The sequence below is a fragment of the Micropterus salmoides genome, unplaced genomic scaffold, assembly GCF_014851395.1.
Source record: "Micropterus salmoides isolate LMB-PRFRI ecotype aquatic unplaced genomic scaffold, ASM1485139v1 Ms_hic_scaffold_3, whole genome shotgun sequence".
NCBI lineage: Eukaryota > Metazoa > Chordata > Actinopteri > Centrarchiformes > Centrarchidae > Micropterus > Micropterus salmoides.
In genome coordinates this window covers 34,536,672-34,680,850 of record NW_024042261.1, presented here as the reverse complement: position 1 = coordinate 34,680,850, position 144,179 = coordinate 34,536,672, and the positions used below count along the sequence as shown (strand labels likewise).

The window sequence follows — 144,179 nt, the reverse complement described above, 5'->3', positions numbered from 1 at the left end:
ATTAAATCGCATATTAAATCGCAATCACAATATTGGTAAAAAAAAAACGCAATTAGCATTATTTTCCAAAATCGTTCAGCCCTACTTAAGATACTGTTCGTCATCATGTCAATATCGTGTCAGTTTTATGTAATTTGTATTTGTGGAAGCACAAATATTTCATTTAGACAAAGCACTGTCTGAGAAATCGGCATTTTGTCAGAAATGGTTAAGTTCCAATTGGTTTCGACTCAGAACAGCCTGTACTTTACTGTGAAGGGTCTGATATCCGATGTCCTGCTGCTGGCCAACAGTTTGTTCATCAACAAGATGACTTCTGTTTTAGTATTACAACATTTGTGATGGATTTGTCAAAACAAGCTTTTGTGCTTTCTTGTGCAAACACAATATTGACTGTACCATTACAATAAACCCTGGAACATGGCTACTTTATGTGAGTCTGAGAAGAATTACTTGAAAACAGCAAAATTCTGCTAACAAGCTACCATTAGCAGCTATTCTAGCTACCTTTAGCAAATAAAACCAATACCAATTATATATTATACCCTGGTAGCCATATAGAGGAAAAGAGACATTTCAGTGGTCCTGTTGGTACTGGCTGTTTCTTAAAGTGCATATTCAACTTGGTGTAAATATTATTTATGTGATTATGTCATCTTTCGAATTATTGTAATGGTGGTGTCAGTTTTTGATTCACAACATTTCTGCTGTTTTCTGCATTGAGCATTTGACATTAGATTGTTTTGCACAGTTGATGAGGTTGAGCTGGCACAGGATGCACTGGGAAATTGAATGTGATATAATGAAATTAAATTGTTCACATTCTCATTACATCAGAACTGTAGGATTTAGGTTGAAAATTGGTAAAGTCAAACTTTGCTTAGAAAAAGTAAAAAAATAACAACGTGTTAAGCATAACTTTAGTCAGATCTCTAGCCAAGTCTGATAATGTTGGTAGAACTGGGTTGCGTGAGTAAGTGGAGTTAAGACCTGTGATTTTCTGTGTTGCTGCTCTTCTGGATCTCTCAGCGGTCCTGTGCACTCATTCTGGTGTTTGAAACAAGTCTGGGGTGACAAAAAGCAAACAAATAAACAACATGAAAATACACAACATCAGAGCTGTGTGGTTCAGATTATGCAAACTGTAGTGGAACATAGAACAATTACAGTTACAACAACTGTAAAATAATGCCTCTGTTGTCATACAACATCATTTAGGCAAATGCATTACTTGACGATGGAGTAAACTAAGCTGCCTAATTGTAAAATTGCCTCACAAGGCAAACTGCTACCAGACCTCAGACTAGGGGTAGTCAGATATGTGTAGACCTGCCTGTTGCTGTGTTGGGTCCTGGTTTCCATGAAAATCACGTCTCTCTCTCTTTCTTGACGGTGACGTCCCCACTTCCAGCTGCAGCTCCACTGGCAGATCCACCCCCGGCCCCAGATGCACCTGCAGCTCCAGACCCGGGCCCAGCTCCAGATGCAGCAGCCGACGCAGCTCCTGCTCCAGCTGTGCCCAGTATGGTGGAGACCTCTCCCTGCATGAAGGCCCAAGGGGGGCTATTGAGAGAGTTATCCAACGGACAGCGATCTCCACTGGGACAGTACACCTCCCCATCACCTCTCCGGCTCTGGATGTACACTCTGGTGCAGGGGAAGCAGAACCTGAATTTGGTGGAGGTAGAGAAGACAGGTTATTACAACTTTCAGTGAGAAGTAAATAAACTAGTACTTATTTCAGTCTGTAAAATGTAAAAAATTACCAGAGTCTGACGTACGGGCTTAAATTACTTACTTGCTCAGACTAAAAGCCGAACAAACAAAGCATTTTATTTATGAAAACATAAAGAAAGAAACTCTTTGTGAAGGTGTAACGAGGCAATGCTCAAACAACATTCAAACTAATCCACAAATTGTTGCAGGCTATTCGCTATACAATGCCACCACAGACAAAAACACAGCACGAATACAAACCTATGTCCTTGCACTGATGGACACTGAACAAAGTGTGTGTCTTCCAGCCTCTCATGACACAAGGTGCAGGACAGAGTGTTTCCAGTTGAATGGGCGTTGGCGGCAGATGCTGATCCCAGCTCAGAGGCGCCACTGTGGGGTAATGCTGCAGCTGTGGTGGCCGCCTCTGCTGAGCTGCTGGACCCCAGGGGCTCCCCACCAGACCTCGCGGCTAGAGGGCGTGGCTGCCTAGCCGGGGATGAGGCAGGCTTGGGGCTCGTCTGGCTCACACCTCCAGCCATAGAGGAGGATGAAGAAGGGAGGCCTGTACTCTTGCTGCTGCTGCTGCTGCCAGCCCCAGCAGTGTGGACCTGCGTCTGGATCTTCGGCTGGTTCTGGGACGAACTGAGCTCTCGCTCCAGCTCTGGAGTGATAAACGGGGCAATCCCCATCCCTATACCCAGCTGTCTGCGGTTCATCTCAGCCAGCACCGGGGCAGGGAAAATCATGGGGTTGGTCATGGGGGCTGTCCTGGCGGTCAGACCCGCTGGCATGCCCGCAAGTAGCCCATGGGGAATCCCTGCAATACTTTGAGTTACTAGACTAGGCGGGATGGCAGCACCTATCATGGGTCTCCGGCTGCTGCTGGGGCTCTGACGGTTCACTTCTTGAGGCGGCTGGCCCTCACGGTGTAACCCGTTCGGCGGCACCCGAATAGTTGACCCGGTACTTTCTCCTCTTGCACCTCTGTCAAAGCGGTCGTTATGCGGCCTGCTTCCATCTGCCACCGCATCACCTCTGCCTGATGTGCCGTGTTTATTTGGAGAGGGACCAGGTGACCTGACGCTGCCGTCCTGCATCCCGTGAGTTCGTTTCAGCTGTCGGGCGCTCGCAATCAGGAATTCAATCTGATTAGCTCCCTCGTAGTTCACACAGCCGCGACAGACCACTTCGCTGAAGTCCCACACCACAGTCCACGGCATCTTTGGCAGGTCGCACAGGTAGCACCACTGGCGCCTGGAGGAGGAGGAGGGGGAAGACATGGCTGGCTAGCAAGCTAGCGAACCTGAGCGGAGTCAACGAGCCAGCTAGCTTGCTAACGCGCTAGCACGCGTTAGCTGTGTTAACCTATTTATCTTTGACAGGTGCACGCCCTCTCTTTGCTAACGACTTTCTACTTTAACGGGCTTCAGACCGCTTCAGAAGAATGTTACATATTCTACAAATATAAAATCAGATACAACTTTTAGGTTATTAGGCTCTTTTTTTTCATATGTTTGTTTTGTTTACCCACGTCGGCCTGCTGTTGAAGTTTGCTGCTGTCAACTGCTTCCCAGACGGACGCTGGGACGTTACGTAACCTCCGTAGATGCATTATGGGTGATTGATTTTTCTTACCTTGTTTTATCAATGCAAACCAACTCACCGTGGCTGATTTTGGAACTACAACCAAACTGGCACGGAAGTGAAGTAATTAAAGGTCACAGTTCATTTGGTGTCAACACATGTGCGTCCTCCGTAGCCATGCTTTTTGAGATATAAAACGTTTAATTTTAGTTATTTGTGGTTATCTTTACATATAAAAATGCCAAGAGACATATCGCCCTCATCAAGCGAAGACGAAGCTGACAATAACACTACAAAATCACCCGTAAAGCAAAAAGACTCCGGTAAGTTCGCACGCGTTGGATGCACAAAGGTGGTGGTAGTTTGCTGATGGTAATAGTTCAGTTAGACCAGCTTCATAAAGGCAGTTTCACTTACAGTGCAAGCAAGTAATAATACGCAATACAGTATGTTGTGACTGCCGTAGCAGAAAGAAATATTGTCATGTGTTAGACTAGATAACCTAACGTTATATTATAAGTAAATTGCAGTCTTGTTCTGACTCAATATGGTCTGCATTTGACAAAGTTTTGGCTTCTTGTCTTTGTTTCATCCAATATTTAAGCCAAGAAGCAATAACAATAAAAGCGCACCAGTTTAAGATGTGGTTCATACAATAACTATTTGGCACCATAGAAAATCTTTTACAGAGGATACACACACAAGCAAGGTGATATTGATATTCGATTTTTATGTTCTTACACAGGGCTGTTGTCTGTATTTCAAATGCTCTTTGTTATTTTATTGATGAAATGATGAAAGTGTCCTCCACAGATAAGAAGACCACCAGGTACCAGTGTCCTGCTGACTTTGTGTCTTTCTGCCATAAGCCTTGCAGCAGCACTCTTACAGAGAGTCTGAAGAACAACAAGGATGAGTTATGGCTCATTAAAGCGCCAGCCAACTTTAATCCAGAATGGTGGGTACAGTCTGTTTCCTGATCTCTGCATGCATAGTCAAATGTACGAGAACTTAATCAGAAATGTATTTTCTGAAAGGCACAAAAAAAAACTTAACTGCTTCCAAATATTATCTGAGTAATAAACTTGTTTTAATGCCATAGCAAAGGTTTGCATTACTAACCCAGTCCTAAAACGTGCAGGTTAACTGGTGACTCTAAATTGCCCGTAGATGTGAATGGTTGTTTGTTTATGTGTCAGTGCAGGGTGTACCCCGCCTCTCTTACCCAATGCCAGGTTGTATTTGCGCCAGCCCTACACCACCCTGCAAAGGCTAAACGGTTCTAGAAAATGGATGGAATAATATTAGTAATATTTGCCATCATAAGCTATTGGTCATACCAGACCAGAAGTAAATATGGCAAAAGTCCTGAGTGTATTGAATTAGTAATGGTGCATGTTATTGCACCATTATTTTTTTCTAAAGTTACATAGTCTCACTTGAAAAAATCTCTGCAGCATATTATGTGGTATTATAAAATACTTAAGACAGACTCGCATGAATTAACTGATAGGGTAGTGTGTGTGTCTGTTGGAGCCAGCAGGTGGAGCTGGAGACGGGCTTTGTGCTGAAATTCAATAGCAGTCTGAGAAAATGAAATGATTGTCACCCCAGACTTGTATATCTTAAGTTGTGTAAACTTGTGACAATGATGCCTAAACCAACCTCTCCTCCTTTCATTCAGTTTCAGTGGCATCAAGGTACCACTGTCAGGTCTCCAGACCCTGAAGGTTCCTGCTGCTGCAGGTGCAGCCAAGACAGTGAATGGCCAGCAGATCTACAGCATATTGGCATCCACCCACGGTACCTCAGAGCTCTGCTTGCTCACCAGTGACAAGCAGTCATCCGATGATGTGGTTTTTGGCCCCACTTTTTCAGGCCTGCTAAATGTGTGTGAGAGCTATGGAGACAGCAGCGCCAACCAGGCACCCCAGGTCATCCCTGCTGCTCCAGCACCCTCCATACCGCCGGGGCTGAAACAGCGATTCCACCCCTTCGGCAGTAAGACCCCCACGCTGACCTGCGTGGCAGAGAGTGAGGTGGATGGAGCCGCCTTTGGGCCATCATCTACAACTCTCCGCCCCCTGGTAGTCAAACGATTCATAGAAGAAACATGGCAGAAGGACGAAGAGGAGGAAGGCAGGAAAAAGAAGAAGAAAAAGAAGAAGGAAAAGCGAATAAAGACAGAGCAAGACGAGGAGGTGGAGAAGCTGGTGAGAGTGAAAGTGGAACCTGTAGGTGAAAATCAAGATGAAGTTATGATGGAGCTCCCCTTTGAGGGGGAAGACATTTTGGAGGAGAAGAGGAAGAAGAAGAAGAAAAAGAAGGACAGGGAGCGAGAGGAGGTGGAGGAGGGCGTGGAGCCCAGTGCGAGGGTGAAGGAGGAAGCAGTAATAGTGAAATGTGAACCAATAGACACTTTGTATGGGGATGTAGGGGAGGGCTCGGGGAAAAAGAAGAAAAAGAAGAAGAAAAGCAAAACTGATGACGACTAGTATGTTGTGATTTTGATGGGTTTTGTTCCTTTGTTTATTTTTGACCTTATGAACCCGACTTGGAGCCAATTTACTAATCAATCTTAATAATAGATTGCATAATACAAGGCTGTCTTTGGCAGGACATTGCATTCAGAAAAAAAGAACACATCCTGGATCAATTGACTAGTGACACGAATTATGAAGTGGATTCATTGCAGCATCTTTAAGGCCAATGTTCCTATAATTTTGAGCTCAGAAAGTGACAGTTTTACACACAAAGAATGTATGTAGCCACAGGCATCTATGAGTACATGGGTAGTAAGAGTGTACATAGGGGGAATTTCTGCCAGTGTCTGTCAAATTGCGGGAGACTTTATGGGATTAAGCTCACACTGTGTTGCTATGCTTGTGTACATATTTACACAACTGCACTGGTGACGTCTCTGGTTTGGCATCAGGATCAGAAATCCAGAGGTGATATAAAGACAGAATAATGGTTCATTGTCACATAATGTTATTATTTTTTGAGAATTTGAGTCACGTATTGGAGAATTTATTTGTCTGCAGGAAAACACATGTTACAAAATCAATTCCAAAAGTGATTAAAGGAAATTAAATGAAAATGCTTGTTCATGTTTTTATCTGGCTGCTGCAAGTGTTCCAGTACAGCACAACATTTTCCTCTCGTGCCTTGTTAGAGCAGTGAATCATCCAGAAGGAATGAAACCCGTACTTGTGTTGTAACTCGGCATTTGAATTGTGCAACAGTGCACAATTAGCAGTACAGATCTGTTATTTTCAAATTATCGGGAAAAGAAATATGTTTTTAGTGGAAGTTGTAATTTGGGAAGGAACGCAAATTGAACGGCGAAGTAGTGTAGTTGGCAATGCACTCCTATGAAATGTATTGACAGTAGCTTCAGTTTGCACTTTGTTTGCACATTAAAATCAGTGAAGTTATTGATCAAATAGATCCAGTGCAGAGTTTCATGATGATCTTTATGATCTTCTCAGTGGCTTCAACTGCCATGACTCAAACTATGCAGGAAACTTTATGGCTATAATCCGTTGGCATGTTAAAAGTCATATTTAAACCATACTGCCTGTCGGTGATAAATTTTGGCATCATAATATAGTGGTTGATCCCAAGTCTATAAATCTCTAGAAATCCAATGCCAGTAGAAATTCCTTTCAATTAAATGCAACAGAGAAATAAGCAGTCGTGACAGGGAGATGGCGCCACACTCCAGCCAGTTTCCTATGTGGAGGATCAGCCTGCAGCCTCTGAACAACCTCTGATCTTATTTACATACTACCATTTATTTCCACTAATGTAACACAGATCTTCTGTTGCTGTCCAGGTACACACAAAGAAAAGATTTATAATTTTCTGATGGTAGCGAATCCTCAAATCTCACTGACACTGAGGTGAAAAATCTCAGTCCAGGCTCTGCATCCTCCCCTCCTCCCTCCACTGCTTCCCTCTCCTTGCTCTGCACCAGAGTATGGTCCTGTTTCTTAATGAGCTCAGGCACCTCTGGCGCTATCACGCTCTCACCATCTGTAGTAACCCTCTGCACATGCTGCAAGGCTATATTGATCCAGCCTCATGTGTGCATTCACATTTTTTGTTGTTTACAAGCTTTACTCCTAATGGGTCAGCTGGACCCAAAGTGAACAAAACCATGTTAGAGTTAAAAAATTAAACCTTAACATACCAAAGAGAATTGTTAAAACAGTCTTCTACTCACTGAAAAGGATTTGGCTTACCATCATGTCATCAAATTTTTGGGTTAGCAGGCAGCCATTACAGCAGAGAGCCACAGATGTCAGATGTCGGATCAAGCGTTTCTCTGTGAGTCACGTCTAATGCCAGACTTCTGTGTATCCTCACAGGTATGTTGAATGTGTGTGTCTGCTTCAGTGCTAGAGTCTGCAGGCTTGAGTGCATATGTCTGTGTAACTGAAAGAGAGGGAAAGAGAGAGAGAATGTGTGTAACTGGCTGAGCGTTAAGTCAGTGAAATGAAAAATTTTGACTCTGTTGACTAAATCCCCTTAACAAACTTACTTTAAATACAAAATTTTTAACGTGACAATTATTTTCCTTCCTTGAAAATTTTATCAGTGCCAGTTATTTCATGTCAAACCAGTAAGAACAATTCGCAATTCCTCTCTGTGATTTCCCATTGGCTTCCCACTTTTGAATGATCCAGTTCTGTGTTATGCCTCATAGTCTGCATAAAAAACACCACCATGTTCATCTGAACCAGTTCCAGACCTGGCCTGACCCAATACATAGTCTACACACACACACACACACACAGATAAAACTGCTAAATTTATTACTTAAGCTCAACCAAAACAACCAATATAACCTAAGCTAAGCTGAACAGATGTGTAATAGTAAACAGCTTAAATTCAACAAATAGACAATAATCATCAGTAATCTTTTTCCACATAAAATTGTTACCAACAAGCTTACATGTAATTTTTTTTCCTACCCGTTACACAAATAAATTGGTGATACAATATAATATTTTCCTCCAGACCGCTCTTTTTTATTTTTGTCTCTGTACATGTAATGAATTGGAGTCATAAAGCTGTTGGGTAACTTGGCTCAAGTTGAAGCATTTTCAACAGGCATGAGACTGGCACACACTGACTGATTTGCGGCCCTTAATAGTGTAAACAGACTAATGTTTCCAAACTGCTGTGTCTTCATCTAAGTCAAAATGGGGCGTCTTTGACTATATTTGTGCTACTCTGAGTGATTTCACTTGAGTTTTTGCATCATTCTACCTTTAAAAGTTGCCTTACGTTCAGTCTGAACAGACCTTTATTCACTTGGCTTCACTACTCAGCCAATCATAGTTGCTGGTCGGTCTTACAGCACCCAGTTTCGTTAGGAAATACATTAAATTAAATTAGACTGATACTTTGAAAATAATTAAATTTTAAATGTAGCTGCCTTTGTCAACCTATTGACATCTAGCCAGATCAACAACCCTGACAAAACACACAGTTCTGGCACTGAGTCTGAGCTTATTTCACAATAGAAGTGAATAAATTTGCCAGTCATAGCAGAAATTCAACAAAAATGTCAAGTGAAGGGCTAATATGGTATTGCTTTGTCACTTCGTTTTAGTCTCGAGAATGAGAGCCTTTTTTATACACCTGTTTAAATAATCACTGAAGTACTGGTATTCATTAATAACTTAATCAACTCCCTGCAGACTACAATATATAATGGCCAATATGCAGTATGTAGGGCAGTAAAGGCCTCCCTTGCTCCTGTAGAATACTGAATGAGCTGGTTGGCCAGGTCTGTAGCGGAATGACATTTATATATCTTGTTATGCAGTTTCTGCCATTTTCTGGGTCTTTCATTGTGGTTGCATCATTAGTCTGACTGTGTGTGTGTGTGTGTGTGTGTGTGTGTGTGTGTGTGTAGCAATGTGGTCAAGAAGACGCATCAGTTTCTCATCTAATTTTTGTCACATTTGGAGTTGACTATCAAATTTCATCTGAAATTCCCAGGAGGATGCAGTCACAGAATTTAAATCTTCCTCAATATAGACATTCCTTCTCTCCCTCTTTGCTGCACACAGAAGCTCTGACTGGGTCCTCATTTACACCTTCTTCACTACATTTTCCAAGGAACAAAAAAATAACTGGATCCTTTTTAGAGAAGCAAGATAATGACCAGTAGGTTCAAATTCACTCACATACTGGTGTGTTTGTGTGTGTGTGTGTGTGTGTGTGTGGGGGGGGTCTCTTGTTTCCTTAACAATATCTGCTGAAGTGCCATTAAGCGTTAAAGGTTCAGTAGGTAACTTTTATAAAAGTAACTTTTTGGCTTATTTGCTGAAACTGTCACTATATCCTGACAGTGGTGCGTGAGCTATGTAAAACAAAATATATTAAAAAATTGTCTGGTTCATTTGGCTTCTTCTACTGCTCCTAAAGCCATTTGCAAGAATCCACCAACCGAATCAAAAAAACCAATCAGAGCCAGGAGCAGTCTCTTATGCAGTGTCAGTATGCATGCTCTCACTCAGTCAAGCTCAATATCTTCAGCTTGTGGCTTCATAAGTTTTGCAAAAACAATGACTGAGAATGGAAAAAACACCTAAAATAACATACCCAAAATGAATCAGGTATAAGTCGTCCACCATTACACCTAAATGCATATTTCTTCATATTTGAGAGGCCAGAAGCTAAGGAATATGAATCCCTTTTAAGAAACTTATTTATGTTACCATTTCAGAGTAAATGGCGATGCAATAAAGGAAAAGATGAGATTTGCATCCCCGCTGTTACGTTCAGCCGGCTGGGCTGAATTATTTGTGGAATAATCCACAAGAAACTAAAAAGGAGACTAAGAAGAAGATATACATTATTAATGTAATATATATCCAAGCAGTTGGGGGGCTTCAGGGGCTTGCTCGAGGCCTCCTTCAGCAGTGCCCAGGAGGTGAAATGGCACACCGCACCGCTGGTCCGAGCTCGATTTGAACCGGCGACTAGAGACTAAACTATTAGTGCACAGAGACTCCTGTAGAAACAAGCTCACAACAACCACATAATGAACTGGCAACCCCTGAAAGACAGACAACCACTTAAATACACAAGTGAGGGGAGAAATTAATTACACACAGGTGACTCTACTCAGATAATCAGAGACAAGCACAGGAAGTAAAACATGACAAGAGAAACTAGGGCAGACTAACTTCAAACTAAAACAGGAAATAAAGCTAACTGAAATACACAAGGAGCAATGTAACAAAATGAAACCTAACACAAACATCATGAGTGACTTGCTGACAAAACCTACAGAAGCAAGGAACATAGAGACAGTAAAACAAGACTAAAATTCAAAGGCAGTATCACCATTATAACCAGCAGAAAATAGAGTCAGCAACTGAATGTCTTGTCCTACTCCTTGACTACAACTGTAGCCTATCTGTAAATTAGACGAAAAGAAACAAAAATACACCAGTTAGGCTTCAATTTATAAAGATTTTGTTTTGACCATATTTACTGTTTACATGTTAACTGCACTGGGAGTTATGGTGCGTTCCATTTGACATGGGAAGTCGGAATTTCCGAGTTCAAAGTCGGACATTTCAAAGGAGTCGGATTTCCGACTTGGGAAGTTGGGAGAACCGCACTACCCCGACTTTGTGATCCAAGATGGCTTCTCTGAGTATAAACAGTTAGTGAAAGCTGTAGTTTATACTGTTTATTAGCACTTCCGTGTACTTGTGTCTCATATAAATTTTCGTACACAAAGTGCTGCTCAACTGCTGTCTGTGGACATGTTGCTACAGTGTTTAGTATGAGTAAATACCTCTGCGTTAATGCAGAGTAACAATAGCTAACCTGGCTAGTTGTAAACAATGGCTGGCCGAGCAAGGTTTTCCGACTTGTTAACTGGAATGCCATCAACTCATATGTGATGTCATTCCCAGCTCCGACCTCTGACTTCCGAGGTAAATGGAACACACCGTTATACTTGAAAACGCAAAATTTCCGTACAACCATGTTACAAATAATATAAATATACCCCAGAACATTGAAATATTAGTAAAGACTTTGAATACCGATCAATATTCCTGCGACCGAAGAACTCCATGCTTTACAGGCCAATAACTTGATAATAAAAGGTCCTACAGAAGCCGTAGGACCAATGTTTTATGCGCATTTCTAAGTATCGCATTAGAAAAGGTAAATTTAAACGTCAAAATTCAATGCGCTAAAAGGGAGTTGGAAAGACTTGCCGAATAAGTTCTGACGTAGCGAACTTGTAACTCAAGATCAGCACGACGGCACGTGATCAGAAAGCACCCAGTGTTTTGCCAGCGGACCATAGACAAGGTAACATTAACAGCAACTTTAGCATTTAACTGAAATCATGATAGCCAAAGTAAGCCGCAGTCCTCAGCTGAAAATGTATACTCATCCGTTTATTGTTCTCCTGGTTGGGCCGTGAGTTTGGGTTGTAACGTCACAGTCATGAGTTAACTGGGTGTCGGGGAGCTGCACCTTAGTATAACTTGTATAGCACTCCGGTGATGTTTGTGTTTGTAAAGCAGTTGTCTGGTTGTTGGTCTGTTGATGTTGGTCTGATGTTTACTGTATGACACACTATGAATTTCCAAAAGGACGAATAAATATCTATCATCCATCACTGTACACAGCTAATCCCATTACCGTGGGGGAAGGGGGGAGGGGGCGCCACGGCCAAGCAAAAGTGCTTCTTAGACGATACATCGATGAATCGTTGAAATAATCTATAGAAGCTTCGAGTCCTAAAATCATCGTTAGCTGCAGCCCTAGCTGTGACTGCAGGCATGCACCATGTTCAGACAGATAATGTGTTTTGCTACAAGCTCAGTTAGTTGGTTGGTGTTTGGCTTAGGTAAAAATTGGTTAGCATGAGCTTTTAGCTGAGTGTCCTAGCTTTACGTAGGTGTTGTAACATGAATAGGTTGAACACATTTTTGTGTTGTGTTGTCCATAGACAGTGTTTTGTGTGAAATTTGCTCATTGCCCCCGTTACCGTGGGCGTCGGGGTTAGCCTCTCATCCTGCTGTTAGACATGCCCCAGCTGCCTCTGAAGCCTTAAGTGCTACTATGGGCTGCGGAACTTTGGAGGGGGGTCGTGAAAAGGTGAGCCAAAGCAAGAGGGACTGGGGTCTTGGCGAGGCTCTCACCATGAATAGCGAGTTTGACGCGAGATGAGGTTTCGCAAGGAATGGCTCATGACTGTGTGGCTCTGGAGGGAGGGGCTTAGCGGAGCGATACAATACATTTTGCACTGTATGTTCAATTGTTGGCGACTTCAGCTTTTACAATTAAAATTGTTAATTGAAAACAGGAGTCTCCTCATTTGAATTTTCTCTTATAAATGAGGGTTTAAAGGGTGATCATGACCCCAATTTCCGTCCCTCTGTGCCTGCCTAACCAGTCTGAAAAATGCAATGAGTGCAGCTATAGAGGGGGAGTCAGCCTGATTATGTAAGATGATTCACTATGGCTCTTTCCCAAACCCGTTCTTCCCCTCCAGCACTTCACTACAGTGTCATTTCACATGAAGTCACACCTGCAGCTGTTGGAGGACGCTTGGTTTTTAAGTGAAGCATGGAAACAGGTAAACTTCCAACTGTAAAGAGAAAGCAGACGTTGCAGATGCCAACAGATACATTTCTCACCCAGCTGTTGTGTCATATTATGAATTGTTTCCTTGCAAAGGCATAAAATCCTCAAACCAACGTGTAATTTATGCTATAATATAAGTGGTGCATTCTGATTTCTAAATGAATCCATGTATATTGGATAAACGTCATTTTTCCCCCCTTTTCATCTGGTCTTGCGTGCCTCGCTCAATCAGACTGAACTTTGATCTCTGCAGGAGTGAGGCTTGCCACGTTCTAGCCCAGTCCGGAGGGTGGAAATAACCTTCAGTTCTGGAGTTATTGATTATTGCCTTTCTTGGTGGTATACCTACATAGTTAAAAACAAACAAACAAGCAAAATTTCAGGCAGTAAACCAATGAAGTGGAATTCTAATGTAAGCAGGTTGGCAGGATAAATACATGAGCGCAAATAAAAAATATTTATGTGGCTAATAAAATTAGATATTTCGTATGAAGTTTAATTAATTGGAGTGTTTCTTCAATCTTCATTTACAGTCGCAGGAAAAAGTATGTGAACCCTTTAAAATTACCGGGATTTCTGCATAAATTGGTCATAAAATGTCATATGATCTTCATCTAAGTCACAACAACAGACAAACACAGTCTGCTTGATCTAATACCACACAAACAAGAATATGTTTTTATTTACCACACTGTGTAAACATTCACAGTGCAGGGTGGAAAAAGTATCTTAAAACCTAGCCTAATGACTTCTCCAAAAGCTAATCGGAGTCAGAAATCAGCCAACCTGGAGCCCAATCAATGAAATGAGATTGGAGGTGTTGTAAGAGTTGCCCTGACCTATAAAAAACAAACACCAATTTAAACCACTGCTGTCCAAAAAAACATTGATGTCTAAAGTTTGCAAAAGAGCACCTGGATATTACACAGCACTACTGGCAAATAATTCTGTGGACAGATGAAACCAAAGTTGAGTTGTTTGGAAGGAACACACAACCCTATGTGTGAAGGAAAAAAAGCACAGCACACTAACAACAAAACCTCATCCCAACTGTGAAGTATGGTGGAAGGGAAATCATGGTTTGGGTCTGCTTTGCTGCCTGGAAGGGTTGCTATCATCGAAAATTTGCAGGAGAATGTAAGGCCATCTGTCTGCCAATTAAAGGTCACCAGAAGATGGGTGATGCAACAGGACAACGACCCAAAGCACAGAAATAAATCAACAACAGAATGGCTTCAGCAGAAGAAAATACACTTTCTAGAGTGGCCCAGTCAGAGTCCTCAACCTGATTGAAATGCTGTGGCATGACGTCAAGTGAGTGATTCACACCAGAATATATCTGAACTGAAACAGTTTTGTAAAGAGGAATGGTTTGGAATTCCTCCTGACTGTTGTTCAGGTCTGATCTGAAAATACAGGACACATTATTTGAGGTTATTGCTGCCAAAGGACGATCCACCACTTATTAAATCCAAAGGTTCATGTACTTTTCCTACCCTGCACTGTGAATGTTTACACGGTGTGTTCAGAAAAACAACATATAATTGTTTGTGTGGTATTAGTTTAAGCAGACTGTGTTTGTCTATTGATGTGAATTTGATCACTATTATGCAACTGTATATGTAAAATAGGGATATTGGAACAAATAAGATAAAAATAATTCTGGAAATTGTGTAAAACAACTATATGTAGTGCTTAGATGTGAGCTATTAGCAATGGAAAGTGTTTAGTTTGCTTTTACTGTGTTACTATTTACAAACCCCTATAGTATTTCACTGCTCATGCCTAAGCACCAGTGTTAGCTGACGATTAAATAAAATATGAAATGATATATGGGTAATGAAATGACAGGGTGGGCCCTCAGCTAGCTAACGTTAGGGTTATATAGTTACTTAGCTCATTTTAAGTAAAAGAAATGCTAATTACGAAACTCTGGAGGTAGGAAAGTTAAGTGTATTAAAGAAGCTAGATAGCTAACTACTGACATTAACCTGCAGCATGTCTATTAGCGCATGATGCACTGGACTGGAGCAGCTGCCGCTGAGTGTGATGTGGGCAGACATACGTTTAACTAATGTCAAGATTAGGAAATGGTACGGCCCATTTTAGGGGTGTCTGAAATCGTATTTCAAGATTCTTGAATATAAGGCATGAGTATGAGAAATATATTGTAATATTTACAATTACAGGTAAGAAAGGAACCCCCGAAAACTGTTGTTTTTGCCTCTTTAGGAGGGGGGGTCCAAACCTTAATTAGGGGGCTCTGACCCCCCCAATCCCCCCCGTAATTTGAAAGTGGATTGGACAAGTACATAGATTTTGCTCCTTTGGGACATGTGTGGTGTTACAATAAGCAACACTTACATATCAGCACATTGAAATGTTTCCAGCCCTTTAATACAATATATGCCTTCATCAGTCATTAAATGAATTGTAATGGATGCATCCTTTGTGGAGAAGCAGTAGAGGACACAAAACATTAATGTAGTACTACAGGTGCAGTGAAGTTGCCTGATCCAAGTGTCCGATCCATTACTCTGATCATTGTATCTTTGTAGGCTGCTACTTGTTTTAGGCTTTTAGGATGTGACAGTGTTTTATATTTTTTCACACAGCCTGTCCTTAATGCAGCCGTTAAAATAAATAGGTTTAATTTTTCTTGTTTGAGGCTGAATATTATTAGCACAAGGCTATAGTTTGGTTGGCCTACTGAAGTTAATTTTAATATGAATGTGTTTATTTTTGGTTATTAGCTATCATATATTGTGGACACTGTTCATGTAGCGCCTCACCTTTTGCTAAGGGGGTGCAGGTAATGTGGGTGAGTTTTCACTATTCTTAACATCATCAACCACTATTTGAGCACCTTTTATGGCATGAATAGATGTTTAGTTTCGTTGCTTTTGAAATACATTTAGAACATTCGTAACACTTTTGAGTCCGTTACATAAATTAAAAGTGTTGGAACGACCACTTATTCAGAAACGACACACAGCCAAGCTGAAAGAATCTAAGCAACGGATTCATATTATAGGCTTGCGTGCACGTTCGTTTAGGCATTCACACTAGGCAATTTTCTGTCTTCCTGCATGTCTATTTGTCTAATATATTATAGTATATTATAGTTAGCTCTTCGTTTGTAAAATATGCCGCTCTGCTTCCAGTAGACTTGTCCATATTTGTGATTGGTCATCTGCTGCTAACGACGCCTCTTTTATGTGAAAGCAATCATGTCTTGATTGGGAAATCCTGGGTTGACTAACTCAGCTGATAACCAGCTTTGTTGTTACACCTTATCCGCTTATCCCAATTGCGATTGTTAGGGTTAGTGAAACCAGATAACAAAAAGATATCCTGGGTATGTTGAACTTGCTTTGGTCTTACAGGCCCCAGGTCTCGGTATTTTCTGTTTTTATTTATAAAATCGAAATTGGTCCTATTTTTTATTAAAAACATCAATATGTATGTTCTGGGTGAAACTGTCACTGTTAGTTAAAGTTTTTAAAATAAAAATACTATGATGAACTGCACATAATCAGCAACTTTTTTGTGTTTTATGCATATACATGATGAATATTCAGAACTGTCGACCAAAGCAACACCTTCCCTGGAGTCATCAGTGTCTGATTTAAGTAGGAAACACAACAACTTTTGGATGCGTGGGAATATAAAGTTTGAGCGAATATTGGAGAAAAAAAAAAAAAATCTGTCAACATTTCAAGGGAAAAACTGACAAAAACTGAGAATGTTAAGCCTCATAAATAAGAATTAAGACATCAGGGACAATCTTTAACTAAACTTCATCGCCTCAACCTGTACTCGTCAGTTACACAGTATAAGGAGGCTCAGCTAAGGTCACAGGGGTCAAATGTGAGCTGAGGCAGTGAGGTGTCTTCAATTCCTGTTAGTCACTTTAATCTCTATCTACAGACAGTAATCTTACCCCTGCCTTTATCTACACTATAATGCATTAGACTATCCAGTGGTAATAGAATGATGCAATATACCTCTCTGTGTAAGACTGTGTGTGTGTGTGTGTGAGTTTCTTGCTGTCTGGTCTCAGAGCAGGTTCTTTGTATATGTGTGTGTGTGTGTGTGTAGCTGGGCGTTAGGCTGCGGTGCTGTCTGCCGAGGAGGAGGAGGATGAATAATAAATGCAGTCTTAAGTTTGGATCCAACGTGTTCAGACTACTGAGCAGAGCAGAGGTCTTTCCATGGCCCAGCCGTGCCGATGCCAATGATAAGATGGGATGGGGGTGCGCTAATGTGGGGGAAGTGGGGGACGCTTTGTAGGGGGGGGTGTTGTAGTGGTAATGAATTAGAGAACCAATTCTCGCCTGCCTTTCCCTCCCTCTGCAGTCATCTCTCTCTCTCCCCTCTCTTGCTTTCTTTTTCAACCAGCGCGCCTCACTCCAGCCAGCCTGCGGCAATGTGAGCGTTGCCATGGAAACGTGGACCTGCCAAGGACCACGGCGATGGAGAGAGAGAGAGAGAGAGAGAGAGAGAGCGAAACAGAGAGAGGAGGGGTGCAGCTCATTAATGTCTTAGAGCCCCCCTTCCCCCCCTCACCCAAACGTGAACACACACACACACAAACGCATGCAGGAACACACACAGACGCATGCACACACACACACACTCTTAAGGCATGCTTTTGAAAGAACAAACATCACAAAGAGCTCCAGCCTAAAATCCGCTGCAGAGAAACTGAAACTCTGCTGTAGCTCCTCAGTTTACTGCTCTGCTCATTTTTACTTTACGTCTCTTTAATAACAAACACCTCAGATGCTTCTGTTTTGCCGGTGCTAATTGGAAAACTGAATAAACAAACTAATAAATTCCCACAAATGCAGGCTTTTACTGTCCTTCTATTGAGCCAGAGACCACAATAATTATCTATCGATCCATCTATATATCTCAACTCATTCTGTCTTCTTCATTCCTTTACATGACTCTTTTTGTTTCTCTTCCTTAATTGCTAATTAAATCATTACGTTGTAAGAGAACACAAAAAAAACATACTGATACCATGAGACTATACACTGCTCTTTATTGAATGTGTGTGTGTGTGTGCAGCTATGTGTGCTAGTGAGCCTTGCAGTGTTGACATGGGTCAATAACTGAATATATGAAGCTCTTCGGCAGAAACTGACATGAAAATGGTAATTCTTTTCTTTTTCTCTCACAATGGAGGGAGTAGAACTGCTGTTGTGTGTGTGTCTTTGTGTGTGAGTGTGTGTGTGTGTGTGTATGTGACATTGCAGTGTAGATCTGAAAGGCTGCGGCAGCTGTCGACAGACAACGACAATCCTTACCGCACCAGCAACTTGATTGCATACTAATGTTTTGGTATGACGCATCTCGCTCTTCTCTTCCTCCCCCCTAATCAAGCCCCCTGTTTTCCAATTCCTCCCTCTTCCCATAGCCCCCCCCCCCCCCCTCCCCCCTTCTCATCTATTTTCATATGTCTCTCACTTTCTTTCTTCCTACCCTCCCTCCCACCCTTGCTCTTCACATTGTGTGGCAGTGATATGGCACTGAGCTGCTGCTGGTACAAGCCACCCACCACCTCTGCAACGACAAGCAGAAATTCAACCACAGGAGACATAAATAAAGAAAAAGAAGCAGTTATACAGATGTTGAATGTGAATTTAACAGGCAGATTGGAACTTTTGCAGTATTAAAAACAAGGGCTGCAACTAATGATTGTTTTCATTATTGATTATTTTCCTTATTATTAAATGAATTGTCGAGTCTATAAAAAATACCTTCTTAGCATTTTTTCTGCAAATAGTTGTATTATTTTTCTCTATTCTTTGTATTATTCTTATATAACTTTCATTGTTTATTCCATATTTATATATTTCTAGATTTATTTATGTCAACTGTATGTTCGTCTATGTGTAGCACCTTATCACCAAAGCAAATTCCTCGTATGTGTAAAACGTTTCTTGGTAATAAAGCTTCTTCTGATTCTGATTATGATTCAGTTGACTGTTTTGGTTTACTCTCATGGCGTACCCTGCAGCAGGCAGGTGTTTTCAATGACAAATGCTTTTAAAGAACAGCTGTAGAATATCTGACAGACAAAGTTAGTCATCAGCAGGTGAATGTATTGGAGCATTGAGTTGCTAAAGGTCTGGGTGTTTCTGCCCAGAGCTGGTCGAGACCAAAATAGAGCTGAAAGGAGAGAGAGTATTGGGCTTACTTTCATTAGGTGGCCAGAAACACATCTCCAGATACATTATATTTTTCTGTTTATGTTTATGATTTAAATAATAAATTGTTTGCAAAAACATAAGTCAAAACAACCTAATATGTCAGTGTTTACAGCTTGTTTCTAACTGCCCACAATTGGTCACAAAATCACCAACGTTAACCTTTGGTCAGAGACGAGATGTAGCAGTGTCCAGACACTCCACGATAGAACTGGGTAGGACAGTGTGTCAGGAATTTTAATACATGGGTCATTTTAAATGTTTGAACCAACAGCCAATGCCTTTTTTTTTATAATCCCAAATATATTTACAAAGATATAAAACAGAGAAAATCATCACATTAAAGAAGCTGGAACAGGTGAATGTTTTGCAGCTTTTCTTGAGAGTTGACTTGATGATTAATGAATTGTTCATTTCCTGTTGTTCTATTGGCCAATTAATCCACTAAATGTTTCAGCTCTGTATAGTGCATAGGGGATCTTTGCCTGTACAGCTGAGTCCAGGTGAAAGCTCTCTCACTCACACCTGCTAAATCCTCTGTAGTTATGATAGAAAGACGGGAGAAGACTGGGGAGATATGGATTGTTAAGCCTGGTGGGAAGTAAGACGTTTTTTACTCAATATAAGGAAGTTGGAGATAATATTTTGGTGCTCAGTGAATGTTGAATGTTTGCTTTTCTGAGGCGGAGATTAGTTGTTATGGATTTTAGGATTTGCTGCTGCATTGCTCTTTCTGTCTGTCTTTTGTTGCAGTAAAATCTTTAAAAGAACAGGTTGGAAAATGGAAAACATGATCTTTTCAGCAAATTATTTGGCCACACAAACATGCCTTCCTTTTACAGTCAGGGAGCCTAAAGTTGTCTTTTTTCAGTAATGGGAATAGCTTTCTTTCCCTGAATCATTTCAGACCACTGACAGACAGCAAGTCAAATGTTAGAACAGTGGACGCCGTGCGAGACAGTGTGATAGGCTGTGCAGAGAATCTGTTGCTAGGCTCACTGTGAACAGACCAGTCAAGTCTGACATATGTTTTCAAAGCAGCCCTCTTAGCAGCTTGCAGCTGTTGCCATGGAAACCCCAATGCCATTTCCCCTCATTGTTTGGACCGCTCGATATCCCGAAAGCTTTTTCAGAGTCCTAGTTTATTAAAGCCTGAAAGGCCGACAATGAGAGCTGGTTTTGTGCAATTTGCTGGTCTGTGCATATATTCAGCATGTATGTTTGCAGGAATGCATGTGCAATTCTCTATGTGTTTGTGTAAGTGCAGGATGTTTGTCTACATATGTATCTTGAGTTTGAGGCTTCCTGTGCGCACATACTCAAAGATGCTAGCCTGTGTACGTGTGTGTGTGTGAGTGTGTGTGTGAGTGTGTGAGCTGGCAGTGACAAAGGAAGATATCCTTCATTTGACCTTCACAGCAGATGCAGACATGGACTGAGTCTGTGTGACGCTGAAGTGTAAGTGGGTTTAGGGTTAGTTAGCCTTCTCGTTTTAATTAGGTTAGATGAATATATAATTTTTCATATCTTCTTCAGAATCAACACCTGATTCCATAAAAGCCAATTTTCCCTTGTGGTTTTTGAAACATTTAATTTCGTACATAAAATTTGGTTATGTCTGAACTGCTGATGTCTTACTGTTACAAGGTGTTCTGCATTTAAATGTAAGTGTGCTTATGAAATTAAATATGAAACATGTAATCCCTTGGTCATTATTTTTTTTATTTATTTAACAGGGATAATATGTACGGTACCAGATATAGCTAAAAGCAAATTCACATCTACAGTCCCTGGGCAGGTGCCAATAGTGCGCAAGATATTAAAATGAAATAAAAATACTAAATCCAAACTTTATATTTCATAAACATATAGATAAAAGCCAACCAAATCAAATCAAACCAGCCATAACAAACTAAAAACAGATTCAAATATACCAAACCTCCCAAACCTTCTGAGCTTAACTCATTCCATTAAAAGTTATGATATAGTACCCCCATTCATTTGTCAGCAGCATTTTTGCAAAAAAAGGTTGCTATTGGCAAGAATGGACTGATAAAATATATAAAACTGTGTATGTGATAACTGGATACAATGCCATGGTGAGATGCAATGGTGGATATTTCATGTCACTATTGGTGGAGACAATAAAAACAACCCCCCCGTGGGGTGGGGTTGTGGGTGAAACAATGTTATTATCAAAGTCTGCTGCTCCACCTTGTTCTCCTCCTGTTTTGTCACAAACTTTCAGAGCGACAAAGACACAGAGGGTAACAACTCACTCTCACTTCTCTTTGTGTGCACGTGGTGCGAGAGGAGAGGGAGGGCCGCTCACTAAGATTACTCTGAGCAGCATGAGAATAAATTAAGTTAATTTTTTTTGGATCAAAATTTTTTCTGGGGATAATTCAGTAGTCGCTGGATATTGGTAGGGATTGTTCCTACTAAATTCAATGCCCTTGGTGAGATTTAAGGCCTTTTGTTATATGCTCCATTTCACAGGCACTTCATTCCAAATAATTTCCTAATAATTCCTGGAAAGAACTATGTAATTTGGTACTAATACTGGTACTAATTGGTACTAATAGGGAAAATATCTCTAAAAGAAAAGTTACATTTTAACTCAAGTAAATATTGACTCATTATTAATTGAATATTCGAATCATTACTCTCCTTATACGTTGAACAGAATGCTGCCCATTGACAAAATGAAAAGTTTCTGCATGTTCAGTTGATCTGTTCAGACTAAAAGAATGTCAAGTTTACATTATAAATAAATGGAAAATAATGAATCAAGAGTGAAACACTGTCTCTAGTCCAGCTCCTGGAGTATACATAAGTGTTCCCAGACCAGATCCCTTCATGGTTCTCCAAGGGTGAGCTCATTTCAGCCAATTGAGATCTGTGTTCTCATTCTTTTGGTCACAACGTTAAGCTTATGACCACAGGTGAGCATTAGAACCGACCACTAAGTCCAGAGGTACCCTAACCTAAAACAATCTGATACAGCATCTGCATTGTTGCTGAGCTTTCTGCCAATCTCAAACTTTATCTTAACCTGACTCGTTAATAAAACATCAAGATACTTTAACTCCTTCACTTAGAGCAGCAACTCACAAAATGAACAATCCATCGTTTTCCACTTGGGTAACATGGCCTCAGACTTGGAGGTGCTGACTCTCATCCCCTCAGGTTCTAACTTGGTCGCAAACCATCCCAAGCCAAGCAGAACCACATCATCTGCAAAAAGCAGAGGTATAATCCTGAGGTCATCATACCGAATACTCCATCCAGAGGTTCTGGCCATGAAAATCACACAGAATCAGAAGTATCCATAGGAATGTACTATGTATGTAGCGAGGCAGAAAGAAAGAGTGTGGAGGTCGGGGCGATGGATGCAGGAGACCATAGGTTGCCGACCCTTCACAGATCTATAATGATAGATAATAATTCCCTTACATTTACCAGACAGTAGTAAACAGTAGTTGCTATGTGCACATATTATTACAGTGACAAAGTGATATTAGAAATGATAAAAACAGTTTGCATTGAACTTAATCCTTGCAGAATCATCTAATATTTACATTTTTGGCTGGTTACAATGTTAGAATCGGTGGCAAGGTACAACACTGACACCCTCTGAACTCACCCACTGAAACATAAGGAAGTGTAACAAATAAAAATAAATTTTACAAAGTGCATACAGTGTATTGTGGATCTCCTACTGCCTGTATGATGCACTACATTTTCTCACTGACATCTGCATTATGTGAACAGTTTACAGTGACATAAATCCTATGACCTTGTTATCTAGTTAAAGTTGTAAAAGTCAACAAACCAGCAAAACCATTGTGCTGCCAGTGTATAGTCCATAAAATGCCAATATCAAGACTATATTCCTGACTTTAAATTCTTGTTGCCAGGTCTTATCCTCACGGTCTCCTTTCCTAACTGATCACTGGCCTCTCATTTCTTATTTCCTGATGACTTGCAGGGCCGCCTTCCCAGAGTGCCTCGTGTGTGCAAGACCTCATTTAGACTTAGGTCAGCGTTCAGGCTGCTGGATCAGAGATGAATTGGCCATCGGAGGAGGGCTGTCACTCGCCCTGAAGTCCTGCTGGGCAGCCATCTGCCTGCGGGTTGAGGCAGACGAGCCCTTCTGCCCAGAGTCCTCAAGACTGGGGGTTTGGCTTTGTAGGATTGTTCACTGGAACCAGTTATGGCAGGCAGAGTGGATTAATAACACTTTCCCCAGCCTAAGACATGCTTCAGCAATTTTCTTCGGTTGAGATAAACTTTAACTGACACAACATTTATAGTTGCTGTGTTGAGTGTGATCCCAGGCAAGTCAAAGCGTAGAATCCAAAGTATACATTTCGCAAAACATATTATTTAATATTGACAAAGGACTAAAACTAAAAACATAATACCTTGAAATTAACAATGGTTCAGTCTATGTGTAATGTGTAAAGTGTCATTTGTAGTAAACAACCCACAATTAATTATCCCGTCTCAGCTGGACAGAGCTTTGAAGCCTCCTTTAGCTTATTGTAGAAGTAAATATTAAGTTAATTTGCAGTTTGTTGGACTATTGTGGTTACCTGCTTAGCTGCTCAACTATATTTAACCAGTTCTACAGCTTTTACAGTATATGTAAATGAGGTTTCTATAAGCAATCTTGTGGTTCATTTATCTCAAAGTAAACAATTAAATGGTTGTGTAAAGCAACTGGTGACAACCCCTACAACTGACAGATAAATGTACTTTCACTCAGAAGGCCGCTGTCCCATCAACGTATGTGTTTCATTGCTACTACTGCAACTGTTTCACAACTTTAACCACGTGTTGAAAAATGTGCTAATATATGTAAATCAGATTTACACTTTTCCACATTCCCTGACCTTTACACATATATAAAAATCCTGTGCTGTTCTCAGCAATTCAAAAAGAGAAAGCTCTATATGTTATGTAACTCACAGAACTGGGTCAGCATAACAGTCATAGTGTCACTTCCTTTCATACAGAAAGTGTTACTGTCCCATCCTCATTATTTCAAAGACTTTGGGCCTACAGTTGTTACATAATTGTATTACAGCCGGATAAAATTATATAATGTTATAATGTGTTTCCTTGTAAATGTAATATGGTTGTAAAATAAATGGATTTAATGTTATCTACCAGCAGAATATGTAGCCAGAGGAGAGGCAGTGTTACTCTTGCTCCCTCTCTCTGTAATAATACAGCGTATTCCAGTTACATTAGTCGAGTTAACCTCTCCTGTCAGTTAAGTCAGTTGCTCCATAAACTGACTTATGTAAAGGGGGATTAGCCAACACTGAGTGTGTTGCATAAATAGTTCCTTTGTATTCCAACTGTCCATCCAGAAAACCCCACCACTCCTCAATTCTTCCATTTTCACAGAGCAAAGTATATTAACTTGACCCCTGATCTAGACAACAACTGGCTCCCTCTGAACTGACATGATTAAATTTTTCTCGTGAGCTGCCCAGCCAGCCGTCCATGTTTCAGGACTCTGCATGGGCATTTTACTGGGAGTAGCCTTGAGATTAAAGACGTGGGTTGTAACCAGACAGTGGACAAGGTGAAAAAGATGCTGCTGAGTTCAGACAAGGGTTACAGCAGTTAATCATGTATTTTGAATGAGACTACTGCGTGGTCACAGTGGGGTCTCGACACAGAGGGTTGTCTGACCAAATATGTTGAACCTGGATTAACTTTTGCAGAAACTCAATGCGATGCCATTTCATCTCCTCACTACTTTGTAGCAACACACAAATGCAATTTTCAGTTTGGTCTGCGTGTGGCCTTATAACAGTCATCATGTCAGCCAAGTCCTAGTCTCACATTATTCTTGAGCTTTTTTCATCTGCCATGTACAAACTCTCATCATTTCAGATCACTCACAAAACCTGTTCCCAGTTCCCCATCCGCCCAGTAACATATCTGCAGGCCCATTTCCAATCATCCCCTGCCAGATCGTCCATTGTGCTTTTGCTTTTGTGATCCAGTCATTTTCTCTGCCTGCCTGAGTTTTGCCTGTTATGACCACCTGCCTGGACCTTTTGGACCCAAACTGTCTGATGCAGAAGGTCTCACTCATATTTTTTAAAATGTAATGAGCGATGAATTTTTACCAATTACATTTTCTTCATTGTATTTTGGATTGAAACCCTTAAATCTTGTCTGTCTGGCCCGGAAGAATAAAGAAAGCTTCATTTCATCCTCTTTATTTCCAAGCACTTAGCCTGATCAGATTATCATTCAGTTATTAAATGACCTGGGACCGTAATAACTTAAAAGCTGAGCAGAGGAATGCAGAGATTTAAGGTTACGTCAAGTTCACCAAATCACTAAATCGGTCTTCCATCCCCTTCTTCTGTCGTCTTCCATTGTCCATTGTGACAATAAACTAACGAAAGAAGAAGGAGGATAAAGATAAGAGAAAAAGACAGGGACAAGTAGGAAGGAAAAGAGTGTAAGAGAATAGAAGAAAGTAGCAAGGAAGGGAGGAAAGCAACAGAAAGTGGGTAATGACAGAAGAGGGATTAAAACAAAAGGAAGATAGAAAGAAGGAAGGGAGCGAGTGAGGGTGAGTGCAGAGAGGAAACAAGACAAGATGGAGAGGAAGTAAGGGAAGTAGTAGGGGAGTATGTCTTCTGTAAAACACTTGATGTAGAAATAACTTCTTTAGTGTGTTTTTATCAAATGAAAGCCACTAATGGAGCTAAGCAGGCAGAAACCTGAAGTCGTGCTTGCATTTCCTGGTTTGCATCAGCTGCCTCATTCGTGCTTCTCCATCACTGGCTCATTCACCTGCTACTTGGCTACCAGCTGACTAGGAACCCCCAATTTAAATCTGAAACAGTTAGTCAATTAATCAATTAGTCAACTGACAGAAAATGAATTGGCAAATAATTTTTTTTTTATAATCAACCATTCATCTTTCATTATTCATAGATTATATTTTAAGCAAAAAGGACATAAATTCACTGGTTCCATGTAAGTGTTTGTTGGTCGTCTTACTTCTATGATAGTAAATGGATAATCTTTATTTTCAGCCTGGGCTCTGTGAAATTTTGTCCGTCATTTCTATTTAGACAATTTATAGGGTGGTGGTATATGGAGGGTGGTGATGGTGCAATGGATGAGAGGCATCCCTTTGGTGTGGGTGACCTGGGTTCAATTCCCACTGTGACCCATCCACCGTTGTGTCCCTGAGCAAGACACATTGCTTCAGAGGTGTGTGTGTGACCTCTGACATGCGTTGCAATTGTAAGTCTCTTTGGATAAAAGCGTCAGATAAATGTAATGTTAAAGGCCAAACAATGATTACCAAATAATCTGGAAATTAATTGATAATCAAAATGCATTTAAATTTTATTTGTGTTTTGGTGTTGCAATTGTAACCTGAGACTTGCGCTGATGCCAGTGTTGTTTGCTGCTTCACCACTTCCTTCTTATGTTCTTTGCTTTTTGGCATAGCATAATTTTTAGCTAGGAGAGCAGCAGCAGCAGAGGTTTTGCTGCCAAATCTTATCGGATAACCAATTGTCAGAATCGGTCATCATCCCTCCCCAGTCTCAAAGTTTGTCAAAGGTCAATGTAATCAATTTAGAAGGGACAGCTGGAAGATGAGTTCTGACAGAACATCGACTATTGCTTCCATGCGGGAAGCTTCCAGTCTGAGACGTGAATCCAATAAACCTGCATTCTATTGAACGGCCAGCAGGGGGAAACTCTTCTGGTTGCAAAAAGAAGTCCGGTTCCATTAGAAATAATGGTAAAATGATCCCACTTCTCAGCTTATTTATTACCTTAGTAAACACTTTCATAATGAGTTTATGGTCTCAAATGCTAGTTTCAAACCTTCTTCAGTACAACATGATGTTCATTTAGTAAATTATGGTCCCATTTGGAGAAAAATAGACCATAAAGCAGAGTATGCTTCAGGGCGGGATTGTCTGTGATTGACAAGTTGTTACCATGGTGATCAATTACTCGTACCCATGGCACATAGCTCTACCGTCTCGTCCAAATATGGTCACGTCCGGGCACTTACTGGTTGCAAAAAATCAACATGGTGGCGCCCTATTGGCCAAACTCGAGGCTTCAAAATGGCAGTCCACAAACCAATAGGTGATGAATAGGTGACTTCTTTTATACAGTCTATGATTGCTGCTGGTGACATTGAACAAGATTCCTGGGTGAAACTGCATGAATGGAAAGTGGGTTTGCTTGTACAGTATGTAGATGCACCTTAGAATAACAAACTAATAGAATTTATTTTCACCTCACTTATTTAATGGGTTTTATATGGGCCCCCCGAACCACCTAACAGCATTCCCCTGGCTTTCTGAAGAGTACACTCGTCCTCCAAGTTCTTTGCAGCCTACCTCTAAGTCAAACACATTTGTCATCTTATTTTGACCCTTTATTTTTAAATCTGAAAGTCTTCAAATTTGCGTGGGACAACCTAACAACCAATAGCAGAAAACTCCACAATGCAATAGTTAGATGGATGCTTCCTCGAAGTATGGATACAATTTATTCAGCAATGTCTGAGCAACATGTATTGTGAAAAAAATGTTTGTTTGTCCGTCAGTGTCAGATGGACAAACAAATGATCACATCTTTTACCTGCTGATCATAAAATAAACATAAAATAACTGTGAGAGAAAGAACTTACTTGTGTATGTTTTGTTGTTCCACTGTGGATGTGATGTGTAGCAGCCTGAGGCAGTCAGGGCAATCTGCTTTGGTTTCTCTGTTCTCTGGCTGACTTCCATACATCACGGAAAGTCTAATGTCTCCCGACAGGGTTCGCGTGATGTCTTGGGGGTCTCAAAGACAGGTGGATAATCCTCCCCACTGGGCAGAGCTGAACGTGTTGAGAGGCTGCTACACTGTGATTAAAAATGACTCTGTAAGCTACCTGCAAACGGTTCTGCTGGTTACCACGGAGGAAACCTGTGGTCATAAAAACAGTGGTAGTTTCTTGGTTTATATCACTGTAAGAAATAATTCATTCCCTAGTCTTTTTATCAGCCATAATACAAAATGCATCCAATCAATATCTCATCAAATGTTCTGGAAAACGAGTCTTTACTTAAGATACTAGGCTACCTCTACCAAGGCTGCACAATATTCTTAATTTTTTAAAGCCATTACTGTTGCATATAATTTTTAGGTGATAACATCTTTTAGATTATTCTGATGACTAATGTTTTTGTTTGTTGACAAATGAGACAACTCTGGTAAAAAAAAACTTTTGCTTTTAGCTATTTATTCTCTGTGTCCCATGATCAGATCTCGACCAATGTCTTTTTTGGTACCACCACTAGGTGGTGCCAAAGTTGTGCATTTTCTGCACTGACTTGATTTAAAAATCTTTAGAAATTTCGGGACCTGCACCAAAATACAAATAGTGGCAGACAGCCATGGCCTACATGTGCCAGTTTTTATTCAAGTAACTCCTAAGAAAATATCCTCAAAAACACCCTGCCGTGCAATAAATGCTTGATCAATTCTGTGACAAAAGTTAATCACTGTGGCCCAATTTTCCACCAAAATTAATTTGTATCTGTCAAGTTTTTAATCTTTCTGCTAACTAACAAATACAAAACAGGATGGAAAACGTAATATCCTTGATGTATTTAATCATCTTACCATCACGTGACAATTGCTTTTCTGTTCTTTACTGTTCTCCTACAGGTGGAGTTTTCCTCTTTGGGTTTAATGTTTTCCCACCACATACATAGAAACAATTTATGTTGTTTAGTTTGTATTTTAATATGGATATAGTATATTAGTGAATTACAGTAACAGTAACATATTGACATAGTAGTTTACAGTATTAAACGGTTTATGGTGTTTCAAACATAAGTAATGACCAAAGCACCATTTTGGACCTCTGAAGAACCGTGTTGTTTTCAGAGTGCAGGATATGAGTGAGGGGGGCTGCTGGTCCCTCATAAACTGTGGACAGACTAATGTGCCCTGGTGGATTTGTGTGATATGCAGGACCAGGAGGTGGTGAAGGGTTGTTAATGTTAAAATAGAACTGCAAGTATAAACTGTGTTTCAATGCACATATATGAAATAAAAACAAGACTGTGCTTCCTGTTAGATATGACGTAAAATATTAGCTATAATGTCACATTAATTGGATTTATACAGCAGTATCTAAAGAATATATATGCTGTACATACTGAAGCAATCTGGAAGGAAACACAGCACCATCTGGACTGCTTTCCTCCTTTTAGATACAACCATACATTTCAGCAGCTGCTGTGCATTTATCAAAAATGCTTTACTGTGGAAAACGTCTGATAGATTATGAATGTTCAACTCGCTTATTGCTTATTATTTATTTCTGTTCTTTGGACGGATTGAAGGAGTGTAATTATACACACATCACATAGTTGAAAGGCTATTTTTAAAAAAGCGTCAGTGAAAAACGCCTGCCTGCACACTCCAAACCACAAAATGTGTATTTAAACACACATCGTTTTGATCCAAGTCGGATTTTCGTCAGGTCAAAATGTTTTAAAGATGAAAGACATACTGTTCATCCCATGCTTTTTCTCTTTATATGATGCAGGGTTTTTATAGGCAAGCAACAGTTTATGACACAGATGAATCACAAACATGTCATTTTTGAGATATTCCAAATTTTCCAAAACCAACAATGAGCTGATCCTACAAAAAGTTTGTCCAAAGCCTGGTCTATCTTATTCCTCTGTGCCATAGAGCTCCATTATCATCTAAAAGCTATAAAACACATTAATGAGCCACACCGCTGGATGTGACATGTACCTTTATTACTATGAACACACACACTGTAGTTTATTTTGACTCAGTCCCACCTACACTGTCCGGCTTCCCTAAATGCTCACTTGGTATTGTAAGAAAGTGGCATCATTTTGGATTAAAATTTAAATTGTGGATCTCTGTTTTTATAATTTCCCTTTAACCTTAATGTTTGGTGATTTAAGGAGTGATAAAGAAGGAAAATACCTTAACACCATCACTATGATGGGGAAAGGACATATATTTACAGGAACAAAAACAAACAAACAAAAAAACTGCAATCAAACACTAAACTGTTCAAAGTTTATTTTGAAGTATTAGCATGTTCTTGAAAAGGACATTAAGATTAAAAAATAAAAACATGATTGGGATACTTTGAATTAAAATGAAGTTTGGAGTTGAATAGAACAGGGATAATGATGAAAGGATAAAAGAGATATGTCTATGTTATTTGTCTGTATAATCAAATGTGTGTGTGTGTGGGTAAATATTAATGCTTAAAAATGTTTGTGTAGGTATACCTTTAGATAAGCATATGGATATGTATATGTGTATATCTACAATCTATAAATGTTTATCTATGTATATTCACTTACCTTTTGTTGTTTAAGTTGTGTTAAATAGGGAAGCTATTTTCTCCCTTGGTTTTTGGTTGTTGGGATTTCTACCGTTACCTGCCCTGAGGAGGCAGTTCAGTTAGTTGATAATTGGTGATGGCACATAGATAAGATGCTTGCCTTTGGCGTGGGAGACCTGGGTTCAATTCCCACTCTAAGACATCCACCATTATGTCCCTGAGCAAGACACTTAACCCTGAGTTGCTCCAGAGGTGTATAGCAATTGTAAATCACTTTGGATAAAAGTGTCAAATAAATGTAATAAGACACATATGAATGTAGAATGACTGATCAATAATAAAAATGTAATGACCATTTTTTTTATTAACTCATTTTAGTTTTTTGTTTTCAGCTGGTGGTATTGTTGTTCTTTAACTTTAAGTGCATGTGTACATGTTTGTCCTTGTGTAATAATAATAATAGAAATAGGAAAACAATAAAACCCCATTTACTCCTGTTGTAGTAACCATTGTCTATTCAGTGCCCAGATGTTTAAGGAAATTACTGAAGCATTTCATGAAAATATTTGAAAACTATTTTAAAGATTTACATATTCAGCAGGAACAAATGGGCTTGGAGCTTAGAGAGCGACATGGAGACATGGTAAGGAAGTTTGAAAGTATTACAAACGGATGCATTGTGGCTTTTGGTCTTTTCATTGTCAACAAAAACAAAAATATAGAATCTTGCCAGCCTTATTCTTTTAATACTGTTTGGAAACAAATCGAATGAAGCTTTGACTGCATATATTTCAGACATCTAATATTATGGTTATATTTTAGCGCTGGCCTAGTGTTTTATAGAGAACAGGAATTTCACACATGGTAACATCCTGGCCTCAACCCTTTGGGACACACACAAGTCTTTCACCACCAGCCAACTTTCTATAATAACATTAGTATTACTGTGCTTGTTTCTCACTGATAACTCTGGCTAGCTATCATGTGGTGAGTCCTAAAAATATTTTGGAAATGCGATGATGCGTGTGACTCACAACCAAATGGAAGAGATCTTCAACCATCAGAAACTTTGACACTTAGCATTACTGCTAAAACAATTTTTGATTAGTTATGACAACTGACAAAAAGCAAACTGATTTGAATTTGATTGTCTCAGAATTAAATATGTGTTAAATTTATTGTTCAGCTCATGAAATTTATAAAGTCACCTCTTGAAACAATGACATAATGGAGAGGATAATGCTGTGAATATCAAATCTAATCTCTTAGCCTCCTGAGGCTGTGTGATTCCTCTTCCCATACCTACCTGCATTCTCTGTTACTATTAATGATTCACAAATTTATTGTAAGTTGTTTTTGTTTTATTGTGATGCATATAATTACTTATACTTAAATTAATTAATATTTATTTGACTGGTCACAGTGGAAAAGTCTGTCTACTAAAGGAGCAGTATGTAAATTGTTTTCTCTTTCCCTTCTTCCTCACATGATCACACACTTGCAGAGACACACAGCCTCATACACCGCTCACAGTTCATATTTGTATGTTTATAGGATTACCTAGAAGCTGCCTATGCCTCCTTATGCTTATGCTGTGCTGTTGTGCTATGCTGCTGTGTGGGCTGTCATCTTCAGCCCACACAGCAGCTATGGATCCTGCTCTCTGAATTCATCCTGCAGCTATGGAGGATTTGGTGAATTCATAACCAAGCAAATCAAAATACTGCATATTTGAAAAGGGGGTTGGAAACGTTGTCTAACCCTCTGCAGAGGCAGTGAAGTATTTATGTCACTGTGTTGGAACAAAAGTGTATGATCACATGTTGTGGTACTTTATTATAGAGTTGTGAAGCTTAAGGATCTACAGTGTTGTACAGGAGTGTACTGGATAATTGAATGATACTACATGTTTATGTGACAGACATCAATTTGCATTATTTTAGCTTTTTTTCTGGAAAAAAAACAACATGTTTTTTTCTTTGAGTTTGAAACGATGGATGGCTCTAAATACTACAATAGTAGTATAATATTAAAGGGAAACACGTCACAGATGCAAAGCAGAGCAGTAGCAAATTCAAAACGCATTCTTGTTGCTATTAGGAACAAAATGCTGCACTAAAATTATAACTAAATTCCTCCAACATTGACCCAATCTTCAGATGTTTACTAGAGTGTAACCTTCAGTTTGGCAGAGCATGCAACAGAAGTTCAAGCTTATTGGATTTTCTATACTAAAACGCTTGAGATTTGTGGTTTATTTCTCCCCTTCAACCTGCATTAATTAGATTTTTCTTGGGGGAAGCGTGTAAACACAAAATGGACATCACCTTATGAAGTTGATATGGTGAACGGAAAAACATGAGCATTCATTTGGGGTTGTGTTTGTGTCTGCCTGATGAATGTAAGTCCAATACTCACTCTCCTTTTACTTCTCTGTTTTGGTCTACATGAACTCCTGAGAAAAATATCTGGTCCTTTAGCTGCTGGATGCTCCACTTTCTTAACCAGCTTGTAACTAACCCTGTCTGTTTGCTACAGCGAAGGTAGCTTTCAGTGTTTTTATGTTTTTTTTTAGAGTTTTTCACTGAAAACAGCTGCCTGCTGCAACGCTAAAAGCATTGTGAGTGAAAGACAAATAGTGAAGTTGCAGACTGTAAAAACCAAAACTCTTCTCCGTCGTGCTGAGGTGAGCTGGAGAGTCTGTTGATAATTCTGTGTGAGTTCATCACTACGAGCGACAATTTTCACATTACATGCAGTCATTTGATCCCTTTTTGCCTTAACATGTGGTTTTATCCAGATGTGTCTTACCTTTAGTGCAACAAGCTCCATTTTCATTCCTGAAAAACTTTACAAGAAGACACAAGGTAGAGATCCGAGAATAAGAGCAGAAATAGAAAAGTGCTTTATGTACTGAAATAAGAAGCGGATGAAATTGTAGATTAACTGTATTGTTGTGTTTTTTGTAAATAAAAAGACATTGAAGAAGAAGGGAGCAGAACTTATTTGCATTCTGGTTTTACTGCCACCCAAGGCAACAACAGTTAGACATATCAAGCACTGCATAGGCTTCCCTTTTTGTACCGTAGAAAATGTATTTATTAAAGCATAGGCTCCAGAACAGAAACAAAAGAAAAGGAACAAAAGCTGCAAGATTGCAGAACATATTATGTACCATAAAATTGATAAAGAAATCACTGTACACGCTACAGTGCTTTTTAAAATCACAGCTTTTGCAATGCAGTTAATAGAAACTATGGTCTATATATTATTTTTACACTTAATAAACATTCAATAAATCTCAAATATGTCTTCTTTTGGGAACATCTAGGAATTAGATTAATGTCAAATAAATGTGCATCTGTAAGTCTGAATTAGAAATGTTATCACAGCAGAACAAACGGCATACAAAAAGTACAATCATTGTTCATTACTTAGCTCAGCTGACTGGCGTTCGGTAAATCAGAGAAGAATTATGGATGAAAGACAATGATGAGGAATTTAAAATAAATTAGTATTAGGATCCAAAGATTCTGTGGGACTAAGGAATTCTAATATCTCTAACATACAGTATTGATACACAGGCACTCTAATCCGATTAGTGCAATCAAATCATTAATTTCTGTGTATTTCACTTTTGAGATCACTTAAAATATTTTGTATTTTGAAGTTTCATTGTGGGAAAATGTGTCACTGTTAGGTGAAATACTGCCTACAACTGCTGTGAGAATAGACATTTTAAATTAACAACAGGAAGAAATTTGAATTCAGTTTTTAACAAACAATCTTAAGGTTCACTTTCGGCTCAATAAATCTGAGTGAGAAACTTAGTCTGTATGTGGACACATACAATCACAATGACATGTGTTCAGATGCTGTTTTTTTAATACTAGCATTCAAGCTCTATTCTTAACTACAAATTGTTTCCCCCAAAAATATTAGATTGCATGAAGTTACAAATGACATATATATATTTAAAAGCCAATATCTTATTAAACTCAATGTTGAAATCTCATATAAAATATGTTGCATTATAAAACTTTCAAAAAGATCACAAATCTTCTTTATAGCACTTTTTCTAAAATGCTAAATAAGCATTTTTTAATTTGTAACTGCTGCTGATTTTCATCATCCATTAATCTTTGCTGGTCCTAAATATGTTATCATATGTCTTTCCAAAAAGAGAAACAAAAGGGTGGAAAAACTTGTGTGTTCATGTACTGAACAGGCTAACAAAAGAAAGAAGATGCATTTTGAGACCAGAATCAAATTGCGAATCGTTCTTCTAAAAGGTCTAAAAAGGGCAGAAATAAAGCTTTTCCTTTACAAATGGAGGCACATAAACTGCTTGAAAGCAACACATTAGATCTAAGGTGATATTATAAAATAGCAGATAATGTAATTTGAAAAAAAACAAAGACTGAAACTGTTACACGTCTCAGATTTGTTTGTTAATTTGTGTTTCCCCCCCAAAGTGAAATAAAGCCCTTTGGAAAAAACTCTTCAAGGGAGCCTCCCTTCTTACGGTAGATTCAATTAGACTGTCTTGCTCAGCATGAGCATTGCCAGGGATTAAGTGATTGTGTATCGTTTCGATTCAAAACATCTGCTGTTTGTGCAGGCATACGCTCCACCACTCTCACACTGGGATGTAAGGCAGGCTGTCGGAGAGGAAGAGAGAAGGTTTTGTAGATGAAAACAGAAAGAAATGCAGAGACTGAAGCACAGAACGGGGAGTGGTGGGGATTATTTGGTTGATTGCTGTGAATATTAACGATGGAAATGTGTCTGGCTAAGGTAGAATATCATTGCTTCAGTGTAAATATTTCACAGTTGTTGGACAGAGAAGCACAGATCTGCAGAGGAGTTCTGTTGTTTCTCACTGACACTTTTGTTGAAATGTGTTTTCTTCACAAAGCCCACTTGTTCAGTAAGTTTGGCACCAGAGGGGTAACAAACTCATAACCCTTGTAACTGTAGCTATAACTGACAATGGGTGGGATTTAAGCACTAATATGTGCTTTCACAAGACAAATATTTATAACATTTTTATGATTTTGCAGCATGAAACCTCAGAGTGCTGCTATAGGGATATGAGAGCACCTTAGATTATAAAATTAGTAACCACCATCTTTCAACATAATAGGAGTAAAGGGTAACTTCGGTGTTTTTCAACCCTATTTTCCCATGTTTTTGTTTCTATGTGACTAATTGGGACAACATTTTTTGGAATTGATCCAGTATTAAGTGAGCGCGCTGCAGTCGGTAGCAGCAACTTGACATAAACAGTAATTTTACCCCGCAGAACAGAGGAGTTACTGGTGTAGTGCCGCCTCACCGGTTAGGTGTCTTTTGTCGTTGTGTGACTTTGGTGTGACTGAAGACACCAAATTCACAAATACTGTTTTTGTCAGGGAACAGAGCGACATGACGACTGTTTCAGATTAAATAAAAAGGATCTTACTCTTTAAAAAAAGGCCTATCTCCATAGGAATCCCTTCCATAGGAATCCCTTCCATAATGTTGTCAGACACATATTAATAATCTGAGCCTGTCAGTGGCAAAAACTAGTGGATGCACTTTGACTGGGCATCACTGCCCGCAAGGATTACGTTGCTGCCCTGTCTAGTGCTCCTTCAATACTGGACTGATTTAAAAAAATCTTGTCTATAGTCACATGGTCACAGAAAATGGGAAAATAAGGTCCAGGTTATAAAATTGAATTAAAAATATTGAAGTTATAATTTAGAACAATTCCTAATAAAAGATAACACATTAGAGGATGCTGACATTTCACTTGTTAATGTTGTAGTGACCTCTGAAACCTTGCATGTTGGTCATGAACAAGGTCTTCCCTAGGCACAGTGAGGGCATTCATGGAAGCACCAGTATGCATGGTCCCACAACATGAATAATTCGCTCTAATGCTCTGTAGGTTCAGTGTGCCCCTTTATGCCTGCCTGCATCGTGGAATTATGATGCATCAGTATTTTCTTTTAGCACTGTGCACTACAGTTTATTATACATGCACTGTTACAGTATGGTATGATTTCCTTTGCTTGTTGCAGGCTTTTGTTTAATTCAGATACCCTCTAAACCTACAGGTGAACAATTTAAAGATTTGGTACTATCCTACTTACAAAAGGTGCCACCATGTCACATTAATCCTCAGAAACAAGGCCACAGCTTTAAATTCCCACGGGAAAACTGGAAGATACGGTACAATGCCCATAATGGCTCAGTATGATTACAGAAATATAGGTTATAGAGCATTGGAGGCACTGTTGCTCTGCAAGAAGCAAGCCTATCCAATTTATCTTCATTCCTACTTCCACCAGACACAGGAACAACCTGGGAATTCCTATGAACATCTCCTTTGGGGTTTACTGAGATCTGTTTTTAGAGTTCAGATGAACGAGGGAACGTGTAAAAAAGGCAAAAGAACAGATGAGGAGGGAAGGAAATCAATATGCACCCTCTGCAAGGAGAGGTGCACCATTAGCAGTAGCAAGTGCTTTGTTAATGCTGACAAAGAAAGATTACTAGCTAGCAATAGCCATCACTAGCTATGTGAATTAAGAAGTAGAGACATTTCCTGGGCAAAACTTGATTTCATGATTAATTAAAATAATTTGACTGTGTCAATTTGTGGTGGCAGGTTTCAGTATTTTTTGGTTTTGGACGTTTTTCATCTTTGCAGCAGCTGAGTAACAGATTGAGCTTGTCGTAGCCTGAGTGTCCTAGATTCGGAGAAGTCTGTGATCTATATGTTGGTACGAGGTCTACAGGAGCAGAGCTACTTTATCATGGTAGCTGTCACATTGGCTCCTCTGTGGCTCACACTGAATCTGTACAGGCTTTAGCCGACTGCACAAAAGTAGGGCAACAGTGACTGAAGTACACTGAAACACCTTGAAGAAAAACAGTTCTGGGGATCATTGTATAGAGTATAACAGTTACTCTACAAAGGAAATACACAAATTATAGATACCTTCAATTACACTTTAGTATAGATTAGAATATGTTTAAACACATGTGGATTGATTTTTAGCAGTCATGTTTTACACAAAAATACAATTTAACCTCTCTTACTGTGAGTTATGAAACCACTCTGAACAACTTACCTCCTGTATCCTCAGAGGCCTTTGTGGTTCTTACACAACCGGCAATACCTTTGTGAGCTGATCTAAGGCACATTAACATTCATCACAACACTAGAGCACATCTCAGTGGCCAATTTTGGAACCATTGCCCAGATGAGGAGAAAAGGTGAAAACACTGCCTAATCCCCTCCAGAAGATAATACACTGAGACAAGGTTTTGTCAGAGAAACATTTCATGGAGGCAGCGCTGCTCTGGAGGCAGAAACAATCTTATAGGTTCAATTAATATTAAATAGGCAGAACCAAAAGGGAACTGTCACTTTGTGAGCATGCTAGCTGGCAAATGAAACTCACATTTTAAGTTTTTACGTTATTGAAATGTAAAAACTTAAAAGGGAATGTTTTTTTTGTTTTCATTCATGACCGTAGAAGTCATCCCTTGTGTATCAGGCTTGCTAACTATCTGAATTAACATTTAACTACAGCCTGGTGTAGTGTGTTGTGATTACAGGCTAAATTACAGGCTCATTAATTTATACCTAAACAAGGGAGAGCTGACTGGACTTTTATGTGTGTGCCCTCTACTCCTTGTTTACCACTGCCTATATTGACAGGACTGTCTGAAGACACTGCCAGTTGAGGAGCTATAGATGGAGATTATAATACATTCACGTATGTAATAAGTTAACTTCGAACTATACTGTTTAATAGAAGTGGCAGCAACATGAGACAATGGCTGCAGAGTTCTGCTTTCACTTTGCTGATTTGAATCATTTCATTAATTTCAAAGGCTAGTAGTCATGGTCTATGTAGCTTATTTTTCTAAACAAAAGTGTCACATCACTGTTCAAATGCACTTCAGTACGTAGTACGACGGTAAGTGAACGCATCACTGTTCATATGGCCACCACATCCTGCTGTCTTCAGTTCAGTAGTGCGTTCAGACTGCACTGAGCTGTTAGAACTAGTTGTGTGAGATTAATGGCTCACATGCCCAGCTCAGTCTGACCTGTTTTGACAGACACATACAGACGGTCTGTGATGAAGCAGGTCTCACACTGTCTGAGTCACCCTCATTTAACTAAATAGTTTGAATCCAGCCAGAGCTCTCTGCTGTATGACTCGGGTTTGGCATTTGGTTTTGAGATCTGGATTTGGTTTCTGTTGTTGAAGGTTCGTCCTGGGCCACAGCAATTCACATGTTGTTTGTTGAAGTACGGTGGATGTAGGAGTGAATTGGAATGATTCTTGCAGAGAAACGGTGCCCATTGGAAAATAAAGCTGTGACCTTGTTTCTGAGGATTAATGTGGGAATTCATGGAGGCGCAATGTTATTTTGTACAAAATAACCTCAAACTTAAACGCAAACGTCTTTTTGATTAATTCTGGATCATATATTTGAATTAAGAGATAATCCAAACAAAGTGGGGTTTTTTCCATGGGTTATTTATCATTTCAAGTTTAATAGTCTATAGTACACTTATAATAAACTGTGCAAGAAGGCACTGTGTAGATTTGCTCCATATGTGTATTTATTATTAAATAATAAATGAATGACTTATCAGGATCATAAAGGTGCTTTGTCTTTAATTTGTTATATTCACAGCTGAATTGTGAAACAGTCACAGATTTTATGTTGCCCAATATGGGAATTTTTCACATTTATTATTGTTCAGGAGGCCTGATAATTGTTGGAGAGACACATCTGGCTCATGGACCACTGTTTGCCAACCCCAATTGTCCTCTACTATATGTGAGCTTTCTCATCTCCCACCTACTGCTGGCTTGTTTACTGGGATTCAGCCTAATGGTAATGACCCTGAAATATGTGGTTCCGCAATATGAAGTTTAAATCAACCAATGAGATTATTTTTGCTCCGACATCGCTTCAGCCTCCAAGAAACAAAAAGGTCCACTCTGCTCTATACAACGTGTAAAATCTCCCTTTTACATAATATGGTTACAGTTCGGGTACAAATTGTATAGATAAAAATCTTGGTGTTTAAATTTTGTTGTGGCAACCTTGTAAATGTGTAGTTTGCATGATCTGATACATTGTAAAAATTTAGTCTTTTAAAATTGAAGTTACGTTTTGCTGCTTAGAAAAACCATGTATTTGTTTGTTTGCAGTGACCTAACTTTCTATCAGGCACACTATAAAAACACCACAGAACGCTGTGACCGTCTTGCTGGAAGCCGGAGGAACTTCTTTAGTGGCATATGGAGAAAGGTGTTTGGGAGGAGAGTGACAAGAGGTTGGTCGGACCATGCTGTGAATTGTGACTCCATTTCCCAGGGGGCTTTGCAACAACAGCTCAAAAAGCCACTAGCCGCTTAGCCGATGGCATGGAGAGGGCTGAGACAATTTGGCCACAAGAGCTGATTGGCTGGTTTGTGGAATCATGGTGGATGCGGGGGTGCAGGTGTTTGTTGATCAGATGACTCTGGTGCACAGGAGGATTGTGGGTAGATGGATATGTGAGATAATTGGACCCCACCCATTCTTAATTGTGATGCCTGTCATGTGTGAAAGTGGATCAAAACGCTGATTGTCTTCGATTCTTGACCTTGCCTAACACGTTGACCCGACTAAATCAAGCACTCCTAAGAAACCTCAGAATATCAGAATGGAAGCACATTACCAGGTGCCATGTTGAATCAACTTTTACTGTTGAAACTTACCTCATAACAATGTATCTACTGCATTATCCAAAGCTTTCAAAGTACCGTTGTTGGTACTGACAAACAAATGTGTGAGGGCTTACTCCTTAAGACTAAAGATGTTACTTTGCTTCAATGGTTTATTTTACCCATAACCATGTACAAATAAACAAAACCTTTACAGCTTTGTATGGTCACACATTTAGCATTCATTGGTCCATAAGCACTCCTCACGGCGACATAAAAACACTGTTATAAGACACCGACATTGATTTCTAGCATCGGCATCTAAACGTTGCACTGACGTCACAAATGTACCATCCATTCTAACAGTTTCATTGCAAATCAAAATAGTCACATGCAATGATTGAAAAAAATTACATTACCTCATGTCACATAGAAAGTAGGCGAAAAGTTCCATCATTTAGAAATAAGTACTGTTCAGAGATTTGTCCCTCTCTTATTTTTTTCTTTTTTTTTTTTTAAAGTCCTAGACATTCTTTCAACAGCGTTGTTGGTCTCATTTGGGTTGTAAACATTAGTTACAGTGCCTAGCTTCATTCACCTGACTGTCTGTGTAGCATCTGTCAAGAGAACTGGTCAATCAATACTATCAATCAACTGATCGAGAGGAATTGGTCAGTAGTCAATCAATTGTACAAGGAATTTATCATGGAAGGACATGATCGTCTTTGGGCTCAGTTAGGGGCAACAGGACACCAGTGAGAGACTGGAGAACAGACTGAACATTAGATTAATATAAGACACCCTGAGAATCACAACTACGTCTCTTTCGTCTTTCATCCCTTCTTCCTATCCTCTCTCTTCCTCTATCTCTTCTTCTATGGAACGCTCATAGTCAGGTGGGCGTGGCCTCGGCGGTTGAGGAAGATGGTTGGTTGGTAGGTTGGTTTGTTGTGGCGGAAGCCGGTTGCCTTGCAACTGACTCCTTGGTGATTGGCATGAAGACAGGTTAAGGTGAAATCTGTCCTGGTAAGGTAGTATGCAGCACGTACAGTAGTATGAACAGTAGAATGTAATATGCAGCTCTGGGGAAAAATACATGAATTTAAATGCTTTCCAATGATGCTGATGAAAACAAACGGAACAAGTGCACCAAATGCAGACTAAAGGGTCAGTTCATCCAAATTGTGAAATATTTTCTCACTTAACTCTAGTGTTATCTAATTATGCGGATAACAGTATTTGTTTTGAGATATCTGTCTCTGAGATTTCTGTCACCAGTCCCCAAACACTGAATTTCGCTTGTTACGTTTGTGGTTTACCCAGAGCAACGGGGACACGGTTTCTGCAAAGAAAGGTTACCATTGATTCTTTAAATGTAAAGTTTCAAAGCTGTGAGCACCACAAACTAAATTCCATTCATCTCCATTGGTTTTGGGATTGAGGCAGAAGTTTTGGAGACACATATCTCAAAACCTTGACAAACAAAACTTTTATTTTTAGGTGAGCTGACCCTTCAGAAATCAAACAACTAGAGGTATACTTGTTTTGTTAGAGCAACTTAAAGAGCGCTTTGATTAATTTGCAAACACTTTGACACTTTGTTTTGAAAAACAAAAGCAAGTGCACCTCAGGTTTGAACACTTGAACGTCCATTCTAGATGAGTATTTATCCCCAGATCTGTCAGCATGTAACAGTAGATTGTGACAGTAGTATGTTATCGATGGAGAACATCACATGGGGCTGACGTGGTGTGCAGCAAAGGATGGCGCAGGGGAAGGCGGTAGTGGTGGACAGTGATTGGTTGATTTGGTTGGTCAGGTGACTGAGGGGGTTATGGACAGTCGAGTTGAGTCAGATCACATGATGAGGGTTTGCAGCTATAACGTCAGGAGGTTCCATCAGGAGGTATGGAATCCTGACAGGTTTTAGCTTTTGGTGGACACTGGACAGAACACCCACCCTGAACCCTGCTCTCACAGAGCCAGCGAGCACATACACTCACACACACAGAAACATGCACTCATACACACGTGAGCAGACAAACACAGGGACACACACACATTTACTCCACATCTACCACATTTTGCATAGACACACACAAATAAACACACAAGTTTGTTAACTTACACCCACACGTACGTTCATGACAAACACACATCTGCTCCCAGATTCCACACAAACCCACATACACACTTCATGACTCACACAAACACACACTCTTGCCCACCCCCAGACTTGCGATGTGTTACTGTGATGATGCAGAGTGTGGTGGAAGGTGAAGAATAAGACAACGGAAGACAGGTGATGCTAAAATGAACATTTATAATGACTGCTGTTGCTGTCGCAAAAAATAAGAATCCTTAAAAAAAGACCTCATATATATTAGCACTAGATTGCCCACTTCACTGGTAATCCACAAGTCAAGAAACACAACTCACTAAGTTTTTTTTCTCTTTACAAACACAATGCTACAATTACATTAAATATTCAATACTCTTTAAGTCAGTTAATGAATGTTGTTAAAAGCAACCACTAAAATACTAAAAATAAAAACAAAACAATACTAATATTAATTCACCTTTTCCAGTCGTTCCATTTTTCTTGTTGCGTTGTTATTTATTAATAGTATAATAATAATAATAGTCTGAGAAATAAATAGCTCATGTGGTGTTCTCAGGGCAATGGGGCAGGCAGCATAAATCAAGAGTGGAGCTCAGAGCAATGCAATGAAATGGTTGAGTCTAATCTCACGCAGTCACTTTAATACTTTCAAAATGTCTCGGATGTACAGGTGAAATATGGAGATATGCCACAAGTTTGGTTCTGCAGGCAGCAGGATGGTTGAGCGGCACCTGCAGAGGTTAATCATCGTTAAACTATCATTCTATGTTATGTAAACTAGGACTGTATTGCACAAAGGTTAGCAGCTCAGCTTCCTCATTTTGTTGCCCAGGAGGAGCTTCATTTCTTTTTTTTTAATTTTCTTTTGTCCACCTCCCTGGGTTTTTTTTTTTTAACCTGGAGGAGCCGAGTTGAGCCGTTTTCCACGATGATATGTCTCTAACATGACCAAGCATTTTCAATAACTATGGTTTGATGATAAAAGATACTAGCGCCACTACAACTCACTGTTAGGAAAACATCAACAAATGTACAAAAACAAGCCTACGTTGAGAATGGCTCGGACTACTTCTCAAGGTTAGTATTAATATATGATGAGCACAGGTATCTACAGAGTTTGCTAACCAACATGGAAGCTAAACAGCGAATACAGTAGGTAAATCAACACTAATAACAACAGCACAGGTTAACACAGTAGAACTAGCATAGCCGATTATACAGGCAGACCTAACTATCCGATACAGAGTATGAGAAGTGTAATGATCGTCTACTGCGTCCACTAGTACCTCTTTATGCTGCCGGCCCCTTTCTGCTCAACACTTCTCTCTTTACAGCTCAGCAAAAATCTGACAAAAATATTTACAATGAGAGAGAAAAAAAATTTAATTGTGGAGAAACAATTGTTTAGTGTTTTTTCTTTTTTTTGTTTGTCTGCATTTCTTTTTTTGGATGTTTTTTTTTCTTCCTTTCATATGTTTTTTTTTGTTCTTTTTCGACTTATATCTCAGAGAATTGTCCCCAATGATGAGCAACAAACAAACAAACAAAAAAATCCAATCATATCAGCTAGCATTGCACAGTCTCAGAGGTTTTGGGGATGGAATGGAGAGTTATCGTCCAAACAGTTGGATGAACACAGAAGGGGGGTAGGAGGAGGAGGAAGAAGGTCAATAAAGTTCATGAGGGGGTGAAAGTTCAAAAAGTTCAAGAAGACAGAGGATGGCTGCGCAGCTGACGGTGCGTAAACACTCCCCACATCACCACATGGGGGCGGTGCGTGTGTCGGCGTGCGTGGTTTGGATGTTAAACGACAACAAAAAAAATCATCATTAGAAAATGGAGTTTTTGAATCTTTCCCATCGAGAAAAATCAAATGGAGCAAGAGCGGGGGAGGGGGGGGGGGTATAGAGAGAAAAGGTGAGGGGGGGTAGAAAGAGGGGAAGGTGAGGAGAGTGAAAGGTGCCCCCAACACTATGGCACACAATCAATGAAGTCCCACAGGCTGAAGAGATGACAGAATTAGGAAAGCAGCTGGCATGAGCGGTAGGGCTTTTTAGGTAGGTTGAGAGGCAGGACAGTAGGTAGGTAGCCAACCTGCAGAGGGGTTAATCCTTGTCGGGTTTAGCTCTGTGGGGGGTGGTGAGGAGGAGGAGGAGTGGTGGTGGTGGGGGGCAAGGTGCTGTTCAGTTGAGGCGTCATGAGCGACATCATGTTATGAGGGCGGAGCATGCTGGCTTCATGGGTGCTTCCAGGATGGATGTCCGACACACAAGAACAACTCAAAGAAACGCTTGGAATGGTAGTTGTTGTTGTTGTTGTCTTTTTTTGTTTTGTTTTTTTCCTCTCTGTTCTATTTTGGCACTCGAGAGAAGAGACTCGTGGGAGGCGGAGGAGGAAAGTGTGTGTATGTTTAGGAAAGGAGGAGAAGTGGGCAGTGAAAGTGCAAAAAGGAGGGCATGAAGAGAGAGAGAGAGAGAGAGAGAGAGAAAGAGAGAGAGAGTGTGTGTGTGTGTGTGTGTGTGTGTGGGGCAGGGGTAAACAGGCTACACACAGAAATGGCATTTTGTTAAAACTGGTCTAGGTTAGACAGAGCATACAGTACAAATCAAAACCAGGAAAAAAAATCAACAGAGAACGAGAAGGAACAGAAAAACAGTGATATGAAAAATGCAGTCTACAGTTGCTGGTGCTTTGATGGGGCCCGAGTTGGGGGAGAAAGAGGGGTGGAAAAGGGGAAGAGCGGGGTCCCATAAAATGCCTTAGAGGGTGTTTGAAAAGGTGGCAGGGTCAGTGGTGGGTGTGGGTGAGAGTGGGTTTGAGTTTGTGGAGGTGTGGGTGGGGCGGTGCCGGTGAAGGGGAGGGGCAATAAACAAGAGCTGAGGACTATGTCGGAGAGCCACACCCACTAAGAAGCAATGAGGTCACCTGGCGAGCAGGTGAGAGTTAAGTTTGCATTCCTCTACGCATCACAATAAAAAAAGAGAAAGAAAACATGACTAGCGGGCTACGTCGCAACACAGACACCACGAGCACGGAGCTGGCCTAAAGCAGACAAACTCAGAAAGAGGGAGAGAGAGGAGCATGCACATCTAAATACACTGCTGAATAAACACCTACAGTAAGGCTACACATCTACAGTAGTCTCGCACACTGACCCCCACCTTAGCCCGGCCTGCCATGCACAATAACAGCAGAAAGTTTAGTGCAAACATGTCACTAGGAGCAGAAGTGGAAATTTAGATTTTTTTTTTCTTTTTTGGGAGTTTTGTAGGAAGCCATTTCCCATGACAACATCTGTCAGAATACAAAACATGACCACACTGAAAAAACTGGTTTCTGGGTTGCATAATAATGAATTAGAGAGTGAGAGAGGTGGAAAGACTTTGGCAAAATTTCTCTTTCTTTTGTTTGATACTAAAGCCAATAAAGCATCTAACTCAGCTGGGGGGCATTTGTTGTGTGTGGTGAAGGGGTGGCAGCTCCAAAGAATCAAAGAAGCAATCGCAGAGTGGACTGCATCGGTTTAATACAGAACCTGCTTATGTGACACCTGTGTATTTAATATGTATATATAATATGTAATATTTGTGAATCTTTTATAAACTGCTTAGGCAACAACATGTGTTTGTTCATGCCAATAAAGCTATTTGAATTTAATTGAACTGATTAAGAGAGAGAGAGAGAGAGAGAGAGAGAGAGAGAGAAGAGAGGAGGCTGGATCAGGATTCAAAACATTACCACTTTGGAAATACACTGGCAATGTTCAGTGTTGTTTCTCTCTCCGAGATCAGAGCCTTGGATTGCATATTAAGGAAGTGAAAACACAATCTGTCCCAAATTCTGCAGTGAGGCACCCAAGGGATACAGAGAGTGCAGCAGACAGTGTGTTTATTTTTGGGGATTTGTGAGGGAGGGAGTTTTCACCTCTCTTTCTCACACACTCTCTTTTTATAAATCTCTCCTGACCCCACTGATGGGGCTGAAGATGCTCCGTGTCATATTTGAGGTCAATAAGGTGCATATCAATGACAAGACAAGCCAGAGCTCAGAGTGTGTGTGTGTGGGGGGGAAGAGGACAGACAACAGACTTATACTGAGATCTCGACACACAGTGCATCGAGGGTTAGTAATGTTAGAGTACAAAAACACACAAAAACACAGGGAAGCCTCTACTGCACGTCAATGGTCAGAGGAGTGATATGCAAACTTATGCAGAGGTGAGTACATTCATGGACAACCTCAGTCTTTATATGAAATTAAATCCTGATTTTTATTTCTAAAGTTAGCAACTGAGAATTTTTTTAGTACAAGCTCGCTCAGCAAGTAGCAAAATAGTCTTAGGTTTGTTCAAGAGTTTTATTTGTATCCCCTTGAGGATGGTTGGACAACTTAACCGCAAAATACTCATTCTGTTGTGACGTCACAATCAAACATTTTGTTCACGTTTGGCCGGTGGACTCAACGTGGTTGCATCGAAAAACAACGGACGTTTGAACGCGTGTAAAACAATATCAAAATGCTCTACCCTTATTGGCATGCAAAGATTTGTCTCAGAAAAATGAATGACACACACTGCCTAATTTTTTTGTAACTTCTTTTTTGTTTCTTTGATCTTTTTTCCTTTTTTTTGTCCACGCTTCACTTTGATATCATGCAATATAGACGTGCAAAAAAGATAACATCTATTTCCACAAAATACATTTTCATTGTAACTATAAAAGGCTGTATTTAAGAATGCTATCAAGTCACATTTTTTTAGCATAATTATGCTAACCTATCACTATATTGATTTGTCTAGCCCCAGAGTCATAGTGCTGTTGCATTCTGGGAAGGGTAGTTCCAAGAGGACTGGCTAACATGGCGGCCCCGCCTCTTCTGGCAGGAACAGAGAGGGCTTAAACAAACTGAGGCGTATACTGAGGCGCTGTGACCGTTAGCCTATCTAGTTCTTAAAAACGTAGACTACTCCCTTCCTATGTAAATTATAAATATGGTTCATTTGGCACTTTTCACATTTTCTTAATATAAAAGTATGTCTCCTCTTATCTAATGTGGTTAAATTCAACACATTTACAGCTTCACTCTGTAAAGACCTATTTTGGCACAGGTTTAACTTGTTCAGGTTAGAATTACAATATTATTAACTTATTGTCAGCTTATAACAGAGCGTGTATTACACTGCCACTTGACACTAGCTTCTCCAGCTAAAGGACAGATTTCGATATGTTTTGACCTTGTATTTTTAGTACATCAGTTATTATTAAATAGCAGCATTTTCCACAAACTAAAAAAATTTACTCATGTAAACCTATTCATCATCTACATGTAAATCCAAAAGCTCCTATGGCAGACAGAGGATAAAGGACAGGACAAGACAATATGCCACTACGTGTATTGCTTCCAGTACTCATCACATTTTATCTCGATCCCCTAACATTAAGAAAACTAAAGAGATTGGCCGCCATGTAAAAGACAAAACCAAAAAAGATCCTCCTAAGGTTTCATCAATGAGATGAAAATATGTCCGTTTCCGTAATAACCAACACAACTGGCACCTACAACAGGAACGATGCAGTTTTTCCACTGTAAACACACTGTGCTGCATCCAAACTAAGGTAGCGATGAAACTTGAAGGTTTTCAGGCAAATTGGACAACGTAGTAAACCTGCAGTGGTTATGGCAAAGAATCTGCACCCATTGGCTTTCCATAGATTACAAAGCAGGTTTGTCCCAAATAGAGGAAAAACTAACACAACTACGGTTGTAAATAATAATAATTTTCATATCTTTCAATTCATTTTCATTCAAAATATTAACTGTGATGATTTGTTCAGTTTATAAAATTGCAGAAAAGAGTGAAAAGTGCCTTTCATAAGTTTCCAGAACCCTCTACAAATGGCTTGTTTGGTCTGACCAACAGTCCGAAACCACAATATATTCAATTTACAATAATATAAGACAGAAATAAGCACCAAATCCTTTCATTTGGAAAGCTGTAATCACTAAATGTTTGCCATTTTTTCTTAAGTAAATTGTAAAACAACACCTGCACAAACATGCATTAAATAAAATGGAAAATCAGTTACTGACTGCTTACAGCACAGTTCAGTTCTACAGTGGAACAAAAGCACAGTATTTTTCCTATGGTCTTATGTGGTTTTTGCCACAAGATGTCAAACATAAATCCAGTCAAACCCCATCAATGATAAAATATTCCCTCATGATATGTGTATGTTTTATGTTTGTGCAGCAAGATATTCCAAATTAACAATGTTTCGCTTCAGTGTAATAAAATGAAACGCATCAATCCAAACTACGGATAAGAGTGCTTGTGCACTGTGCCCTGCGAGCCTTAACTACGACTTCCTCTGCAGGTGTGGTCATTTTTCTGATGGTGGTGCGTCAGGGCGTCTCCGAGCCTCAGCCGCCCGAGGAGGCAAAGAGAAGAGAGACTCAATCTGTTGTGTTTGTCAGGGCAAGCAGCAGTCATGCATTGATCGTAACACCAGACATAGTCACCCATGGAGCGATGTGGTAGGAGGAGAGGGGGTGTCAGGATGGGAGTGCACTGGAGGACTGAGGACGGGTGGGAGGGAGGGTGAGGAGAGTGTGGATGGTGTTAGATGGGAGTAAAGAAGCCTCCTTACCAAGCTGTGGAGATAAACCCTCACTGGCGCTCCAACAGAGTGACAGATTCGATAGCACAGTGGAGGATTTTGGGTCGGATTGGTTTAAAAAGAATCAAAAGGTATTGTTTTTTAAATCTTAGAGGAGTTCCTTCCCCTCACAAAGCTGTTTAGGTCAATAAATCAAATGCACCCCCCTCCTCATTTTTGGCATTTTACATTCCGTCACACTTCGATTCCTGTTGAACTTTAGTATCTGTCCAGGGATTTGCCCATTGGATGTACAGTACATTATCATTTTCAACAGTGTATGAAAATGACAGAGCTGCTATAGAAAAGTGAATTTAGAATTTGTTCCAGTCTCTTTAATCTGCTACTGGACACCTCTCCCACAACATCCCACCCTCTAATTACAAAACACTTTTCCAAGACAACAGGTAAGTAGAATCTAATTGATTTCATCTTGTGACCTCAATTGATTGATCCCCTCTTCATCGACCTACTCTCTTTCTCCTCCTTCAGTATTCAGATATGACGTGCATTTCTGGTGAAGTTCTTCATATGCATTCTACATATATTTCATATATGTGTTTTTTTCCCTGCCATACAAAAACCATCCAATCACGATGCCGTCTACAGCACACATCCGTGACCTCATAGGCCGAGAGAACCGCTCCCTCGCTTCACAGTGCATTAAGACAAAAATTCAGTGTACTCCGATTGTAAAAAAATAACACGACACAAACAAAAAAATTAACAACAAAAGAAACAATAGCATCTTCAGCAGCCTCCTGGGTCTACAGTGGGCAGTAAACCTGTTACCATGGGAGACCCGCAGTTTGCCAGAGGCAGAAACAAGCTCAACTCCCTGGACATATGTTGAAAATCTCTCATGTCTGCCCTTTACCTCATCGGCAGTCGGACGGTTGCTTGATAAGGGCAAAGATCAGTGAGGCTATTTATCTCCTTTACTGATATGCACCCTGCCTTAAAATAGCAAATCTACTTGCGAGGCTTGCAGACTTAGCAGTGGAACCTGGACGAACAACGTTCCCTCCTCATGTTTCAGTGTTTTGTCTTACTCAATGTTTGCATTTCTCAGTAGTACGTTGTGAGTCTTGCTCTTGCTTGATCTAGTCTGTGGTTTGGGTTCATGTAAAGGTTTGGAAGACCACAGGCTAAGCAGTAGCAGTTAGAACTAGTCTCAGTTCAACTCAATTATTCATTTTGGTTACAATTTTACATTGTAGGCAAACTGTAACAGGGCGTATTATTACAGATAGAACAGCAGTGATATCTTGGAGCATGAGCTAGAATAGCCAAGCATAATAACCAGGCGTTTAAGGTTAATATAGCTGCTAAGACGCTGCACTGGTTTCACTGCAGTCTGCATCATAGATATGGTGAATTCCCTTTTTAGCACCAAATATGGCATCATAGTATATAGTTTCAGTGTGTACGTGTGTGTGCATGTGAGTGTGTGTTCCCTGTTCTGCTCTTTGACTGGATATATAAGGTGAACCTTCACTGTAATGATCTTAATGCCTGGGGCGGCTTTCTTACTGGACTTAAATAAGACATATATTACACTATGTGACATTACTATTCATCTGCAATCCACTTAAATTAAAACAAGAGATTCAAATCAAAAATAGTCTCATTTACATTCATGTCAACCTGAATTCACAGATTTAAAAAAAGAAACAACTGAGCTTTTTATGGGTGAACTCATTAATAAATAATGACGATGGTGATGATTCCTATCGTAATAATCACGACAATATCATTAACAGAATTATCACAGCAGACTGCAAAAATGCCATAGATCCTGTGTGTTTGCCGCAGCTTGCACAGTATCACTCTCGTCGTTTCTAGGTTTCGCACTACGTGAGGTCATCAGCGTGCGCCTCGGCATTCTATCTCAAACACTAGAGCTGCATATGGGGGGCCGGGGGAGGGGGGGCGGGGGGTGCTACGTACCGTAACACCCCTGCAGCGCTGCACTGCTTGTGGGATACATCACAGGGTATACGGGGTGTGTGTGTGTGTGTGTGTGTGTGTGTGTGTGTGTGTGTGCAAATGAAGAAACGCCCAACTGATTTTCTACCCCCCACACCTCTCCCCAATTTCACCTCACCCTTCCTTCATCTCCCAGAAAGGGGGAAGGAGGGGGGAAGGAGAGATCATAGGTGGGGGAGAGAATAAAAGGTGTTGGGAGAGTGGAGGGCGTTTCTTCGCTGACACACCAGGCTGAAGTTTGCAGTCTTGCTCATTATAAAAGTAGTGAGAGGGGCTTTGGGAGGAGGCGGGGCAAGGGGCAAATCAAAACTACAAGAAAAACAAAAACCCTATGGGAGGGTGATGGGTGTGGGCTGCAGGGGAGGGAGGGAGAAAGGTTATTTCCATAAGGGATTTTTGCAATAGGGGGTTGGAGGGTTCTACCCTGTAAATGCAAACCCTCCCCCCCTCTGCGCCCATGCCCTTTCCTCCCTCCCCCCACTTCTTGTAGCCTCTCAGGCAGTTGGCCTGTCTACATGGCATTCAGCTTTGTCCACACAATACACAAACGAACAAACAGACAGCTTAATTTACTAAACAAAACAAAACAATAAAACAAAACAATAAAAAATCCCGAAAGGTCAAGACGTTAAGTAATAAAACCTTATTTACATGTTACACATTTTTTTCTTGGTTTTTCAGCGTGATAACTCGCTCCTCTCTCTCCTCGTCTTCTCAGCACATTTTTGCTTTCGCTTCAAAAATTTTTTTTAATAGAGAATACTGAAAACACGCAGAAGGAAACGGCGTGGACGATTTCTTCTGACATTCTTGCTCTCCTCTCCTTTTTCCATTTTCACTCTCGCTTTTTTTATACTCCTCCCCCAAGCCCCCACTCTTTTTTTCCCTCTTTTCCTCCTTGTTTCTCATTTGCTGTCAGGTTTAGCCCACCTTCTGTGGGTTGGTGGCGCGTACCCCCTGCTCGTAGGTGATTCGCTGGCTGATCAGGTACTGTGCAGCTTGCGTGGCGGCCTGGGAACCTGTGATGGTCACCTTCCTGTTCCGAGTTCCAGGGATGAACTCGCCTTTCTTAGAGATCTGGATCCTGGCACCGGTCAGCTCCTGGTACTCCACTAGCGTCTTCCCTCCTTTCCCCAAGATGGCTCCCACCAGGTTTTCTGGCACAGCGATCTCAACCACTTCCTTTGCTCCTTCTGCTAGCTTTTCTGTGGCTAGTAGAGATGATGCCACCAGTGGCGATGCAGCGCTTAAGTAGCCATTGGTGGCCCCTGTAGCAGCAGCCAGGGATCCCAGGGAGAAGCCTCCGAGACCAGCCGCTGGGTGAGCTGCGCTGGTGGTTGCATCGCTGGCGTAGGATGCTAACAAATTAGCTGCGGCAGCCGCTGCTGGGTTTGCATTAGCTGCTACAGCAGCTAACACCCCTGAGGCTGCAGCAGGGTTCAGCCCCAGGCCCAAGGAGTTGGTGTTGTAGCCATAGCTGGCCAGAGTGTTGAGGGCGGAGGTGATGGCCAACAGGTCATTGCCTGAGAGGCTGGACATGGTAGTCGGGAAAGTCCCGACTCCAGCCAGGCTGGCTTGGCCTAGCAGGGAGGAAGCAGTAGCTGCTGCAGCGGCTGCTGCGGCCGGCATAACCTCGGTAGAGTTGGCGTACGGGGAGCCAGTGGGGTTAGAGTTGGCGACAGGCCCCGTGATGTTGGAATAAGAGATGTTTAGGCAGGAGGAGCTCTGTGGATCCTCCTGGATCTTCTGGACGATGATCTCTACGGCTTTGCGATTCTGCTCGGGCTCCCCGCTGATGGTGACCACACGTTCCTGTAGGTTAATGCCCTCAGGCTTTTGGGATAGCTGGACCCAAGCCCCAGACTGCTCCATCACTGCCTTGACTGTAGCTCCACCTTTACCGATGATCAGCCCTGCCGTGCTGTTGGGGACAATCAGCTTGGCCTGGTAGGAAGGGCAGCAGGGAGGGGCCGGATGGTTGTAGAAAAAGAGGAAAAAAAGAGAGAGAAATCATAGATTATTGCTCTGTGACAGATATTTTATCATAATCATAGCAAATCTGCTTTAGCTGTTTAGCTGATACTCCAGACAGTGTACAAAAGCAACCACATGTGCATCACATGAAATTACCTGAACAGAGAAATACAAGTGAGAAAAGTGTTCCTTTACTGATTGGACAATTAAATCAACTAAAGTCATGAAAGGAAGGTGTAGAAGAAGAAGGAGAGGCTTTCTACAAGGACATACTTTGTAGTCTAGTCACTGTTTATAGACAGCTGTTTAATGTTTTCTACACTGCATATGTGCAACAGAGAGAGACAAAAAAGACAGTGTCACACCTGTGATGCTACAATTATACAGACACGACAACAACTCCACTTGAATTCAAAATAGGCAGTGCAATAAGAAAAAGAAGAAGAATTATGCGATGGAGATTGGTGATGAAAAATCTTTCTTTTGTCATGCAAAACACTGTAAAGTAGTGCACACATGGTTCAGCTCAAGAGTAGACTTTAAAGGCAAGGTCAGTGCTGAAAAGCACTTTGTCAGGAACTGCTTTTCAGAGGTGTCCTCGACGAGGATGGGAGACAAAAAGAGCCAAAGAAAAGATGCAAAGAGATAGACCAAACCATGCCTGAATACAGAGAGAGTGAGAAGCAGAGAGTTCCTGATTTACTCTTTGTGTGTGTGTGTGTGTTTCCTGAAGGAGACAAATCTGAGATAGACATACAACATTATGGACTGCGCAATGACAGTGTCTCCCCTGAACACATAACTAATCAAGAGTGTTTTCTTTTTGTACATAACAGAGAGAAAAGAGAAGAAAGAGATAAGTTGGTGAGAGAACAGTACATGAAGAGATAGAGAGGTAAATAGAGTGGGAGGGAAGGTTGGATGATAGAGAGAGGGAGGGAGGAATTCTAAAGAGGGTACTTCTGTGAAAAAAATAACATTGACTCCCAGAGGTCAGTGTTGCCATGGAAACACAGCTCCAGCATTCAAAGGGTAGTGAAAGGGAGTGAGGCGATGACACACACACGCATGCAAACACACACCTGTTCAAACACAGCACAGTACATTTAATTTCACATTTTTATAAATTATGTAAAATTGTTATTATACTATTTTCATTATATATAAAACAATATAATATTACTGTATCAGTCAATGAATGGACATGATGCACAAAAAGTAGTGACGAATCACCATTTAAAATTAAATAAAACTAATGAAACATATATACCAATTTTTTATGACATTTATAAATGTGTATTTTTGTCCAACAAGGGCTCTCTATATGAAGTCAAAGACAGCTTCCAAAAAACATACATTGCATTATTGTTATTATTGTTATTGTTATTATTACAAACACATTTCTGTGGATTGCATTACAAAATGTTTCATCATTATGCCAATTTTAAATCATAGATTTGAGAGAAAGTGAAACAAGGATTTGCTCAGGTTGGTGTAAGTACCATTGTTAATTCTCTCAGTAAAGCATTCAATAATCAGCAGGAACTTTTCATGTTGAGGGAGAGAAGGCTCATTGTCAAATTATCTTAACAAACACTGTGTTGTGAAAAGATTAACACCCAATCAAAGTGACTGCATTTTCCCCTTTAAATATTTACGATGAACATTAATGTCTATATCTGCGATGGACTGGCGACCTGTCCAGGGTGTACCCTGCCTTTCGCCCAATGCCAGCTGGGATTGGCTCCAGCCCCCCGCGACCCTGTACGCAGGATAAGCGGGTGACGAGGGATAGATGGATGGATTAATGTCTATATTTCCCTAGTCCATCACATACAAACAGAGACCTGGGGTGAGGTCAGTCTCAAAACGTTTAGCACCGGTTTGCAACGGATTGAACGGCACGTTTCCGCTTGCAACGTTCCGCAATAGCCTTCAAGGTGTGTTTTCTCCCGTTTGGTGGGCGTGTCACAGGTGTTACCCAATCAGCTGCGACAAGTTTGTAAACACAACGGTGTTAAAAAGGCAGGAAAATGCAGTGCGCTTGTGTACAGAACAGGGTGTTCAAGGCACCTCCGTTTCCGTTGAAAAAACGTTTTGCTACGTTTTGTCGGCACTGAACTCACCCCTGATGTCTGAAGTCCTGATCAGAGGTCTGAATGAACCTGGTGTGTGAAAGGTTCATTGTTACTCTGTTGAGGTAGGCAGTGAGTGATGCATCACACTCTACTGCACCACTGGGCTTGGTGCACAATGAAAGCATCACTTTGCTTGAATGGAAACAGGCTAGAGGAAGGTGTCTGTGAACATTCAACAAAAAACTTATGGTGCAACTTATTGCAAGAAAATCTGTTACTTTGCTTTTCAGTGCAAACAAAATGATATAAATTGTTTTCACAATGTTGTTTTTCACATACAAAGACACCTGGAAGAGATGTTATCGACTTCTGTAGCATATTAGCCGCCTAGCAAATACACGTGGGTGTGAATATGAGTGCTGTGCTTTCTCCTCTTAGCATTGATCTCACTCTCTGCAGAGCGACTCCCGACAAAAGTACCACTGCTATCTGTTGTCTGTCTGAACGTCGAATATTCATACTGAGAACAGAATGAGGGAGTGTGGGTTGAAGAAACTAGGGGAGGGGGGCTGGAGAGATAAAAAGACTTGGCCTTGATAAAGATAAGAGGACAAAAAAATAAAAGATAGAGATGGAAGGGGGTGATCGATTCAGCAGAGAAAAGAGGATGAGATGTGCTATTTTTTAAAAATGTTTTCTGTCTTTCCATGCAGAGAGAAATAAAAGACGAAAAGGAGAAAGAAAAATCCAAAGAGAGTGGGATCAATTCAACTTACAATAGAAAAATGCGAAGGCCATTCCAATTACTTTCTTTGTCTCACCCTCTCCTTTCTCCCTCCCTCACTACCTCTATTTTTTGCAGTTTTAAGCCAAACAACATCAGCCTCGATGCAGCAGTTTGTTACCACACAGCGTTCCACGGCTCGCTCTCTGCACCGCACCTTTCTGCGAGGTGGCAGATGAATTTACATAGAAATAGAAAATTAGCAAGAGGCATGCAGAAGGGAGCCGATAATACAAGCTCCTTCAAACCTGCAGACTGCATCAAATATTCACTTCTCACTGCTTCAAGTTAAATATTAGAGAATTATCTTTCTACTGTACGTGTTTATTTGTGAGTCTTCTCTCTGAAGGATTAACAGGTGCAATTCCCCCCCCCCCTTTTTGTTCATTCATCTTTTCTCTCAGAACTGGTTTGTAGTCCCCTTCTATTGATTAGTGTTGTTACTGTGAGGCTCGTACACAGCGAGGCTCCTTCAACACGTCTGTTTACATCCTGCTGCTATCAGAGACTCTGCTACAATCTGCTGTCCTGCATAGATTAATGAGAAGAGCAAAGTGCTAACAAAGTGCGAACACTGCTGGGGCTGAGTGACTATATTTTCTGTTGAGCTCTGAGGATTGGCTCCGTAGTCAAGTAACCTTTTAAGTTACTAGAAAGCACTTGAAAAAAATTATAAGAATGTCATTAAGAATCTTTTTTCTGCTATTGATTTATACAGAAAATATACGCCAAATCACACGGAAAATAATCAAATTGATAAACCAATGAACTGTGTTCCACTGTAACTGTGCATTACATTAGACCAAACTGTTAAAATGTTTTTAGTTATTAACATAATTCATTAATTTCGAGAAAAGTTAACTACTTAAAACAATAACACAATATGTCATACTATGACATGATTTGTAGCGGATTCATAAACCTTCTTATAAACATTAATATACTGTTTTGATCTCTTTCCCTTTCTCTACTCTGAATCAATTCATAGTTACTAAAAAAAAATATAAACTAATGATCCCATTTTCTTTGGTGTAGTGTAAATAAAAGCCTTTGACAGATGGAAACATTTGTAAAGATTGTCCTCTTTTCTCCTTGATCCCCATTCTGTGATTACAGCAGGACATCAGTTTGAGCTGTTTGCGAACAATTTGCCAACAAAAATATCACTCATTGGCATTCATCACTGACTTAAATTTCATTCAGAAGTCTAATTTAGCATCTGAAAATCTTCCAGCATGTTTTTGTTTGACTGGCAACATTCATGCTGGTTGTTTTTTGCGATAAGGAGATGAGCAGGAGGTGGGGGGTAAAATGGAGATGAGGGATGAAAAAACTAAGAGACAAGCGCGCGGGGGGGACTTTACCCATGAACCCTTTTATCCGCTGCACTCTTCACTGAAATTCACACACACACACACACATCATGTTGGTGTAGAAGTGGGAGGATAAACAGTGGTGTACAGCGATGTCTGATCCCCCTGGCTCTAATGATCACATCTACCATCTTTATTTCCAACTGGTTCTCTGCTAATGAGGTTTTCAGTTTACTTCCACTCCTCCCCTGCCTGCTCTGCTTTCCTTCCTCACGTTTCACTCTACAAATTGTTGTTTTTCACTCCCTCTGTAATTTTTGCAAATTTAGATATATTTTAGACCTCTTTCCATAGATAGCATTATAAATCTACGTTCTCCTTGTCCTTCCCCAATTGGTGCATCATAATGTTTTACTGCTACAATCTTCCACAGCATTTAAACCTTCATTCCTACTTCAGTCTTCTTTGTTTTCTATTCTCTGTGTTCAATAAATCAAACCTCTTCTTACAAGGTCAAACAAACACACTACCACCCACAAAAAATCCGTTACCAACCTGAATTGCGTTTTAATGTGAAATCATCAAGTTCGGCTCACTCTAATGGCCGACTCAGCCAGGCAGCCTCCTACCTACCCACAATCCTTTGCTTCCAGAACCTCTGCAAAGTCGCCACAAAGAAGAAGATTATGTGACAGTTGGCAGCATGCATGCAATTGCTCCTACAGTGACGGCTCTTTCATGTGTTTTTCTACATTTTCTCATCTGGTGTCTCCCTTTTTGTTTATTTTTTTTTCTCCTTGAAGAGCTTTTTATCTGTTGGAGGAGAACTTTCCACAGTGGAGAGGAGAGTTTGGCATCGGTCCAGCTGCTGAGTAGAACGTCCTGTTGCTGCAGCTGCTGAGCTGAGGTCGAAGGTCAAAGCCAATCTCCTGTTCATGAATACACTTAGGCAAACACTGTGAAGGAGCAAGGATGGGAAATGTTGACTTCAGCAGGGATGCTGGTTTAGCAGATAAGTCCAAATCAATGTCAGAAGCAGAGGGAGGTGATCTGATTTGGGGGCAACTTGGAACAAGTACAGGATTGGACTGTTAGGGGGGTTATCAATGCCAAAACTGTCAAATTTCAAATCTTGTACTTTGAGCCAACAATCTTTAAATGTGACTTTTTTTATAACAAAAAAACAAAAGACATTCAGTGATTTCCACTTGAACAGCCTCTGAAATAACCATTGTGGGTCACTAAAACCCAGACCAATAATTCTTTTAGGTTTGCAGCTCTTAAGCAGCCTCATCCAACAGGCACACAAATTTGGCTCTGCTCATCAGGATCTGACAATCTTCCCTTGGCATTTTCTTCTTCAATTGAAATTCAGAATATAGTGCAGCTGCTTGTCATCACCATGAGGAGAAAGTTAATTTCCTTTTATGCAGCTGTACTTGCTCCATCTACAACTACAGCATCCTCCTTCCACTCAGCAGGCTGAGACGCAGAATCTCATGCTGTCTCTCTAGTCCCGTACACCTCATACCTTAGTGAATGAACAAACAAACTCTATTTGTCCATTTTAATACCACACTATAAATAACTTCTTCAACATCATCTAAACAACATGGATAATCAATACAAGATAATAATGATCAGATCTATTGGTAAAACTATTTTTCTCATTTGCTGGACATTTCTTTGTGTTTGTTTTATCCTAACTGAAATAACATAAGTAATGTGTACATGATCAGATATTATCAGGTATGTCAGTCACGTCAAAGTATTAGTATATTATTATAAGCATTATTAGAAGTTGATTTCCTTTTAGTCCTGTCAGTTAGAGTATGAGTCATGTACTGATTCACACAGCTTTTATAAGGCCTCCACCTCGCCTACTTTGCCCCAAACTGTCAACCCTTTCTTTAATGTCATCATGTTGAGAAGCAACCCTTGTAACTACAGGCAGCAATGTGAAGGTACAATTGTGAAGTTGCTATATTGTCCTCACAGCCTCTAAGCAGATAGCAAGGTCGAGGGGGGGAAATGTTTGCTTTGCTTCATCAACCAAAGCATGTAAGTATTTATGTGCATCTGCAAATGTGTAAATGTATTGTGTGTATACGTGTGTGTGTTGCATAGACAAGTAGTAGAGATAAGGAAAAGGGTGCTGAGGTCACCGAAGCATGGAAATGTGAACAATGTCTCATTTAACAAATGAGGAAACAAAGCAGCCATGACAGCACTCACACAGACACGCACACTGACACACGCTCACAGAATGGTTTGGTAGTTTTTCTGGATTTAACCAGCAGCACAGATGTATTAAAATCTTCAGCCCACGGTCTCACTGGCGTACTTTATGTCTGTATTCTAATTTTATGAAACACAAATCTGAGCAGAAAAAGCTTTATTCCAAAAAATTCTTCTGAGCATTATTGACAGTAAAGATTTTTCCATTTACTCATAGCTGGAAATGTTTCAGGTGGTGAAGACAGGTGATAACCAACAATCAAAATTAATTCCTTGAAAGATTAATGGCAGAGGCTTGACATGATAAATTGTTATTATACGTTATTATTACTCAAATTTTAAAAAAGCTAAAAATATTCATGGGATTAAATCAGGTTTGTCTTATTGTTTTTATTAGGGTTAGGGTTATATGTGGGTTAAATATGTGAATAAATTTATATTGCATGTAAATTTAATAATAATAATAATGATAATACATTTTATTTCTATAGCGCTTTTCAGGAAACTCAAAGACACTTTACAGGTAAAAGCAGAAGTTATGTACATTTAAAACCATTTAAAAACATGAAGGATTTATACTTAATAATTCAAAGATTTGCATGCTAGATTAAAAAAAATATCATTGTGAGATAAGATTTGTTAAGTAGCATTTAGGATAGTTTTTCTGCACACAAATTAATGAATTAATGAATTAATGAATTAATCTTAAAAATGTCCACACATTCTAGCCCAAGGGTTTGTATCTGAAAGTGTTTAAAAACTTTTTCCTTTTTCCTAATAGGTCACAGCAACTCAACCTTTAATCCCATTTGTAATCTATTCCTTACTAATAATAATGCATTACATTTATGTATCTGCATCCTGAAAGTTAATGCTCTCTCTGTCCTCCCTTCTCTTTCCATCTGATCTCTCCCTTTTCTTCATCTTTAATCACTCCTTCATCCCTCTATCTTTCCTACCTTTCTTCTTCTGTCTCTCACTATGTCAGAGCTGTCATGCTGGTAATGACGACTTGTCTTCTCCTTCAAACTTTATGTTGCATTCTGTCCAGGTCACAAGGCCGACAGTCAGTGTAGTTACACACACACACACACACACACACACACGCGCACCTACACACACACACACACACTGGCACAGATGCACACACACAAAAACACACAAGTTCACAATTGAATTTGTACTAGTGTTAAAAAGGTGCATACAATCCCACGCATGTAAAGATAAACATATAAACACACACACAAAACAATACACACATGTTGTCTAAGATGTACTGTACATGCACACCTACATGTCCACACACAGCGAGTGGAGGACAGCGGACAACTGTTGAGGCTGCCGGGGTTTGAACTTTGAAGTCTTAAGCAGGGGACTTTAGCTTAATCTGCCTCCTCCTGATCCACAGGCTTAGTCTCCTCTCTCTCTCCCTCTCTGCCTCTACTTCGCTTGCTCTCTCTGTCTTTCCCTCATCACCATTTCTATCTCAATCGGTCTGTGTCATCCCTCTTTTTCTGTCTTTCTTCTTTCATTCTCTGGCCTGTCCAGGAGCACAGAAACCCCCATGCAGGTTAAAAATAACTGTAGGACAGAAGAGCCAGGGTACAATGGCTGACATTTAGGGGACATAGTGGTAACTTGGACGGATATGTATACTTAACATAACATTCATGTATACGGGCCCACACAATATGTACATACACGTAGTGATTATACCTCACGTTCTAACACATACACACACACGATTTCGGGGCATTTTCTGACTCATTAATCAGGATCTTTAAGCAGAAAAACAATTGACACATGAACACACACAATATATCCTCTATGTGCACAGCAACACACGGCACACAGACATTAAGGGTAGCTTTCATTCTGTAATGCTGCAGTTAAAGTGATCTCCTGAACAGATCTTCCTCTCCTGAGAACATTAATCTTGTCATCATGTGCTTGTAGATGTACACGCTCACACACACACACACACACACACACACACACACACACACACACACACACACACACACACACACACACACACACACACAAAATATCAAATTACATAATTTTACTGTATGTGATGTTTTTGCCTTAACAGGTTGAAGTGCAAATATAGCAAAAGAAGCTGTTAAACATTGTGTGTTTCCTTTAACAGGCTAAACCCTCCACTGGCTCCATCGTTACATGCATGTTGTACAGCCAAGACTTGTTCAAACTCACAAAACTTTTAAGGAGGCCCCAAGGTTTCCAGAGATACCAAACATGTCCAGTTGAATTTTGAGGGTGAGAGCAGACTTTTAATTTATTCATCTAGAATATTTCCATTTGACGCGACTATACTATATTATCACGACAAATAGTATGGTTCTAGTTAATGTCAGGTTCAAGTCTGATCATAACTGAAGTTATAGGATGGACCTTAATCACATGTCAATTGTAGGCCTATAAGAAACTACTCTGGAAAACTAATCTACACACACCAACATCCCATCTGTCTAATACTGAACCTAAATGACTAATGATAATATACACATGCAATTTGTAGGAGACTGAGTATTACCAAACAGGAGACGTGGGCAGGAGGAATGATGGGTGTAATAATGTTCATCAAATCCCCCTCATGATGCATTGGAGGCATCCTCCATCACACGACAAATCAGTTTAATTCCGCTGTTATATGTGAGCTGCTGTTTGACTGGAGGAATATGAACGGCAAGAGTTTGCTGGCAGCAGTGTCAGGAAGGTCATTAGCTTCTTACATCATGTGTCAAAATAAAGGATGAAAAGATTTATCTGTAGAGCACACAGTACTGCAGGTACTTCTAATTGCTGATAATGAAAAAAACACAAGAGAATGTCTCTTTTGAAAGGGTCAAAAAGCAAAATCTGTTTGTGTAATGAACTGTCAGATAGTACAATATTTCATCTCCTCTCCTCTCCTGTGATCTGTCTGTCCAGCAGCACAGAAGGAAGAAGGTCCCCCCCCCCCACACACACAGATAATATGTCTTAAAGAAAGAAACAACATAAGTTAAATAGCAAAAAGAAGGAAAGAATGACAAGAAGTGAGAAAGAAAGCATGATGTTGCATCGTACCTTGATTGTTCTGTGTGTGGCATTCATGTGTGTAAAATGTGTGATAATGTATGGCAGACATGCAGTCATCACTGTTTGGAGCAGATAAGAGACACAGACAGAATGTGTTATTCTGCTGACTCAGCAGTGAGGCAAAGACTGCAAATCACAGGACTGACAGGGAGAAAAAGATAAAATGTTATGTAAGAAGGTAAGAAAGCAACATACTGTAGAAAGACTGCTCAGGAGTGTAAAACCCTGACCACGAGTCAAGAGAATAGAATGGAGCAGATGTATTGTTAATGCACGTGTCAGCTGTTTGCCTTTGTTTTTTGAATTTATGTTTGTTAAAGAGGCTGTAATTGCTATTTTTCACACAAATGACAATGTGAAAATAATGTGACAATGTGAAAGGAGTCGCTTCTTGTGATGAATGTACAGAGAATTATCAGCTCAATCTGCAGCTCCCCTCTGCTTTACAGAGCTTTTTGGCCCTTTCAGATAGGAAGCAATTTGCGCTGCGCTGGCCGCAGGGTTCAGCGCAAAAGTTCAACAATGCGGGCGAAGTCGCCGAGCAGTGCGCTTGTGCTTTGCTCAACGCAGCAACAAACTGCTGTGGCGCAGCGCAAGACATTGAAAATAATGGGTTTCACAGCGCAGCAGTGCGGTCGTTGCAGTCTGTCTGAAAGGCCCATTATAGTTTCAGCTCATCATTTAGAATTTAGCCTGCACTGCACTGGTTCTCTCTCATCGTAAAATTTTCGGCCACAACAGGCAGCCTTTCTAGAGAGAGATCTCTAAAAACTATCTGCTAAGCAAGAAACAACAGACAGAGACCCAGTTAAACTAGACTAGCTGGTGAACATAATGGAGCCAGATATTTCCCTCTGGAGTCGGTAAACACCAAAAACAGTGCTAAAAATTAATGAAAATGTTGCTCTGTGGAGGCTGGATGTGTAAATAACTGACATATTTTTCAAAATCTCTCCTTGTTATTTTTATTAGCAGAGCAGTTTGTTTATACTAAGACAAAGAGTTGTTAGAGAAAGACAAAACTTTCCAACACCACTTTACAATTACAATTGGACCGTATGTGTAGTTCAACACAGAGTGGTGCAACGATCAGTGGAAATATCATGTTAGTTTCAGTAGTCAGAATCTCCCACTTTAGCACTTTTATGCATATCATAATTAACCTTAAAGTTTTAGTCAACTCTTGTTGCTTATACATGTATACATGTACCTAGATGGATTTGATAGGGACTTTTAAAAGGATTCAAATCTGATAAAATTCTATCAAACCAGAACCCTATTCTTTAATTCATTTGTTGATTAGCAACAACAACACAAAACTTATCCTGACTGTTGGCGTGTTTGAAATCTATGGCGAACTTCCTGTGTAGAAAGGCAATAACAGGAAGTAGGAAACAGGTGTTAAGGCCTGAGGTGAAAGGTTACAGGAAATGGTCCATTTCTCCCGCAGGAAGTGACTGGAGGGAGCGGCCAGGAAAACAACCGGACTACAGTGGATGTGTGTAAATGCTCATGTATGTGAGTGTGTTCACCATTGAACACTGTGGTCATCACAGCTAAACAATGTTAGAGTGCTGCTGCAGTTTTCAGTCTGAATAAATGCCAGTGCGGGCTAGCTCGGTCCAAAAATAGCCCCAGAATAATATCACAACAAAACCACAGGCCATTTACAGCTGATCCCACAGGGGACGCAGCTCCAGCTCTGCAGCTCACTTCCAAACACCATAATGCCACAATAACAGACGAGAGGGCATGTTTTACTGCCAATATGAATACAATATTGATTCAGTAAGTAGGTGATGCTTCACTACATATAACGCAGTAGGGGAGGTCTCCAGAGTGCTTTGGCTGTTATGTAACGTTGATGTTTATGTGCTGCTTTTCTTCAAAGACGAGCAGGTAAACAGGGATGATCACAAACTACGTGCCTGGTTACCTAAACTGACTGCACAAAACACTGATGTGGTGTCTTTGACGTCATACTCAGGTTAGTATTTGAGTTTATCGCTTGCCCCAAATTGTCAATATTCAAATTTGTGGCTTTGCAATAGGCTGCGAGACTCTTCAGTGAAGGCAAAAATGTCCCAAAGCATATTTGCCTTGCCTTGTCAGTAAAGGGAGACTTTTGCAGAACAGCTGCCACTGTGGGCAACAGGATGATGATAATAATTTTTCAAGGTTCTCCTAAGTCCTTAAGGTGTTTAACTTTTGTGATAATTTATATGTTTATCCATGGCATGCTGAAGCTCAGTGCTATAGAAGCACAAGTGAAGAGAAGTTAAAGAGCAAGAGCAAACTGTTACAGTACGTCAATAATGTCACTATAAATATCTATCTAAAATCAGCACACAATTATCACCAGCTACAGGTCATACCAGACCAGGTGAGGTATTGAGTTGGGCATGGGTGCGTTTTCTTGCTTATGAATTCAGGAGATTCGTTTTTTTACTTAACTTACTTCACTTAACTTTAACTAAACAGTTGTATAGCCCTAATATTAGCCTGAATATGAGCCTAATACAACTTGTTTTATTTGATTAATTAGTTAATTATTCGTTTTGAACATCTGCAACACAGATGTGTTAGATCAATTTAAATGAATTATTATGATATATTTGTATTTTGTATTTTTCATAGATTAATTTGACTTGACTTTAATTGTCAGCATCTGGTGGTCATCATAGTAACTGTAACTGAAAACATTTTAAAATTTCCTCCACATGTCAACAAATAAGTCAAGCTTTAAAAACTATGCTGAATTAGTTTATTCTGTTACTGTTATATGCTCATGTATTACTATATTACAATAAAAATACACACTCAGCCATCAAACTAACTACCTGAAATCAAAGCTAACAGTGAATTATGGGAGTTATCAGCACTTTAATGTATTTGATACTGTACCATGAATCCAATTCCAAATCTTACATATTTAACAGAGGAATACAGTCCTTAACAATATTAAGAGCATTATCACCCCTTCCAAACTATGAATATCTAATTTATGTAACGAATGTGCAACGGTGTCAACAAGATGGGGTGATGGTGTTTTACAAGAGTGTACTTGGGGGTCAGGGGGCGGTAACAAAAGTAAACACTGAATAATAAAAGTAACAAAATCTCTCAATAAATTCTCTTCATGCATATGTCATGTCAGACCTCATTAGAGCCGGTAAAAGAATTTATTCAGCTCATGAATCATCTTCTTCACTGGTCTGTTGTCCTGTTATGTGGCCTTGAAAGGCGGCGTGTCGTCTGTCGGTGTTGCTGCTGCTCTGTTTTTCTTTCTATCAGCAGCTGCTTTCTCCAGTGAAGCTCTCCGTCACTCTGCAGCTGTCGGCTAACAAGAGTTCAGATCTGCTTCCAGCTTTCAGTCACCCACTCAGCCGGCCTGACTCTCATTTCTTGCTCTGTTGGTCCTCTCTCTTTCTGTCTATCTTTACGTCATCTTCTTCCATATTCTTCATTTTCTCCCTCTTCCTCCTAGTCTCTCGTTCCAACTCTTTTTCACAACATCAGTAACACCCTTCAAACTCTACTCTTTCTCTTACCCTCTTTCTCTCCCTCGCCCAGTCCCAGGGGTTAACCAGTAAGGCCAACAGCACATGCTACAACAGCCGCGCTCTTGACAAGAAGAAGAACAAGACGACATTTTATCAACAGCCCGAAAGAGTAGACGTTAGTAGAAGTAATCAGCGGCTGCATTGCACTGGACCCCAATTCATCTTTCAGATGCACACATGTGTATAATGGTGTATCTCAACATGTGTGTGTGTGTGTGTTCAGGTCCATTCATCAGTTCAAAGTGAGTTTGTGTTGTTTTGGTTACAAAGCTGTTTCCACAATGACTGCCATGCTTTAAAAACTGTGTCAGGGAGACTTCTCAGCTTACAAACACTCCACTATCTTTAAATATGTCTGTGTGTTTGACAGCTTGTGTTGTGGGTAAACTTCAAGCATTTTTCCTCATGTCATTTCATGAATCTTGTTGAGTCTTTTTTCGTATGTGAAACAATGGAAACACATTGTCTGTACTGTAGCATGCTGCTAAAACAGAAGCATTTCAACAACAAACCTCTAATAAACCAACAAAACTCTAATAAAGTTATAACTAGTTCCTTTTTAAGGGGATGTCAGCCTTTTGTACCCTATATATATATTTTTTGTTTTTTAAACAATTTTGAGCTCGTTATGGCTGCACTGTTAAACAAAACTTAAAATACATCTTAACAAAACTTTGTGTTTTTCTAGAATTTAAAATCAGGTCCCTTGGGTTTGATTGATGCTCAGCTGCATGCACTTCTTCAAATGGTTGAGGCCGCTGTGTGTCCAGCAGGGCAGAGGAGGTTATTTTGGGGTGGGGGTTTCTTTCGGTGTGTGTGTGTGTGTGTGTGTGTGTGTGAATAAGTGTGCATCGTCAAATGCTACACAAATCCATTTAGTCGCCTCTCTGACATGGTATAAATAGCCTAAAGAGCAACAGGGGGATTCGCCTTCTATTATAAGTGTCTAAATATCAGCAGCTATTAGCCTGCTTGTCTCGCCGCGGCTGCTCGCCTCGTCCAAAACAGCATTACTCAACTGTCAGTCAGCCTCAGGCTCAGATGCTCATGATGCAGAAAATACAAACTGAATAAAAAAACACAACACACATATTAACTCACCAGGACAAAGCAGGTGAACGCTGCTGTTTCAACTGTATTGATTTCACTATTTTGTCCATATGGAGGAGAAAAAGGTAAAACATATAGAGACTTGTAAGATTAAGTAAAGGAATATTTTGGCTTTTTTGTAACAACACATATTTGCTTTCTGGGAGAGAGTAGATGAATCTAAGACTCTCTCATGTCTGCAGGCTAAATACGGAGGTACCGCGACCAGCTGGTTAGCTTAGCTTAGCACTAAGACTGGAAACACAAGAAAACAGCTCTCTGGCTCAAAATCTGCCAACCAGCACCTCTAAAGCTCACAGATTGACATGTTACCTCATATCTCATTTGTTTAATTGGTACAAACGTCAATGGCTGCGGTGTTGTTTGGCTCTGGGCAGTAACTTCCTGGAATCTATACTCATTGCCTGGCAACTAGAGTTTGGTGTGGAAAAACATGACTGACCTACCCAGAGACCTGACCTCAACCACATCCCACACTTTTGGGGATGAACTGCAACACCGACTACGAGCCTTATCTCTCAACATCAACGATCGACTTCACTAATGCTCCTGAGGCTGAATGGGTGCCCAGGAAGGATGCACATACTTTTGACCATATAGTAAACCTTCACAGCCTGACAAGAATAACATTTAGAGCAAGATTCTAGCATTAAACAAATCACCATATGTGCAAACACAATACAAGACTGTTATCTGCATGAGTTGAACTCTGCAGTGTGTGTGTGGGCTTGAGGATTGAGTGTGGGTGAGTTAGTTTATGTGTGTACAGTATTGATTAATTATGCATAAAACTCTCTTCATAACTGCACCGTAGAATTGTGTACTCTGCAAAAAAAAATTCTTATCACTGAGGACTGTGTGTGTACACAAGTCTGATAACTATAATTATTCACAACTATAAAGGCGTAGCGCTCCTTCCCCTCCACCGCCTCCAAATTCTGCTTATGACAGAGAATGAGAAATTGCAGCGGGGGAAAATGAATGCTCATGCAACACCAGAGCTCAGGGACGAGGAGAAAAATCTAAAACATCTGAGGCCATTTAAAAAATTTTTTCCTTATGATTATTCCATTTATTTATTTATTTTTGTTTTAAACCTAGTTTAAGTCTTTGAATCAACATATTATTATTTTTGTAAAAGCCACTTCCTTGTGTGTGTGTGTGTGTGTGTGTGTGTGCCCACAAGCCCGGTTGAATGCACTGTCTAGCAGGCCTAAACAGTCAATAGATGGAAACAATGCCAGACCTGACAAATCAATATAGAGCAATCATGAAGAGAGAATGATGATAATGACTTAAACAGATTGGGATCATAATCAATGGTTGGGCTAATTGTCCTCTATTACACAGCTGGTATCGGCACTTAGATTTAGCTGTACAATCAGCAGTAGAATGAGCTTCGTGTGAACTGAGACAGCGGAAAACATGGCGTCCAGGTTATCTGTGCATGTTCTGAGCTAAACAAATATCAACTACAGTTTTAGATAGTAAAATGTGAAGCGACAAAGCCTCGTGGGGGCTGTTCTTGTTGAATTCTATCAAATCAATTACTTCTTTTATTTTTATTTAAAAATCAGTGTTGTCAAATAATTTCAATATTGACATGTACAACTCCTCTATCACCGAAGAATATGAACACAAAACATCAGGATCATGTTTCAACTTTTCAGAGAGACTTATGAAAGAATCCCTATTAAATAATGGCAGGCACGTGCACACACAGACATAAAAAGGGGCTTCAGCACCTGCCCTTTTTCTTCTTCAAGAGAAAGTGCCCTTTTTTCTGGGGCTCTTTTTAAAATAACATAAATGAATATACAGTATATTTATTCCTGTTTTCGCTCAGCTTCCCTGTGAAACAAATATATTTATTGAATAAAAAAATCTAAATATCAGGTCAGAAGATGAGAGTTTGCCGAGTTCCTTTGCCCTCTCTCTCTCTCTCTCTCTCGCTTTCCCTTGTTCCGCGTCTCCCTCCAGCATCACACACAGACAGACAGGCAGCCGCCCCTCCCAGCTTCTGGCTTGTGTGGAGGTGAGTGGTGATGAACAATAGACTAAACTACCAGTGCATGGAGTTTACCGCTAATTAGACCACTAAAAGACAAAAGGCATATATGAGTCTATGTCTTGCTAACATTCATGACTCATGAGCTGAGCTAATGTAATAAGTTAGCTGAAGTTTAGCTAACGCCAAATCTCATGGCCATACAAACTAATGTACTGTACTTAATGGACACACTACAGTAACATTTGTGTCTAATAACGTCATCACAATTGCCACATTGAGTCATTATTCTAAATATATACTAGTAGCACATAAAGTTGTGGCATAGTTTTCTTTGCTGTTGCCTGCTCCTGTGATAAACCTAGGGAATACTAAAGAAGACCGCGGTCTCTGTGTGAACTGATTATTTTGTAGAAAAGTAAAATTGTTGAGTATGAGCCCTAACTAGCGCCACCATATGGCCAATATATATTCCAGCTAACAGTGAGGTTACAATAAATACTTTAAATCAGTGGCTACAAACAAGTATATTGTAATCCTGCTTAAATAATATTTTGTGACGATAGCACAACATCAGTACATAAACATTATTCATATGAGGTGACAGTCCTAACTTGCTCAGTAGGATCAGTAACAACAACTCATCCGACCCTGTATGTCATAATAACTGGAGAGAGAGAGAGCGAGAGAGAGAAAAGGAGAAGGAGGGAGGGAGGGGGAGAGCGGTAGATGAGAAAGCTGAATGCTACAAGAAGTCAGTGGGAAGGAAAGTTGAAGCTCCATGTTTTTCATTAAAACACTTCTCACACATAATTGATGTGTGTGTGTGTGTGTGTGTGTGTGTGTGTGTGTGTGTGTGTGTGAGAGAGACGGCGAGAGAAAGACTGATCAGGACACTCGATCACACTTCCTCCCTCAGCAGGAAACTGTTTCCTGTTGGCCTGTGGATGTTTAGGTTTCTGGCTCAGCATGGGTGTGTGTGTGTGTGTGTGTGTGTGTGGCAGCCTACAGTCCATGTCACATGTGGAGTTTATATGTTCACATCTCACACACCTGGCACTCACTCTCTATTTTTTCTCTTACCTCATTTTTCTCTCTTTCTCTCTTTTGCCTTTCATCTTGCCTTCTCTCCTCCTTCCCCTCCCTTTTTCATAACCCCCATCTTGTTTTCTGCCTCACCCTTTTTTAATTTCTCCTTTGTCCTTTGTGTCCCCTTGTCGGTCTTTTCCCCTTATTTTTCATTTGTCATTGCCTTTCTCTCTCCCTCCTCCGTCTGTTTTTCTTTTTTTGCCTCGTTCAGCTTCACTTGAACAGAAAATCACAACTCGACCACAGAAACACACATAGTTTGTCGTTCCAAACGCAAACACATCCCTCCCTCTCTTCCTCACACACCCCTTCAGCTGAGGCAGAGCTGACACACACACACACACACACACACACACACACACACACACACACACACACACACACATACATACATACACTAATAAACACATAAATTGCAGTGAGTTTTTCTGCGTTTTCTGCGGAATAGAATAGAATAGAAGATCTGACTGACCTGTTTGACGCGGTCTGGGTTGACGGTGGTCTGCGGCTGCAGGATGCTGACCGGCTCTGTCTTCTGGGTGCTCTGAGGCATCTCCCTCACCTTCTCAGCGATGAAGTCATGGACACCGTTCAGCGCTTCCACTGTCCCCTGGATCAGACACACCCGCTCTGTCGTCCCTGCATACACACACACACACACACACACACACAGACAGGTCAGTTTATGAGGTTAAACTGAAGGTACTCTCAACGTACTTGGAAAATATATAAGGAGCTTTTTAAACAAAAAGAGAAAAACAATAATACAAGCATGTTTTCATCAGCGGCTGCTATGCAAATATTCAAACGAGCGCTTGTTAAGTATTTTGTAACTCTGGCACATCACTGAATGTTATTGAAGACGAAGAAGTAGAAGAAGGAGAAGGAGAATAGGGCGAAGAACGATAATGATTTGTTCATGTTTATGTTGTTCAAATTGACATGTTCAAAATGTTTCCGCAGGTGGGTGGAAATACACAGAAGGCAGGTAAATATTTGATGTAGTACGGGAAATGCTCTCCCAATTCTGACATGAAAACTCACAACTATTTATCTATTTTCATCATTTTTATGTGCAGTTGAAAGTGAAACCAACCCTGGCTCATTTAAAAACAAAAATAAATATGAGATGAGAAAAGATACCAGGAAACTGTAATGATCCCTGCAGGGAAATTTCGCTGCTGCAAATATATAAAGTATAAAACTAATAAGAAATGTGTAAATATTATATTGCTTAAAGAGGGTTTACCACAGATTTTGGCTGAGATTGTGACAAAAAATACATCTTGATCAGTGCAAGACAGAGTAATAAAGCAAAGACAGACCAATGACACAAAGTCAGTCTGGACTGAAAGGTTAAGGTCTAAAATGAAAATAAAGGCCATAAAAATAGTTATTCTTGACCTCACAGGTAGAATGCAACATTCAGAAAACATTAGAGTTCATATTTCCACTGCATCTTCTTCTCCCGAACATATCAGAAACATTCAGTTTATGTCTGTTTCCAGGACTTTGTCCAATCAGGAAATTAATTCCCTTGTGACCTGAAAAATAAAAACATGCTGCTGTGATTTCCACAAAGTTGTGGAGGTTCAGAGGGTTTACACTCCACCTCTTCAGGAGGAACTAGGATTTATGTTCACTGAGAAATGCATTTACTAGCTCATGTGTTTGTGTGTGTGCATGAATGTACTACATGTTGTAGTTCATGCACTTCCTCACTCACCAGACACCCAGAATCCCAGTGTCGACAACATGATAAACTAAGCAACTCTATTGGAGGTCAAGAAGAAAATCTGACATAATTAAACAGTGCTAAAGTATATTTGAAATGAAATAGCGAGAATGACATTTTTCCTTCCACTTTGTTTGGATCCACAAAAGTTGGAATCATGGTCCTTTCTATACAAAGTCCAAATATTTGGGGATTCAAATTTCATAAAATACTAAAATTAACACAAGGGCTACAAGCACTTTACTGTTCACACACTGCACACAAAATCACCCTAAACACCATTAAGTACCATACCAGAGTGTTTTCTGGTTAGAACTTTGTTACAAATCATGTATAAATAATATTACTTGTTCGAGGCAGTAGTTGGTTTCCATTAATTTTCCTACAATATTAAAACCAATGAACAGACTCATAAAACTTGTTTCACTTGTAAAATTCATCACAGTATATCATCGTTGTGTAGTAATGCAGTATGTGCAAATGGAATTAACACATCTATACTGCATTACCTCATAACAATAATGTTTCTTTGTAAAAAGTCTTAATCATCACTTAGTGAATTAAACCAATGGCTGCCTGGAACAATAAAACATTGTCACACTTCTGCTAAAATATGCAGAACCACCAGAAAAGTGTGGCCCTAACCAACTGAAAATCAGCATGTTAACCTCATACTTAGTGTTTCAAGCCAAAACAATGCCAAATACGAAAGTATTATCACAGTTGTATGACTTCACTGTCTATGACAATGTTGCAGGTTTACATTTTAAGAGAATAAATACATCAGTGTTGGATCCAGAGAGAAAGACCAGTTTTGAAAGACAGACAGACAGACAGACAGACAGACAGACAGACAGACAGAGGGTATAACAGAGGAGAATCTAGGCCAATGCAAAGCCTCTCAGTCCGGCTATATCTCAACAACACACTGAAAGTCAATCTGTCTTTGGCTGTCCCTCTCTCTCACCATTTTAGCATTTATTCACTCTTTCTCTCCTCTGTTTTCCATTTTTCTTTCTCTCTTCCTCTTCCTTCCTCACAAACGTATCTCCCGTTTGTTCCCCCCCATTTCCTCTCCTCTTTTCCCTCTTCCTTCTCTCTCCCTCTCCCTTGACTCCAGTATTTAGTGGGATCTACTCTTATCTCAGCTCAGCAGCGTGTCAGTTAGCGCTTCCTGTCTCTTCCCTCTCCCTGCATTGTTGGACTGGCCTCGCTCGGCCCTCTGTGGCTGCACTGGAAGCAAAGGGATTGACGGAATGAAAGACAAAAGCTGTACAGTATGTGTGTATGTGGAGGGGGGAGGTGATGGTACATCATGGTAGACGGGAAGAGAGCTCAAGAAGCCAAATTAAAGGCACTTTTAATGCAGCCTAGAATCTAGAATTTTTTTCAGAAACAACACTGGTCAAAGCAGGCTGCAATGTCGAATTAAAAACAGTCCTAAATGTTAAAAATGTTCTTTGTCATGACTGAATTTAGGATTTTCTAATGCTTTTAATGGCCTAAATTGTGTACTTGAACCCCCTGTAGATGAAAAATTTAATGTTTAGCCTACAGGATGGAGCAGTTGAAACAACAGAGGCTAAAAATAAAACACACAGCATATTCAGGCATTTGCAGCATTTGGCTACCTGGCCAATCTGGATCTTTGTAACGCCTGTTAGCATTACAGTGAAATTAATTCCCATGCCTATTTTTACAGTCTGTTGACAGCAGTGACAAACAGTTTCTGTTGACAGCTGCTGAATGCTTCGCTTTGGCCGAGTGAGTGTGACAACTAGCTAACAAAAATTATGTTAGCATGACATTTCAGGTGTAGCCACATGCTAACACTTCGTTGATGAGCATTTCAGCCTAATTCTGCATTAAATTCAGCATTAGTGAGCAGAGTGACATGACCGGTGGAGTTTGTGTGTGCGTGTGCTGATACTGAGGAAACTGGGCTTTGCCTCTCACTGACAGCTGGTGCCCTCTGGGTAATCTGGACTTGTCCAATCAGAAGCAAGGATTAGCAGGCCATTGTCTTGGCATGAATGTGTGTTTCTCTTTATGTCTAGCTTGTGATTGTGTGTGCATGCATTTGTATGCGTGCATGATGAGTGTAAAGGTAGCAGAAAAGGCCACTCAAGATCATACGGAAGCTACTGTACAGCTGTGCCACTGTAGCAAGGACCCTCTTCATTTCATTATATTTACTTTACTGATATTTACTTTACTGATACTTTTATGTATAATGAGTGCGCACTGTTTAACATCTTTAAGGTTCTTGACAATACACAGGTAATTAAACGCTTGAACTTTGCAGTGTTAAAGTGGTATTATGGTCCATTGAAGTGTTGCAGTGGTAGCACTGTACGTTCATACAGTAAAGGGACTGATTTATAGTTTGGGCTCATCACTTTCTTTTCTTTTTCCTCCCATTTTTACTAAAAAATACACTTATTAGAGCAGATTGGTTTAAAATTGGTGTCTTTTTTTTATTTGGAGTCATTCTCTCTACCTGAGAAACATATTTGGCTCTTTAGCTAGTCACTAACGTTATCTGTCTGTCCTACAGTGGGTTTATCAGAGCTTGTTTGTTGAAACAAAGGGTCTGCTGCAGTTGGAAGTTAGGTTGATGAAAGCACTGAGAATGAGTCAAACATTAAAGCTGCTGTAAAACTAAAAGTATAAGCTAACCGAGGCTAAAAAGCACCATAGAGCTGCAGAGTTGAATGATAACAGCATCTTTTATGTCTTATTTTAATTAGAGCTTTAAATTTATGTTGACCCAGATTTTATCTCCCCATGTACAGCATCTGAAAGTTATCTCTTGCTGTAAGAAGACGCAGCAGTTCACACAAAAGTGGCCCTCTTGTTGTAGTGACAGCTCAGAAAATCTTTCTGGAAACAGAAAGGGAAACAAACTGAGGAGAAAATACGAATGGACTGCTGATTATGATCATGCTCGGAGGAAAGTTTGGTGAATCTCTCCTCAATAAATATGTGTTTTATTTTGCATCTTGTTTATCCTTCAGCAACCACACAAAGACACAGCCACAGACACACAAATGCAAAACCAGCGACAACAGAATTCCTCAGTGATCAAGAGTGAGCTCCACTGGCAATAATTTCGGTACTGGTCCCTCTGGTACAAGACATAACTGTGTGTGGGTGTCTTTGCACAGTACAGACCTTTGCATTTCCCCTTGTAAAATTAACTCATCATTTGGCATTTTAACGGTTGTAAGCTGTTTCCAAACTTGATGTGCTGCAGCTGCTGAAGCAATATCGGCTCAATGTCGTTAAGACTCCTGCGTTTAAATAAGTTTATGGGACATTTTTCATGTTGCTCCTGTAGACATAGAACATTACAGGCAGAACAAAATACAGTATATGTAAGATTCCTATTCATAATGTGCATGAACACAGTCTACTCGAGCCATTTTTCCACTGCAGGAGCTTAGTAAAACATAAAGTTGTCATGGGGTTTCCTTTATTGTAAGGGTTTCAAACTCCATGAACTCCATGTTTCAGGTGTTGTCAAACCTTATAGGTCAAGCAAATGATGGATTACTAGAATAAACACAAAACAAGAACCACCAACCGCATTTGCAACAACTCCTGACCACTGAAATGTGCATTTCAAACAACCATGTTAAAGTCCTGACAGGTAGCCTTGGGAAGAAGATAGAGCTAAGAGACAAACCCGTATGTTACAGTGCTTGGGAAAATTGGAGATGCACTATAGGGCTAAATAATATAGGTAAACATCAAACAAGATTATGCAAAGACCACAAATCAAAGATCTCAACAGAGACTGGAGCAAACAAAAAGAACAAGAATCACGATTTGTAAAAGACAGTGAAAGAAATACGCTCTAAAGTCTTAAAACATTTTTAAATATTCGGGTTATAGAAACTTTCAGGTTAGGTTAAACTCCTAAGATGAAACACCTGCAACTGTGCCAGCAAAGGACTAATAATGCCAGGGGTTTTGACTTCCACTGAGTCACAGATATAGAAAAAATCTATTCAGTTCCGGTAATTAACTGGTAAATATTCAGTAAATAATAAACAGTAAATACTGTTTACTGTGTAGCTTGCAGCACATCTCCAGTCTAGTGTCACACTGGACAAACCAACATTGAGTACAAAATGTACAAGAGGTTGATGAGGATTGAAAATGAAAAGCAAACGTCTGTGAAATTCATACCGGACATGAACTTCGCTCGCTATTTCCACAGTGACCAAGTGACCCAACACCACTTCGTTCAACACCAGAACACTCATCATCATCATCATCATTATCATGATCCAGGCTGCGGACCCTGGCAGTTGTTTTTATTATAGTCTAACTAGCATGACTCACTCCTTCCTCCTCTGCTCTCCTCCTCCTCCTCCTCCTCCTCCCGTCCCTGATGATCAGGGAGGCACTGGAGGCAGCAGACAGAAAGCACACTCCTCAGATTTCCCACTCACAGTAACACACAGCAACATATGTATGCTAAGTATGACAATGCATGGTGCTGCTGGATAGACTCCAGGATGAGGGGCTGCAGAAGGTCCCTAAGTGCTAAAAATCTAACTCAGAAAGCATGTTAACAAGGCAGAGATCATAGCATGCGGGAGGGGACGCATCCACCCTCTGCTGCTGCAGCTTTTTGTTGCATTACCGCTGAACAGTCAAACTGGCCTGTGGAGTAAATACTCAGTGTAGGAGTGAGGAGAATGATTTGTCAGTGTGACCTCTCACACACCGCTGCAGTGATGTAGTTACAGTGGCTCCTCAATGAAAAGATGTCTCGGTGTCTCTCGGCATGTTAATTGCAGCAGAGCGGTCAACCTGCAGCTAGCAGCCATGATTCACTCGCTCCAGCCGAGGGTGGGGAGAGCTGGGCGCTCTGGTCGACCGTAGCTGAGAATAAAGTCACATTGAAGTCACACTAGTTTCTAGTGTTTTAAAGGTCATGGCCAGGATGTAGATTTCATACTTTTACAAGTTCAGTTTATTCGTTGAGAGCACTACTCTCTGTGAAAACAGTGGTATATTTTCTGTCGATCTGGAAAAAAAAAACAATATAAAAAAAAAATATAATAATAATTTAATCATCATAAGCAGATTATGTAGTACATAACATTGTAATATTTTTCCTGATAATGTTTCATAATTAAATATACATATATTTTGAAAATTATAGTGTGTAGAATATTGAGTATATTTTTGCTATGTGTATATATTGCTTTATGACAAACTCTTTTTGTCTTGTATCTGTAATGAGTAAAATGACTGATGAATAAAAAATAAATGATTCCATTTGTACATTAGTATGAGCTCATTCAGTTCTCACAGTGGGGAAAATGTCCTGCTACAGTGAATGGCATAAAAAGATAAATGAAGACAGCTGCAAACTTGGGCACTGAGGAATATTTGATGTAAATAAATTTAGAGGCCATGATCTAAAAATCTGGTGAAGAAATGTCAGAGCTTCCATGACCTGACAAATGCTATTCCTTCTTGGTTCATTAATGTTATTTTTCAGTTCAGACAACTCCTAAAGGCATAACCAGTCTGGTTTCCACTATATTTCTCCTGAAAACCACCAGCTAGTGTGAATGTCATATTCGGGTAATTCCTGCAAAGTGACCCATTTGTAAAAATAAAAAATCACAATCCCCCGAGAGTCCTTTAAGGATCCCTTAAGTTCCCTGTCTGGAGTAAGTTTCTCAAACTTTGTTAATATTTGAGAAACATCAGCAGAGAATAACAGAACAGACAGGAAGAAGAGACAAGATGTGACAGCATTGCCAGAGGTCTTGTGTTCACAGGTACATGATGTTCATCCCCTGCTATGCTGAGATATACAGCTTTTTCACTTCCAGCACCACTCTGATGGAAAAAGCATCAGCAGGAGAGAGAACGACAACTGATAGAAAGAGATACAGAGGTTCACACGACTTCTGTCACATCCGAAAAGCATCAAGCGAGTGGAAGGGTGAGGGAAAGACAGAGAAATGGACAGAAACTCAGAGAGGGAGAGGCAGATCGGCACAGAGTCACGACAGTAATGTCAAAATGGAGTGAGACCATACAAAAAGGGAGACCAACAGACAAGCACAGAGATAGACAGACTGGGATGCAGAGAGAGAAACCTTCGTGAAGCCTGTCACAACAACGTAACATCAGAAAAACAGAGAGCAAAAGAGACAAAAAGACGGGGTGATTCTGCAAGATGTATCCAGAAATTTAGACAGACAGACCTGAACAACAGATAGATACATGCTTTGTAGGAAACACCTTTTTAAATGCCTTTTTAAACTACAGTTTTAGATCAAAATCTGTATCTCCAAGATATATCTCTTTAAAGTAGAGGAACAAAAGCTGTCTTGCTTTCAAGTTTTTGGCTTGAAATTTATAATTCACCTAAACATCTTCTAGAAGATTTGATAACATGTCAGAAAATCAAACTCAACTTACAGGGGAACACAAACAGAATAAATAAATTACCATGCTTATATAAAGGATTTGAAGGATGACTTTCTCATATATATTCCTCATATATATATATATATAGCTGTTATTAATATCTAATTAATCGAACTCAGAACTAAAGATTAAACGCAATCAAAGAGGACAGGAACAGATGGAATTACAAAACATTATGTTGCAGAGGGACACAAACAGACATAGAGATATATAACTATGACTTAATAATAAAAAATAACAAAAATCCATCTCGTAGTGTAAAATAACCCTGCTCCATCCGAGCTGATTAGAAGCACAGCGAGACGTGGTGGCTGGTTTAATGTAAGCTCATTAAACAGATCTCCTTAGGCTGCGGATAAGCTCAGGTTAACTGGCTACCTTTGATCAGATCTGTAGGATTAGCCGGCTGTTAGAGGTGCAGCTCAACACCTTGTTGTTCCGGAGGGTTACAGAATAAGTACTATGACTTGTAGGACAACAGAATAAGACAGAGAGGGCAAACAGGCAGAAGAGAACTGAGATGAAGGTCACCTGGAGAGCGTGATGTTTGTGTGTCTCTTCATCACAGTTTCATACAATTTCCACTAAGTGGGAAATATGTGACAAGCCACACATTTCAATTTCACTTCCAGTACTAAAAACTTGAAAGGTGTAACATAAGATTGGTGCCGAAAGTGTTATCTGTCCCGGTCCTGGCCTTCTGGAATCCACGTCGGACTACACTGGTCAATTACAACTGTAAAAGGAGTTTATTTCCTGTTTTGTGTTGTAAGGCAACAAAGCAGAATTCCCACAAGAAGCTATTCTGTGGCACACCGATAAACATTTAAGAAAGTAGTCTGAGGAGGCTGATAATCTCCTGTTCTCTCATTGTTTCTCTGATGATGAATGAATGTGCTAATGACGTATTTGATGTTTCAATGCTACATGTAGTACCTCTAAATCCACAAATCACCTTCTGTCACACAATAAAGAGCCCTGTTCAACCTGATCTTACTCTACATTGAAATTGCCTCAGCTTCTCTGCACAATAGCCTCCCGTAATGTGGAAAAAGGAACTGGCAACGACCAATATGCCCCTGTCAGTGAGAGATGGATGGAATTATTGAATGACACCCCAATAAGCCAATAGAAATAACCACACAGACCTCAGTATCCAATTAAAAAGGTTTTACGGCCTAATGAGCAGGCCCAGCTGTAGGGACAAAAGCAGAGCGTTGACCACCCAAACAGAAGGTGACAAAAAAGAAAAGAGAGGGAAATAATAAATGTTGTTTATTCTTGTCACTCTTATTGATTACATTGAAACACTGAAAAACACGTAATAGCAATAAGAAAATTAAAGATAGATAGATAGATAGATAGATAGATAGATATTTCTTGCATAACTGCTGCTGCAAAGTTTTTGCCTGCAACTGTAAACCAGCGGAGGAGGCGGTCAGCCTCCCCTTGACTGATCCTGCTCAGTTACCTTGGCAACTGACAGTCTCACCTCCCCCCCAACAATGCATACACACTTGCGCACATACACTCACACACAATTGTGAATATACACCAAACACACACACTCTTTCATGCAGCTGGGCAGCTGTTGGTGATGTCATGAGTTGTTTTTCCAAAAAGGAGAGAGAGGGAAAGAGAGAGAGAGAAAGTATGACTGCATGTGCTGATGTAATCAGGGGCAGTAAGGAAACTTGGACCTGTTATCTGCTGCAGATGACCAAGTCTTCATCAGAGAGGGAACAGGACAGAAAGATAGGAAGGAGAGGAAGCAAGAGAGGAAAGATGAAAGGAAGGAAAAAATGTATCCATGTTTAAAGAAAGATGGAAAAATTAAGGATAGGAGAATGGAGGAAAGAGGGAAAAGAGAAAAACTGTAAAAGCAAACTGTAAAACAAAGAGGAAAGAAAAGATCAAGAAAGAAACCTAGAGCAAAGTAAAATAGAAAAATGTAAAGAAAAGGAAACAAGAAAGCAAACAAGAAAATAAAGAAGGAAAGACTAATCTGAGCTTGGTCCAAACACTGCAGCTTATGTGGATAAAAATGTGATGGTTGCTTTGTAACGGGCTGGCAGAGTTCAGCCCGTCTCTCAAGCCTACAGGGCTGTAATACACACTCTCCCACTGGCTTCCACATCGTTTACACCAGACAAAATCATGGTCAATTAGGAAAAATATGTTAAATCCTGGAGGTACTGTGGTCACTGAGCCTGGGGTGCTGCTTTTACTGGTCTTTACTTACTTTTACTGACTTCACAACAAAACAGGAAAAACAGAAGATATCCTGGAGTATCAACAGACTGAGGAGCAAACGCTCTCAAGATAAAAGCCCCTGTATATTTCCAGAATATGGGTTCTGCTACAGCTAATGAATGTTATTTTGAGATAAGAAAACTCCATACAGACATTTGCTGTAAACCATGCTCACATTGCTCCATGTGGGACATTCACAGCACTCTGAAAACACTGTACAAGGTATGAAGACTTACTAATCAGCAGTATTTAAGGGTAACAAATAACTACATGCACAAATACCACAAAGAACCAAAAAAGTATACACAGACTTTTAGAATAGGGAAGCACAAAGAATCACAAAAAAACAACAAAGGAACCAAGTATTTGTGGTACTTACCAACAAAACAACCCCCCAAAGTACCACAACAAATTCCACCTCCACAAAAGACCAATATACTACAAAATGCCACAATCAACATATAAAGGCCTTTTACTACAGATTATTGTACTTATTCAATCATTTTAAAGTTCGCTTTGTTTTTTTTATTGTAATATAACATATTTTTACCAGTTTGACACTACAAGCAGCCCACTTTTTCTTCATGGAACATGTACTCAGAGAGTCGTGTTTAACATTAATGTTAAGTTATGTGTCATTTCCTGTCTCTTCTTTTCTTCTTCAAAATTCTACCTTCCCTCCGCACTCTTCTTCTCCTATTTTTAAAAATCATTTTTTAAAGCAGCACCAGGAACAAGCCTCCCTCCCTCAGTTCCTCTCACTCAGTGTTTCTGCACACTCACTCTCCCCCTGTGTCCCTCCTCTCCTCCACCCTCAACCCCCTCCTCTTCCCCTTTCTTTCCTCTCTTCCTTTATCTGTCCTGAGGTCCAGCAGTGACAGAGCACTCAGTGAGAAGAATAAGGAACTCTCTCTAAAGAATAACAAAAGAATCTGGAAGAAAAGGAAGGAATTCCTCTTCTCTGATGTAATACTTTTCACTTGGAGAGTCCTGCTGCTCTCCGTCCAGTCTCCACCTCCATGTCCTTCACTTTCTCCAATCCAAGTCCCTTAGCTGGGTATCTGCCCCCTTCATAAATCCACTTCTTTCATCTGAATCATGATTTAGAAGCCAAATTCAAGGATGCAATGCAAAAATCTGTCAACATTCCTGGTAAAATGGAGGCATATTTTGAAGTGATTAATGATTAATAATGTTAAGGATGGCTGCAAAGTGCCTATTGTAAGAGTAAAGAAATGAAGCTGTCATGGCATGTGGGAGCCCTTTAATGAACTTATGCTGACAGGAGCAGCCACACACTGACTGTAGCAGGGATTTAAACTTTTGGCACTTTTCTTTCACTTGGTCCTAACATCCTGTTCATTTCAAACTGTTTATATGTAAACTTTGGGGAAAGAATTTACATTTTTAAAGCTTTTCTGTGTATGTGTTGAAAAATGTTAAATCCCCTTTCTACCATCCTTTCCTCCTCTGTTTTCTGTTTCTCTTTACTCTCCTTCCGAGCTGGGAAAATTTAAATCCCAAAACCAGTAAGTTTACATTAGTCTTCACTATATCAAGCAAAAGTTTTTATTTTGAAGATTCTCCGTGATGTGTCTGATGTAGCAGTGGGATTTTTTTTTTTTAGCTGGTCACTTTTCATTTCTAATAATATGAGAATGAAAGGTTCCTCCGGATACTGTGCTGTGTAGGATTATTTTTGCTTTCCACTAAGAAATGGCATGTTTTGTCCAGTGATAAAAACAGCCTTTTCTCACCATTTGTCTGCACTATCCACCCTCAGTTCAGCTCTTCTCCCCTGTTTCCCATCATCCTCCCCCTTCTCCCCCCATCCTTGCCTCCCTCTCTTGTCTTGTCTTTCTCTCTTTGGCAGAAGGACTGGTGTTGCCCAAGTGACCCGATCCATGCTGAGCAAACAGCTGAAAAGATGCCATGGCCGCCTCTCCTCCTCTCTCCACTTGTCCCTCTCATATCCACTCTATTCCCTTTTGTCTTTACTCCTCAAAATGTTCCCCCCACTTATTTCCTACTATTGACCTCTTGTACCTTTCTCCTACCCTCATCACTTCCGCCTCGACCCCTTTCTCTTTCCACTTCTCTTCCTCCTCCCTTCTTTCTTTCTCTTTCCATCACTCTGTTGTACCTGCTGTCACATTCATCTGAAAGCTGCCAGGCTGCCCTCAGCAACAAGAGAGAGTAGAAAACAGAGAGGAAATTTAACTAGAAAAAAGCTTACAATAAGAGCCCAGGATTTGAAAAAGCACCTGGCAAAGTGCTTTTCAGTTCTTTTAAAAGCACAAGGAGACTCTCCCTCAAAATACCTTAGTGGAGCCTAAACCGATGTCTTAGAATTGGATGATCTTTAAAAAATCTACAGTCAGACCCTTTCCTGACAATGAAAACGGTTAATTTATAAACCATTTATTGCTTCTGAAATTTATTATTCTTGAAATTTCTTTCTATTGATAAAGTAGAGAGTTTCTTTCTCATTCCCTATGAACTTACATTATATCGTATATAATGTAAGTATATATGCAAGTGCAGTAGATGGATGGATATGAGCTTTTATTAACTATTAAGACATTTATTCATTTAGCTGACACTTTTATCCAAAGCGAATTACAATTGCTATATAAGTAAGAGGTCGCACGCTCAGGGACACATTGGTAGATGGGTCACAGTGGGGAATTGAACCCAGGTCACTCACACAAAAGGCATGTGTCTTATCCATGCTCCATCACCACCCAGAGTGGGTGAAGTCAAGACAAGTTCATTTTTTATGTTCCTTTCCTGAGTACATTTGGTCATAATGTTTCAAGAAACACAAGAACACAAAAAACACTTGTTAAATGCACTTGTTTTTGTCTCTTAGTAGGACGTTGTATTGACAAGACTCAAGCTTGTGCAGCTTTCTGTCCCTAAATGGGAGGTGAGTCTCCATAATGTGGCGGTCTTATAACATTTTTTTGTCACCACAATGTGAGTAATATGAGTAAACATGCTACATATATATCTGCAGGTGAACAGGTGTAACAAATATTACAAACAAGACATAGATTAAAAAGGAAGTAACTGTAATGACGAGAACAGACAGCTGTAATAACGTGTTCCACACACACACACACACACACACACACAAAGACAAACAGATGCAAACACACAAAATCTTGTCTCATGTCATTAAATGATGAGATTTCAGGAACTCTTCTGCACACAAGTACACACACTCAAACACTTATGGAAAGAACGCAGACTCACTCGCACACACTCAGCTCAGCTCTCTGGCTCTCCAGAAAGTCACACATCTCACTATGCAACCACAACCAACTATATATACACACCTAATCATCTGCATACTCATCTGTCTTCTACACACAACACACACATGCACAGCTCGTTTGTGTCCTCGGAGGGCCTGCGCGGTAACTGGACCTCGTGTGAATTCCCAAACCAGTTCAACACTGTTCTGATTTTACTCACACCCTCACATACACACACTACGTAGAAACACACACAGATGCAGACACATAAGCACAAATGCAGATTTCTCTCTCAAACACATACACACACACACACACAGAAACACACACTAAATGACCGTCACTGAATAATGAAGTGACAGAAAGAGAGAGAGAATTTCTTGCTTTCCTCTCTCTCTCTTTAAGACCACAGGCCCTTCTTTCCTACACTTGCATCTATTCTTTTCTCTCTTCCTCTTGTCTGTCTCTTTTTCCATTTCTTTCTTTCTGGTCCTACTCTTTTATCTATTTCTCTCTCTTTCAGCATTCTCTGTCTTCTTCTGTCTAAATCTACTGCTTATGCAGGGACTAATTCAGGAGCTAAAACGCCTTTTAGTGTGCATGTTTGTGTTTGCATTACAGCTGAACAACCAAGAAATATAAGCAAACTAGACTGATAATGTATAGCTTTTGAAGCATAATTTTTGGACAAGACAAGAAAACAACCACTGAGATACTATGCTGATCTTTGTTTAGTGCTGTGGGTTTCTTTCTGGAAGTTTTCTGTTGTAACTACATTGAAATAATTAGTAAATAAAGTTGTTCCATTCCTCTCCTCTTAAGACTAGTTAGAAAGTTAGCCATCCATAACATTACAGGAAATTCCCATCTCTTGTCTTAATATTGACATTGACCTAGAGTATGGATGAAAGTGAAAATGACAGATTTTTGATAACAATTATCAGTAATGTTCACTCGGAAGTTCTGCTTCAATCAGGTGCATGCCAAGGGCAGACCTCTGTTTAGCAGCCTTTTTCGTGCCAATGAATGAGGAGGTCGACCAATGACAAGTCACTAGCCTTACTGCTTGTGAAATGATCATTCTGGTAGCAAAACAAAATCTCAAGGCATGCAGACTGGACATTGGATGTCCATTGAAAAGGAGGATAGCTGTGTTTGGATTGGCAGGATGAGGCTGCAACTAATCAGATAACACACTGACCTTCTGCAGCTCTGAGAATGTAAGTGCTTTTGTGAAATCATGTACATAGTTCCACTCACAGAGACACACACTCCAGCTCTGACACTCTCCGTCTTCAACTCGTTGAGCGTTATCTCCCCTGGTAGTATCTGGTGTCACACAACTGCCTTGATGGAGCCACACCTGTCTTCCTGTCCAGCACACTACACACACACACACACACACACACACACACACACACACACACACTCCTTCAGCTCTTACATTACCCGCACTGCTCTGTGTCCCAAAGCCTCAACATTATCTAAACATTCCCCTCCAACCTCTGCTTTAGTGTGTACGTGTAAGGTGTGATTACATGCTTTCATTATATGTGGACACGCATGAGTGTGTATCCGTGTGTGTGCACATGTGTTTTGTCCTTGTGTTTGTATGTGTGCATTTGTTTTTTCAAGGCTCGAAGCCAAGCTGTGTGCTCATTTTTGTATTTCTGTCCATTATTAGCATGTGAATATCTGTCTATCTTTGGCTTGTGTGTCTGTCTGTGTGTGTGTGTGTGTGTGTGTGTGTGTGTAATGTGGACAGTGTCAGCTGGCCTAAGCCTCCTCGTCCCCACCCTCTTATAGCCTCAAATCCCCCCAAATCCATCTCTGCTCCCCATGTGACTACAACTGCCCCTTTACCCTGTCAGCTGCCCCAACACTGCTGTCAGCCTCTCTTTCTCACACACACACCTTTCCTTCATCATGTCGGTCCGCCTGAGGTCAGTTTTTCTCTCTCTCCCAGTTGGAAGATAATTTACAAATTGAAGTTTTAATACTACAAACATTTCTAAGGCAAAGACTCATTGGGTGAGTTAAACTCCAGTTGGCAGAGCCAGTGTGCATCAGGCTGTGTTTTAATTGCACACTATCAACAAATTCCAACTGCATTTCGGGAAAATAGCATTAGAAATGACACAATTGCTTTTACATAGCGATTTAGTATTTCCCTCTCATAAAAACAAGACAAATGGATGTTGTGAGTGATCAAAATGAAGCAACAAAGGCCAGAGACACTCAGACATCCATCTGTAATACCGGCCAACATCCACGTGGGACCCAAGCACAGTTCATGAAAGTGAACTTGAAGGTAGGGTGGGCAACGTTTAAGAACTAGCAAGCGAGCTAAATTTAAATAGCTAAATTTAAAAATATCCAATCGAAACTGATACTGCAATAAACTGCATACCCCAGAAAGAAAGACGTTCAAAATAGAACACAATGTGAATAAAGTTATACGTATTTTGTGTCGTTCCTTTGCAGTCTTCAAGTTCAACAGTAAAACACAGTGAAGCAGCAGGACATTCTAATACATTGTAATAAATATATTTATGACATTTACATGTTCAAGACAGAAGAAAATACTGTCACATCTCTCTTGCTCCATCTCTTGGTCTTTCTATACTTCGCTATATCATTCCACATTCCTTTACTTTCTCTCATTTCCTTGTGCTCTCTCTTTTTGTTGGTCTCTCTGTCAGCTGAACACACCCTTTGTCTTCTGACTCATGCTACTAGGAAACACACACACACGCACACACAGATACAGTATGTAGCTGACAGCGTGTCTGTGGAGTGGAGCTGAGCTGCTTTATGAAAATACCTGTCTCACTTTATCAGCGTTTTCACAACTTTGCAGAGAGACGGCTATTTGAACCCGACCCTCTATACAATCCTCTCTCCCCTTAACACCCAACACCCAAATCATGACGTTACATGTGCCATGCAGCGGGCTAAAGGAGGCCCTAAGTCTGGTAAATGTTGTAATGTGCACTGCTCTGCTCATTGAGTTTTACTGGACCACAAAATAATGAGAAAAAAACGTTCACAGTCTGGCTTCCCCTAAAGGAAGCAACAGATAAATGCATCCATCAATTAACCCTGTGATGTAACTGTAGTGTTAAATGCCCATTTTGTAAATTTTGAGCAGATACATTTGAGGTTAAATGTCATAGGTTTGACAAAAAGAGTGGCTGTTTGTGTGAGTGGAGCTTTTTTTCTAATCAAAAATGCAAAAACACAGAGATCACATCTTCTTGTAACATAAACAAACACAAGCACACAGACAATTGACTGCAGCACCATATGATGAATTCTACAGGGAATCAATGAGAGCTTTTAAATAGCTCATGGCACGTGGATCAGGGTTTGACCCCTCTGAATACACACACACACACACACATACACACCCATAAACACACCAGCACACACACACTCAACGTTTATTCAACAAAGCTTGTCAACCATGGAGACCAGCATGCCTGCTCTTTTACATCATCATCATCATCATACACAATCTGGTCCCCATTTGTTACAGCTGGGATGGAGTGTGTGTGAATGTTTCTGAGTATGTTTTTGTGCTTCTGAGATCGTGTATGCCCGTGTGTGTGTGTGTCTGTGTGTGTGTGTGTGAGCTGGGACTTGGCTCTACACTGAGGACACGTAGCCTGAGAAAGTGAAAACTGTGCAGAGCCTCACACAACAAAACATTCTCAACTATACTTGAACTCTGCCGGCTTGTTCCTTCATGCACTGCTGGTAAAACCGCCTGAGAATTCATTCAAATAGACACTTGTCTTCCAACATGAAATAAATCCACATTGAAAAAGCAAATAAAACTCTCTGGCTAAGGTAGAGGACTCCTACTGTAACTCTAACCCAACTTTTACACTGTGAAAATCTTGATTAACGAGAGAGCAGAAGTTGGAAGTCAGTGTGGACCGTCAGTGAGACCGTTGGCCAAGAAAAGTTGCTTCTTAGGGTTTTACCCAATTTCGTCTCATGTCTCCAGCAATTGTTTTGACTGGCAAAAGCAAAATGAAGGTGAAAGCTGTTCATTTTCATTTAGTTTCAGTTTCATTTTACCTTAGAAAACTAGCGTCACCTGCTCCGATCCCAATCAGTTAACGTTTTAATTAACCAGCTACAGACAGGGTTCGAGTTACGTGGGATCCAGTGGGAGCTCATCTCCCATAAGGAGGGTCTGAGCTCGCACGGAAGCAGTAAAATCATGCATCTGTGGGGGTCACTAATTCATTTGTCAACAACCATTATTTTGAATCACAAATAATATAGCCTATTTTTCATTGTAATTAGTACCTACTATTATTTACATTAAAAAGATAAACAGACTTAAATGAACATACTTTCCCAATGAACTACGCTGCGCATCACATGACTGACGTCGGACGTAGGATGGCTGCACTTCTCCACCGTCAGCCACCATGGTGCGCAGAGTTTTAAACTAACAGGTTGAGGCCGCGACCTGCGATGTTCAACTAGAATTAGACTCTGTATTGACTGCTGCTTATTTGTTTAATATTATTGGATTTTTGATGCATCCTCCAATTAGTACAGTGCTACATATGCTTACTACTGTGTGCTAGCGGACAGCAGTGTGTAAAATAATTACACTTTAATATTATACCTACCATAAAGGGCAGAATTGCGTCTCTCCTTAAGCAATAGTCTCTGGTGGCATTTTTCACGCTATTGAAACGTAAACTTTGTTGCAATATCGCAGTTTTCTGGGGCAAGTAGTGGACTGATGTGTGTGTGAGAGAGGGTAATGTTGAATCATGTAATAAGCAATGATCTCTCTCTCTCTCTCTCTCTCTCTCTCTTTCTCTCTCTCTTCCGGTAACGTTAGTTGGTATATCAGAGACCCCCACGAAGCTTAGATTATAACTGTAACCCTGGCTACAGATATGTCAACTCATTAAAACCATATAATTGGATGTAGGCAATAGTGGGAGATGGGGTTTAAATCCATATCGGGACATGACTGTAACACAACACCTTTTTCCTATATTAATATAGGGCTATGATATAATCTCATCATGATTGTTTTACAAATCTCTGCGGTCCAAATTAATTTTTCAGAGAATGCTGTAATTAAAAGCTTAAAAAGTCAATTATTAATGCAAAATACTGCAAAACATAAATTTGATTAATGTATTTTTACATACATTTGCCACATGATATAACGCAATAATATTGTCACACATTTGTGCTTCACACACAAAATATTCAATAACTCAGGTTTAGATTACAGTTTTCTTACATGCTCAACCATTTGGACAAGAGAATTGTGAAGTGATAACACAATATGATCATACTGTGATGTGATTCCACTGAATGTTAATAAATAATCATATTGAATTATCTGAGTCTATGAAATATAATAGCAAATATATAGCTACACCTACATATTGAAACTATTTAAAGTCTTTCACCAACGATCAGTCATAATTCATCACCATGTGTTACTTACATTTAAACTTAAAGCTGTAAATGTATCATTCCTTCTCTCTAAACAACACATTCTCACTCCCGACTCGTCACATGTTGACGCTTGGTTGTTCCCCTTTGGCGTCGCTTTTTAACGACCTGGGTATCCCTTTAGCGTCGTTTTTAGACGTTTAGGGCTCCGTGGTCACGTTAGTTAGTTGTCCATATGTGACGAGTCGGGGAGTGAGAACAGGGTTGCCCTAAACCAAAACGGCAGATTCAGCTGGAGGAAGCACATGACTCCTGTTCAACTGCTTTTATGATATTTTTCAGTTTGAGAACATATTAAGTGTCAGGTGTTGTTTCCTCTACAATTCTCCTTCTCAGTGGAACCAAACAGAGAAACAGTAACACAAAACCTCCAGAGAAACACCGCCAGGTCACTGAGTGCACCCCCTGAAAGCTGAGAACAACATAACAATTTAGAATATTACACACTGTAAACCGTTACAGTGCAACAGTAATCTCAGTGAGAATAACAAAGGTGATACTTTCTGCCGCTGGTTGGCCATTGGATCCATGTTTTAGCTAAAGGTTTCACCTTAAAAGTGCTGGATCAGGGAGAGGAGGAGAAAGACAGGAGGTCAGGGTCCTAACTTGTGTGTGTGTGTGCAGACTTAATAAAAACATGATGGGCACGTCTATAATTAGAAAAGTAGTAGTAAATGACAAGAGAAGCAGGAGAAGAAGATCTCTCTCTCTCTCTCTCTCTTTCTCTCTCTCTCTCTCTAACTCTCAGTCTTGTGTGTAAGTAGGTGGAAGAAAGTAGCAATTAGCAATCAGCTAAAACACTAATTAGCTCCCTCTCTCTTTGCTCTATCTATATGCCCAGCTCTCCACAAAGTATCAGTGCGGCTGGCTGTATCTGCACCATTTGCATGTGTGCACTGTGCACGCAAACTCCCCCATGAGTGTGTGTGTGTGCCGTAATATTGTTCTTGTGTGTGCGTGAGGGTGCACGTGCATGTGAGCGTGGAGGGTGGGAGCCTGACTGGAAGTGTGACCTCATCTTTATTAATGACAACCATATGGAACATGACTGTATGATTTACAGCACGACGCAGAAAACAACAGACAGCCACAGGCTGGAGGACGATGAAAGCAGAGTTTTACAGAATGTGGCTCAACTTTATTGATGATGTGACACACATAAAATAATTGAAAGCTGTTGGAAAACACTCAGGCAGGAACAAAATGACAGACCGGAGTTCTTTAAGGTCAAAACTATGCAAAAAGAAAGTGAGAAAGGGATGTACTACTGCTCAAATTATTGCATTATTATTGTGCAGCACTGTTATCATCATTTGTTGTTATTTTGTTTAAATAACAGTTTTTTAGCCTAATTATTTCTCTGTTTTATTTTATGGTGATGTGATGGTGGTGTGTTGAAAGAAATGGGGACTGGATAGACAGAGTTGCTGTCAACATTCATTCCATTTAAGACTCTTTGAATTGAAGAAAACACTGAAACAGAAAAAAGAACAAATAAATAAGGAGGCCATCAGATGGTTATAGGGTAAATATCAACCTGTCAACACTGCTGGGTCTAAGGTCATGAAACCTATTAACCAATCAGCACCTTTTTCTACGGGTAACCACCAGTCATGTGACCTACTGACTGCTGGCTGTCTGTCTGACCTCTGACCATAAACAAACACACACCATCATATCTGTACAATACATGTTACTGCGCAGTCTGGTGACTTGACAGGCAACACATGATGTGCAAAAATACGCGCGCACACACACACACATACACACACACACACACTCACTCACACAATAATGAGGCTCAGAGCTTCATAATTAAAGTGAGAGTCCAGCCGGTGTGTCAGAGAGACGATACGACAGCTGACGGCTTTGTGGGAAATCAGACTGGAAGAGGGGGGGGGATTAATCATGGTTTGGAGGGGTAGGAGGCGGGGCCTGTATGGGGGCGTGGGTGTTGGGAAACTGGGGGGGGGGAGCATTCGCTGGGGGGATTAAAAATAATGGAAGTGGGGTAGGGGGATTTGGGACAGCTGTGGAACCAGCTCTTTTATTAGGGAGGGGTGTGCAAGTGTATGTGTGTGAGACAGAGGGGTTAAGGGGTCCCAGAGGGCTACCTTTGTCCCCTTGCCAGAGATTGGGGGTCTGTAAAGAGCAAAGAAAAGCAATTTCACAACTGGTTCTCTCTCTCTGTCTCTCTCTCTCTCTCACACTCTCTCTTTCTTTCTCCATCTCTATCATCAATGAAGCTCTTTGTTTGCTGCACTCACCTTCCTCCTCCTTAAAGGGAATGCCACTCCTACACAAAGCACAACTCTATAGTAAAGAAACCTGCTCCTTTAAGAACTCATGCACACACACACACACACACACACATCCATCTGTGTCAGCGAGTGTGTGTGTGTGTGTGTGTGTGTAAGAGAGAAAGAGGTACTCAGAGACATTAGCAGATTTAGACCTTTTAGATCTGACCCCTTTGTGCAACTAGAGGGACGTTGCCATGGCTACCACCAACGCTAAGTGTCATTGTTGTGGAGGGCCAATCAGGACGGAGCACATATGTTGCTGTATGTGTGTGTGTGTGTTTGTGTGAGACTGTGTTTGAACAGCACTGCATTAGATTTGACAGTTTTTTACTAAGACATTAATGTCTTAAAGAAAGAGGTAATAATAATAAAGTAACATCATGTCATTACAGCTGCTCCATAAAGATTTAAAACTTTTACATATTGTATTTTTACTGTACAATCAGTGTCTGATTTAGTATTGTAGTTTGCATATAAATAATGTCTTATGATGCCCTGTGAGCATCTCTTCCAGAAAAGCTTTACTCAGTATTCCACTGCATACACAATTTATGATGTTATTAAAAGCTGACACAGAAATTACAGCCTCGACTTCCTACCAGCGCTGCTTATTTCAGCGACTCTCAAGGACAGAAGGCGAGAGGATCTGGAAGCCGACCAAGACGGGAAGAAAGACATCTCTCTGTCTCTGTCGCTCTCTTACACCTGCTAGGGAGGAGAGAGGGAGTCTGGAAGGAAGGGAAGAGGAGGCATGGTGGGTAGATGGGGGTGGGGGGGGGGGTGTCCTCCTGTAGCAGAGCTGTCACTTTGATTCTCATCACCAAGGCAACGGGCATGCAGTCCCACAATCCTCTGCTTTGTCTGATGGGTGTGTGTGTGTGTGTGTGTGTGTGTGTGTGTGTGTGTAGCTGTCGTGCTGTGCCTCTATAAACCTGCATCACATTCACACACATGCGCAGACAAACACACAAACACCTACACAACACACACACACACACACACATACATATACACCAAGGCCTTGTACTATTGTCATGGCAGGTCGTGAAAGCAGCAAATTGCCATGGTGACACAGAGACAAATCTAGCTATGTCTGCTATTTATGGGAAAAGAGAGAGAGCATGCAATATTCTGCAGTCAAACTAGCTGAAATTGCACTGTGCATGTGTGTGTGCCGTCTCTGTACATGATAAAGATGTTTCATGAAGAGGGCCGAGCCACATTGCTCATAGAGAGGAGCTTTTGTCATTAGAACTGACAGATACGAGTAGCTGGGTGACAGGAGAGAGGGAGAGAGAGAGAAAGAGAGAGACATCCATCAGTTGAAACTCTGCTGACTTAGACTGAGCCTGAGGCGTTGTTTTTCAAAATCTGGGATGCAAACCCCACCAGTGGGTTGTGGACAATTTTAAAAGGTCGTCAGGGGGTCACAATGAAAACAATATTAACCAAGTGTAACATCTTCCCTGCATTTTCCCACTGTAGCTCGAGTGTAAATGCTGCTTTTAATTACAGAAAGTGTCTTTATTAATCTTCAAGGTCTTATAAGTAAAATTAAAAATTCACTGTTGCATTGTCTTTAGGTTAATTGTGCCTGCTGCACAACAAAAGTGATGCCAGCAGTTTTAAATCTGAATTATATTTAAGACATGCATGGTCCACATGGTCAATGCAAAGAGCAACAGCAGCTTTACTATTCTGTCCCTGTGCACCAAAACAAGCATACCGATTTAACAATGACACAACTTTGCACACTTATTGCAGAGTACAGATGTACACACTCTCCCTCTCTCTTCTCAGGCAGATGGGGACACCCTTACTCCCCCGTCGTCCCCCGTCATCCCCCTGCTAGCTTGACCGGGGTCAAAGAGCCTATTGTCATACAGAGCGCCTTGCCTCCACCTATTGTCTGTGACAGTTGGAAACCCTCAAAGCTCATACAAACCTCTGCACATTCAATTGCTCCTCCTCCTCCTGCTGTCCTCTTCTTTCTCCTATTTATTTCACTCTCTCTTTCACTCACCCCTTCCCATCCTCCACCCCCTCCTCTCTATGTGCTGACTGGGCTCTTCAAACTTACACAGCTGGACTGGTGCAGACACACACAAGAACAAATGACAAACTTCAATAACATTATCAACAGTGCTTTAATTTGTTCACTGAACCACTTCATTACTTTAAGATTTATTTTCATATTTGTAGCATGAATTGAACCTATAGCTCAGATAATCAGATTAGATGACATCAGTGATTAATAATCCTTGTGGGAAAACTGGACATACCGTAACACTAAAAGCCTAGTCCCATTTAGACACCTCTCCCAAATATAGCCAGGGTGAGTTCAGTGAATGAAGCAAATAAAAGCAATTGATTTAAGTTTTTATGCTAATAATGTTTGTGAAAGAAGTAAGAATATATTTATGAAAAGGCAGAAAATATCAAGAACAGTAACCAAAAGGGACTGATAAACATATTTACAAAAGTGAAAATATGATATGGTGAAAATATGATTGTCAAGAGGCTAAATTTAGTTTAAAAATGGAATATGAAATTACAGTTCTTGTACGTCAGACGTTTACTTGCATACAAATTAGAGGTTAATAATCTCTCTGACAATCTACCTTTTGTTTTATTTCATAAATATTTACATGTGCAATTTTCCTTTTTGTTTGTTGTTTGTATTATAAATGCAATATCCAGATCAATGTGTCTGGTGACCTTTGACCTACACAGCTTGAAAGAATCAGATTATCCTTACTTCGATTATTGTCCAACTCTTATTAAGACACAGTCAGATAATTTGATTGTACTTTCAGTCATAAAGGTAATTCTAATTCAGATTCAAATTGAAATATTATAGTTTTTTTTATAAACAGTGTTCATGGAAACAAACTTCGCGACAAACTCTGCAGATTAGCTGTCAGAAGCTTTCTTGTTGGAAATGACTTTTCCACGTTTTAAACAGATCTGGACGTGGATCAAGTGACTCGCTGCTGAATATATTTGACAGCTTCAAACAGGAGTCCAGCTGCCTCTGAGCTATGTGTCCTATCAGGCTGGAGGCCTCAGTGGAGCCTGGGAGCAGCGGCGGCTCCCTCACCCACAGAGATGCACCTCAGCTGGGCACGACAGAGACAGGAGGAGCCTTTCCAATGACGCTGCAGTTTGAGTGGCTGCAGGGCGCCATGATGTTGTGACTGGCAGGTGGAATCTCTTTAACTCTCTCTCTCTCTCTCTCTCTCAGACACACAAACTGCTGGATTCTCACTTCAGCACTGCATGGGGAGGTTATGTTTCTTTTTCTAATCCTCCCCTCACTTACGTAAGCAAACAACAAACTCGCTGTCCATGTTCATTATTCTGAGCGCTGTTTTTTATTGTTTGGAGTCTGTTTCAGACATGACTGAGATGGCTACAAGCCGGCATTTTCTGTTGTCGCAAAAAAACTCTAACCCCCACCCCCTCGCTGTTTTTGCTTCCAAACCTGGTGATTTGGGAATTATTCAGTTTCTTGTAGCTGTGGATACGAGCAGCTGTTAAATACTCAAGATGTGAAAATGAGAAAAAACAGTCTTACACCAAATAAAAAAAAAACTAAATAATTATTCTAGTGCATTAAAGAAGGTGCTTTGTTTGTTACACGAGGACAAGATAAAAGCAATTTGAAATCCACATTTAGTTCAGGTTTTTTCTGTCATCAAGAAATCAAATGACTTCTCCTGTTTGGCTGTTAGTTGTTCCCTGCAGATAGCTGGTGGGATGTCTATGTGTATCTAATATTAAAGGATCACACTTATAGATGTGAATCCAAGTGAATCCCATTCATCACAACAGCTCTCAGCCGGGGGTGGCACACAATGATTTATGAGGTGGAAAATGACATATTAATAGAAATTAATAGAAATAATACATTTGCTGGGTTTTATATAGAGATAATATACATTTTCAATAAAACATTTCTATACAGTTTCTGTAGGAGGCGCTTGTCAATCAGAGCATCTTTATACAATCATGATGAATACTGCTGCTCATGTTAACTACTCAGTTCTTCTTTTGTGAATTCCAAATAAACTGGAACCATAAACCACACATTTGCTGCTTGTCAGAGGAAAAATGTATGAAACAACAAAGATAACAGCTTTCATGAACTGAGCTGATCAATGCAGTGTTACAGGTTTTTATGTATTTTATTTATTTAAAAAGCTAGGGATTAGTCCTTTAAAAGTCACAATTAGTATACTAGTCGCTGTTCAAGAACTTCACAAGGATGACGATGATGTCATGTCTCTTTTCCTCGGCCAACAGCTTCAGGAAACACCACAAATGAGGTTTTTTTTATGTCCAGAATCATCTCAGAGAGTAAACAAACACATACACAAAAACACAAACGCCGACCTGAAGTGATCAATGGTGATTATCCCAAGGGTGTGTATGTTTGTGAGTGAGAGGCAGTGAAAGTGTTTTAGAGGGTTTATGACAGTCGTATTTCACTGACAGACTGCATTATCCTACCGCTTCCCAAGGACACACACACACATACTCTCTCTCTCTCTCTCTCTCTCTCTCTCTCTCTCTCACACACACGCACGCAGGCTAAAAATCACACACACTCATAGACAGGAAATAAGCAAGAGTTCGGAATCATGCGTGTGTGCACACACACACACACACACACACACACTTAGTGCAGCATTGATCTGCGGGCAGGCCGGCCATATTCCTGCTGCTCTATTTATGAGTGGCCTCGCTGGGACCCTCCATACCCCCTTATTAAAAGTCTAAACACAAAGACAGTAAATGGGGGGAGAGAGAGTACTAAGCTAAAGAAAAACTGATACTGATCACCAACTTCTTAATTTCTGATGATAATTTCTGTTGTTTTGAATCCTGCAGGCTACTGAGACAGAATTACAGTCAGGTCAGGAAGAAAAGGAAATCTGAGAATGCAGAGATACAGGAAACAAAAAAGGGAAAATGCCGGCTCCACTAAAATAGGTGGGCCTATCCTGATGCCCTGCCTCAGCCCTCCGTGTGGCAGATGTGGTGCAGATTGATTAGCCATGCCTGTCTGCCGGCAGCAGGGGATTGACTGATGTGGCCCAAGAGCTGCAGAGGTGGGGAGTCACTATGTGGACGAGGGCGGGGGTTCAAGAAGCCAGTAGCTGCTCTTCATCTGACAATCACACTAAACTTTTCCTGTCTGACATCTGTATGTTATTGAGTCACATGATGCACAAGGTTGCAGATGACCTGAGCATGAAATTACATTTATATAACATACTGCATTTATAAGAGACAAGTGTAAAGACAGAAATTTTTTTAACATGTAATAACGTTTTTTGGCCACTCGGGGAGGTGGAAACACGTTGTGAACACAACATTAACAAATTATCACCTTTAAACAAACATGTTAGCAGACAAATGCTAATTAAACACATCCAGGTTTTTAGCTTTGTTTTTGGTCTCTACCAACTCCTGACAGAAATGTGTCTCATTAGCTGCAAAATGTTCCATTATGTTCACGAGCTAGCCTCAAACTGTCTGTCTAATGTTTGGTGTTGAGCAGGTAGTGTACAGAGTTTTGTTTCCCTGGGTTTTTCCGCTGATAGTGAACCAAAACAATAAAGTTTTGGGCCAGACAGCTAAACAATGAGCCGAAACTTGTGATAAAGCTCTGTTGAGGGAAGCTGCAGATTCAGGTGATTATTCTCTGTAACTTCAACACTACAAGCAACTCCTTTCACAATGTCATTTGATACACTGTTATTATAAAAATCGATTATAGCCGCTTTAAAGGAAAACTATGGCTCATAAGAATTTGTTTTTTTTTTACTAAGCCCGTCTATCAGCTCTAGTGTTTATGATAATTTTGTACTGGTCAAAGTAATTGCTGAGAACACATATTGTTGCATTTTAGTTCACAACTATAAAAGCAGTGCTTTACTACAGACTGGGTGGGCAGAATAAAAAGAACACCTATGCAATTTAATGCATACAGCAAACAAATATTTGCCAAGCTTATAAGGTTTCATTGTTTCATTATCATTGTAAGGCTGCAGTTTGTGGTGCTTTTGTACTGCATTGCATTACATTGAAAGGTGTTAGGGTCTATTTTTTTATTTTATATTTGTAGATTGTGGTAATTCTTTTTAGATGCAGTAATGCAGTGCAAAGCAACAACACCAAATTTCAACAATTATACAGTTTATAGGTTCAGTAAAGTATATTATCACTATCCTACTTGTTTGTTCCGTAGCTCCTTGTGCATCAGAGGTTGACGGTTTGAGTCTGACTTTGAGGTGGTTGGTAGAGCAGTATGTCAATATGTGGTATTAACCCTGCTTGAGCTGAGGGGTCTCATTCTGCATGAGTTCATGTTGGAGAACATCAATAACCCTGCCAGGGTCCGGGGTTCAGCTCCCACCGGATCCTCTGAACACAGAAACACACTCAGAAAGCACTTCAGAGAGAAGCAACAAGCTTCCGCCACTTTAATCTGACCTTTTCAACTAAAGAACTAATCTTCTCGAAAGTGTGTGTCTATTTGAGGAAACACAGACTCTTCCGAAAGGCTGTCATTTAATATATGTTGAATAAATCTAATGTCGCAGATCTTCCAATGTGAGAATACAAACTGAGTATTTCTTGGTGACCTGCTTTTCTTCACCCAAAACAATTGTATTTAATTAAGTGGTATCTTGTCCAAAAAATGACCATCGCCTCACATTTCATTGCTATATGAAATAAAAGATCACGTAGAAAAAAAAGAGAAAATTTATGGCGCAGCCTGTTCAATGCATCAGATAACATTAGCAACCAACAGGGTGATGGAAGTGTTGTAGCTGCAGTCTGACTCTCTCTCTCTCTCTCTCTCTGAGTGCCATGATATGATGGTCTGTCTGTCAGCCTACGTGGCACTGACTGGTACTGAGGCATTACTCAGTCTGTCTGCCTGCTGGCTGACGTCACACATACAAACAAAAAAGGAGGCGCTGTCAATCTTTCATCACTGTTTCAAGTTGCAATCCAAAAATCACCCCCATCTGATTTACCATCCTCTGCACCAATAAATTCATTGCAGTTACAAGCATCTATTTATTCATATATTAAATACTTAGAAAAAATGTGTTGGATAATAGATTTGTTTATTGAGGATTTTGTGTTTTATGTCTGGGTTATGGACTATAAGTCAGACAAAAGGTGACATTTAAAGATACAGCTTGGAATCTGGGGAACTTATGACCGGCATTTCGCAGTGTCTTTGGGTATTTTATTTATCCAAATGGTTAATTGATTAATTAAAAGCAATCAAGAGACATACAGCTTGTATTTATTTATCACATTAATTGACATCCGTATGATGTAATTGTGCCAGATGTCGACAAATTGGTAGTTTTCATCTGCAGTCTCCAAACAGGATGATGATGAAGTTAATTACAAAAAGGCAGAAAAGCAACAAGCACATACAATAAAGCAGGTTTAAGTTTTAGTGTTGTTAATGCCAAGAAAACAAATCATGAACAGTGATTATAAATAAACAAAAATGGCTGCAGGCATCCTGGAGACCAAAGTTTTCTCTGTATAAACAATATGCCATAATGGTGGGGTTTTTTTGTTCTCTATTTTGACTCAAATGTTGTTAATAAAGACAGACACAGTGAGGGATTAAAATTTTGGCTGAGCTCTGATCAGCTGTGATGGTCGATGCTCAGACAGACTGCAGGCACTTTAACTGGCGTCAATTTGCCCCCATAATTTGACAAATTCAGACGGAACCAAAGTAGGAATCTAATTTAGTGGAAATCATCTCGTTATAACTGATAAACAGCAGACATTTGTAATGAATAAGTCGCTTAATGAAGAGGGGAAATAGCTAACAAACAGGAAATTCATTACAGCATATGTGTGTTTATGAGTGTGTGCGATATGTAATATTGGAGTTTTCCATCTCTCAGTCTGAGAGCTTAGAGCTGCATAAGAGGCTTAGGGCGCTGAAATCAGTAATGTTGATAAAGGCTGGGGGCAGCGTGTGTGTGTGTTTGTGACTCAGGTGTGTGTTTGTCTATTGGTTCACAAGGCCTTTTGCGACAGATGTGTGCTGGTTGTGTGTGTGTGTGTGTCTATGTGTGTGTGCAGATGGGATATTAAATACTGAAAACTGCAATCATGGCATGGGATTACAGACAAAGCTCTAAAATGGTGGCACACTGTGACAGAGGACAGACAGAGGAGACAGGGAGCGACAGAGACAGACTGTAGAAAAAGAAAAAGAGATAAAGAAAAAGGAAATGAACAAAGACAGGTTGGATGGGGTGAGAGAGAGAGAGTTGTTGAGGTGGAGCAATCAGAAATCATCACATACACTAAATCTGAAATTTTAGCCTCAACATTATTTTAGTGTTTGTCGGTTTGTGGACAACCGTGATATAAGTGTAATATCCGGAAGTCTACATACATTTGGCCATATATATATATATATATATATATAGTATTGAGTTAAATTATTTTCACATGTGATTCAGTGGAGTTCTTCTGTTTCTAATGAGAAACGAATCAGTTCTGTCTTCTCTGCAGTTGCGTGAACATGTGTTCCTCATACTTCAAGGTGTCTCATTACCAATCAGATTCAGTTTAGATTGGACTAATTGAAGTGGGTTATATACAGTGGTAAACTCACTGCTACAGGAATGTGTCCTGCTCTGGGAGAGGTACACGGCGTAAATACATACTGATATTATTGTCACACACACAGACAACAAACACACACTAACACACAGACAGAAAAGGACACATTACTCTCAAGTGTTGAGACTCTTGATGATGATAGACTAATGATGACGGCATGTCTCTTTGCTTCAGTCCACAGTGGAACATTTTCTTTATGGTGCATCTCTGTACTCAATTAAAGGTTTCCTTTGCAGAGTAGGAAGAGAAGTTTACAATAACTGAATGATTTCACAATAGTTACTTTCAATGATTTCACAATGGTTACTTTCACTGGATGTTTTGGTAACTTGTCATCCTATGAGGTCAGATCTTTGTAAGTTTATTTCTAGTTGTTTTTTTTTTACCTCAGCAAGAAATGCAAGGCTTATGGTTCTTTTAACTGGTCCAGAAATGTTCTTTTTTTAACTAAGTAATTATTAATTATCTTTTTTTAAACTAAGTAATTATTAATTTTAGTGAAAAGGACTCTGGGACCTGGGACTGCTGCTGCAGATTACCCAGTGGAATTAATTGGTGCCACCTGAGTTCTCACCTGCACAGGAAAAAAACAAAACGACAAAGCAATCCTTAAAAATGTTTTGGAATAAACATTACTGCTGGAACAAGTTCTAGTTCCAGTGTAACAAAAATAATTGCAGAATGTTCTGCCATCTCTGCTTTCCAGCATCAGAAACATTTTCTAAGAACCCTGGTCAACGCTGACATTTTTATCTCAGCATCTGTTTGCTGTAACGCTCAGTGAGACACTCACTCCAGAGGCTCTGAAACTGAGCTGTAGCCATAAAACTGCAACAGGACAGAAGAGGGAAGCTTTGACGGCATCAATACTAATTCATTTCCAGCTTTTAGTTTGTCTTTATGGCTTTGCCTCTGTGTCCGACGGGAGGTCAGTATTTCAGCGTCTCAGCAAGGAGAAGAAGAGGAGGAAAGCGGGTCGATTCTAATTATAAAACAGGTGTCATGAATGAATATTTTATGTGGAACGGCAGCGGCTGTGTTTGTTCACTTCACAAACTGAGCCAACAGATGCAGCCGTTGCACAAATTGCACAAATGCTGCACTGAAAAATCTCAATTAAATCTTTTTGTAATATTAGAGGTAGCAGTGAGAGTTTGATATTCTTTTACAGTGACTTTATTTGGTTCTGCTGTTTACCTTAAAGGAAAGTATTACCTCCAACGCTACATTTCAAATAGTTACATTTAATACTATTCAATGCAAAATTAAAAGAAAATTTAAGACCTGAGAGCCTCTGAGGAGAAAGAGGGCAAAAAACTAAAATTTGGAGACCTATGAAACTTCAGTACAGTTTTTAGGGCGACTGTGATTCATATTTAAGATTTTGGAGACCTCATCATCTGATATTTAAACATAAAACACTTTATAAGCACCTGCAGGCACTGTGAACAAACACAATATTCAGGATAAATACATGAAAGTGGGCTCACAATTCCTTTTTCTTAATAAGTGAGAATATACAGTGATTATAGTATTTTCTTTATTCTGCACTTGTAAACATGCAGCATTATCCTCTCTCACACACACACACAAATATAAATGCTTTGTTGTTATTTCTTTGCTGATTGCAGCTCTGCAAATGCAGCATACAATCCTAAACCACTGTTATGTGTCAAGTTATCCCAGTGAGAGAGAGAGAGAGAGAGAGAGAGGAGCTATATTTGGAAGCAGCACTGCCTTGTTCTGTATGGGTATGTAATAAATCTGTTGTGCCATAATAGTGAATGGTGGGTTGCACAGCGCGTTGTGTGTGTGTGTGTGTGTGTGTGTGTGTGTGTGTGTGTGTGTGTGTGTGTGTGTGTGTGAGGATGAATGGTGGCCTGTCTCGTCCCCACGTACTGCTGCTCCTTGCTAATTGGTCGTCGGCTTAAGTGCTGCTGCTGCAGTATTCTCCAGATAGATGAGATGGAGGGAGAGTCGGAGGGAAGGATGGGGGAGAGGAAGGAGGGAGAGGAAGCAAAGGGAAGGAGGTGGAGAGGGAATAATGCAACAGAGAGAGGGAGGGACAAGAGATTGATGGGTGAGATGGGGCTGGATCGAAGGACGCATGAATAAAAAGGGAAGAAAGGTCTGAGAGAAGGAGACTGAGGACAAGTGGGAAGGAGAGAGAACTGTGATATATGGGTGGAGGAATGTAGGTTGAGGAAAGGAGAACAGGTTAAGACAAGGTCATGTGTTTGAAAACAGTATCTCTCTAGTTTGTAGAATCTGTCCAGTCAATAAATGAATAAATCAAATTAAAATTAATACCTGTACGAATCTATATTCTTCCCTGTGCCTCCAATTAACCCACATCTGTTGGAAATTCTTGTTTTAACCTCATAGTTGTTTACATCCTGTTATGCTGATTTTCATTGTCTATGCTGCTCACTGGATTTTCTATTTTTAGCCCCATGTAGTGTTTTTCTTTTGTTTCTCCATGCAGCGTCTCTCTTGTCAAGTTAACTTTGCTGCTGCAGCAGATAAATTGCCCCTAGGGGACAATTATGGAGTTAATTTATAAAATGTTATATTTACTGTAAAAACACAAATTGCGGGATTTTGTTTTTTATCTTAACTTCATCTTCCAACAGTTCAGAACTTTCTGTACTTAGCACTGCCAAGTTATGAGATAAGTTGTGTGATAAAGAGTCTGTATGTAAGAGCCAGAGGTGCTTTATTTTAGTTTCAAACAATGACCTAATTTAGTAAAGCAACTCACATTTCTTAGCGATTGCTTGAAATATTAGATTTTCTTGTTGCTGGATCAAAGGGGCATCTTGTTTTGGCTCAGTACAACTTTTGCTCCATGGGATTTTGGCAAAATTCTCAACATCACTTTTACTGGGTTACTATGATTGCAAGCATACCTTCCACCAGCCTGCATCAACCAAACCTATGGATAGCTTTTATTTTGAAAAGAGGAAGTTAATAGTGTTAAAATCTGGGCCAAATATGGAACTTCAATTTACACTCATAGATAAATAAAAGACAAGTTATTTAATGTTTCCCATGACATTAAGATAAAATTCCCGAAACGTCAAGTGACCTCTGCCAGGTTTCCATGACAGCTAGGATGTCTGTGTGTATGTGTATGTGTGTGTGTGTGTGTGTGTGTGTGTGTGTGTGTGTGTGTGAGTGTGCGCATGTGGGGAAGGAAAGGGGGAGGAAAGGGGGGCAACTAATGTCTTCCGAGGAGCGAGAGGAGAGAAATGAGACGCTTTGGCCAAGAAACAGCAGTAACTCTCTACTCTGTTCATTAGACTGGCCCTGTTATTCCCAACACACACACACACACACACACACACACACACACACACACACAGACGAGTCCTTGCAGCAGGTGGGCCTTTTGATTTGTCACCCAGGAAGAACTGTGTCTCATTTGCATACAGATGCCCCCTTCAGAGTTTAGGAAGAGTGCGCGCACACACACACACACACACACACACATACACACACACTGCGTCTTCAGTCCTCCCTTCTAGACTGGAGCCCATACAACCCACTCTTTCTTTTTTCTCCTTTCCTTCTTTCACTTGTCTCCCTTCCTCTCCTCTTTCTCTTAAGTTCTTCTCGGCTATGCAGTGATTTAGGCGAACAAACCCCAGGAGATTGGATACCGTGTCTGTGTGTGTGCGTGTGTGTGTTTCTAGGAATATTTGTGTAGATTTATATCCACTTCCTCTTTGGAAGTGGATTTATGTGCACATGTAAGATTTTTTTTTACTGTATATGTTTGCGTTTCTGTCAGTATATTTATCATCGTGTTCGAGTGCCTTTACATACGTTTGTGTGCATGCATGTGTGTGCATCTTGGAGGCTCTTGCACCTTGCATCTGTTCTCTCTGGCAGAGCCTTCATGAGTCTCGTGTGCCGGTGTCAAACAACGGCGGCTTGTTTGCAGACCCCAACACTGAACTGATACACACATTCACACACAGCAAGACAACAAGAATGAGAGCTGAATTTCTAACCAAATAAATACTTGGAGACCATGGTGAAGTTTAAAGTAGAGCTTTGTAGCTCTGCCTGCTTTGCCTGCATTTTCTTTCCTTATTGTAAGGAGAGAGAGAATAGCTTATAAATATGAATTTCACTAACTACACATATGCTGTATTAATGTGAATTTTACGATTGTAAAAAAGTGAACATTTTAATCTGTACAAAGTGAAGCCTAAAAGTTGTGCCTAAGGATTGATAATTACATGTCTTTACTATTTACATGTGTATTTCTTTTTGAACTTCATTTCATCAGGCTTGTCTCCCGAAAGCTAAGACTACAGCACAATTACATTACACAAACCAACACGTTTTGGGGCTTCTTTGTCTCCTTTCTCATAAAAATATTTATCCAGCAGCTGTGTGTACTCCTTAACACATAGAAACCAACATGCATTTCCAACAAGAATTCCAGACTGCAGCTCTAAAACATATTTAAGAGTGGCACACTGTGTGTCCGACAAGTCTCTAGCAGAGCCGGTGAAACCTCATGCTGTGATTGGCTGGGGGGCAACGATTACATCAGAGACTCCGCAGGCGCTACAACAACACTGGGAAGTGGCTGGGAGTTTAACTGGAGGTGGGATTGTTAAATACAACTGCTGACGTCTTGCTTCAGAATGAGCATGTGACTATAATTTTACCTCTGCTAGTTATTTTACTTTTTACAGGGACCCTGGAGGTTACGAATATTATTTCAAAGGGCGAACGTTTGCATTGTAGTAATATATTTGGGTCATTTAATATGTTTCACCACACGGAATCATTCTGCCACCTGCCAGCTTGCCACTGAGTACACACAGCTGACCTGAACGCATATGAAGGCACTTAAATCTGGACACAACATTGTTTTTCCACGAGGTTTGAGGTTATACAAAGGCACAGAAGGAGTCAAACCACAGAAAGACACATGCATGTTATATTTTACATGATATTCCTCTCAGTTCTGGAAATGCAGTTTGTCTGGATGATTTTGTGTCTTTACAAAAAAGTTAATGTGTGGTAAAAAACTTGCAAACCTGCAACCTGTAAAAACTTCAATCAACGTAATTTATTTTACAACAGCATGCAGTCGTGGCAACTAACGCATGAATAATGGTTTTATGGTTGTGTTTAGACAACTCTAAGCACTTGGTTGAGGTTAGGTTGATTGTGGTCTTGGTTAAGTACTGAAAAAGTCAACACTGACTTGAAAAATAAGATGAGATGTGTTGGCTTTTTTACTGTTACAACAAACCACCATCTTTAGGGTTAGGTTAGTGTTAGCGTTACATGAATGTCACAAGGATGCTCTTGATTGCAAAAAATATAGAATGGAAAAAAAATTATGTTTTCTTTCAAACATACTAGCAAAGTATATAAATGTATTTTATAGCCCACAGGGTTGCATTTGCAGCACTTTCATGTATGTTTAGTTAGAAACAAAATGCATGCTGCTATCCATTTCGTGTCTCCCACAGCTCAAACAAACAATCCAAACCTTTGACTCACAGCAGGACAATATGAGCAAGTTGACATCCAAACACACACGCGCACACACACATCACAGCCTCCCCTTCCTCACTGCTCCATTCACATGTCACGTCAGGGCAGAATTAAGAGTTTAGACAAATACAATTTCACCTCTGATCCTGTAATCCTGATCTCTTGTGTTGGTGGGGGGGGTGCAACGTGAGCCTGTCAAGGCCCCTCTATCCTTGAGGATTCACAAACTCTGGGTCACAAATTTAGGGTCACACACAGCCTTTATAAATTCACAAATGTATCCCCACAGCACTGAAAGAGGTTCTAACTTTCACTGTGCACAACAACCAGCAGGATGGCAGCGGTTCTGATCTAAACTCACTGAGATACCACTCAGCAGTAAAACTAAGACAATCTTTTACTATATACACAGTATGCAGTATATATATATGTGTTTTTTTTGTTTATTGTTTTTTTCCTGTCTCTCATCCATCAACATCCGTCCATGGCCCATTCACATCCATACATTTATTGTTCTGCTGATGAAGTAAAACCTCCACCTTATAACACTTCAACACTGTTGCATCTTACATTTCTTGTGCAGGTATTCTGATATTTGATGCCATATTTTGTTAATATGTGTAACTGGCCACATAATGTGACAGAATGTTCAGCATGTTGAGGAAAACTAGTTCTTCCAATTCTGCACTGTTGCATTGAGCAATATTTTGTTTTCGCAGTGTCATTATTTGTTTTTGAGGATGCCAAAAGAAAATTAAAACTTTAGTTTCATCCATCAATCCATCCATCCATCCGAAGCAGCAGTGATATCGGCTTCTTACCGGGGTAGAAGTCTTTGGATTTGGACAGTTTGATGGTGGCTCCGGTCTCTTTCTGCAGCTGGACAATGGTCTGACCTCCCTTCCCGATGATCGAACCGGCTGCATAGCTGGGAATCAAAACCTTCAGGAAGTACTCGCCTTCCTCTGCAGCAGGAAACAAGAAACAGGAAGTCAGAGAGAGCTACTGCATTTTATGTTGTTTTCTACTTCAAATAAAGCTGAAAAAGAAAACTGTTACAAACAGCTACAGTATACATTTTTAGTCTGAACCTTTGCCCTCATGCCTGCCTTTTGTTTTATGACAAATTTAGGACAATATTCAGCAATTTTATAAATTTTGTTAGCAAAATGCAGAAATACAGGGGCTATCTTGTTGGAATGAGTGTAAACTATGGAAGTGGAAACAAAGTGTTTGTCAGTAATCACAGTCTGACAGAACAGATGTGAGCCGGTGCCACATCACTACGCCAAAGCAGAATAATTTGTCTCTCTATCCGTCCTCCTCCCTCTGCTCCCTCTCAACCGACCATGCAAGGCTTCCCGAAGCTGTATAAATCCACCCAATCACATCTAACGATGACTGATATCCATGACAACTAATTATTTCCATAATCAGATGACTCTCTGTCACCGTTATCTCTCCCCTTTCTCTGCACGTCTATTTGAGCGAGCCTCCAAACACTCTCTTCAAATTGGTCTGATCTAATTTCAGCGTCAGGCCCGAGGAATCTGGTCCTCGTCACCGCCTTGGCACGAGGGAAGGATGCTGAGGAATACGTTGCTTGTTGGTTTTGTTATTAATGCTAATCAGATTCAACCAACGAATGTGGATGCATGGCCTTGTAAATGCATAACACCACATGCCTGCCATGGCATACACACACACTCACTCATTAACATGTGCAGATAAGCTCACATAAACAAATACAAAGCAGACAAGCCCAGATTCAGATATTTGTATCATGGTAACGTGGAGCTGCACCTGCATTGAGGAAAATTGTGTAAACTCTGAATATGAGAGGAAAGATGTTGTCTGTTTCATGTGGCCTTGTGTTGATTGTTTTCATCACTGAGCTCAGCTAATTGCCATGATGGAATAAAGATGTCTTTGAGTGTCTTCACAAGCTGAATCTGCAGTCAGATTATTATGGAAATATACATTTGTCCATCCTGATGGTGGAAAATGATGTGGCCTTGCAAAAGAAGTGACCAGACATTCTTCTTTTTTAAAAGTGTCAAAATTTCACCCCCTTTGGCCAAATCAAATTTTAGTGACAAAATAGTTTAGTTTTCTCTTATGTCTTTCTTTTTCACCTCCCTCAGGCTGATAACACAAGTGTCATGCTTTGGTTTGCTTTTGTCTTTACCAAAGGTTTTCAAAGAGGCAGGTCTCCCCAGGGGAGCTCTAACTTGTCCAGGGGAGGCTCAGTGAAAAAACATTAGTTATCAAAAGGAGATCACATATAATGTCCTAAATGTGTGTGATATGTGTGTGTGATAAAGATACAGGTCAGTGATACAGTAGTTTGGTAAATATATTTTTATGCATTTGGTGAAGTCTGAAGTTATGTCAAACTGCAATATTAGGTTATCTTGCCTCAACTGTTGAGTGTCTATGGCATGAAGTAACATAATCATGATCTCTCAGGCATCTAGGACTTGAGCGAAACTAACCAAGTAGACTAAGGGGGGTGAGGGGGCACCTTTTTCCAAGCTTTGTTTGAGGGGCGGCCCACAGTCTTAGACTATGAAAACCCCTGGTCTTAACTGCACAACCTAAGAAATCATCTTGTACAAAATGCAGCCACCTTAGTGTTAACCTAGAGGAGTAAAAAGGAATACATTAGTATTATTTTAATTATTTAAGTATTTGCATTGTCTCTTTTAGAATTTATTTTTAATATGTTATTTGTTTACAAGGCTCTGAATGGTTTAGCATCTTCATATCCCTTTTCTATTTCCCCGAACGCTGCCTCATGTAATCAAGCACTGGACATAAAATGTGCTAATGATTACAAACAAGTATGGAGTAAGCAGTGCTTTATTGTAATGAATCAAAACAGCATGAAACTTTGGTCACTTTCAGACCTGTTCAAACAGACTTACTGCAGTGGCTCCTTACTTGCTTGCAAATTAAAAACAACCTCAATTACAGGTTTTCAACTTTTATTTTGTAGTAATCTTATCTTAAAATACACCTTCAAAATCATTTTGACTTGTAATAGGGAGAATGGCATCTCTGTCACTGCCAAGGCAGGCCAGGAGCACCCGGTATACCATCACTACATAATATACTATGTGGCATTGGAATCCCAGCAGGAAACCTATCGCGAGAATGGTGTAAAGTTTTATGACATCACGTCACACACCAACAAGACTCTTCAGGACACTAGCTATAACAAGAAACTAACTCGGTATTCTCAGAATGGATATAATGGCTGCGAAGAGACCAAAGCAGACATTGTGGGAGGAAGCCAGGAAGAGACAATGAAAGCGTGACCGAGCAAGAGACCAGACAATAGTAAATATCGAACTGGCTTTTAGTTAATGGTGTGAGCTAAATGAGCTGAAAGGCTGCAAGACAGACGCTGAGCTGGCCTACTTTCTGTTGGCCTAGTAAGTAATATTGCTATGTGTGTGTTGTTAGCAAAGTTAATGTAACCATAACAAAGGCACATGTGCATCTGTCTGTATTTAAGACAGCGGGGAGTTACATTCACTCTAGGGGCGCCAAATTGCAAAAAACACCAATCCTTACGTAATGTTTCTTTAATAAGGTTTGACATTTTTGTAATTTGCCAGACTTTCCTCAAAATGGGAAACAAAAAGCTTTAGCATTTTGTGCTTCAGTTTTATGAAAACTATAAACTGAAGCTGAAGCAGAAAAAAAAACCAAAATGACAATGCATATTTTAATCATTTGTGTTCATTCAGAGGACACATTCAGTGGCTTCACTCGGTGACCGAACCAAGACCGAGACTGAACCTGCAACTTTTTGGTTGTAGACTGCCGCATCTTCGACAATAGAGTGGGAGAGAGAGAATTAACCTCACAGGTCACTGTAGCTCTCGTCCTCTCACTGAGAACCACTGACCTGCCCGTCGGTACAGAATCACATACAACAACAGAGACATGAAGGCGCTGTGTCAGAGGTTCATCAGCAGAGATATGTGTGTGTGTGTGTGTGTGTGTGTGTGCGCTCATTTGGGACTAGGTAGAACAAATCTATCTCATTCTGAAACAAATGTGCCTTTGTTTCCATGGCGATGACATAAACAGGCTGTGTGTGTAGAAGCACCACACACTCGGTTTCTCATTTCTTCCTCTGGCCAAATAGCTTTGTTTAACATGAGGGTTTGTTTTTGAAATTGGAAATTGGCAAAATATATAATTATAATAGTCCCAAACACTGCTATATATAAATGCACTAAGATGTAGTATCTTTCTCATTAAAATGCTATTGTGCTGATGTTTATTTTGCTATATTCTTTGCTCATGCTCATGAACTTGTCTTGCATGGTTATATCTCTCTGTCACACCTCAGTAGGCTATACATTGTCTAAACTGCAGATTTTTCAGTGCTTCGAGCAGCAAAACTAAATTCCATTCACCTCCATTGGATCGGTCAGAATTTAAAATCACATATTATACCAACAAAAATAAATTAAAATAAAATGAAAATTTACTATGCTTTGAAAAAATAACGTGTGAGGAATCATAACTCTCAAAGAAATCCATAATGTTTTCCTTCACATCAGCAATAACATATATAAAAAAGTAGATTTTATTTTTTCATATTATTCTATAAAGGCACTCATCTTCTTTGAGGTTGTGAATGTAATAACAACTGCTCTACGCAGTTTGGTTGGTTTTGAAGTGTTAGGTCTCTTTAAACTGCCACTGATCCAATGTGTCTCAGCCTCCATCCCTAGCAGCATTCTCCATATTTGATAATCCAGGACACATAACCTCAGGAGGCAGATTAAAATAGGATTATTATTACAGGGGCACACTTTCTCACAAGGGCGAGGCGCCTTGTAACACTGTCTGCTAACCAAGCGAATAACTGGAGAAACCGAACTGTAAAAAGACACATGCATACAAAATATTAAACTTACCCTGCTTTGATTGTGAGGTGGACAAACCTGGTATGGCTACATAGAAGATTTATGATCCCATATAGTTACACAGAGTATCATTAAATGCCTTATAATGCCTATATTTATAATAGCCCATTAATTCCTTTAACACTTTTGTTGCAACAAAACAACCGTGTAACTAAGGTGTGTGTGACACCTCACTATAAATACATTTAATTAGTAAAATTAACACACCCACAAAGGTGTTTTCAGTTATTCTGGCTAATCAGGCCTCTGCTGAGGAAGCACATTTGGCAAAGAGTTGCTGTGAGTTTGCTAAGGTTTAAAAAATTCTGTACACCTAAAAGAATCATAAAGAAGTTGTCCCACCTGAACAAGTACAACAGAACTATTACAAGTAGATGTTAGTCAATTAAATGGAAGGTGTCTGTACCAGAGTCCTGAGAAGATGTCTGACAACACCTGTATGGGTTGAGCATGCGTGTGTACAGGCTTTAAATATCGATGACACAGTGAAGCCCTGTTGAAACTTATACCCCCACATAGTGCCTCAAAATCCCCAACTTCCCTTCAAGCTCAATGGTGATGTTATGAAATCTCTTAAGCTAATGATTTTAAAGACCCGTACTGACAATGTCGAACCCACACAGGTGTTTTCACTTATTTTGGATGATTAGATTAGACCTCTTCTCAATGTGGGTGTGAACATACTGGACTCAACTGGGGTAATTCCACATTCACATTAAATGGGAAGGATGGTAGAGATCTTGTCCAAGGAAACTTAGTGTCTCTGTTTCCATTTCTACCAAACTTCTGCTGTGTGCTCCAAACTATTTAGGTTTGTAAAGGGGATTGTAATAGTAGTACAGTTTTAAGAGTATTAAATATGGGGTGGGCTCTGTTCTCATCGCTCAGTGTTCAGCCAAGTCAAAGCATGAGCACACAGACAGGAAACCTGACACTACACTGCCCTTCCTCAGCTCTGCTAGTGATGAAATACAAACTGCAGGGAGCTCAGACATGGATGTAGAGGAGAGAAAAATCAACCTATCTCAGTTTACCCTCTTTTTAGTTTGTAAAAGAAGGTTTCACCTCCTTTGTTAAAAGATTGAGTTAATCAGGATCCCCTGATGTGCATTAGTAAGCAAGGTACTTTCAGTGACTTTGATTCTGATTTTGTGTTCAATTAAAGGCTCTTTGCCTCAGACATCTTACTAACTGGAGCTCCAACTGATTCTAAAAAGTAAACACCTACATGATAACGATCTTCTCTCCTCTCCTCTTCTTCTTCCTTACCATCCTACTATCTATTCATCATTCTATCATCTATCTGCTTGTTCCTTCTCTCCTTCATCTTCTGACTTAAGTTTTCTCAAAAACAGAGCTTTCAAAAGCTTGTAAAGATGTCTGATCAAAATACCAGAACACATCTATATAATATAATTTAACTAGTTGCTTGTTTTCTATACTCGATTTCAGTTGAACATGAGTTGAAGAAAGTTATAATTTGGTTGTGATTCCATGATTTTTGTTGTTCATTTCAGAACAGGCTCCACATACTAATTTTTCAAATGTGAACATGGTGAGAAACTTCTCTTGTCCATCTTTATATTTTCACCCTTATCTTGGGAACCTCGGATAAGCTGGCTATCCCTAATTAGCTGCATAGAAACAACAATGATGTAATGCTTGCTCTTAGCAGCACTTTGTTTTTAAGCTTGAAAAAAATGTCACGATTGTGGCCTAAAACTGTCTGAATTTCTTATTTCCTTCATCTCCCAAGCTTTCATCCTCATTTCCTTTCTTTTCCTTTCAAATACTCCTCTTGTTCCCTTTAGTGTCCTCTCCTCTCCTCTCCTCTCCTCTCCTCTCCTCTCCTCTCCTCTCTCCTCTCCTCTCCTCAGTGTGCTGCAGTGACCCACTTTGAGTAGGAAGCCTTGGACTGACCTGCTTTATATAGAGGCTAGCTAATTATAACCAGCCTGTATTAATAAGGCAGGGGAATTGGTAAATATGAAACACACACACGTATGCACACACAGACACATACAGAGCGTATGTGCAGCATAAAAACAGATACAAGCACAAACACTCACAAACACCTCTTCCACAAACAGACCATTTCCGACGCCTCATAAACAAGCCTAAACACCTTGGCAACATGACTCATCATGTATATAAGAGGATGTAATGAGTGACTCATGTTCATCACTTTTGTCTGTTGCATGGTAACACATGTTACCATGGAAAAATAAGTATATCTATGCAGCATCGATCCTACCCTGAAACAATTTCCACAATTAAAATTACACTAAAAAAAGTACTCAAAATGTAATCCTTATTAACATGTCGTGAACCTCTGCATCCTCACCCATAGCCTATTTATCTGTCTGCATCTTTGATGATTCTGATCATTATTTGCCATTCAGAAAATATTTGACACTTTTATGTGCTAAAATTACAGTTTTCCACAAAAGGAAAATATAAAAAAAAACAAAGTCAAAGTAGGTGTTTATGCACAGAAAGCCTGTGAGATACAATATCCACCAACTCAACAACATATTGTTAAATTCATCTCTATCATTAAACAGCACTTCAGCGTTCCAGAGCTTGTTAACAGGGTTATGTAACACAGACTGAGTTACACTTTAGAAATAAGCTTTTTAGCAGGTTTGATAACTGTCATGACTCAATTTTCATAAATATGAACTAACTTCCAGATATTGGAAAAAAAGCTTGAAAACTGTGCTGCACTATCAGCCTCTTCCTCCCACACTGCGCTATGCTGAATAACACTGTTTACAAGGACATTTTATTAACATTCCTCAATGTGTATCAGGTCTATCTGCCCTTTTTAAAACCCTCTGACATATAACAAAAGCTTAAAAAGTGATGTATCTTTCTCTTGAGCTCTTTTTAAACCTCTTAATGGTCTTAATCCCTTGACGCTGATTGTCGCGAATTCGCATCACACCTCTTCCTTTCAGACTGCAGCCACGATAGCGCATGTATTCCCCCAATGCCTGTTGGTGCACATTCGATAAGTACCTTGGAACCTTTTGCAAGCCCTGGTTTCTCGTTTATGCCTGTTGTCGCTAATTTGCATCATACTTACATCATACTTAAATTTATGTCTTTTCTATGTTCTAAAGACAAATTAACAATCTTCACTTAATTTAACAACAGCTTGAAAGCAAATGAAAATACAAATCATTTTTATTGTAAAAAAATTCAGGCGTCAGTACGAGTAAAATCTCATAGCCTATTGTACATCTAAGACACATTAGCAGACTCTAAAGTCTTCTCTGTACTATACTCTATATATGATGTTATGACTCTGTGCACTTTCAAACTGGTTTGCCAAAATGCAGTTTTGACATTCTAAATACTGTAGAATACCTAGCAAAAAATAAAAGCAAAAAATAAAAATAACCTACATGAATCAAAACAAATCCAGGGCTTAAAGTTCTCTGGCGCTGTGCCAGAAATCCGGCGCGAGGAATTTTTGTATTCGACAATATATAAATATGTCTGTGGAAAATAATCTTTAAAAAAAAATTCTTTCTTTTTTTAACTTTCGCGTTATGTGTGTATGAATCACAATTGGTGTCGGTGTATACCGAAAGAAAGGGGACTGGCACTTCCTGGCGACGTGGACACTCATTGGCTATTGTAGGCCGTGAACAGGGCATGGAAGTTTCTATTGGGTCAATTAAGGTGTCACTCAAAAAGTCAATGTGTAGACGCATTTTTTGTTTACATGCTAGCTGTAGTTAGGCTAATATAAAGCAACGCAATAGCAGTTTGTGTGTATTTATTGAAATAATAATGCGTTTTGGACTAAATATTTTCCTGGTTTGGATTGTCTGGACGTAACAAGGCCATTTTTGTGGAATTTAATCTACCGGTGGAGTACGGCTTCACAGATAAGTGGTGTCAATTTTGATAATAGGTAGTGCTTGAAGTGGGACACCGACAAGTTACTGCTACATTTTACTCTTTGGCGTCCCGGGACACAAAGTTACGCTCTTGCCCCTTACCCTCCATCTTTCGTAAAACCCGAACACATTTCAGACACAGAAACATTTCTTGCTTTAAGCCCTGCAAATCACTAACTTAGTTGCTTAATTTACTATACTATATATACTATACTATTTAATATACTGTAATACTGCAAAATATAAGGGTTAAGAAATTGGCTTACATGATAAAACTAAATACATTTTTTTTTTGTTTACCATGCATGTTTCATTCTGTAGTGAAGCTGCTTACTAATTAGAGATATCTTGTTGACTACTTCGTGCAGTTGTAAACCCATGAACTTCCCTTTGGAGAACACAAAGGTAAGTCCTTATTTTGTGAAATTATCCTGCCACTCATGTCACTAGCATCGTCCTAATGCAGTGTGAACCCCGCCCACAAAGAGTTGGGTTACATTTTTACCAGTTTCAGAACAACCAAGCCACATTTATCTGCCTGTCACAGTTGTAAATTCTAATTATGTATATTTAATTACACCCCACGCTCCCTTTGGCAAGTCATCCTACGTCCCAGGGGTGCAGGTGATACTCACGCATGCTGATCTATCCGAGCATAATAAGCAGTCAGAGGCTCTGCTAGCCACATCTGACCCATCAGTGTCAACACTAACCTCAAAATCCGATAGAGGTCACGAAACACTCATCCACTCGATATTCCCTCTCACTGGTCAGCAAATTGAAAAGCGATGGTAAAAAACATCTCCACTCCGGGGTGTTTGAGCAAAATCAATTGGTGTCACATGAAATAATTTATTCTTTGAAAAAAGTACTCATTGGTTCACTTCAAAAATTCAAAATACATTTTAAAACAAGCTCCCAGAGTGGAGATATGACAACCCAAAAACCATAAAAGTCCAACCATAATGCCATCTATTGAGGTTCATGGCTACTTAGGCTGTTAAAACAACACAAACAATATTACTGCTGGTTAGAGGCAGTGTGTGCGACAGAAAACCTGATGTCTCAGCATGATGTCAGATTCATTGTTCCCTGCTACTATTTTCTGCACTTGTTAATATGAAGCATCATCAAAGATCCAGCATCTCAGCCCCCCCGTGTGCAGCAACTCTTTCATGCTGACAGCCTAATGAGCATGTAAACTTTCAGTCCAAATAAGAATAAGAAAAACACCATAATTACAGACATGGTGATTGTTACTGATTACTTGTTAGTGTTTTAGCTGTCGGAAATTATGGAGGGAGTATTTTGTGGGGTTCCTTAAAGGATGCAAGACACAACAATGACCTCAATATCATATAGAAAGCAGAAGGCTGTTGCACAAGCTCTCAGTAAGTTCAAACATAGCTTGAGCATAGGGTTCAGTTTGTGTCAAACAAATGTTTGTTGGATCGTTCACCTAAACCCCCCTTTCCAACTGTGGAAATACACGTGGTGGGCGTCGAACAGTTCTTCTAACATTTTTAACAGCAATTGGCAAAATGTGCAGAGGTGTGAATTTTGTGAGGGTTTAAATTGTTCTCTTAAAATCTGTTTTCATTATTCACACTGTCAAAGTTTAGTGTGAACAATCAAGTGAAACACCACAAATGCCTTTGAGGAAGGACTGTTGTGTGCACCTTAACTATTCATTGCGTCTACACACAAAAGACCAACTGGAGAGTTATTGGAGAGATGTTGAAAGTTGGGCAATGTTAGGTAGTTTACCAACCCAATCTCATCTCAGGCGTCACATATACACGCTTTGACAAAACCGTGGATATTGTTCGCAAAACTGCAATTTTGCTTGTGTATGATACACACTTTGCTATAGTGTTGCAACACAAAGGAGGCCAACCCTACCTACATGCATATATTTACTGACTTAGCTTTAGGCACTAACTTCTGTGTCGGTTAAGGTTAGGGTACGTTGCCTCGGGGGGCTGTCAACACAAACATTGATAGCTAGCGTTTCCAGTCTTCCCCGGGCATCACAGACGTGCTAGGATGCGTCTCAGACACACACACACCTGGGGGTTTCTCCTGTACACACAGAATTGACGTTTTGTGTGAAATAAATACGCTCGTCAAGCGTGTATAGATGGCACCTGGCATGAGAACAGGTTGAGTTTACAGATGATAGCATGTTTTAAACCAAATTTTTTTAATAACAATTGTAATCGTATTAAATTGTAAGTGTCTTGCAGTAGTTTCTTTCTGCAATCATACCTGAATGTTCTGTTTCACCGCTGCACTGATTTACATTCATATACTTTAAGTCCACAGTGATGAAAAGGGGGCAACTAAATTGCCTTATTTGAAGTTACCTTAAAAGAGATGCTAATAATGTTACTGTAATTTCATGTAGGCTTTATTATAGTCCTGTTTTTTTTTAATTAAGACTGCTAATTGAGGGAAAAGTGTACTTTTCCTCCCATAGTTTTTTTCAGCTGATCAAACTGGAAACTTTCCACTTGTAAAATTAAACATCACCACTCCACAACACAAACCTCAAACACACTGAGTTAAATAAATTAAATTAAGAAATTAAATATCTGCGCTAGAAAACTGAGCAATTTCAATTTAAAACCACTGGCGACTACAGTTAGAGTATGATGGTGTGAGAGAGAGAGTGTGTGTGTAGATATGATGTGTCTGCAGCTGAGTTCCCTACTGGTTGCTGTGATGAGGGTCTTTGTTTGCAGCACTCTAAGCAACACATTCACACAGACAGACAAATCCCTGCAATTACACACACAGGAAATACACACATTTCCTTTTTAGCAAAAGGATTAGACAAAAAACATGCCTCTTTTTCTGTGTATATGTGTGTGTTATGAAAATGTAAAAGGAAAAGGAACTAGCAGCAAAAGGTCAAAGAGTGGACCGCAGTTACCACCTTTGGAAATGTAGAGGTCTTTCACAATAAATAATAAATGGTCCTCCAACAGGACATAACTTGATGAGTAAACAGTCCAATCTGTTGCTAAGGCCCCTGCGGACCCGCCAGGCCCAGAATAGGCTCTCCATGCTGGGGGATTGGAGGCTCAAATCCTGGGATCTGGTGTCCACGGGTCTGCAGGGGCAGGGTGGGGTGGGGGGTGGCTGAAGATCACAAATCCTTTCCCATGTTGTGTGTTACTTTCCGTCACATGCTTCACTCTGACAAACATATCTAAAATAAACTCTTTATAGCAGAAATAGGGGACATTAATGAGTTTTAAAGAGTTACTAAATTAAAAGTACAGTTTTTTCAAGTTCTTTTTGAGAAAATCTAGTAATTGTGCCCTTGAAATAAAATCTGAAAAAAAAAAAAAGTTTATGACATCGTCTTGTACTCCACATCTTGTAAATACATGTGTTCGCTGTGATCTGAGCATCGCATAAAAACAGCTAATAACTTTTGTCATTTTGTAGTGAACTCTGTTCAGTTGTTTCTGACTACAGATGGTGGAAATCCAGATGTTACACGCCACCTATGGCAGAATTCATACTGCAGTTACATAAGTAACAAGTTTGGAGTCATAATTAAAACTTTACAATTCATTGTAAATATGACACAACACATTAAAGCTAAAACTAGGTGTTAAATTGCTCTCTGAAAGTTTTTAGGAATTTTGCGTTTAACAGTGTGCATCACAACTCTGTATGCTGTTTATGTTTAATGGTTGACAGTCACCCCCTGTGACTACATTCCTTTAGAGTTATTGTAGGGTGTTTTCTCAAATCCAATACTGAAATAATGGTCAGGTCTAAATTCAGTATTTATATTACATGTTTCCAATTTAAATGTTTGGTCATAGTTATATGTAATATACATACTTTAAGATCAATTAACTAATGGACTATTGTTTGGTATTATATATTATGTTAACAGTTTGCTAACGTATTTGGACAACACTGGTCTCTAGATAAATCCGATTAACCTATTGTCAAACATCTGGGAAATTGGATATGTTGCAGTTTTTATTATAATTAGTCAATACAATGTTGGATTTGTATATGAAACATTCAATTAGAATGATCAAAATAAAAATGATCCATTTATTTCAGTGGGCAGTTTTACTGTTTAATGATAATTTAAATGCCTTGTTAGATACGTTTCCCCCTTGACAAGGCAATATATCTGAGGAAAACTTAAATGGAATTGACAGATATCCGAATTCAGCTATAAATATCACAATCTGAACTAAAATGGGTTAAATGTACCCAAGAGATCTTGACCAGATTCTCGCGCAGCTTTGTGTAGAAACATCAGATGTGAGTCCCACATTAGGGGCAAAGTCTGAAGCGTAGCAGTGTGAACACATGTAGCCTCTACCGAGGAAGGGGGGTGGCTCTGGTATAGAGGCCTTGACCTCTGGGGACTTGGAAAATATTCATCTAAGCAGGGAGGGTTGAGGGGGGCAGGCTTTGTCTAACACACCCCCTCCAGTCCTCTGCTCTTTTGTTGGGAGGTAGTAATCACACGCACGCACACACACATATACACACAAACATGCAAAGCTCTCCAGCAGTGAGCCTCTGACCAGCTGTCTTCGGTCTGAAAGATGGCCACCGTCCTCATAAACACAGATAGCTCGCAGAAAGCAAGCAGGAGGAAATATCGCTGTCTTTAGCGTTCTCTTCTCTGCCTCTACGTGTCTGAATGTTTCACTTTTCCCACGTTGTTCATTTAATTTAGATTTGACATTTTAGGTAGTGACTTTCAGTATGCAGACGGAGACCCAATTTCTTCATCACTACATCTATCACTAGATTCAGGAGCTGTCAGCAGTTGCCGTAAGGCCCCTAACATTCTTTTCAATAATCAAATATTTGGAGAAGAAATGAGAAAGGGGGTTTCTAAAGTCTACAGGGTACAGCCCAATAACCTCCTTGGAGTGAGGGATTTAATTCCTAAATCTTACATATCAACATTTGGAATATTTTTTAATTAAAACTTTGAAGTCAATATTACCAAATCACAGATGAGTGTGTTCTTTAAAAAAGAGCTATTTTTCTCTTAAAGGTATTAGGGTGACTCATAACACCAGCAGCATCCAGTACTGTGTTTTGTTTTCATGCCAGAAATCCTCATTCTTAGAGACTGTTTTTAAAATGGAGGACATTTAAATTTGGAAAATTGTCTTGTTTTGTTTTTCTTAGAAAAATAATAAGTGGCTCCTGTTATTTGACAAAAGTTTGAAGCAACAATCAGAATAAATACTGGATAGTTAATAATAAAATATATAGAATAAAAGTGCTGGTCAGTAACAGACGGGTTAATACCTCCATGCATTTATTTTAAATAGAAACCCGACAGAGTAATCTCATTGAAGAAAAACATCCTGCTACAGAAATGCAGTTTGAATAGAGGTTTAGGGCAAACCAATGAAATGCCTCCATACTGAAACGATCCCTATCATCAGGGCGTCTGCGTAGAAATTGAAGCAGACATGGTGGCTATGGTAACAAAGATAACTGAAGCAGCCGTCTCCTTTCTCTCCAATGTGTGTCTGTGTGTGTGCCTGTGTGCATGAAAATCGGTGTGTATTGTTCATGGACCAAGGCTATTTCAGAGGAGGGGGCCCTTCCAGTTGTCCTCGCTGCATCGGCCCTTTCATCACTCCCTTATCCATATTCATCGCCACCCTGCTCTCCTCTCCTATCAGAGACCAGCTAGCTGTGACCGGCGACTCGCTCCACCAATCGCACACCTCCCTTTGTCGGAATATACCCACCTCTCATCCTCTTCACCCCACCCTGTACAATGGCTTCTTTTTTTACTTTGACGCAGTGGCTTTAAAAAACAAAGGGGAAGAGGAGAGGGTGGAGAAGGAGAGTTGCAGCTACCGCTGGCAGAGCCATGCAGATAGCGGCTACGAATCGATCGACAGCCTCGGAAACGGTTGTCGAGCTTGCGTCGTCAATGGCAGCCTGCGATTGATGATGGGGTGGGTGGAGGACGAAATGATGGGAGGATGAGGGTGAAGGAGGACAAGAGAAGGAGGGTGCAATTGTGATGGTCTGAAGTAGAGCATGATTAGTATGGATGAGGAGGAAAGGAAGATGGAGAGAATGGAAGAGGAAGAGAGAAGAGGGAGCAGCCGAGAAACGCTCAGACTCGTGAGTGAATAAAACAGGCGTGTCGCCGAGGAGAACGCCGTGTTCTGCAAAATACCGAGGATGAAGGACGAGTGTAAACCGTGTAATTCACATTCAAGACTAAATGTATGAAAAATTCAACTATTTATTTTGTAAGAATCAATCTCAACAGTTCAAATAACTTTTTTTTTTTTTTTTTTTTTTAATAATTTCTATGTATTCTGGCTCACATTGTTGCATTTTTGGTAATATTTAGGACTGAACCCCCACTGCCAAGTGTCTATTTTCAATTGTTCAGAGCCATATGAGGGGCTTCTTGCTCCTCAGCCTGGACAGCCGATCAATGTGAGGAAGGATATCCCAAAAAAGATGCTCCAGGAGCAACAGAAAACACTTCAATCAATAGCATCAAAGGCTCTCTCTCATGCAGCAAAGGTTCAATACTATATGTGTGTGTATATGTGTCCATCTGCAGCGCAGTACATCATTTACACACCCGTTCATCTTTCTCATTTGACTTCTTCTCTGCTTTTTGTAACTAAAGTTAGACATAAAGACAACTACACAACACACACACAAATCTTTCTTCATACTGCTAGTCCCCTAATGTCACTTGGCAAGGGCATTTCAAGGCCCCCCCTCCTCTTTCCCAACACCGGCTTGCCAGTCCATCCATTTGCTAAATTAATGTATTATATCTTACAGACAGGAGAGAATAGAAGAGAAGAGAACAGAAGAGAAGAAAAAGCCTATAAAATAAAGTGATGAACGGACTGACAGGTCTGTACGTCCAGGTCAGCAAACTTTTCCCTGACTGTTGAACCTGTAGACGTCCCCGCTCGCATGTTCATTTTCTAACCACCTACATGAAAATCGAAAAACAAACATCCAATTTATTTTGTTTGTGCTTACATAAGACTTCTTAATGGCTTATACAAGCAGTTTTTTTCCCCTGAAAGCTGCATTTGTTTTGAATGGACTGAATCGGAGTCATTTACATTAGGCTGAGAGCCTGCTGTTAGGTATTGGAGTATTAGTAATGGTATATACAGTTGCTTACACAAATATCACTTCGTAGTGTCAGTGGAGGGTTTTAGCTTCACCATGATCTGGATGCTGTTTGTTTTCCACCAGAAAAAATAGTGCATTATTATTATTTTGGGGCTTAGAAATGCTGATGTTTAAACATATTACAATTACAATAGCAAAAAGTTACAATACTTACTACTATACTTTTATTTAATTAGTCATAAATACTGTAACTCTATTTTAACTGTTGATGCATCCCATACACCAAATTATTAATACATTTAAGTTGATTTATTTATTTCCAACAGATATTAAGTAGCCCTGGATATCCTCATATCCTGAATCATTTTGACCAACTGATACTGTAAACGTATTAACTAAATGCCAGCACTGTTGCTGTAAACTCACCGGAAGGCTTAATGATATTCAGATTTTCAGAATATGCTACTTTACAGGAAAATAATCCATTCTCCAAATAAATGTAATCTAATATAAACATACATAGTAAAAATTCTAAACCCTGGTTGGCCAACAAGTTCAAACCTCAAAAAACGAAATCAAAATATTAAGACTGACTTTATCAAACATCTCTGATCATACATGCACATGATTAAAGGAAAATCTGAATTCCTCTAATGTGGGGGAGAACCCTGCTGGGTCGGGTTGAGGGGTAGGAGAGGTGCCGAGATAAGAATGGGTTTGGGTTGGTGGATTAGGTGCCTGTGGGGGTGCGGGGCTGTGAACAACAGCTACTGCATCTATCTATTGATCTTCTTCTCTGCTTCTTAAAGACTATCAGCTTTTCATAAGATGTAGCTATGATTTATGACCCTCGGGGTTACAGTGGTCTCTTGTCGTCCTGTATCTGCTGTCTGACAGCTGACTAACTCTTTCTCTATAATGTTGCTTCTCACTTTCCACACACACACACACACACACACACACACACACACACACACACACACATGTTTGAATAAATCCTGGACAGAAACCAACCAGAAACCCAGTGAAAAAATCCAAGACCCATCTTTGCTCGTCTTCATTGACTAATTAAATAGTTTTAATAGTTAATAGTCTACTCACTTCTCATTCACACAGATCTGAGTGGCATGAACAGAACACATCACTTTGCACAAGCATTATACTCTACATCTGGATATATTTCTAAGCTGTAGTTGTTGGATAAAAAAAACATGACTGAAAATGTTTTATTAATAATTTTTTTCTCCGATGAAGAGAAATATTTCTGATTGAATAATAAATAATAAATTCTTTCTTTTAAAGCTTAAATTAGTTTTCAACCTCCCTGTGGTAAAGGAAAGCTGTTAAAACAACAGTCATGTGCTTTTTACTCAACAGCAGCTGCACACTGCATACTGTAGCAATTAAATATCACACTCTGTGCACAATCAGGGAATGAACATTTCAACAATACATCAGCAGTCATAAACCCAAATGATGATATGGCTAGCATGAGGTCAAAGGTCATCAGGACTCATCTGTGCAGTAATGTTGGGTATCATGATAAAAGAAACACTGAATTTGTATAAAAAGCATGAAAATGGATGTTATGGAACTGATAACACACAATATAAACAATATCACCATGCATTATCCTGGATCATGAGTAGAATATGACGGTGTTACATGTTACTTTAAATCCTATTTAAATGTCAGGCCCTGCAGCAGTCAGACCTCATCATTGAAATGCCCTAAAATTAAGATGTCACTCTGCAGAATTTGGCCTTCAAGAACACATGTACGTGTTGTCACTGCTGAATCAGTCCTGCATTAAAGAAGGTTAAAGTAAAGATTATAAAACAGGTAGAAAATCAACTCTTACCATGAGTCTCAGTTTCTTGGTGAGGGAAAACAATGCCTTCAGTTTCAAAAAGGGGCTGCAGGAAGGCCACTACAGAGAGAGGAAGCACATGGGTAGGGAGTGTGTGGTGTAAACTAATCATGCAGAGAAACAACCATTATTATGATCTCTTAGCAGCACTTTGAATTATTTAACTTCAGAACTGCAGCCTGCGTGTAGCTTAAAAATATAAATACAAAAGCATATTCTCAGTGGAAATATACGGCTTCTGGTGAAAAGCAACTGAATTAATTGTCAGTGCAAAATTGTCACGAAAGACCTGAAACCAAGCTCTGATTCCTCTGTTGTTTTTCTTAAGGCGATGTAGTGAAGTGTGTGCGGGAGTGACTTGTTCATTTTCAACCAAATGTCATCCGATCATCAGCCTGATGCTGCCGGCTGAGGAAGTGTTGACCTGGCGGCGCCGCGGCCGTCCTCTCTGCCAGAGTAAAAGCTTGGTCGGCAGTGCTCATCATCATCATCATCCCAACCTTTTCATTTGTCTAAATGGACGAGCTGTCTGACTGTTTAGCAGGCAGGAGGATGGTCCCCTGAGGGCAAGCCTTACATTCAGCGAGGAGAGGCCGTTAGTGCTCCGAATGCTGCATCGATCTGCAGCTAAACCACGCTGTCTAACCTGAAGCTCACCCCTCCTCAGTCGGACACTCTCTCTGTTTAATTGTTACTCCTGAAGACAGCTATCATGTTTTTTGGTGGGAGCTGAAGAAACTGTTAAAAATGACTGTCCTGTTCTTTTCTGTCATTGCTGGAAGGGCCAGGTCAGCCAAAATCAACAAAATGATAAAAACTTATTTATCCTCAGGACTCTCTATGGGTCACACTATGTTTTTTTTTATTGTGCCACCTGTCATTTTGCATTAAAAGGGACAGGCCACTCAAACTCTACAGGTCTATAAAGATTTAATGTACTTAAAACATTACAGTAACCATCATACCTACTTACTTGTGCGAGTGAAATATTGCTAAATCAGGCCAATAATGACACCTCAGTAGGGATATATCTGATGCCATCCAGTTATGTTGACCACCTCTAATATGATGGAGGGTCCTCTCTGATAAAACTGCAGTAAAAATCTGATTTTCTTATCATATGTTTTTTTTTTTTATTAAACAGATTTGATTTATAATTCACCAGGCACTGATCATTTCACTTCAGGGATGCACTTACATTAGCAAATTTCATTAATCTGTGTTTCAGAAGAGAGTTTAAATTTTCCCTTACAGTCTTAACATGTTTTAGAGACTTTTCTGCCCTGACAGGAAAGATATTTAGGGCAAAACTTATTTTTTTTTAACATGAAAATAGCCACATTTAAACACATTCAGCATGCCATAACTGCTGCATACGACTTCAGTCAAAGAATATTACTAATATTATTACTAATCTTAGAATTAATGGTGCAGATCACCTAAAATGTACATTTGTTTCAAAATCTTGATGAACATCTTATTCCAAATTTGATTTTAACTCTAATCATATCTGCCACTTTATGTCAGAAGCGTCCAAAATAATATTACATGTTCATACTGACAGTCAGATTTAACAATTTGCATTAAAAGTTTGGGTCATGTAAAATCTACAAATTCTAATTAAAGCAAAGTCTTATACATTCAAAATCTTTAGCTGCACCATCTCTTCACTGTGCACACAATGTTGTGTAAATAACACATTTAAAAGCGTAGTGTATGTCCAAATGTCCATGATGGGGTGCATGGCCAGATAGGCTTCTAATGGTTGTAATGCTGGGTGATGGGAATGCTTGGCGCATGAGAGCATGTAAACAAAAACCAAATATGGTGATTGCCATGGCGACATATCCATATTTCATCCAACCAGAGAATGATGAAGAAACATGATTGGACAATTTAGAGAAAAAATATCTCCCTCCTAGCTGCAGGTTATTAAAATCAGAACAGCAAAGCATGATAAAAATATACAGGCACTGGCATGCTGCAATAACACAGAGACACTGTCGCATGAGCTGCCCTGTATTCCCCTTGTTCTTTCTGGCTAGCCACAGGCCTGCTGTTAATATGAGTCCGCTTGTTTATCCGCTTGTGTAATTGTACACAAAGCGGCGATGGTGGCTGATGTGAGAGATTATCACAAGGTCATCCGTCGACGGGATGAGAGCCTGCGATCACGCACCAGCCTGATCTGGCTTTCACTTGTTTACATCCTTATTTTGGCTCCAGCATGGCCGCTGTGGCTGCGCGTAAATCTTAAAACGCCATAAAAACAATTCGGCTAATATAAAGAGGCTAAACAGTCAGGATGTGCGCGAGGGGAACCGGCGGCTTCCCTCCAAATGCCCCCTTAGTCCCTTTCATTGTTTTCTTTTCATCAAAAGCGGCGGCCCATGTTTTTTTTAATGCTGATGGAAAATGACTGTTGTTCGTTAGAAAGCGGATAAAAAATCGTGCCCTCTATATTTATATCACTGCCTAAGTGAGGAACAATGAATCTGTGTCTGTAACATTCCACTGTGTCCCTCAAGAAACAGATCAACCTGCTCTCATTTTCTCTCTGCCTGCCTCAGGACGAAGCAACATTCACCGAAACACAAACAGCTCCCGCATCCCCATCGCTGCTCTTACCTCCCGTGTTTGTGCGTTTGGTGCTGCTGGCCTCCGTCGGAGTCTCCAGGGGTCTTTTACGTGAGTCCGGGGGATCGGACTCCATGTGTGGTTGTTGGTTGTGATGGTGAGGATTTGAGAAAATCCCGTTTTGCTGTACTGCTCCGCCGGCCATCATTTTCGAGCTTGCTCTTGGATGCTTGGGCTGCGTTTGCGTTTAAATCCCCCCTTTTCCCGTTTTTTTTACGCAACGTAGACGTGCAGATGAGTCCTTGCAGAAGGCAAAAGCGATTTAGGAATTGGAAAATACGCCTGTTTCTTACGGACGGGGAAGGTTAGCTGCGCGTTTCTCCGTGGTGCGCCGTGCGTACAGAGATGCTGCGCAGGGACAGAAAGAATGAAACGCTGGAGCGGCGGATGATCAGCTCAGAGGTGGGAAATCCGAAACCTCTGCAGATGGAGTTTGATCTTGGCTACTAAAACCGTGCAAATGGATCGTCAATCTTCCATCAACCTTTTGAGATGCGGGCTAGGATATGTGTGTCATTCCGCTGCAACTGGATAAAAGAGCGTACTCATGTCAGGCAGTGCAGGATGGTGGCGCTCCTCTGCAACAGCCAGCGAAACGAAACAATAAATAAAACAAAACAAAAAAACACACACAACCGAAAGACAAAGAGGTGAAATCAACCGAGGAAATAAGAAGGAAAGGAAAGGTCGGTGAAGCAACACTAATACAAAAAAATCCGATGCGTTACTGGTAGGCTATTATAATTTCTTTCTTCTTATGTCCTGGCTCCGATCATGAAGACACCCGGGGGTGACGGGGTGCGTGATGAGGGTCCGGAGACGCGGAGCTGGAGGAACACACAGAGAAAGAGACGTTTTTTCCTGCTCGTTCTCTCGGTGAAGATGCTGCAGTCTTGCGTTCAGAGCATCCCTTCTCTGACTGGCTGCTAGAGGGAGCGTAGGGGAGCGACTGACGTCACAATGCCTTCATTGACATCCCGTAAACTTGTATTTCCCGTGTTTTAATGTTGCCTAAAAGTTAGACTTGTCAGTGTGTTGTCGTGTTTGTTTGTTTTTTTGGTGAGGAAATAGCCTAAAGCTTAATAATAACACTAAAGAAAAAAAAGAAACTATTTTTTGTCCAGTTTGAGCAAAGGTCTACTGAAGAAAAAAAATGGAAACACTTGCCAATGGATTAGAATAAGCTAATAGCCTACATCACATCAGTGGTCACTCTCATAGTTCACTGTGTTTTCATGCAAAGGCTAGGTTATAGCCTATGTACAAAACTGAAATGAAAGTACGCTAGGCCGATAGTAAAACGTAAAATGTTGATGAGTCTTACCAAGTCTACTTCAAATAAACATTTCATCTCTTGAGGTCAATTCAAACTAAAAGCCCAAGGCCGGTAGCCTTGCTATGTTGAAGGCTAGTAACTCACGAGGGAACGAGGTTCCTTATTTTCGACGTCACATGAAGGCATCAGGAGAGAGAAAGCGAGAAAATGAGAAGAAGAGAGACGCCTCGTCGAGATGCGATTGGCCGAGGCTACATTTCTCCGGCAAAACGAAAAGGACACGGATATATTTGCCCGGTGGAGTCACATGACGGAGAGGAGAGGATGCTGCGGCGGGTTTTTAGTCCACTATAGTCGCGGCAAATGCAATTATGGTTGAATGGGAAGTCTTAAGGTCCCTCTGCGGCCGTTTGGAAGTCTGTAATGCTGCCTATCAGCAGACCAAGGGTGCTTCAAACACACCTGGAGTTCTGCAGAAGAGCTTGCCCACAGTTTTCTGTCTTGAATTTAAATGTTACTAATCAGCAAGTGAATTAAACTGGTGAGAGTTCAAGGAGGGTGTTTATATTAAAGTGGAAAAAGCACAAATTAGCAGCATTTTAAAAAATCCCAACACATTTTTTGTTTTTATTGGTGGTTGTTTGCCTCATTGTAATCCCTAAAATCTCAAAATTGACAGATTCTTGCTTCCAAAGCACCTGACCAACCCTGATGACCCTTAGGCCAGACTGACGGCCTGCACCTGCATCAAAAGAAAAACCTAATTTCACAGGTTTGGTAGTTTTGCATGACCATAATGCAGTTCTGACACTGAAAACGGCCCCGTGAAATAGGAAGCATGAAACCTGAGCACCCAGCCTGTCTCACCTGTCCCCTCAGCTGCTGTGTGACCCACCTGTGTGTGCTGCGCCTGACATCTCTGCGTCGCTCCGCCTGGATCTGAAGAGGGATCCTCCAGCACTGAGCTGTCTGAGAGAGCTACACCCGCCTCAGCCTCTCTCCCTCTCTCTCACACACACACTCACACATTTGGCATATTCTCACACACACTCCGAGAGGCACGCAAATACCTTCTACTCCCTCTCTCCTCCTCTGTCCTCTGTACGGTGCCGTACAGATGCGGTGCGCCCTCAGTGCCTCCTGTAGATTGTAGTCAAGGTGACATTGTGCTGCCTGTGCACGCACACACACGCACACACACACGCACACAAACACATACATGCACTCACACGCAGAGCAGCTATCTCACACTATTTCACATTGCCATGAGAAACGCACCAGTGAGCCAGTCTCCTGCTCTGGAAATACGTGGCAAATACGAGGCAGATGGATCCCAAGCTGCAGTCTGAAAGAGATTCTGCAGCGCAAGCAGGCGCTGCTCAGAGGGACAAAAGGCCTAGACGCCTGCACCTAATTGTATGAACTACACTTCACAGTCTGTGTAGCACAGTTTGAGCTGGACACATTCATTTATACATTTGGAGCAGAGACAGAATATGTTGAAAGCTGCGGGTCCCACACTGCCAGGCCGTCCACGCTGCTGCTGCAGCATATGGAAAAAGTGAAGTAGCCCCATAAGCAGTAAAGCACAGACTAGCAGCATTCTTGAGTTTTTATTAGGCTGGGGCTATGAGCAGATGTTAGTGAGATGGTTTTGAGAGATTTAGTTCTGCAAACTACTGTTCGGCTTTGAACAGTGACCCCAAACACTTAAAGCAGCTTTCAGAGTTGCCACAAATTATCCTCAATACCATATGTTTATAAGAAGCAAATTTACAGTAATACCTCAGTAATCTGAATGCAAAATCTTCACTTTGCCAATAGCAAATCTTTTACTGTCATGGAATCAGTTTGGAAGAGGAGATTTTCCAATGATGGATTTTTCATTTTGGAACCAAAGTCTGGAATTCACTGTTGAGTGACTAAAAATGTTTGGTAATGACTCAAAAGCAAACGGGAAGAAAAGCTGGGACGTGAGCCAGCTGGAGTGTCAAATCTCAGACCTCTGAGATAGTAAAAAAGTTCTTAGATTTGACCTAGTGCACGAAATGAGATAAACATTTAAGCAAACATTTAATCCCATCAGTTCCGTAATGGAAAAAAAAAACAGTTGTTACTGTTGATTTACCCTCCAATAATTCAAATAAAGACTAGTATAAAGTCTATTGATGAGTGAGTTCTCTCTAAGAACAAGGTCATCTTAAGCAGGTGTGACCCACTCAAACCTGTTTTTCCTGCAGAGTTTGTACTGTACATACAGTATTCTATGTTTCTCTAACACTGGGTCAAGGCTGACTGCAACTAAATGGATATTCAGGATGTAAAATCAGCTGTATTGCGCACAGATGTTCGGCCTCTGCTTCCCCCTGCTGGTAGCCTGGTAGAAAAGCTGCATGTAGTGTAGTTTTCTAGTTAACATCCTCCTTTGAATTTTATTGGTGCTAAAGTTTGTCCCCATCATATAATTTTCTTAACAGTGGACTTTGGCATGTAGTATACTTTATGTTTGCTTAAAAAAATCAATACAATAATTGGTTTAGGCTGCATTTGGAATTATTTAACAAATATATATATATTAAAAAATATTAAAATAAGATTAAAAAAAATTGTTTCCCATCACTTACATTGGAATTATACTAAAAAGGGATCACTGTAGATCCAGTTTGGAGAGGAGGAACACTTACAGCGTCCAAAAACTCTTTCAATGTACTAATTGGATGTGAGTAATGTTTTTGGGGATACTTATAATGAACTTATCCTCTAATTTTCACTGTAATTTTCAGCTGAAAAATGTTTTCTACATGATTTGTTAAAAATTAATATCAGCCACCAGATGGTTATCACATGTTTTTTACTCTTAAATGTCAATTTCAGCCTTGACCTCAAAAATCCAGTATTGGTTGAAATTATTACTACTCATTAATCACCTCATTGAAGCGTTCCTTTATATAACTACATCTCTGTGTAAGAAAAACACAAGTCACTACTGAGCGTGTATGTGAAGGACTTTTCTTTACTGCCCACAATGTCCCCTCCCACTGCACCTTTTGCATAATTGTCCTTACGCCTGGCACTCATTGAGATTTATCCCAGAAATCAATGGAAAAGTCGATGCAGAAGAAGAGGCTCGACCACTCTGTGAGATTGGCTGGAGACAGATGTAATGTGTTCCTCTTTTTTTTGTTGTTCTCACTGACCTCATTCATGCCATCATACTAAGAGTTATGACTGAAACCAACAAGACCTGACTGCAACAGAGGAAACAGGATTATGACTGTACGTCATAATCCATAAATAAAGACTTAATTATTATTCCAAATCAGTGCATATGTATTTTTAGAAACTACTGTACTAATGCAGCCTGCCAGCTGTCTGGAAGCTTGCCTAACATTTCACAAGGAGAGGTAGTAGTCATGATTACATTCTTCATCATTCAATATCTCAAAAGTGCAAATGATGCAGTTGTTGTACTTTTTCCTTATCACAGTGACAAAAGAAGATCTCCGACCATTTTAATTATAATTATAAAACAGCCAAATTATACATAATATAATATAATTAATTAATTAATTAATTAAAAAACATGTATCACTCACTTCTAGTTTTATCTAGCAATGCATTTTTTTGCCATAGCAATAGAGGTGAGTGGATTCCGCTCTGTGGTGCTTAAAATTTACATTAGAATTTTTGAAAAATTAAACAGGAACATTTCTTTCCACAAACAGTGTAACTCTGGATAATACACAAAACACTGAACACTAAAAAGACAAATTTCTGTTGAAATTTGTATGAAAGTGTGTGTGTTATGGTAATTATGGACAGATGGCGGGAGCCAGCTGGGTGACCCATCATTCCACCACCTCCGGTGGAGGTTTATGAGCCTTTGCATAAATCCACACCTTTCTCTGCACACTGTCATTAAAATACTGCTGTGTCTCTGCACATACAAGTTTAAGAGAGGTGGTCCAACCATTCATGATCATTCTTGGGATTCCACCGATCTACACTTTGACCCTTGATCTCCAAAACTGTAAATGTAATCTTTTATTTATCACTAAAGTGAAGCTTGCTGTTGCACTGATTTTTGCCTCTCTTTATAAGCATCAGCTAGTGAGAAAAATGAGATAGAGATGGTGGGAGAAAGCAATATCACATCCTGGTTTTAAAACATTTGGACTTTCATCCCCCAAATATAAATTTCTTCCTCCTTGTGATCACCTACTGTGAATGAACATGCACAGGGCAACTGACAACCAAGGATTTGAATTGTTTTGCTTGATTATTTATGGTACAAAGCCAAGAGGAAGGTAAAACAGCCATTATTTCACAATGAGATTTCCATATTAAAAAAATGACTCTTCCATCTCCCCTCCTGAGAGCAGTTGATGAAGAGGAGGAGCTTGTGTCTGGTCAGCTGCCATCACAGTCATTGTTCTGCTGCAGCAGACAGATGTGCATGGACTAGCACACATCTGGTCAACAGTGCTTTCTGTGTGTGTGTGTGTGTGTGTGTGTGTGTGTGTGTGGTTGTGATATTATTCCCTTTGTTCAATGATACTGAAATTAGGCATGTTGCATTAGGTGGTGAAATTAGCCGCTTTCAGGATCAAATTTTGTTAGAAGCTTTATAGTTGTATCACAAATCTCTCAGCAACCGCAGTTGTGCAGCATCTTGGAAATCCATTAGGGAATTGGCTGTGGACGGGAAAACAAATGTCTCTATATAGCAATGAGATTAAATATGGAGATTTCTCCTACAACACACATGTTTCCAGTGTGGAGAGAACAGCCAGTTAACTGAATAAAGAGTCGGTTTTGTGTCAGCAGTCTCATTTCAGACAATAACTACTGCCAGTAAATACAGCCACTACTTGCCTACTGCTACTGTAGATGGTATTCATGATGTACTTCTCAATACTAGTCAAAACTAACTCTATATGCACAATATTTTTTTATAATATAAAATAATGGTATAATTTTACCTTCTTCTTAACTCATTGTTTTTAATTCACTGTCAAAAGGCCCTGAATTTAAAAATGTACATGATTATGATTAACTAAACAGCGTTTAATAATCTGTACAAAAGTGATAATATCAGAAACTAATCATGATAACAGAAATTAAATGTCAAGTTTAGAATTCATGCATTTTCATACATATCAATCCTCTAACATGGCTGATAAAATATCCAAAATATTTTGAACTCTGGACCATAACTGCATATCTGGGCAGGAGAAATGACAACCTTTAAAGCAAACTGTACTCTTTGCAGATATAACAGCCAACAGTTGTACTGGGAAGTCCCTGATGTGAACGTGTACAGGACTGGACCATTACACTGTAATAAATGCTGAAATCAGCTATAGTATCATATATATCTTTATGATTGGTGATAGAGGCAGAGAGGCTGGTGGGGAGCATAAGGGAACCAATCAAAACAAAGAGAATAATTGCAATAAGTAAGTAAGTAAGTACGTAAATAAGTAAATATGAATAAATGATATCCTTACGCTTTTAACAGATTGATTTAAAGGTGCAAGCTTGAATTAATGAATCACCAAATTAGTGTCATTGAGTGTCAGAGAGTGTAATATTTGATCTGGTTTAGGTTTAGTTTGTCACCATCTATTGGAACTGTAATATTTGGAAGCAGCAGTAAGCTAATTAATTTTATTTAAATACTGTCATTGCAATACAAACAACTACATGCATGAGCAGAGCTGCTGTACATCTACTATCAGTTCACTGTAATTGTAGCACTTTAATACAGTTGCTGAAAGTAATGGTACAACCATTTACTCAATTCTACCTCTACTACTGCTTAAACGTCTATCCTCTGGATGAATTTCATATGAAACTGAATCTAAACAGTTTAAAATAAAGTGGTAATTTAACATGAAATGGTTATTTTGCTCTGCATACACTGGATGGTGCTCTTGCCCAAGTTTCATTGCATCATTTGTCCAAACTGCAGCACTGAGTACAGTATTGAGTTGGTTGGTATGAATGAACCAAAAAAGTTTTTACAACTGTGTTTTAAAATGTAAAATGTATTCATCAGCATAGCACTTGAAACAATACTGTTTCAGGAATGTAATATTTTATTATTTAAGGTTATTTTTTTAATAGTTTCATTTAAAACAATGATTTTATAAACCAAACCGTATCTTCTGACTGTAATTTGAGTTAATATCAACATCTACAGCCTGATTAATTGCTTTTTTATAAGGCATTTTTGTAAATTATTTGACACATTTTGAGTGAATAGGAACATTGTGTTCAATCAAATGAGTAATCAGATTACAATCATCAGCCTGCTATAAACTGACTCTTGTAATGCTCCTACATAAATGCTGTTCCTGTAATACAGCCTGTCAGCCATCTTCTGGAGGGAAGGTAAACATGATGGTCACGTAGATGATATTCTTTTACCACACCAGTTTATTTGTTCAGCATTGGTCTAGTCTGGGTACCGTGAGAAAGTTCTTTCTTATTGGCTCTTCACAGAAAAAAATAAAAACAGACATTTGTCCTGTATGGAGAGTCTCCTGCCTCCACTCACAGCAACATTACAATCAAGAGAACGTTTTCAAGTCATGATTTGACAGATGCATTGCATGTTAATCTCCCTACTTTTTAAATTACAGTATATTACAATAGAAATGTACATATCGTGCATACCCGAAAGTTTAGCGTGTCCAGGAAGAAAAACAGGATGGTCTACACTTATCTGATGACTTGTATTTTTGTTTATTTTGTTATTAATAAAGCCTCTTCTCTGTTTTACATATATCTAATCAGCATTTATTTTACTTCTACTGTAAAATTTGCATTAGCAGTGAAATATAGTTGTATTTTTGACAGTTGAATATAAAAAATGCCACACTTAATAACTTAATCAGCAGAACACTGTCAGTGAAGTGTTAAACCCCTCAAAATAAAAATAAGATTACACTGCAAATGTACTGTGGGACTGAGCAAAATATTTCAAAGTCTGAAAGAGTCTTCATATCCAGAAACATGAGACTGTAAAGCATTGTAGCCAAAAAATATACTTATATCACATGCTGAAAATAAGCCTGGTTATTGGTTTAGTGATTAGATCATTCTGAATAGAAAATAAACCAAAGCAGAATCACTGATCAGCAAATAGCTGGAGCTCTGGCTGAAGAGAAAAAGGAGGAGAAAAGGGAAATTTAGTTTGTAAACAGTGAATGGGATGTGATTTTTTTGCCCGTCTCGCTTGCAGATGATTGAGGCTGTTTGTTTACTCGAGCTGATGCTGTATACTTTGGACGTTCTCCTTTGTGCTTACTGGTTTACACTATTCAAGTCTAAAGACATTCTTACTGAACCTGCTTATAAACAAAGATAGCAGCTCCTCTGAGGTAAAACAGCAAAACCAGCGGGCTTCCCTCCACTCCTGCCTGGAAATGTAATAGGTTTAAATCCCAACAGCAGAATGGGCAGCTCTGGGTTCCTAGTAAGAGAGACCCGAAACATCCACACACCTTTTTCATATTGTGAATGTAGACCCGTGAAGACCTCCAACTTAAGTTTAGAACTGTTAGCTTAGGCAAACTAGATATTAGTGTGAATTAGTAAGTAAGTGAGTTAATAATTAGATGGTAGGTATATTTTTAATATTGATAGTCTTGTCCCGCTCCTGAAAATAAAGAACATAAGATTATTTTTCAAAATGTTAAATTCCAGTATATCTTACCCAGCTAGGATCTTCCCATGTACGAAAAGTTAAACCTGATGCGAAATGGACAGAAAAACTTGACTCAAATAGACTTTTACACTTAGACAAAACAAGGCTAGCTGTTTCACCCTGCCCCCAGTCTTTAATGCTAAGCTAGGCTAACCACATCCTGACTTAAGCTCTACACTTAAAGGAGAACTATTATGCTGCTTTTCCACTCCTATATTGTAGTTCTGTGAAACCTGTACAGCAGCTTTGCATAATTCAAAGTTCAAAAAAATATTTTTCTTATACTGACTCTTCATGTAGGCCTTCATTTCAGCCTCTGTCTGAAACAAGCTTAGATGCTCCTGTCTCTTTAAGGCCCCCCCTATCAAAGCCCACTGTCTTCTGATTGGCCAAGACCTCAAGCATGTTACCAGGCTGTTGTTGTTCCGAACAGGTAGACTAAGCGTTGCCCTGCCTGTTGCTGTGGGAGCAAATGACCATATATGGAACACCGGCTCCGTCTGGCTCCGTTTTACGTAGAACGTAGCCGAAAAGGAGTTCAAAACAGAGCTTTCACAACAGGAGGAAATCTGAGGTGTTTGCTGACAAGGATTTCTTTTAAATACTTATTAATTAACCTACTTTTTTGAAGCTTTGGCCATGTTTAACATGAACATCCAACATTATAACATTGTAACTCATGAAATGTGGAAAAGCACAATAGGTCTCCTTTAATGCAAAGACATTAGATTCATATAAATGTTGCACTATTTACTTAAACTGAACTATGGATACACCATTACCAACAGCAACAAAGAGGAGTGTTGCATCTGCATGCTTTGACCAAATAGAAATTCTGATGTCTTGGTCACTTCCCCAAAATCCTGTCTGACTTACAGAAAATTAATTGAATTTAATTAATTTTGAATGATATCATCAGCTGTTACACATCCTCATGGTGCCAGTTGTCAATCCTGACAAGATGACTTATATTAAAATCCCAAGACAATGTCATGAAATTACTTGTTTTGTTCCACCAACACTCAAAACCTTAAGACAATGTTATTTTTATTGACTACTGGAAAAAATTATACATAATTTAAACTGTAATACAAACACCATTCTTTCACTCCCTGACATATTTTGCCTTTGTTGCCCACCCACAGGCTACCTCAGTAACCAGTCCCATTTTCAATTCCAGTCTAATAACCTAGTTCATGTCTCCTACCTGAATTCCTGCTCTGTTCTCTAATTTTAACTTTCAACCCAGTCCTATTTTCACTGATCTAAATCCAAATCCTACTAATTTCACATAGAGACCAAAATCCCAGTTCTACTTCCAGCCCCACTCAGAGTCTAATCTCAGGTTAAATCCAAATTTCAATCTCAGTCCTCAGCTCTCGGTCTGCTTCCAGTTCCGGCCCCGTTCTTAATCCCAGTTTTAATCTCTCTATCAATCTCTAGACCTCTGCCTCCTGTTCCCCTGTTTCTACTTTCACTCTTATTCAGTCACCAATCTATATCACAGTCTTAAGTCTCCAGTCCCAATTCCATTTCCAGTCTCAGTCCCTAGACCTCAGACCCAGTCCTCAGTGCTTGTTCCTGACCCAGACTCTAATCTCAGCTTTACGCTTTCAAAATTCACAGACCCTCCACTGACGCAGCTGGACTCTCACTCTGTCACCACCACAGGGACTATTTGTTAACAGGAAGTGGGCTGGCTTTACTGCTTCAGGGCTCGTATTATTATTTCCTATTTAGGCCAACCAATCAGAATAGGATTCACACACGGGAACAGACCACCAGCTCAGCGCACTGTCGGGAAACATCTGCAGGGGTTAGCGTTGGGTGTTGCATTTTAAGTAAACCCAAGATAGCTGAAGCTACTGGGTCATGACTGCTAATGGTCTGACCTGCTGACAGAAGAGGGACAAATACAAAATGTTTTAAAAATGACTGATCTTTAATTTGTATAAATTCTTTAGTAGTTACTAAATTGTGCTGGTTTACATTACATATCAACAAAACCAAATGCGTTGTTCATTTTATTGACATTTTGCCATGTTGTTTACATGTTGCCACTGATCACTGCTGAGTCAAAAGATGGATGAGGACTTTGGTAAACACGGTTTAATGTGAAAATAAGTCAAGCTGTCACAAAATAATCTCTTATTTAACTTAAAATAGGTTGTTTATTCTGCTAAATGAGGTGGGACAAAGAAATAAAAAAGAAAACACAGAAGACACATGTTTGCAATTTACACTGACCTTAACTCAGTTCAGCCGACAAGTGGAAAACCTTTCAATATATATAATGAGTCTTTTTTGCTTAGTTCAAACATTTATAGAAGATGTGAACACACAAATTCTTTTCTTCGGGACTGTTTGTACAAAAAAGTAAAGGAGTTCAGCTCATCCAATCGTACATTTCACACAACCAAGATAAACCAGCTTTGACTGACTGTGGCTACAAAGGAGTTACCTTATGAATGTTTATCCCTGACAACCTTTGTGAGTTCTGTGGATATGGATATGGCTGGAAATGTAGATATATCTGTGGGCCAGGTAGACAAGCTAGCAGGATGGTTAATACTCTGGAGGTGAGCAGTGCACGTACTAGTGATTTGAATATTAAATGGTTGTGAGGTGGGCAGGGCTAAATTATTAAAGTGGTACATCACGTTAATTCCTTCTTGCAGTCGATAAATAACCACCACTTTCTACATCTTGACCGGGTTGCTGCACCCTCAAACTCCCTCTCTATTTTTTTTTTTCTCACAAATTGCACCCTGTTACACAAGCAGCGCATTGTCCCAGTTACACCAGCGTGTACATGACCGAAGTCACAGCTACGGGGTTTCACTCAGTGACACTCTTGAAAGTGAAAGCTTTTAAATCAGTCGCTCTGCCCTTACCCACTCACTGCGCTTAAATCCGCATCCGTCTTCTATGTCTTTTCACAGATCGCGGTGTAACGTTATATATTTACTACAGTGGGAGTAAAACTTTTTCTCAGCCCGTGATGGCTAAACTTTGCAATCAAACCGCATTTCACTGTGTGCTGAACCATGGAGGGAGGTGGGGGGTATTTTCATGAAGAAAAAAAAGCGTTTCAAAACATCTTTTCCGCTGTTCTCACACAAATCGCACATTGTTTATAAGTTAAGTTTTCAATTTCATTAAAATTGTTGTTATTACACTATTACACCACCATTCCATTTTTCCTGTCAGGCAGCCCTAGAGGCAGCTCACGCACACCGCACTTTGGGAATCACTGGTTTAAAGTAAACTATAGGCTGTCTATGAATGTTTTGAATTTTATCGTTAAAGGAGACTACCTACATTTTGAACAGTCTTTTCAAAATGAAGTCCTTTCTGAAATGTAGGCGGTGTAATGTTGGACTGTAGTTTTTCAAATCCTCCTCTGTTGTTATGTTCTCACATCAGTTCTAAGTTGTTTAAAAAACCATATGAAGGAGGTACTTCAGAGAAATAAACATAGAGACTTCAGTGTGACATTGTTTCCCTTCAACTGGTTCAGTGTACTTAAACTCTGCAAGTGCCAGATTTGAACCTGTGCTTGTTAATGGTGCTTCCCACCATTTGATAGAATGTGGAGAAGAGGAAAGCACAGTATTGTCTGCCTAATTTATTATAGTGTTCCCCTTTAATAAATGTAATTTATATAGAGTTATATAAGTACACATTTACAACATTAACAAGTCCAGTTTCTTGACATGCATCCATCTTTATATTACTGTATATTAAGTTAATTATTCCCATTCTTTGTCACCAGAGAGACAGTGGTGATATATTGCACAATCATGTGATGTTAAATATGTTTTCCAGGTCACAGGGTCATGGGATAATGACATAACATTTCCTCTTCTTTTTTACCAGAAATTTGAGACACAATGGAAAACTCTTCACCATGAAGTATTGTACACATTTACTCTGTTTTTCAGGGGCTACGTTAAAAAAATAATTTCTAATTGTCCGGCAGGTGTTTTTAAAAATCATACATAAGGTTAGTTAGTTAGTTTTCTCTCTTTCTATCACTTCTCTCAGTTCACTTGTATTTAAAGTGTCATTTTAGCTTAAAATGAGCAGAAGATATTTCCCAATTCATCATAAAAAATGTTTTTGTGTATTACAATTTATACCTTCCATTCCTGACTCTATACAAGTGCATTTCTTGATTTCTTTTTCCTTCTCAAGTTCATTGTTAAAGAGGCAGTGAGGCGGAGGAGGAGACAATGATTGAGGTTCAACACTAGACGTGAGTCAGACTTCAGAACATTATGACTTCATGAAGCTAAAGCAGAAACAGCTATTGTTTCATTTCCCTTCACCACTTATCTTATCAAATAACAACATGTGAGTCGTGACAACCTGCACGGATACATAGGCCTACATATGTGTATACATGTTATGATACATTTTTTTTGTATATTTGCTCATGCTTTGCACATTTTTACAAGTCGCACCATCCCAGCATGGCTTCAGTGGTCATGGTCGCACACGGCTCAGTTCAGTTTGAGTATTTCCCCGCAATGATATATTGCATTCCCTAGCTCCTAATCCTAACCATTACACCCTAACCATTACATTATATGCTTAAGCATTACCCTTACCCTTACTGTAACCTAAACATTTTATCCTTGAAGTATCATATGGTATAGACTCATACAAAGTAATCCCTTTCAAATTCTCAATCATTACACTTGACCCACTAGAAGTGTGTGATGGTGTTTGTATCTGCAGAGACACTGGTTGCTTAAGTATCGGTTTTTCCATTACAATAATGTAATGTTCCAGAAATAGTAGCCAGCACTGTATATACACACTAGGTCCTACTATCAAATACCTTTACATTTTGAGAAAATGATCCTCAAGGTCTGTAGTGCTGAATATGAGCTTACAATAATTTTCTCTCTGAAACACAAGCTCTATGCTGATTACTATGGCAGTCCCAAACCGACATAGTAAGTTCAAACAAATAAATCATGTGCAGTGGTAATAAATCATACAGAATACTTTTCACAAGCGCGATTATGCTATTTTTGGAAATGCCTTTATTTATATAAAGGGTAACACAATCCAGGTGGCCGGTGACAATTCAAAATTTATAATATTGTGCAATGTAACAGAATGCGCAATCACTTGCTTGTTTAATTTGAGCTTCAGTTACTTTTTTTGGACAATGAACATTTCTTTCTTCTATATTTAAATTGCATTCTTAATTTTTTCTTAATGTGCAAATAAACCTTTCTAGTGGCATTAACATTTCTTGTTGCATCTACTTTTCAGAAAAGTGTTAAAAAATGATGCTTTCAAAAAGTGATGGGGACATGTCCCCAGTGTAAATAACACCTATGAGTCCAACGCTCTTCAATACATATATCGATACATTTACAAAAACACTAGATAAGTCTGCAGCACCTGCACGACACACAAATGAAATGCCTTCTATTTGCAGCTTGTAGCTAAATACCCTGCATCAATTCTGTCACACCTGGGCACTGACTGTAAACCTCAAAAGATGAAGATTATGATCTTCCAAAAACGATAAAAACATCAAGAAAACAAGCACAAATTCTGTTAGAACACACAAAAATGACACATATCTGGGCTTAAACATGAGCACAACACAAAACTTTAACATGGATGTGACAGATCTGAGGGACAAAGCATGGAGAGCTTTCTATGCCATCCGAAGAAATTGCCCTTTATGGGAGTGAAATAATCATGTCCACTCACAGGTCTAGATTTTGATAAATGGGAGAAACACCCAACTGAATCTTTCCATACAGAAAGAAAAACCCTAAACAGTGCCTGCAGAGCAGAACTAGGCCAATACCCACTCATTATCAGAATCCAAAAATGAGCTATCAAATTCTACATCATCTCCATCTAAAATCAAGTAATCCAAAAAGCTTATCACAAAGCCCTGACAAGAGAAACCTAGAGAAGAGTCCCCTAAATCAGCTAATGCTGAAGCTGTGCCCCCCAAACCTCACAGATCCTCAGGACAACAGATATACAATCACTCCCAAACCAAAATGCAAATAAGAAATACAAAAAGAAAAAACATTCACAATCAGAACAAACTCCATGGTTTTTTGGCCATAAATAGAAGCTATGCCAGCAAATTACCATATTAACATACCCAACAAAATACTATGGGAAACCTCGACCACTACCAGATTTAGTTAACATAACCTAGCCATCGAGACAGGCCGCCGTAGACAAACCTGGCTTCCTAGAGAGGAAAGAATATGCTCACTTTTTACATCGCAGGAAAAATAAAATGAACAACACTTCCTCACAACATGTGAAAAATACAAAGATCTCAGAGAATACTACTTCCCCCAAATAACTAAAACCTATCCCAAATTTGAGACCAAAAATAATACAGGAAAACTTCCATACCTACTAGGTGAAACAGAAAATGTGAAATAATTGCAGCTAAATATACACTTGCATGCCATAACCTGAGGAAATCTTGTGGAACACATAAATTAAAGCATCATAACATTACTATAGCAGCAATGTTATTATTGTTATGATTGTTATATCGTTTGTTTGTTTCTTTTCTTTTAGTCTCTTGTTGTGCGGTTGCTTTGACAATACGAATATCGTTCTTTCATGCCAATAAAGCCATTTTGAAAAAAAAAAGGTGATTCTCAGAGACTAGTGTTTGTAATGAGCTGGTATTTAGCTGATAATTGCTAACATTAATTATGGCAGTTTATTTTATTCCTAACGTTGAAGAACTGATATAGCAACATTGTCATATACAGCATTAGCCATTGTTGGCCAAAGTTGGAATGTTGAGAAATCCTAGTCATTCTGCGTCTATACCAAGTCTGAACCCTCAAACAGCAGTTTGAAGAAGTGAGGACTTGACCAAATCTCACAATCTCACTCTCTCACAGAGGACATGACACCACCTCCTGTGACTCTTGAAGATTGTAGCTGCCTGGTGACTCACCACTCAATAAGGTGAGGGAAACTGTAATTCACTGAAGCAATTTCACCTCGACATGGACACGGTCTGTTTATAGCTGCAATCAGCAAGAACACATCAAGGCTTTGGACTTTTCTGTTGAAGCATCCACTTTTTAAAAATAACTCTACCTTTTCTGCAGATACAATACAGGACTAGTTTTTATGGTCTCCGTGCTGTTTTCTCAAATAGTTAGTGATACTTGCTCTTTACTATAGTCCTTGCTTGCTTGGGAAGATCCATTAAAACTTAAAATGACAGTTGCATTAACAGCATTACTTTTTCTCAACATAAGGGATAACATTTACTGTGGCTAATGCAACCTTTATGCCAAATCTGGAAACCAAACAGTCATGTTTGAATTCCTAACTATCTTTAATCTTCCCCACATTGAGGAAATGGGCAACCAACAGCTAAGAATCAGTCAGTGGAAGGTTTAGAGGTCTTGCGCTTGTTAGTTGTTTCCTTTATTTTGGTTCCTTTGTGAACTCCAGTCTCTACTCAACAACCACCAATTGTGTTTTACAGCTGATTATTCTGGGAATGAAATCACTGAAGCAGGAATAGAACAGACTGACTTACGGGTATGGATATGTTATGCTTTACTGTATTTAAGGTAGTTGCTCTGGTTATTGTGTTAGCTAAATAAACTAGCTAAATACTCAGCAAACCACACAGCTGTGGCTGGCTGGGAGGAGGTGTCAGCCAAATCTTCTATAATAATATGTGCCGCCTTTTTAATTAATCATTAACATTTTAAAGTGCGTCATGTCGTGTGGTGGTGCCGGTCTTGACTCGCTCTCACCCTGCCTTGGTCTTGGTCTTGACTTTGGTCTCAACCCCTAAGTGTGATTCTCACTATGATGATCAACACAAGGTGATTATAGAAAAGAGCCCACAAGTACTCTGAACGCCTCTCCAAACATGTGATAACATTTAAAGACATACAATGCTTGTCAATCAGTAATTGGGGCTTTTGATCCGGACTCCTGCTCAAATCATGACACATGGCTTGCATCCAAAAGCAATGAGTCTATTTTTACCATGTTGTGCATTTGTCTGAGCCGTTCAGGGGCTGGTGACCTGCTTCCTCTGCCAGGATGGAAATACGACTGAATGAGTTACTAATACGATTATAACATGCATCTTCAAAATGGATTCTGGGTCACATTGGTGACAGTTGTAGGAGGCATAAACGGCTCACCAATGCTACATAGATTTAGCATAAGATTGAATTTATGTTTATTTTTTAGGAATGAATGATATGCATCTAATAATTTTTGTCTTTTATACCAAACCGAAACAGTTTGCAGTGTATTATACTGCGTACCTTTTAACATTAAATATTTTTTTTTACATTAATCTAAATCTGTAGGGATTTTTTAATAGAGAAGGGTGAAGAAAGCTAAAGCAGAAATATAAAAAAGCCATTATGCGCTGAGTCAAATACCCTTCATAGCATTATGCAAATAACCAATGTAGAGGAGAGCAGAGGAGAGTCAGGAACAATGTACAACCTTGATTCATGAATTTTATATTTCATTTTAATTGTTTAAATTGAGCTAGCTGTATGAAAAAAACTGAAGGGAAGATACATCCCTCCACCATGTGTAACTCTTATTCAGGTACTATTACCTTTATAGA

The 144,179-nt window shown here is 39.9% G+C and overlaps 3 protein-coding genes across 4 annotated transcripts; 1 reads left to right on the top strand and 2 right to left on the bottom strand.

Moving 5' to 3' along the window:
* Positions 1–902: 902 nt before the first annotated feature.
* Positions 903–3,274, bottom strand: LOC119882821 (interferon regulatory factor 2-binding protein 1-like). The gene is made up of 3 exons (XM_038693090.1): positions 1,978–3,274; positions 1,334–1,668; positions 903–1,065 (listed from the first exon to the last, which is right to left on the bottom strand). Exons 1-2 carry the CDS (start codon positions 2,997–2,999, stop codon positions 1,368–1,370), a joined length of 1,323 nt encoding a protein of 440 aa, XP_038549018.1. The 5' UTR covers positions 3,000–3,274; the 3' UTR covers positions 903–1,065; positions 1,334–1,367.
* Positions 3,275–3,286: 12 nt separating this feature from the next.
* On the top strand, positions 3,287–6,403 carry polr1g (RNA polymerase I subunit G). Its single transcript, XM_038693091.1, has 3 exons — positions 3,287–3,626; positions 4,117–4,261; positions 4,988–6,403. The coding sequence occupies exons 1-3, from the start codon at positions 3,542–3,544 to the stop codon at positions 5,796–5,798; spliced, it is 1,041 nt and encodes a 346-aa protein (XP_038549019.1). The 5' UTR covers positions 3,287–3,541; the 3' UTR covers positions 5,799–6,403.
* Positions 6,404–40,450: 34,047 nt separating this feature from the next.
* Positions 40,451–127,481, bottom strand: nova2 (NOVA alternative splicing regulator 2). Of its 2 annotated transcripts, XM_038693088.1 has the most exons (5): positions 126,549–127,480; positions 123,912–123,980; positions 106,875–107,018; positions 70,797–70,963; positions 40,451–53,006 (listed from the first exon to the last, which is right to left on the bottom strand). In XM_038693088.1, exons 1-5 carry the CDS (start codon positions 126,703–126,705, stop codon positions 51,984–51,986), a joined length of 1,560 nt encoding a protein of 519 aa, XP_038549016.1. In that variant the 5' UTR covers positions 126,706–127,480; the 3' UTR covers positions 40,451–51,983. The 2 variants fall into 2 exon arrangements, with proteins under 2 accessions (XP_038549016.1, XP_038549017.1); XM_038693089.1 differs by lacking the exon at positions 123,912–123,980 and having other exon boundaries at positions 126,549–127,481.
* Positions 127,482–144,179: the final 16,698 nt, after the last annotated feature.

Coding starts and splice junctions, on each gene's coding strand:
- nova2 (XM_038693088.1), bottom strand. CDS start 126,705: ATGATGGCCGGCGGAGCAGTACAGCAAAACGGGATTTTCTCAAATCCT. Junction 123,981..126,548: donor CAAACGCACAAACACGGGAG/GTAAGAGCAGCG, acceptor CTCTCTCTGTAG/TGGCCTTCCTGCAGCCCCTT. Junction 53,007..70,796: donor ACCCAGACCGCGTCAAACAG/GTCAGTCAGATC, acceptor CCTTCCTACCAG/GCCAAGCTGATTGTCCCCAA.
- LOC119882821 (XM_038693090.1), bottom strand. CDS start 2,999: ATGTCTTCCCCCTCCTCCTCCTCCAGGCGCCAGTGGTGCTACCTGTGC. Junction 1,669..1,977: donor CCATCAGTGCAAGGACATAG/GTTTGTATTCGT, acceptor CACCAAATTCAG/GTTCTGCTTCCCCTGCACCA.
- polr1g (XM_038693091.1), top strand. CDS start 3,542: ATGCCAAGAGACATATCGCCCTCATCAAGCGAAGACGAAGCTGACAAT. Junction 3,627..4,116: donor CGTAAAGCAAAAAGACTCCG/GTAAGTTCGCAC, acceptor TGTCCTCCACAG/ATAAGAAGACCACCAGGTAC. Junction 4,262..4,987: donor GCCAACTTTAATCCAGAATG/GTGGGTACAGTC, acceptor CCTTTCATTCAG/TTTCAGTGGCATCAAGGTAC.